The 121,896-nt window shown below is 45.7% G+C and overlaps 2 protein-coding genes across 12 annotated transcripts in view; one reads left to right on the top strand and one right to left on the bottom strand.

Moving 5' to 3' along the window:
* The first annotated feature begins 1,085 nt into the window (after positions 1-1,085).
* On the top strand, positions 1,086-98,560 carry TPD52L1 (TPD52 like 1). 10 transcript variants are annotated; one of them, XM_072765021.1, is made up of 9 exons: positions 1,086-1,254; positions 65,128-65,243; positions 74,283-74,431; positions 84,583-84,684; positions 88,565-88,579; positions 90,166-90,204; positions 93,295-93,355; positions 94,833-94,914; positions 97,799-97,939. In XM_072765021.1, exons 1-8 carry the CDS (start codon positions 1,236-1,238, stop codon positions 94,875-94,877), a joined length of 546 nt encoding a protein of 181 aa, XP_072621122.1. In that variant the 5' UTR covers positions 1,086-1,235; the 3' UTR covers positions 94,878-94,914; positions 97,799-97,939. The 10 variants fall into 10 exon arrangements, with proteins under 10 accessions (XP_072621122.1, XP_072621113.1, XP_072621100.1 ...); XM_072765012.1 differs by having other exon boundaries at positions 88,499-88,579; XM_072764999.1 differs by lacking the exon at positions 94,833-94,914 and having other exon boundaries at positions 97,799-98,560.
* Positions 98,561-103,357: 4,797 nt separating this feature from the next.
* Positions 103,358-121,896, bottom strand: part of HDDC2 (HD domain containing 2) — a 24,505-nt gene continuing 5,966 nt past the window's right edge. For both annotated transcript variants that reach the window (XM_072764970.1, XM_072764975.1), the window contains exons 4-6: positions 120,016-120,084; positions 107,670-107,808; positions 103,358-103,722 (exon numbers count right to left, since the gene is read on the bottom strand). In XM_072764970.1, coding sequence (XP_072621071.1) covers positions 103,625-103,722; positions 107,670-107,808; positions 120,016-120,084 — 306 coding nt within the window. In that variant the 3' untranslated portion in view covers positions 103,358-103,624. The remainder of the gene's footprint in view (positions 103,723-107,669; positions 107,809-120,015; positions 120,085-121,896) is intronic.

The raw sequence follows: 121,896 nt of genomic DNA, 5'->3' as shown, positions 1-121,896 counted from the left end.
GCACGGCCTTAATGCTTAGTATGTGCGGACTCCACATCTGTGGATTTGCCTCATGATTAAGATTCATTTGTGACAGTAAGATCCATGCAGGGCTTTCACGGCCTGCACAGGCCTGGGCCGCAGAGGCCTGGGCAGCACAGGCCACCCCCAGCTGGGGCCACGCGGGGGAGAGCCCTCCTTGCTTCAGCCCCAGGCGCACAGGCGCTCTTGCACAGGCCGCAGGCACACCGTTTTTTGGTGCTTTTATGGGGGGAGTGAGCTGATTTTGCTGTTTGAAAAATGGCTCCTGTGAAATGCTGTTCAGTTAAATCAGCTTAATAGGTTTCCCTGGGGGGTCAGTTCTTTTTCTTTCTCTCTCTATATATTTAAAGATTGTATTTATTTATTCATGAGAGACACAGAGAGAGAGAGAGAGAGAGGGGCAGGGACACAGGCAGAGGGAGAAGCAGGCTCCACGCAGGGAGCCCCATGTGGGACTCGATCCCGGGACCCCGGGGTCACGCCCTGGGCCGAGGGCAGCTCAAGCACTGAGGCACCCGGGGATCCCGGGGGTCGGTCCTAACGCGTGGCCTGCGCCCCGAGCCCGCGGGTCCAGGGGACATGGACAAGGGCGCTCTGAGCAGAAGCCGCGGAAGACAAGGTTCCGCGTTGGTCGCTGGACACAAACGGGGCGCGGCGGGTCCCCAGGAGCCAGACGCCGTCTTTCCTACCGGGAGTGACAGCTCAGGGCTGTAAAGACACGGTTCCTGCTCCCACCCGGGGCGGGGGTGCCCGGGCGCGGGGGGAGCAGAGTGCCAAGGGTGCGGGGGGTGCGGGGGCAGCGTGGGGGGCGCAGGAGGCGCGGGGGGTGCCCGGGGGCGCGGGGGGAGGCGCGGAGGTGCCCGCGGCGCGGGGAAGGTGGGGGTGCCCGGGCCTCGGGGTGCCCGGGGTGCCCGGGGCGCGGGGTCGCGGGGCGCGCACCTGCAGGGCTGAGCGCGGCTGGGCCCGAGGGGGCGCGGGCGGCGTCGCGCGCGGAGCGGCCGGCAGGTGGCGCTGGGCTCCCCGCGTGGCCGGGCGGCGGGCTGGGCGCCGGGGAACCGCCGGGCCGGCCCCCACCGGGTCCACGCGGGCGCCCGCGAGCGCGCAGGGGGAGGGCGGGGGCGGGCGGGCGCGGCGGGGCCAGCTGCTCCCTGGGCTCGGGCGCCGCCGCCGGCTCCTCGGGAAGCGCCCGCGCCGCGGAGTCGGAGGCGGCCACGATGGAGGCGCAGGCTCGAGGTGAGTGTCCCCGCGCCCGCAACTCCGCGCCGGCCCGCGCCCGCCGCCCCCCGCCCCGCGCCCCGGGCTGGGGGCGACCTGGGGCCCCGCTGGCAGAGCGCGCCCGCCCGGCCTCGAGGCCCCGGGACCTGTTGTGCGGCGTCCGGGGTCGGCGACGGGGCCCGGGCCTCGGGGGGGGGGGGGGCGGGGGAGCGTCCCGGCCCAAGTTGGCTGGAGGCTCCGCGGAGACCCGGGGTCCCCCCCTACCCCGGGGTCCTACCCGCCCGGGGTCCTCTCGGCCCCGGGGTCGCCCCCCCTGCCCCGAGGTCGCCCCAGGGCCCTCCCCGCTCCGGGGTTCCCCCTCCGCCCTTGGGTCGCCCCCGGGTACCCCCCGCCCCGAGGTCGCCCCCTCCGCCCCGAGGTCGCCCCCTCCGCCCCGGGGTCCCCTCTCCGCTCTGGGGTCGCCCCCCCCGCCCTGGGGTCGCCCCCCCGCCCCGAGGTCCCCCCCGCCCCGAGGCCGCCCCCCTCCGCCCCGGAGTCACCGGCACTGCCCCCGCCCGCCCCCGACCTCCGAGCGAGAGCCGCGTGGGCCCGGTTGCCCAGGTCGGGGTCCCCCCCCCCGCGCCCCGGGGTCGCTGCAGCAGCCAGAGGCGGCGGCCGGGGGGGGGGGACAGCCCCGCGGCACCAGCCCGGGAGCCCCGGCGGGCCTGAGGGCGGAGGGGGCAGGTGCAAGAGGGGCACAGGTGGGCGGACTGCGGCTGCGGGCCCGAGGCGGCGACTGGGGGGCCCTCGGGCCGGAGACCCTCAGCGCAGCGCCGCCCGCACCGCGAGCCGTTCTGCAAAGGCTCTTAAAAGAAGTAAAAGCCCATTTACAAAATAAAAAAATAAAAAAATAAATAAAGGCAAGAGAGGTTCGGGATCCTCTGTGCTTCGCCCTCTAGGGGAGGAAGCTTCCTGAATGGGAAGGACTTGGCGGGGCCCGGACCTGGGCCTGGAGCCACCCAACAGGTTTGCTGCCAGGATTGCAGTTGCCTGAACAGGACGAACCATCCCGAACCATCCCGGCTTGTTCCATCAGCCAAGTTCCTGCGCACAGAACTGCCGCTTCCAGGACCCTCCCCCTGCACCCCCCTCCACCCCCCCTCCATCCCCTCCTCCATCCCCCCTCCATCCCCCACCCCCCCAGGAAGGGAGAATTCAACCCGGGGTGGGTGGGGGGCTGTGGATCAAGTTGAGGCAGCGGCAGGGCTGGAGCCCTTCAGTCCTGAGCTGAAGCAGGTGCAATAACCCTGGGGCTTGCAGCCTGCCCCACACATTAGAATGATTTGCAGAGTGTCCACTACGGACCCATCGGGGATCAGTCACCTGCGCATCTCCGGGGCCTGGGCGCCCGCTTCGAGGCCTCCCGGGTCATCGGTTCTTCACTGTGGTTGGAGGCAGCGAGGCTGCAGGTGGGACCCGCTGGTGTCATGGGGTGGCTCGCCTTTGGAGGTTGACTTAACACATATTCCAGCGCTTTCTCTGCTTTTGCCGAGTCCTGAGCTGGGGACAGCAAACACAGACTTGACTCCTGCTTCCTGAGGTTTATAGGAGAGGAAGTGACCGCCGTGAACTTGATAGTTATTGATAAATAAAATGTCAGGTGGCCACGGTGTCAATGCCAGGGAGGCGGCCGCGTGGCTCAGCGAGAGCCTGAGTCTGGCCCAGTGGGCGAGCATCAAAACAGCGAAGATGGTTTACTTTGCCTGCAAAGTGTCTGTTCTTTGGGCTTCACGCTGGTTGAGTGGCTTTGGCCCTGGGGTCCCATGAGGCTCTCAGTCCCCTTTTCCGAGGGGAAGCCAGCAGGGTGCGGGAATTCCTGGTGCTGCCAGGTAGGCGGGGTACATGCGGGGAGTGCCCCACTCCCACTCAAAGCCACTTACCCACCTCCCCATTTATCTGTCCCCTACCCCCTCGGCCACTCTTCCCTTCCCCTTAGGAGTGGGTGGGATCTGAGCGGGTGGGGAGCCCAAGTTTTAAAGGGCAAGTGAAGTTGCCTAGGGAGATTTGGGCTAGGGTGATGGGCAGCCAGGAGGAGGAGAAAGAACAGATTTAAGAAAGACTTAGGGAGAAAATCAGGTAACTTGGAACAGGTATGTAGGATGACGGTACCAAGGCTGACTCTGATTCTCTACTTTTACAATCAGATGGATGATATTTGCCTCTTAAGTCCTCATTTTCCCTGTACTTGGAGTTCTTCATTTTCAGCCTTTTTTTTTTTTTTTTTGCGGGGGTGGGGGGGTCATTTAAGAAGTAGACCTATTAGGTTCTTTAAGAAAACTTTTCAGAAAATGGTTTATGCGGAGGGGAAAATGTTCTTACCACTTGGCACGTGTTTCTGGCCAAATGAATTGCCTCTTAGATTCGAAGAGACTCCTATGGTTTCCTAAGTGTAAGTTTCTATCATCGGCACGGTTTATTTTAGAATTATCCAGTGTGGGAGTGGCTTGTTTTGTTGCCTCCTGACCCAGGAAAAAGCAAAATTGAGTGAGATTGAGTCGGCACTGCCACTGGTATGTTCCCTAGTACTTTCCAGAACACTGCATGGTTTGTACGCATAGCCCGATAAGTGCAGCGGCAGGTTCTTTCGGAAACTTTTCCATGAGTGAAATTCTGCAAATATGTTCTTAAGACTTTGTAAAGTAATAGATTACTTCCAGCAAAATAAGAAAACATTCTCGGAAGTTGACAGAACAGAAAACATAAGAGGCAGGGCTATGCACCGAATGATTCTCTATGAGAAGTTCCTGGGGGACAATGTGGAATGAGGAGCCCACAGGAGGCCACCATTCCCAGTTGCTTTCCTGGCACGAGAGAATTTTGTATTAATAAACTTGGTATATTAGAGACTTTGGTTAGGAATGTGGCATTTTTGCGAAACCTTGTGGTAATCCTTTGAAATAAAAATTCCTGATCTTTTTAGACTACCGTTCAGTATTCCATTAGGAATAGGAAATAGGAAATAACTTTGTGTGTGTCTTTCTTAGTGTCTTTAATGTGAAAAGGAAAATTTTCTGTCCACTTAACACTGATCTATATTTAGATTAATACTTGTGTTAGTTTCGGGGCACCCGGGTGACTCAGTTGCTTTAGCGTTCGACTTCATTTCAGCTCAGGTCATGATCTCAGGGCTGTGAGGTTCTCTCCCTCTCCTGCCCTTCTCTCTCTAAAAAATGATTTTTTAAAAAATTGTGTAAGTTTCTTGTGACCGCTCTAGCAAATCACTACAAATGTAGTGGCTTAAAACAATAGAAATTTATTCTCAACCTTTCTGAGGGCTGAAGTCCAAGATCACTACCACTGCACCACAGTTAAACTGTCAGCAGGGCTTTGCTCCTCTGGAAGCTCTAAGAATGGATTCCTTGCGTCTTCCAGGTTCTGGTGGCTGCCGGTGTTCCTCGGCCACATCTCTGCAGCCTTGGCCTTGGGGGTCTCATTGCCTTCTCTATCAGATTTCCCTCTGTCTTTTATAAAAATGCTTGTGATTCATTTAGAGCCTGCCTGGGTAATCCAGGAGACTCTCCATATCCCAAGATCTTTTTTTTTTTTTTTTAATTTATTTATGATAGTCACACACAGAGAGAGAGAGAGGCAGAGACACAGGCAGAGGGAGAAGCAGGCTCCATGCCGGGAGCCCGACGCGGGACTCGATCCCGGGATTCCAGGATCGTGCCCTAGGCCAAAGGCAGGCGCTAAACCGCTGCGCCACCCAGGGATCCCCATATCCCAAGATCTTAAATAATCACCTCTGCAAAGACCCCTTTCCCACGTGAAGTAACATTTACAGGCTCTGAGGATTGGGACCTGATATCTTTGGGGGGTCAGTATTCAGCGTACTACAGTAACATTTTTTTACAGTCTACTGAGGAAGATTCTCAGAAATCTGTAAATGATGTAAAGTTTATAAATATCAGAGTAATCTGACCTGTTTGCAAGTTCCATTCAAGCGACAACGTCTTGTGTAACTTGGTTCACAGGACATTTATTTACGCTCACCTCGTTCCAGCAAGAACGTGTGGCAGTTCATACACGTATAAAAGACACAGCGAGATCGTGGAAATTAGGAACAGGTGAATGAAATAAGGATCAGAACAGAAAATGAGGCAAGGAACGAAGCCGTAGAAAACTGAGTACACTTATATCAGTTTTCTTAAGATTGCGTGAAAAACAAAGCCTTGCTTTATAAACTAAGTAAGTTATTTTGTTAGAAAACAATAGAATAATCCCTCTTCTCTGTGCCAAATGGCAACAGGTTAAGTCTCTTAGGTTGGAGGGATCAGATTACTCAGGGAAAAGATTTGTTTAGTGTAATTCAGGGACAATAATCATAAACCTCGAACTATGCAAGGTAGGTGTTACATCTTTTGATTTATGATTTTTTTAAAAAAGATTTTTATTTATTTATTCATGAGAGATACAGAGAGAGAGAGAGAGAGAGAGAGAGAGAGAGGTAGAGGCTCCATGCAGGGAGCCCAAATCGGGACTTGATCCCAGGACCCCGAGATCACGCCCTGAGCCAAAAGCAGACGCTCAACCACTGAGCCCCCCAGGTGCCCCTAAATAAAAATTTTAAAATAGGTAGTATTGTATTCATTATTAAAGTCAATCATTTGCAGCATATCTTATACTGTTATTTTAATTAAAATTCTTATAAAATCGAATCATAGAAATGATAATTATAGTATATTGGAACCTTTTTCACATTGTCTACCCAAATATACTTCTTGTTTTCTTAAAACTTTGGGTGGCCAGATCTGAGAAGTTGCTTGAAAAAAAAAAAAAACGTGTACGCAAGAGAGTCCATTTTTGTGACCTGTGACAAGATTTGTTACTTAGTGAGATGCAGTAAATAATAAGTAAGTGCTTCGGCAAATATTGATTTGTTAAACACTTCAACAAGCATTTATTGATTACTGTAGTAATCGCAAATACTGGACAAACACTTACTACCGAGAGGCAACAGGGGATGGTGGTTAAGATTCCAGAATCAGAGCAAACTGCCCTTAATTTTGTCATTGTCGCTTATCGTGAATATGACCCTGAACAAGTTGCTAGGTCTCCCTGGGCCTTGGTTCCTGTGCATTAAGTGAGAATAATAATAGTGCCTCTATGTTAGGACTGTATGGAGGATTTAAGGAGTGAATACATGCCAGATGCTTAAAACAGCTCCCGGCCCAGGCTAAGTACCATATAAATGTTGGCTGTTGCTCTTAGTAGCATATACCAGGCGCTTTGCATGCGTTACCTTGTTGAATTCCTACAGGAACACCGTGGGATAGATACCATTACATTGAGCTCCTCTTGTAGAAGGGAAACTAAAGGCAGAAAAAATTAAATGTGGAAGGAAAAATTCGACTCTAGGTCTGCGTGAGTCCAGAGCATGAGCTTCACCACCTCACCACTACACCGGCTCCACAGTTACATGCTGGACAGCATATGCCAGTGGAAGACAAAGATGAATTTGTCATCTTTCCCGGGAGGATAGCTCAGAAGAGCCATCCCCATGGGTAATGCACACAGAACTGATGAGATTACATATTCCCATCCCAATGGGATTTTTTTTGAATACTAGACTGCTGAATACTAGAACTCATTCACATTGTGGGGCGACAATAACTGTAATATTTTAGTGGGGTTATTTTTTTTTAAGATTTTATTTATTTACTCATGAGAGACACAGAGAGAAAAGCAGAGACACAGGCAGAGGGAGAAGCAGGCTCCCTGCAGGGAGCCCGATGCGGGACTCGATCCCAGGACCCTGGGATCATGGCCTGAGCCCAAGGCAGACGCTCAACCTCTGAGCCACCCAGGTGCCCCAGTGGGATTCTTTTTTTTAACGCCAGATGCCATGTGATACGCTAAAAGACTGTGTTATTTAATGAATAAAATGAAATCCTGAGGAAGATGGTGTTCTTTTCATTTTGCAAGTAAGGACGCTGAATGACAGAGGAGTTACTCAACTTTCTCCAGTTCATACAGCTTGGCTGTGTTAGAGCCCGGATTTGAAATATGGAAGTTTGACTTCATACACTGGGATTTTAACCACTGTTCCGTGCTACCTCCTTAAATTGGCACGTGTGAGCAGTCAGTGTGCAGAGTTACAAATAATAGATTTTACTTCATATTCATACAGTCTGTTGGGGGGGGGGGTGTTAAAGGGCAGGATTTAATGGCACTGCCCATCCCACTTATGGGCAGGGTCTAGGTCTGAAAGAATAGGACCAGAATTCCTGAGGTCTGCAAGTGTAAGCCCCATAAGGGCACCTGGGTGGCTCAGTGCTTGAGCATCTGCCTTTGGCCCAGGGCATGATCCCGGGGTTCTGGGATCGAGTCCTGCATCAGCTCCTGCATGGAGCCTGCTTCTCCCTCTGCCTGTGTCTCTGCCTCTCTATTTCTCTGTGACTCTCATGAATAAATAAATAAATATTTTTTTAAAAAATATAATATGGCCAGCTGGGAGTGGGGGGTGGGGTGGGGTGGTGATGTGCTCATCTATCAACAACTTGCTGTTTTCGTTCTGTTTTCAAGATGAATTCTCTTAAGTCGCAAGCCATGTGGTTCTTAGAACCACTATAGAATTTTAATTACTAGCTGCAAGGAAAAGCCAGTTCAAAGGTGGGAGCGTTCATATATGATACTGCCCTTGGTGTTCCTTCATATCAGTGATCTCAGGACTGTAGAACAAATAAAAGACATTAGGATGTGCATTTCGTTTCCAGAAAGTAGGATGTTGGCTGAAAGGACTAAGCTCAATGAGTACCCCAAAACGTAAGGCTCTTTCTAGTCTCATGAGTATTGTAATTACGTGTTAGCGTGAATATGTTTCATTTATTTAGCTGTCTCCCAAGCATATTAGTGCAATACCTACCTTAACCAGGTACCTGGTAGGGAAAAAGGAAGAATCGGTGGTTTTGTCCTTGAGCTATCATAGCGATTTCGATGCTAAATTTTTGTGGTCTAAAGTGGCAAAAAGAGGGCATCAGCCTCAGTCCTCCCCCTGGCTTGCTCTCCGTGTATGCAGATGTTCACTATTCCTGCGGGTCTGGACTGTCCCCAACACCCTGAAGCCACCTCTTCAATTTACTGAGGATGCAGTAAAGAACACGTAAAGGGTGATCCCAGACTGTGGATGTTCAAGCCCATCATTTTACCTTTCATTGGAATATTTAAGAAATGCAGTGCAATGTATTTAAGATGTGTGTATTAAATCAAGAGTCATCCTTAATGCACCAGGGAAGGCAGCGAAACATTAAATGAATCTGAGTTGGCTAAAAGAAAGCTGTGGGTCCTCAAGGAAGGATAAATTTTAGATGGTTTCTCACAGCACGAGTTTGCATGCGTTGCATTTTGACGCAGAGGAAATGAAATCCCAAAATACAATCACAAATCTTCAAGGATACCCTTTCGTCGCCAGCGTCTCGCTTCGTTCTCGAAAGACAAAAACCTGGCTCTTCGCTATTAGTGCTACGGCCAGATAACATGCCACACACTGAAAATGTATGCATATGTTATGCTTCCTCTCCAAATTTACCTGCGGTTATTTGCACCCTACAAAGTACATTTTTCTGATGTGTATCTAACATAGAGAATCCTGCAACCCCTTGGAAACGGCAAAATGCATTTTTCTTACCATGAGACATTTCTTTTGTCGGTCACCAGCAAGTGCCTCGTGAAGGACCCTGGAACGTGGAGCAGATTCATTCAAGAGAAAAACTTTGGGTGGTGGGAGGGGATCTCTTCAAATCTCTTTGATTTCAGAGTCTCAAGCCATCAGATATTTGTTTTTTTCTCTGATTTTCCCTCTTGCACACGAATGAGCTGAAAGGAGCAATAATGAGAGCTGAAAAGAAAATTGCCTGTTTTCCAACATGTTGGCTTCCAAGGGGGATTCATTTCTACATGAAGCCCTCCCAGAAAGATGGGGTCCCCTTACTTAAAAGAATTAGAGCAGGCCGCGAGCAAAGTGCAGTCCTTGGTCCCTGTTATTCCATTTTTGACACCCAGGGCCCCACCTGGAAGTTTCAACACATCCATGCTTCCTGCAAGGTTTATTTCAAAAGATTGGAAGACTTTTACAAGGACTTACCGCTTCTGCACATTTTTCCCAGTCCAGGAAGCACATTACTGGCAAGGAAAATACCTATTAATTGTAGGCCCAGTGGGTACCAGGCAGGGTTCCAGTCATTGAAGAGATGCTCGCTGCACGGGTTCCCAGAGTCCGCTCTCGATGACACTGTCCCTGAAAGAGGGAGGGAAGCATATGGTGAGGATGAGGGCTTGCATTTGTTTTTTTGTTTTCCCCCCACCGTGACAGTTTAGAGCATGTGAGGAAATAAGAACACACAATCAGAAATTTTTTGAAATGGGATCTTGCGATTTTGAAAAATCTGCATGCAGAAGATGTGAGGCTTAGGGCCCACCTGCGGGAAGGTGGGTGGTTACTTCCTGACAACACCCCACACGTGCACTTGACAAGATTCCTTTTGCACCTTGGAGAAGAGCTTGGCCCCTCTGGCCAGAAACTTGTGTTTGTAGGCGCCAGAGAGGAAGGCCTCGCATTTACTAATAAATAGTCTAATACATTTGAAAAGCAAGTATTGTATAGGAAAAAAAAAAAAAGAAAGTGAGGTGGATTGGGTAAACAGTAAGCAGATGCCAAACGGATACCTGGAAAGAGATTCAGATATACATTCGAAAAGTATTGGGGTCACAGTATTGCCAGCAGCTCCCCCACTTAACTTCTTATGGGTATTGATGATGCCAGGTCGTCGAGCACACTGGTCAAGAAAGAATTTTATGGTACACGAAGGTGCTTTCATCGTAGCACAGGACAGGACATGGGCGAGGGGTGGCCGATTGCATGCTTTAGAGTCGGGAGAGAGAACGGATCTCTAAGGGGATTTCTCCCCATCAAAGAGGAGCTCTAGGGTCCCGAAGTCTGGACCTGTCGTCAAGCTAAAGTGGCTTGTAGTCCTTGCTGGCGAAACAACATCACGAAGGCGACCGTGGGTTCCGTGAGGGGTGTCCCGCTCAGCCTGTCGCAGGGGTTCGTCAGTGGGCTGCAGGTTGGGAGGAAATTTAATTTTCGAGACATTCCTCTTGCCTTTGTCCTCCTCGTGGGTGATGTTACGGGGTTGCTGCCTTCAGGGAAGAGTTCCGAGCCGATCACAGATCAGTGGTGTCCAGCACCTACTCATTATTATCTTGCTATTGACGTGAGATGTTGGAGTCTGGGAGCTCACAGTCGAGAAGGAACTCTTGAGACGTCTTTGTTGCCAAAAAAGAAAAAAAAAAGGTTTTATTAATGCACAGAGATGGGAAGTGCACCACCCCTGCACTGGGGTGGTGAGGAGTGGCTGATTTTATACTCTCAAGTTGGAAGGGAGCAGGGATAGTGTCTCTAAGGACTTTGGAAGTGGGTTTCCAGGGCCCGGAGGGGTCTCGTTTACTCTTCTCTAGTAAACTCTTAAGTCATGAGACCCTTCAGATGTGTGTCAGTGGGCTGGGTGCTTGGGGGGGAGGTGATTGCTAACAGCATCTCTTGGGGGTGGGGTGGGTAGAGATAAAGGAAGTTTCCAAAGAGATTTTCATACATTGAAGGAGACGCCCAGGGTCTTGGAGGTTGGCCTAATGTCAGGCTAAGGTTGTCATTTGTCTCTGGCCAGGTGTTAAGGTGTAGGCAGTTGAGTCCCTGGAGGAAGGCCACGCTGCCTGTCCCAAATACTTGTCAACAGGTGCTAAGTTGTAAGGAAGTTTAATTTTTTTCCCTTTTTGCCTTTGTTCTACATATCACTATCCCCCCAATCTTACGATTAGGTCCAGATACAACTTTTGATGACCTTTGCTCACGGAGGCCGTTATAAAAGAAAATTCAACCGAGCAAATTTGAAGGTGTAAGTGGCTGTTTCCAACACTTCATGAATTAGGCTGTATCCCAGTTGGGGAGTAGAGAGGGGCTCCGAGGGGCTGTGTAAAAGCCTTTGGATGGCTTTTATAGACATAAGGGGGGGGGGGAGGAAAAAGGACATTTCGAGCAAAGAGTGGATGGGTTCAGGCAAGGTCACCTTCCCCATCTGTGGGGGTCGGAAGAGGTCCATCGGGTGATTACCCTACTCACGTTGACGTGTAACTCCAGACTAACTGGTTAAAGGTTATATTGGGGGAAGAGGCTGAAAATGCAATTTAGGTGAGGTAGTAAGTCCTGACGTGCTGGTGTGGGGCTTGGTGAAAGCAACTTCATTGGCGTTGTCTCTCTTTTTAACAAGGGTAAAAATGGATTTACATTTGTCTTCATCCCACATTTTATGAACTTAGAGTTAAATATGTTTGTTTGCAATGATCCAGGAATTCACAACATGTACAGGTATGAAACCTACCTTCCTGTGGACATCTGAGCTCTGGGATAGAAAGAACTTGGTGCCAGTGTCCTGTTTGATTCATGAGGGCCTCGATGTCCTCTGCTTTCCGGCAATGCCCTGTGCCCGACGCCGCGGACCTGGACTGTGTCCTCCTTACATCTTTGTCTTTTCTACGTGTCCCTTTTCCAAGGCTGAGGGAAGATAAATATTTTAGATTAATGTAATGGGACCTATTATATTTGATGGAGGCGTGATGGTCCCATAATAACTTTGAATTTGGGTTCCAGTTGAGTTGAAGAAAGAGAAAATCAGCTCTCCCTCTTTTTAAAAACAAAATCAGTTTTGATTTATCTTTCCTTTTTTAAGTTTTTTATTTATTTATCTGACAGAGCACAAGCAGGGGGAGCAGCAGAGGGAGAGGGAGAAGCAGGCTCCCGACCGAGCAGCGACCCCAACTCGGGGCTGGATCCCAGGACCCCAGCCTTGTGACCTGAACCAAAGGCAGACATTTAACTGACCCCAGTCACCCACGCGCTCCTTATCTTTTTTAAAAATTATTTATTTGTTTGAGAGAGAGAGCACGGGTGCACACGTGTGCCAGTGTGAGCAGGGGAAGAAGCAGCGAGGAGGGAGACAGAGAGGAAAGATCCTAGAGCCCGAGACTGGGTCCGATCCCAGGACCCTGAGATCGGGGCCTGAGCTGAAACCAAGAGTCACTCCACAGACTGAGCCAACCCAGGTGCCCCAGTTAGCGATCCCTCTTAAAAAAAAAAAAAAATCCAGTGATCACTTCTCAGTCCTCATCTTAGTTGACCTACCAGCACCACTTTGCATAGATGCCCCCTGCTTCTCCTTGAAGCGCTTTGTTCTCTTGGGTTCCAGGGCATCCATCGACCCCCTTCCTACTGCTGCCCCCAAGCCCAGTCTCAGTCTCCTTTGTGTTTCTGTCTGTACTTCCCTCCCTTGTGAGCTCTTCAGGACTCACACTTCTAAACTCCATCCAGAAACTACCAGCTCCTGAACTTCTGATTTCCCTCAACCTCAGACGACCCACTTGATACGTCCGCGTGAGCCTAACAAGTATCTGGACCTTACATGACTGACATTGAACTTCTGGTCTCCTTCCTCCAACATATTGTTGGTTCTCCCAAGGTTATCCCCTTGTCCGTGGATGGCAACTGTGTGTCAAAGGCAGAAGCCCAAAGCCCAAGAAGTTTTTGTTTTGGGGGAGGGGGGTGTTCTGATTGTAGCCCATCCCCAGTCTGTCCTGCCAGTTCCAATTCCAAAGAGTGAAACAGTTTCCCACCCCTCTGTCGACATTGCCGTGGCCTAGGCCACCATCACCTCTCATCTGGTTTCCATAAGAGTTTCCTAGTTGATCTCCCTGCTTTGGCCCTGGCTTGTCTCTCCAGCCCATTCCCAACATGGTAACCAGAGGCATCCTCCCAAAACCTTTGGTCCCATGCCACTCCTCCCTCAGAAACCCTGCGATAACTCCTCATTTTGTTCAGAATAACGAGCAGAGTCCTCCCATTGGCTGGAAGGAAGGCTACTTCGTGATCTAGATTTCCCTTCCTCCCCCGGTTACTTCCCTGAGCGCAGGTCCCAGCGCCCGCCTTGGTATTTCCCTTTGCTTGGTCTTCAGCGCCTCTTAATTTACTGATCCATCTGCCTCAAAAACTCCTCCTCAGACACCGTGCTGGCTTGCGTGCTCCTCTTCTGGCCAGCACCTGGCCCCTGGACCCCTGTTGTCAGGAGACAGTTCTCCATAGCTTGCTCAAGGTTCTGCACCGCTGGTCCTCTGAGCAAAGGCATTAACAGCTAATTTTCTCTGCACGGTCTTTGCAGGGATGTTTTGCGTAGCAGGCAGCCTCAGAGGGTAGAGGCTGTCTCCCGAGGGGCAGATTGATTTACCATCCAGGGTACTATGGATCAAGTCCGTGTCTCGGGACCAGGAGTTGGGCAGACTTGCTAGCAGCCACTGTATGAAACCAGGGCCTCCTAATCTCAGTGTTACCTTCCCGAAACACACCCCGCCGTATAAACAGGCAACACCTGACCCCCATCCTGTCACCCTTCTGGAATTAGGGCTCAAGGAGCTGATGCAGTGATGTTACTATGGCTACTGCTGTGGCTGTGAGTAATTGTCTCTTTCCTGTGATCCAGGCGTCTTGGGTCTTCTGCCAAGATCTGTGAAAACTGGCAGGCCCATTTCCTTGCTTGTGCAAGTAGGGGAAAATCTGACCCTTCATAATCCTTGACCCCTGTCCTGAGCCATTAGTTCTAGAGGGTCCTGTTGTAGCCTTCGTCTGTCTGAGCCTTGCTGAGTATGTCCATAGGCCCACCTAGAACCCGTGCTTCCTCTTCTAGACTGTACTCTGGATACCTGGGCCCCCAGAATTCTCTGTGCAAAGAGCCCTCCGTGTTGCGTCACCAGGCTTGCATGTGCCTTCCATGGGCAGACCACGCTGCCAGTATGTACATTCGTAATCCTGAGGGACTGGGAGATGGCAGTGGGAGGGGCTTGGACATGAAAACTGGGGTACAGGGTCTTAAAGTGTGATCCCTTGACCAGCACCATCCCTTTTACCTGGGAACTTGTTAGAAATGCAAATTCCCACCCCAGACCTACTACATTAGAAACCTGGGGGTAGGACCCTCTGTGTTTTAGCATACCCTCCAGATGATTTAGCATACCCTCCAGATGATTCTGATGCACTCTCCTCAATACCGGTTCCGTTGCTAACTCACTGGACTAGGCCATTCACATGCCTGTGCATAAAGGGTGTTTATGGTGGACAGACCCTCAGATAACCCCAGGACTTCTAACTTCTGGTATTCCCTCCCGTGTCTAATCCTTCCCCCTAGATTTCAGACAGGACCTGTGAGTTGCTTCTAGCAGATAGAACATGACAGACGTGATGGCATGATACCCTCCTCGATCATGTTATTTTAATAAGACTTGGTTGGGCAGACTGGAGGCAAGACTCTTCTTGTGGGTTGATGAACTAAGTAGCTGTGCATTAAGCTGCTGTTCCTTGAAGCAAGTTTGCTCCCATTTCAATGGGGAAAGTTTGCAATCATCAACGTTTTTAATCTCAAATGTCAATCCCTGAAATTTTACTCCTGGAGCTTGGTACTTTGCATTTAGTCAGTGACTATGTACTTCTCCAGGCTGAAGAGGGCCTGTGGTCCATGGCGGGGAAGCCAAGAGGAATAAGCTAGATGCAAGGAAAAGAAAGGCTCTGTCATAGAAAGGGACCCTAGGCCACAAGGATTGGGATTCGTGTCCCGTTTCAGTCACTCCTTAGGTACGTGCTCTTGGCCTCCCTCACATCTCCGCTAGCTGGCTCCTCCACTAAATGGTGGAGGTGGTGGCCGCTCCTTGGGCTTTGGGATGACCAGACACAATGCACGTGAGACGGTAGGGTGACAGGTGAATGAGCCCCAGTCCTTCCTCTGCGAGCTGACTGTCCTGTTTTTGTTGTAGTAATTAGGTGTCGTACCTTTCATGCATTCTTTTCCCGGAAAACTCTCTGGATTTTTGTACACCACCTACCACAAAGTTAAAAATAGCCTGCCGGAGCGTCGAAGAGATGAGTAAGTTGGAGATAGAAATAACTATACAAAGTTGATAGAATCTGGACATCTGGCCCACGTGTGAAATTGTTTTCTGAAGGAAGTATCAGTTTTGCCCCCCAGAGTGCACTGACGGATGATAAATATTTTAAATGGTTGCTCTTTTGGTCCTTCTGCATTTACCTGGATGAAAGGTTAACGATGCACGTAGCCAACCTTCAAAGCAACATTCGTTGTTTGGACACAATCTGAGGATGAAGAGGTTAAAAAAATTTTTTTTTATCTTCCCCTTGCTTCTCTCATAACAATTTAATAAATCTTTGGAGAAGATGCTGCAGAACTCGTCTGCTCAGTTGGCAGATCTTATTTCTGGTGTCTGGTAGCTGGGAGGCCATGGCCTGCAGCACAGGAGCCGGAGGAGCGCGGAGCGTGGACAAGGGCGTGCGCGCTGCAAGGCGGCGCTGAAAACCCTGGTGTCTGTTGCTTAGCAGCGTGGGGTTTGAGATGTCTCCATCTTCTGCAAAGCTTCTAATGACAACTGTAGATTTCTGCTCTTGCCATTTTAATGTTAAAAAAAAAGGCACAAATGAAAACTTGCAGTATACATATGTGTGTATATATTTACACATATAATAATAATAATAGTAATAATAATAATTTGAGCAGGTGCTGCTGACCCAAGATTTTCAACTGCACTGAAAATTGCACTTGTGAACGTGGCCCATTACCATCTCCTTTACTTTGCCTTATTTTTCTTTGTAGCGCTGTGGCCTTTTATATTATGCACGATTCTTTTCTTTTTCTCCCAATGAGCATTAAGTTCTGTGCAGTCAGAGACTTCGACTGTGGTCTTTATGGCCATATCACCAGTGTCTAGAAAAGGACTCATTCGTGGGTGGCGCTACGTAAATACTTAGGGAGAAACAATGAATGAATGGTGTTGAGTAAATGCCATCATATGTGACCCTGGCAGGTGGAGATGGGGGGGGAAGGTGAATATTATAAATGTTGTTTTATAAGATATTAATGTTTAAAAAAAATTTTTTTAAGATTTTATGTTTTTATTCATGAGAGACCCAGAGAGAGGCAGAGACACAGGCAGAGGGAGAAACAGGCTCCCGATGGGGAGCTCCATAGGGGACTCGATTCCAGGACCTGGGATCACGCCCTGAGCCCAAGACAGATGCTCAACCACTGAGCCACCCAGGCACCCTAGAAATTAATGTTTTTTTTTAAATTGTATTTTAACTTCTCATCAAAGCTCCCCAAATGCAAGAAGTGCTAGGGCGATAGTAAGAGGTCTCAGTACTGCTCCAAGGTCAGCGTCATTCCTGATGGTGCAATCTCGGAGATGATACTGAACCTTGGGAGTCGGGCTGTGTCAACCTAAATCCCGGAAGCTGGGATAGAGCTAAGTTGCACGTCTTAAGGAAAGGGGAGTGAGGGGGGATCTGCAGGGGATCAGGGGAACTTGGGGGCGCAGGGTGGAAGAGGCACACAGAAACTGAATCCTTCAGGGACAGAGAGAGAGAGAAAGAAGGACCGCGGGAGGGAAGGAGATGCCTGAGGGCTGAGGAGGAGAGAGTTGGAACCAGAGCTGCTGCCTCTAATGATGTTTGCCCAGGAGAAGCTATAAATCCCCACCTGGCTTCCCCTGTGATATCTTTAGTGAATTCTGCATTGCTCATTCAAATTTTCTGTGTAAATAAGACTTTTGTTGTGGGACAGCTCAAAAGAAAAGAGGTCACTGGATACCTGATATATATTTTACCAAGAAATAGGTATTCCATTTCTCCCAACCTCCACCGAACAAATGGGGAGCAAATACTGAGACTCCCAGCATGAGATGTGCAGGTGAACCGTGGTCTTTGGGTGTCCGTGTTTTCCTGGCTGTCCTGGGGTGGGGGTCCCAACAAGGTGGAAGAAGGGATGAGGAGAGCTTCATTTCGATCCCAATGGGAGTGGTTTGCATGAGCAGATGATTAGCAGCACAGTTGAAACTCTCGGGTCAGCAACACCTGTTCAAATTATTATTATTTTAAAAGATTTTACTTATTCATTCATGAGAGACACACAGAGAGAGAGAGAGAGAGAGAGGCCGAGACACAGGCAGAGGGAGAAGCAGACTCCCTGCAGGGAGCCCAATGTGGGACTCAATTCCGGGACCCTGGGATCACTCCTTGAGCCGAAGGCAGATGCTCAACCACGGAGCCCCCAGATGCCCCCTGTTTAAATTATTTTAACTGGACAGATGAACGTCTCCTTTGTCGAAATAGAAGCGACAATAATTTGGTGACGTTTTCTCTTATAATGCACACGTGGCCTGCTCTGCTTGGCTGATTTCTAAAGATCGAGGAGAAAATACATCTGTATTCTTGCATTGCTTGAAAACATTATCCTGCAGGCTGCAAGCGGGGACCGAATAAATCTTGAAAACGCTTCCCTCCTTCCCTGCGTGCGCCACCTCCCCCAAGACCTTGCTGACGGCCTGCCAGGGTTTGAAATATTGATGACTGTGATGAATCCATTCATCTCCAAATTTCACTGACCTTTCAGTGGAGAGTATTTTTAGCTTTGTGGGGAATTTAGGGCAGAGGAAATCTACAGAAATGTCAGGTGATGTGGCGGTGTTCTCTCAGTGTTCTAGAACCGACGATGGATTCCGTAGGATGAATACTTGAGTCATCCTTCACCTTGTGCCGATGAGGTAGGGTGGCTCATTTTTAAGTAAGATGCCAAGAAATGACTGAGTAACTTAACACAATGTTCTTGTAAAATCTGATCTTCATACGAACGGATGTAATGATCCTGGTAACTAATTGTGTGTTTAAGTCCTACGTAAAGGCTGCCAATGTGCTGTTAAATGGCTTCTGACATCCTAGCAGACACGGTAAAGGTCGCTATGAATACTGTAGATTTTGGAGCCCTGAGCCATACTCAATAGCACGTTGGTGGGTGGTGGCTAGACCTGGGGGCTGGCTCACCACCGGCTGTTTTTCACTGACTCCCTCCTTTCCACTTCCCACGCAAGAACGTTCGCTCCCATTCGCCTCGAATGCTGGTTCCCCCACCTTTTGACTTGGCAGGTCCCTTTCTGCTGATGGCCTCCTTTGTTCTCCCCATGCCCGTAATCCCCTTCCTCTCAACCCCCGCAGCTTTTTGAATCTGTCTTGCATCCTGAAGGCACAAGTGTCATAATCTAGGGTTCCAGAGACTGTCGTGCAGTCTCATCTTGTAGATGAAAGTGCTCCAGGGGATTAGGGGATTGATCAGCTGAGGCTGGTTTCTTTTAAGTGAGGGCACGGAGCAAGAGCTTGGGTGGTCTGTGCGCCATGTGGCCTGCCACCTTCTGTGGCACACTGGGGTGACTTGTACCTCTGTCCTGTTGAAAAGACTCTTTTGAAAGTTTATTGTTAATGTAATAGTTAGCATTTTATTTGTTAAAGTCAGCTTCTGAAATCTTAATTTTATTATATTTTTAAGATTCTTAATGTATTTATTCATGAGAGACACACAGAGAGAGACAGAGACACAGGCAGAGGGAGAAGCAGGCTCCCTGTGGAGACTCAATCCGGGACCCCGGGTCATGATGACCTGAGCCCAAGGCAGATGCTCAACCACTGAGTCACCCAGGCATACGAAAACTTAATTTTTAAGTACAGCTTGTAAAGTCTTATTCTCTTGATAAAATTAGCAATATGTCAATACATTCTTCTAAAGGAGCTTTGTAAAAAAATAAAAATAAAAATAAAAAATAAAAAACTAAAGGAGCTTTGTAACTGCTATACAAATTAAGCTCATGTGCTCCATTTCGTATTTAAGTACTTGAGTTTTCTAATTGACTAGCCTTCCCAAGTACTTAAACCTCATAAATCTAAAAATGCAAGCTGTCAGTACAGTAAATGTAGAATTCTCTTCAATGTTCCGACATTACCTACGAACGTAGCCGAATTTCCACTTAACCGTCACATTAAATCAGTTGACCTACTCAAACCCTTAAAATTGTGACTCTAAGTCAGACGGTCTCTCAATAGGCCAAGGTCTTTCATACATGATAGAAAATACCAAATGTTCGGATGCATTTCACAAAAACGCTATTTCTTTTGGCGTTTCATTCATTTCATTCATCTTTTTTTCATCCATTCATTGCTTCATCCAGTAACCACTGAAAGGATCTGTGTGCTGGCATCCTTCTCGGCCAGGAAAGCATGGGCCAGAGGATGAGAATTTCTGCCCCCGGGAAGTTCCCCTTCCTGGGAAGAGGGCAGAGAACCAACAGCACAAACGAATGAGGGACGGAGTAGGACAGATGTCGGCCGACGCTAAGGAAAATGATAAATGGATGAAAGAGGGGCTGTGGAAGGGGGGCGACCACAGGGGTGCTGTAGATGGTCCTGCGGGGCTCATGCTGGGCACCGAGTAGGGGGGGTCAGCGGAGCAGCGACCTTTGCAGCCGAGCGAGGGACCTGTGGGCTGGCACAGGCCTGTGCTCCGCCGCTGGGCCCCGAAGGCCGGGGTTGGATGCCTGTGACTCCCCCAGGGAAGGCCTGCGACCCCTGCATCCCTTGATCGATGTTGCATCGCTGTGGCTCTTCCCGAACAGGTGACTTCTCAGCAGCCGGGGAGCCCTTCGACATGGCCCCGGGCCCCCACCACCGTGTCCTAGCGGTGTCCCGATGGCACCCTGGTGGCCCTTGTGCTTGGGGCCCGCGGCCTCGGTGGTGGTGGGGGGGTGGGGGCTGGGGGGCCGGTCCGCCCCCCAGCCCCCCCGGGCCCCAGTCCGCCCCCCAGCCCCCCCGGCCCCCCGGCCCTTGGCCCACCAGCACTCGGCGGTGCTAGCCTTTCTTCATGTTAGTAGTTGAAGATTCCTTGGAAGATCGCCCCAAACATTTCACGAGCAGATCATCCGTTTTCCCCTTTCTATTTCTATTCCTGTTATTTCCCTCTGTAGTTCTTTTTTTTTTTCTTTTGCCTATTTCATTATTTATGATAGTGAGAATTCTGCTGCTGTTTTGTTTTTACGCTGCTGATAACATCATTGTCCTTTGATTGTGTATATTTAAGGTTCGGGCTCTTTGTCACAGGATAAGCGTCAGGGTAGTTGAATGATCTTTCATTCCTTTCTTTTCGCTCTTGTACTAACTTCTTTTTTTTCCCCCTATTCCTTCAATTTACCCACTCTGAATACCTGTGATCTTCCTATGGACAGAAATGCCGAGAAGGCAGCTCTTACTTAAAGTGAGTCTTGTCTTTCTTTCTTTCTTTTTTTTTTCTTTTCTTTTTTTAAAGATTCTATTTATTCATGAGAGACCCAGAGAGAGAGGCAGAGACACAGGCAGAGGGAGAAGCAGGCTCCCTGCAGGGACCCCCATGTGGGACTCAATCCCAAAACCCCGTGATCATGACCTGAGTCAAAGGCAAATGCTCAACCACCGAGCCACCCAGGGGCCCCTAAATGAGTCTTTTTTGCTCTCCTACATGATACTGTTAGTTAAGCATTCTAGGAAATATTTGGAAATGGTTTTAACAGGGCTGTGCTGCTCTGGGGAGAAGCATCTCATGCACAGTCTGGTAGAGGGAGGATGTCTGAAGCCATTTCAGTAAGGAAAGTCACCTTCTACCTGGAGTTTGAGCACACTTGAATCCACCACTGGCCGAAACTCGGACACCATCCTGACACCACCTCTGTCCCCACCTTGAGCCCATAGCTCTGGTGTGCTGTTCCTCAGTTCATCCTCCGTCAAATGGGTGACCATTACACTGAGGCTTTGAGAATCATCAAAGTCTCCCTCTGTCTTTTAAAATAACCACCGTACAACTCCTGTTTTATTCATACGTAGTTATTAGTTCATCATATATAGTATTCTAAGCCAATTTGACTCCTTTAGGGATGAAAGGGAGAAAGGAGGAAAGGAAGAAAAAGAAAGGCAGGCTGTACTAGTACATTTTCAAAGATGGATTTATTTGCAAGTGAATATTTTTCTGCAAGTACCTACCACCTGCCACGGTGGATTGGCACAGTTAGTGCCATCGTGCTTTATAACTTTTTTAAATTGAGTATAATCTTACTTTAAATTTCGAAGGTCCTGAAATTACTGACACATTAGAATTTGCTAATTAAATGTGGTACATGGTTTTTCAGTAAATAAACTTTGTGCGTGTGCGTATATATATATATATATATATATATATAGACGGCTATAACAATTCAGTTGTTTCTTGATCAGAGAACATAAAGGAGAGTGTTAATTACCACGTTCTGGATAATTCCATTTACAGCTTAAAATGCAAAATGAGACTGTTTAGCATCTACATAAGATTCTGTTTCCTGGTCCTCCTAATGATATATTCAGGTATCAAGAAGGTTTTGTATTTTCTTGCTCAGAGTTCTTTTAAATAAACAGAATCCAACCAGCTTCCTGCTCTGGGAGCCCACAGAGTCACAGCCAAATGACTAGCTGTTAGCATAGCCCTTTATATTAGCTGAATGCTTTTTGGTACATCTAATTGTGAGTATTCCTAGTACCTTCTGGTAGAGTGGAGGAGGCTGGTGTTGCTCTTGTGCAAATGACTGGCTAGAACCAGAAAAGGGGAGAAGGATGGCTTAGAATAATCTTAGAAGTTGGGTTCAACACAATGAGATACCACCTCACACCAGTGAGAATGGGGAAAATTAACAAGGCAGGAAACCACAAATGTTGGAGAGGATGCGGAGAAAGGGGAACCCTCTTACACTGTTGGTGGGAATGTGAACTGGTGCAGCCACTCTGGAAAACTGTGTGGAGGTTCCTCAAAGAGTTAAAAATAGACCTGCCCTACGACCCAGCAATTGCACTGTTGGGGATTTACCCCAAAGATACACATGCAGTGAAACGCCGGGATACCTGCACCCCGATGTTTATAGCAGCAATGTCCACAATAGCCAAACTGTGGAAGGAGCCTCGGTGTCCATCGAAAGATGAATGGATAGAGAAGCTGTGGTCTATGTATACAATGGAATATTACTCAGCCATTAGAAACGACAAATACCCACCATTTCCTTCAACGTGGTTGGAACTGGAGGGTATTATGCTGAGTGAAGTAAGTCAATCGGAGAAGGACAAACATTATATGTTCTCATTCATTTGGGGAATATAAATAATAGTGAAAGGGAATAAAATGGAAGGGAGAAGAAATGTGTGGGAAATATCAGAAAGGGAGACAGAACATAAAGACTCCTAACTCTGGGAAATGAACTAGGGGTGGTAGAAGGGGAGGAGGGCGGGGGGTGGGGGTGAATGGGTGACGGGCACTGGAGGTTATTCTGTATGTTGGTAAATTGAACACCAATAAAAAATAAATTAAAAAAAAAAAAGAAAAAGAAGTTGGGTTCAAGTCTACAGTTGGTTTTTCTCTTTAAGATCTGGAAAGGTGAGGAGTGCCTGGCTGGCTCTGTCCATGGAGTGTGAGGAGGCTCTTGATCTTGTCCGAGATCAAGCCCCACTTTGGGTTTAGAAATTACTTAAAATTTTTTTTAAATAATAATATTTATTTATTTGTTTGTTTATTTAATTTTTTAAAATAATAATATTTAAAAAGAAGATCCAAAAAGGCGAAGAAGCTGATGACAGTGAACCAAGTAAATAAACAGGTCATAATTTTTAAATTTATACCCTGTAGCAATTAATTAGCAAACCTGATAATATATGATCTAAATGACCAGCAGACCTAATGATACCAAGCAGATGTACTGAAAGCAAGATCAAAATTCGGGAAAACAGGGAGGTTAGAATACAAGTATATCTTCAGGAGATCTTAGGAATAATAAAAAATAACAAACCCATCTGTCTAAGAGACTCAAGAAACATTTCAGTCAAGATACAACCAAGAACTAAGGCAGTTGGGGAGTCCAGCAATCGTGTTGAGGCCAACAAGCTATTTTTACCTAGTTATATACCTGCTGTGTAGTTTCTACAGGAAAAAAGAGGAAGAAGAAACCAAACCAAGATTTAATCAGCATCATGGGATTTAAATATTAGACCATAGATAGCTATAGAATTTGGTATTTTATGCTAGCCCTGAAGGCAGACCTAGTTAGAAGCATATGTTATTTTATAATATTCTTTTACTGACAAACATTTGGTGAATGTCTTGTGTGCTGTGTGACGTCTAGATTCTGGGGAGATGATAATGAACTAGAACAGATGCTAAAATGTGTCAGCGCAGATAACTGAACATCCAGGCCTTAACAGTTTACCTTGGAATCTTTCGACAGACTCTCTCTTCTTCCAACTTGACAAAGGCCAGGATTTTCCAGGAGAACTGGAGTGAGTTAATATTGGGTAGTCTACTGATTCCAGGGTCTAAGTCTCGGGGACATTAGGAAGTTGGGCTTCATTTGGAAAGTTGATTTTGGACTGCCGCTCTCCCGGTGACTCCTGTGTAGATCACCCATCCGAGGCAGTTCTTATGGACAAGACTGCCTCTAGGACACTGATGTAGGAGGGCTTCGGAGCTAATGGCCAAGAAAGAATTCTTGAGACATCTTCTGTGCAAAAAGGTAGTTTCATTGAAACACGGGGACAGGACCCATCGGCAGAAAGAGCTGCCCTGGGGTCATGAGGAGTGACTAATGATATACCTTTTTTTCTTTTTTCTTTTTTTTTTTTAAATCCACGAGAGACACACAGAGAGAGGCAGAGACACAGGCAGAGGGAGAAGCAGGCTCCCTGTGGGGAACCTGATGTGGGACTCGATCCCAGGACCCCGGGATCATGACCTGAGCCAAAGGCAGACGCTCAACCACGGAGCCTCCCAGGTGCCCCTGATTATATACTTTCAAATTGGGAGGGAGTTAGGGGGAGTGATGAGTCTCTAAGGGATTTTGGAAGCAAGGCTCCCAGGACCTTGAGAGGGCTAGCTATTGTTAGGAAAAGGTCATTTATTAGCGTCTAATAAAACCTTAGTCATGAGGCCCCCCAGATGTATATCAGTCGGTCCTGTGTTTGGAGAATGGGTGCCAACGTGTATCTTGAGATGGGGATAAAGGTAATGGAAGTTTCCAAAGGAATTCTTATATGTTAAAGTAGACTTACAGGATCTTAGGAGGTTGGGATAATGTTAGGCTAAGATTGCCTTTTGCCCTTAGCAAAGTATTAGCATGGAGGCCAGTTTAACATGTATCAACATTCCTGGAGGAATGTCACCCTGCCTGTTTCAAGGACTTACCAGTGGGCTGCAAGTAGTAAGGAAATTTGATTCTGCCTTTTGCCTTCTTTTTTCCCACATCAGACAGTACCGGGTTTAAGGAGGTACCGTGGTGCTCCTCTGCAGCTGTACCTTATGGAAACCAATTAAGCATCATGACCAGCATCCCTCGGAAGGTTGGTAGGCATAGATGCTGAGTCACTGCCAGGGACCTTTATTTAGCCAATATTTGCAAATGTGTGTTACTTGGCTGGGCGTTGTCCAAACCAAATTAAATAGCAACTGTGACTTCTCCAAGGCAGATGTGCAAACATCAGAAGCACGTAAAGGCACGGGGGAAGTGTGTAAACCCTGAACAAATGCACAGTGCTGTGTTACTTTGGGCCACATGTAAGTACAAGCTGCCTTATTTTGGAAGTCGTGAGCTGAAGTCGTGAGCGAGGTGTTGTAGGAGTTGCATTTTTTAGAGAGTGAGGTGGAAAGAAGTGGCTCCCTCTGTAATAGGGGAAGATGGTTGAGGGGGTGGTTTCTGAGAGTTGGTTGAAGGTAGAAAGGGAGGGGACCTGCCATCTGGATACGTGATGTCGTTCCAGGTGTTGGGATGGGTGCTTCTTAAAGTAGCCTTTGCTTTGGGAGTACATCAAGGAGACATAAAATTCATCTGGCTGAGAAGAGCTGAGGGAGTGAGGGTGTGAGGAGCACTGACTTGGCTGTCAGGCATCATCAAGGTTTCCTCACCTCCGGCCCCCGGAAGTAGCTAAGTAAGCGTTGCCATACAGGATCCCATTTAATCTTCTCCAGAACACAGCTGCACGGTAGTTGACAGAGTCTCTGCTTCACAGATGAGTAAATGGAGGCCTAGAGAGCTTAAGCATCTTGTGCACCAAGGACTTCAAAATCATCGTGGGGATCCCTGGGTGGTTGAGTGGTTTAGCGCCTGCCTTCCACCCAGGGCATGATCCTGGAGACCCGGGATCGAGTCCCACATTGAGCTCCCTGCATGGGGCCTGCTTCTCCCTCTGCCTGTGTCTCTGCCTCTCTCTCTCTCTGTCTCTCATGAATAAATAAATAAAATCTTTAAAAAAAAAAAAAACATCATGTGGGTACACATGTGTTTATATGCCACGTGAAGTACACACACACAAATACATATGTGGGGATTAAGCATGCAGGGAATGTTGTTTTTGAGTACTTTGTGCCTATCACTGTGTTAAAAACTATGAGCACAGCCAAAAAGACAAATCCTCCCCTTTCTGAGGAATTTCCAATAGAAGCCAGTCCTTATATGATAAGTGGGAATGAAAAGAGAATAGGAGTGAAAAGGTAAGTAGCCTTAAAGGTACATGTGAAACAGTGGAGCATCCCAAAGGTGCAGGTTGACCAGCCTGGGTCAGGACTGTGCAGGAGAACCTCTTGGAGGGGTGAGCTTGGACCCAGGTTATTGTAATTAGAAACGACGGGATATAAATACATGAAAGAAGCATAGGGGAAGGGTGTCTAGTAAAGGGCCCTGAATAGAGAAGCACATCATGATGTTGTTGAGATTTCTCTTTGTTGACTCCACTGGAAGATCTTCAGGGAAGTACTTTTGATGAAAATCATGGGAAAGTATCACTGAATTGTATGAAAAGGAAATTTGAAAGAATTTTTGAAATCCGTGAAGGTGATTATAGATCAGTAAGACAGGGATCGAGTCTTTTTTTTCTGCAAAGCCCGTTCCCTGGCAAGTTGGTTAACACTCAACTGTTGGTTCAATGTAACAAATATTGATAGTGCTTGGGAATGTTTAATACGGGAGCTCAATAAGGATTCTCGACATAGAGGAGACATTGAAAAGGAAACTGTCTAAAACCAAAAGTACTAAACTAGCATTATCTCAGCAAAATTTGGAAGCTGTATGAGGAGAAAGATCCAGGAAGTATCACTCAAGGTCCAATTGCAGAAGACAGAACCTCTGTGTTTATTTTAAACAGGAAGGAATTTGCTACCGAGTCCTAATCAAGGGCCACAGAATCATTGTACGGTTGAAGTAGTAAACTCTCGACTTTAGGGAACAACTGTTTAAGCTGCTCCCCAGGACTGGGGCCCAGTGTTGCTGCTGTTACAGCTACCATTAAAAAGCAGCTGGGATCAAGAAACCATGGACATCGGGACCTGCCTTGTCGCCAAGCTGCAGCTCCTGCCATTGGTTCTGGAACTACTGCACCTGCTCCTGTCTATACCAGTAAAGTGGATGGGTCACTCCATGGCGTTACAGGGGAGCACTGGGACCTCAGCCACAGAAAGCCGATGACTCCAACACCGTGTTTGGATGCAGCAGCAGCAGAAGTGCCCAAAAAGTGGTGTCTCCCTTGCTGTTCTCACAGATCTCCCAAGAAAGTTTCAAACTGACTGAACCAAAGTTACAAGGGACTCTCTGGCTCTGAGATTGTCAGCTGCTGGGACTTTGCAATAGAGGCCGGCATATCCACATGCAGAGGGAGTCCGAGCTCTCGTCTCACAAGAACAAGAGGAAAACAATGTAGGAACGATATGTCTGGAAGGAAGAAATAGTTGGCATTTAGTTTGTGTAAGATAGCAAATATTTTATTTTCCCTGATTCCCAGTATTAGGTGTTTTGTTTTCAGGTATCTGAAGGGAAAGCAACAACTTGCAGAATTGAAAAATTAGTAGAACTTTTAGATTAACAAGAAAAAAAAAAGGGATGAAAGAAATGCTATCAAGCCAGCAAAATAGTAAAAAGAGAGAGAGAGAGAGAGAAAAGGTGACCTAAATTGTAAATACAAAATAAAAAAAATCAAGCACACCATTGTTATATTAAAAACTAAAAGGTCGAAATACACCTATGTAAGGACTGTTGAATTAACAATAAAAGTGTGGATAAGAGTTGCTGCAAGAAACACACTTAAGCAATATTTTTTAAGAGTTGAGAGGGAAAAGGGATAAATACATGAGGCAAAATATACAAGGCAAAGAACAAACAAAAGTATGAAGAACAATAATTATGTTGGAAAGAAAGCACGGAACAGTAAAAAGAGGCACAATTTGTAAGGTCACAAACCATCCCCACGCTGCAGGGAAACTAGAAATACATAATCAGAAGCTATACAATTGCAGAGAGAACTGCTTACTAGTTCTGTTTCATAGCGGTGTATTTTAATGAGTAGATAGTAGGTTATAGGCAAAGACAGAAAGCCCTGACCTAACAGGATGTATTATAGGACTTTACGTTCTTTCCCTAACTCCCTTAGTGCCATGAAACACTTAGGAAAATTAGTGAAGAAAAAGAAAATGAGTGAAGTACTTGGCCCAAAGAATAGCTTTAAAACTTAAGAGCTTTTGCAGACCATATTCTTTAATTACTGTCTGACAAAATGAGAAATAAATATTAAAGCATAATGCTGATTTTTAACAACTTGGAAATTAAGAAGCACACTTGAGTGAAAGGTAAAATCACAATGAAATTGAACTGAACTACCTAGAAAAATAGTAAAAGGAGAACCTTCCGAAATCTGTGAGACACAGTAACTACAAATAATGAAAGTTAATCGTTACGAAGCTAGGGAAAAAAAAAAAACACGTAAAAAGAGAGAATTTTAAAAGGTGGAAGCAGAAATTAATGAAATAGAAAACAGCAACACCAATAATAGTATGAAGGGTTAAATAAATCCAAAGGTGAATTTTTGAAAAGGTGCAAGCCTTTTGAGAACCTGCTTCCAGAAAAGGGAGAGCAAAGTGAGAAATGAAGAAAGAAACATAACTAAAATACTGAAGACATGTTAGAAGTAGGCGAATACGATGTCTCAATCTTTTGGAAACTAAACTTGAAACCTAGAGCAGGGATCTGCAAACTTTTTCCATAAAGGCACAGATAGTACACATTTTAGGTTTCCGGTAGAGCTACTCTGTCCTGCCAGAGTAGCACAAAAGGAGCCACAGACACAAGTGGGTGTGGCTGTGAACCAATAAAACTCTATTGACAAAAAGAGAGTGGAGGGCGCATGGATGGCACAGTCGGTTAGGCGTACAACTCTTGGTTTCCGCTCAGGTCATGATCTCAGTATGGTCAGATCGAGCCCAGCAATGGGCTCCTTGTTCAGCGTGGAGTCTGCTTGAGATTCTCTTTCTCTCTCAAATAAAATAAATAAATAAAATCTTAAAAAAGAAAAAAAGGGCAATGGGCCAGATTTGGCCTGTGAGCCATAGTTTGCTGAGCCCTGAACGAGAGAAAATATAGCAATATATAAATTACTGAAATCGATCCAAGGAGAATTTAAAGCTTCAATAGATGAATGAATAACTGGATTTAATGTAAATCCATTGAAAGTCCCAGCAAAGATATTTTAGATTTAGAGAAGCTGCTCTTAGAGTACTTAAAAGAATGAATGTGTGAGGTTAGATGAAGCATTATGATAAAGACAACTGGGTGGAGGTGGGAGTTGCCTTATGGGCTATTAATATATACTATAGAGTCACTCTTATCAGAGCAGCATGGTCTTAACACCATAGATTAGCACCACAAATGGAGTCCAGAGTGGATCTTAGAAGATTCTAGAATTTCCTATATGCAGTTTCAGTGAGAACTATGCTTTATTTAATAACAAGTGCTTGTACGATTGACTGTCTCAAAAAAATAAAGCTTGGTGCTTATTCTGTGTTTTCCAAAATTTATATAGATGAGAAGTTTTACTAGGAAAACAATATAATGCAAGTATTAAAAGGAAAGTGAAGTGACCGTGTACCATGTAATGACTAGAGAGGCTATTTCAACCAAGAGAGGAAACCTAGAAGGTCAAAAAGAAAAAATTTAAAAAAAAAAAACAGAAAAATAATCATTTTATCCCATATAAAATTTAAAAATATTTGCATGGCTAAAGATATCAAATTCAATAGGCAAAGAGTAAGTGAGGGAAGAATTTCATCACATATAGCAGTTAATTGATTAATATAAAAAAATCTAATGACTTGATATGCCAATAGAAAAACAGGATGGAAAGTAATTGGGATGGAAAATTTATTGGAAAAGCAAATCCAGTTGGCCAGCAGCACGTTATAATGCCAATTATCGGTGCTTACATTAATCATGCTAGGGAGGGGATCCCTGGGTGGCTCAACGGTTTAGTGTCGCCTTTGGCCCAGGGCGTGATCCTGGAGACCCGGGATCCAGTCCCACGTCAGGCTCCCTGCACGGAGCCTGCTTCTCCCTCCTCCTGTGTCTCTGCCTCTCTCTCTCTCTCTCTCTCTCTCTCTCTCTCTGTCTATCATAAATAAATAAATCTTTAAAAAAAATCATGCTAGGGAAACGTGGACTTCTGTAACGTGGTACTGTGTTACATACCTTGGACAGGCAAAAAGTTAAAAGCACAGTAACGCGAATTGCTGAGAAGGGTGGAAAAAGGGAATACTTGCACGTGTCGCTAGTGGAAACGTGAATTGTTCCGTCTCTTTAGAAAAGCGTCGGGCAACATCTACTAAAACTTAAATTCTTCTCTCTTGGAATTTTTGGAATTAAAACTCTTTCCTTATGTAATGATCCGTGATGCACAAATATATTCATTGCAGCACTGGCGATGGTAGGCACCTCCCCATCCAGAAAAAAGTGGAATGAATAGATGTCCGTGAACTGGGCAGTGATTGAACACCCGCCGTCTTTGCTCGTGATGGAACGTTCAGCGGCGTGTCGAGAGGGAGTCACAGCTGCGCCGTCGGGCGCACATAGACCTTATGAACCGTTGACGTAAACATAGCAGGATGCAGAGCATGTAAATCACGATGCTCTTTTTGTCAGACCCTTGGCCAGAAAGTGCATGTGTTTGTGTAACTGCATATATGCACATGCACACACACACACACACGCACGTGCACGCACACACACACTTAAGGTGTTACCGTAAGTCCAGAGACTGTGCGGACGCCTTGGTATGTTCGCCTCCTCGTAGACCAAGGCTTTTGGCCGAGTCGAGGCCCACGGGCTGTTAGCTGGGCATGGAGGAGAGACTGAGGGGGGCATCTCACATTTAAGAAAAAGCAGTGGAGATTTTGCTCGGGAAGCTTCCATTGAGGATGTGGCCAAGGTTTCCTGGCCTTGCCCGCGGCCCCCAACCTCCCGGGTCCCCAGCTCGGGCCTTCATGGCTGGGAGTGCAAACCGTCCCCCGGGGAGCATCACGGTGCCCCGGTGCCCCAGGTGCATTGAGTAATCTGTGTCGTTGACTTGTCGTCTGAGGGGAGAGGCGCGGTGTTTGTCATCTTCTCCTGTGGCCACCGGCCACCGGGCCGCCACCTCCTGTTTATCCCCACCCTTGCCTCGAGGGTCGGCGGGGAGCGGGTCAGGCGTGCGGGACACGCGGCTGAGGTGTGCAAACCCAAGAATTCAATGGCCTTCCTAGAAGTGTCTTCAAACCTTAGTGCAGAGGAACAGACACGTTCTGCTACGCTGGGGGTGCGTGTGCCTGTGTAGCAGGTGCATGTGTAGCGTGTGTGTGTGTGTGTGTGTGTGTGTGAGTGTGAGTGTAAGACGAACTGCAACAGGATTTCCTGAGACGTCCCTTGCCCTTATTATGTGCACGCCTAATAATTTTCACTCTGTTCTAGTCTGTTCTGTTTCTTTTAAAAAATGTTTTAAAAAAAAATGCTGGTCACGGCCCATCAGGCTGACTTAGCGACCCACCTGCAGTTTGGAAAAAAAAAAATTCCATCAGGGCATCGCTGCCAATCCTGCAGGCATGGCCTTCCGTGGCCAGATTCCCCTGGCGCTGGGAGGTGGCCTCTGGCCGGGGGGGAGGGGGAGTCCGAGTACGAGCCTCCCCTGACTTTGTTCGCCGGTGGGGCTAGCTGACGCGAAAGACGTCCCGATAGATTCCGATACCGTAACACGGTTGCACGTATCAGGCAAAGCGTTGTGATAACTTGCAGACAATTAGCTTAAAATGGGCACATTGATTTTTTTTATTATTATTATTGCAGTGAGAGATGCCTTAGGTGGCTGACTTGCCCCCAGCCGCTGGAACTGTCACGCGAAGGCTGGTCATCCTATTATTAATAGAAGTCCTCTCGGTTGATATCACCCCCGCCCTAAGCATTCTTAGGTTATCTTTGCCAACTGAGATTTTAAAATTCTCTGCTCCGATTAGAAGAAAAAAAAAGAGGAATTTCCCTATCAGACTGAACAACAAATAGTTACAGACTTTATAGTAACTACCCTAGGTGGGCCAACTGCTAAATTAATCCTTCTTGGGGACCAGGAGAGAGCAGGTGTGTGCTCCGTTCCGGATGCAGGACTTACGTGCCCATGAGCACAGGGGTGGCTTAGATGCAGGCACGTAGAAGTGAAAGCATTAAAGTAAAACCTGACTTGTATTGTGACGGCAAAGAAACGTGTTGTTGCATCTACCGGGGTTGGGAGCAAAGAATTTCCAAAAGGAGGCGGAAAATGGACTCTGCATCCTATGGCATCCTATGGCTTCACCTGATCTAAGAGGGTAGAGAAAACATTCTTAGGGATCCATTAAGAAAGAAAGGCTGTCCTACAGCCGCGGCCTGGACTTTGCAATCTGCCTTAGGTTTTTTCCTCTAGTGGTTGCCATTGATGCCTTTGATTTTGCGGGTGTTGTCAATGGAGCAGAGGTGAGGACTGGCACCCTCCCTCTTCTTGGGACTTTTCCATGGTCTCCTCTCACCCGTGTCCCTGGTGTTCCCTTCTCTCCGTGGAGCAGCACCGCATCCGGTATGGCAGGAACGTGGTTTTAACTCCTTACTTACATGAGTATTTGAGATACACTGAGCCACTTTTTGCTTTGTTTAGTAAGCCTCGCGGAGAGAAGAATGTAAGGAGAAGCGACAGCCGCAATCGTGTACGGCTGACAAAGCACGGAACAGAAAGAGTGCGCTGAGTTACGGGAAGTCGAGTTGTAGGGCCTCCTAGAATTTCCCTTCCTCTTTCCTTCCTTCCCTGACTCTTTCTCCCAAGAGTGGGGGGTTAGGAGAGAAAGGACGTGTAGAGAGAGCTCTCGGCTCCTGAGACATGCGGCACTTTTTTCCCATGGCTGAAGCCCATTAATGTCAAAGTCACTGAAAGTGCCAGACTGGAAGTAGTGTCAGTGAACTATATATTGGTCAAGATTCGAACTGTCTCTTCCAGCTGTGACGTTGTAAATGGCAAGAATTAATGTGCTTTCCTTGGTTGGTAGGGCTGCCAAATAATAAGACACCAAACGTGGGAGCCGTTCCAGGTGAAGCCGGTGGTTAGCCCCGGTGCTCCGGTCTGCAGGAGGAGTCCAGGTCTTTCTCTCGGAAAACAGCGCTGCAGTAGCTGGCACGTGGGGGTCACGGCCAGCCCCAAACTGACGGCAGGAAATCGATGAGACCGAGAGCCATCAGCAGTACATCAGAGTGCTTTAGGGTTTTCATGATGTACTCAATGTACTCTCTTTCACTGTACACCAGGGGGACAATCTGGAACCATCCATTACTGCTGTCTCCAGTCTACTTGTAGATTAGGGATTTGTATTATATGATGTTATATGGAATCTTGATAGGATTTTAAATCCAAATGTCTTCCAAAACTATAATCGATGTTTTCTTAAAAATTGAGTATTCCTCACTGACCTGGACAGTTTTGTTCTTGGGGTGTGTGTGTGCACATGTGGGTGTGTGTGTGTGTGTTTGGTTATTTTGTTCAAGTTCTATTTTCTCCATTTCTTTATTCCTGGTAATACTCCCAGTGGGAAGTTTTGCAGAAGAACAAATTGTCTTTTGACACTTGCATCTCACCCATTGTCCACTTGGTTCTTGTGTTTCTGAGGGCACAGGAGGCAGGTTTTCCACAGGTTCCATCAAAATATAGATTTAATTCTTTTTCTTTCGTTCCAAAAGAAAATGAGGAAGGGATCATGATGTGGTTAAGGCAGGGTGAATGGTATTATTTCTTCCAACTGAAATGGAGTGGAGGATCCCAGCTGCCATCGATATGACCGGTGCTGCACAGGAGGTGCCTGAGAACCGCAGTGTCTTCCATGCCGCTGGCTTGTTGTCAGATGTCATTTGTCAAAATAGAGAAACAGGGTGTAGGTGCTCTGAGCGTGTCTCTCTCCCTGCCATCTGAGGAGGGAGGAAGTTCTGGACAAAGGAAGAAATGAACAACTGTGGGACATCTCCGTCGTTTGTCCTCTTGAAATAGCAGGTACCTGATTTTTTTCTTCCTCCTTCTGTTCATTGGACAGTAGCAGAGCTCGTCGTGATGAACACTTTTTTTTTTTTAACAAGGCACGTTCAGAGACAAAAAGAACCACTATTCACATGATAAAATAACAGATGGAACTTGCTACTCAAAGGCAGAATTGAAGTAGAATCATGAAAGATTTAAAGCGAATTATGAATGGAGGCGACTGTAGCCACCAGCTTTCCTGGTGACTCTTGGAGGAGAAAACCGTTCCTCTGGTCATTGTTCCCTTGGGGCCTCTGTTGTAGGAAAATAGTGTGTTTGTGGCAGAGTGGGCATGGCTTTTGACTCCCAAGTGGAAATTTTTGTCTTCCTGCTGAACCTGGCTCAGCTCTCAGGACACGAGACATTTAGCTCTAGGCATGTGACTGTCGCCTCATCATACTGGCATCTGGCCTTAATGCCAAGGGTTTCAGGATACAGCTAGTCCTAGCAGCATGAAGTTCCCTTGGGTTAATCCATAGCAATCAGAATTTTGAGAAAAGAAAGAAAGAAAGAAAGAAAGAAAGAAAGAAAGAAAGAAAGAGAAAGAAAAGAAAGAGAAAGAAGGAAGGAAGAAAGGAAGGAAGGGAAGGAAGGAAGGAAGGAAGGAAGGAAGGAAGGAAGGAAAAAATGGAGGAAGGAAGGGAGAAGGAAGGAAGGAAAGAAAGAAAGAAAGAAAGAAAGAAAGAAAGAAAGAAAGAAAGAAAGAAAGAAAAGGAAGGGAGGGAGAGGGGGAGGGAGGGAGGGAGGGAGGAGGGCAGTCCTGCTTTCCCTGAGCTGGCAGGGCCGTGAACTCTGCTCTCCCTCGGGGCGGGGCGGGGAGATGGACATGCCATGCGATGCGGCTCATTGGGGCTTTGGGGGGGACCTCTCTGCCCGGGGGGACACCTGCGCAGTGCCCCGTGGGGAGGGAGGGGGCTCCTTTCCTCGGCGGCCCCCCTGCTGCCGTCTTCGTTTCTAAGGGAATCAGTATCTGGTCTTCACCGCCGCTCAGGGGGGCTCACCCCGCTTCTGCACTTCCTTGGGAGCCCAGAGAGGGGGACTGTGGACGGCGGTGCCCTTGCCCCCAGCCCTGGGCCACGGCGCCTCCCACGGCCTGCACCTGCCACACTCGTGTGCACGTGCCTCCAGAGGGAGCTGGCCCGCGTGGCCACAGCGCCACTCTGTCACGAGCGCCCCACCCTGGCTCCTGGGAACGTTTTATTAGCGTGCTCGTTGCTCGTGGCAGACGTGTAAGGAGGAGGCCGCTGCCGGCGGGTGGCTTAGGGTGTCACGGCCGCATCTCCCCTGTCCCCGGTGCGGGGCCGTGTCCTAGTGCCATCGGCCCGAGCGACCCTTACAGGTGGTTTCTGTGACCTCCTCCATCTCACCGATGAGGGAAGGGAAGCTTCAGGAAGATCATAAATAAGACGGTCAGGATCATGTTGTTAGGACCCGATTGGGGCCTGTCGTGTGTCCTCCGAGGCTGTGCTGTCCAGTCATCGGGAGGTGGCGGGAGGGGGCGAGGTGTCCCCGGGCTGTGTGGCAAAAGGACTTGGTGGGGGGGCTTTCTCCAGCTGCTGATGCTTACAGTGCCCTTCCCCGTCCCTGTGCCCCCCCCATTCCTCATGCTCCCCCGGGAGGCGGGCTGCAGGCCTGTCCCTGCCACCGAAGGTCACCACCACACAGCGCCTCTGCTCCGGAGGGGAGTGGCTGAGACCCTTGGGCCTGACGACAGCCCACGAACCCCCAGACCGGATTTCCTGCGGCCTCCTGGGTGGAGCCCCCTCTGGGATGGCGCAACTTCGGGTGGCCGCGCAGCTGTGGGGTGACACAGCCGGTGGAAGGTGGATCTCATGGGCGTGGAAGCCACGTGGATATAAAAGATAGGAAACGTGTTTGTCAAATGCACATAGAGAAACATGTTTGTACGACACGCATGCATGAAGACACATATGTGCGGGAGAAAACACGTATTAAAAGCACGCTTACAGTAGGCCCTAGGTGTGCGGTGCCTGCCCTAGCTGCAGCATCAGTGCTCCGGGGGTGCAGTTACTCTGCGTTCACTCCTGCGGGCTCTTCCTGGAGCCCTAGAGTGAGCTGGGGGGGCCTGGAGCAAGTGGCCTCCAAGCAGCCCGCGGCCCAAGGCCTTCTGCTTCTCCCGAGGATAACGCGGGCAGTTCAGTTTGCACAGGAGTTGGCTTGGGTCGTCCTGGTTCGACGGACAGGAGAATTCTGTGGGGCAGGGAAGGAAAAAATTCCTACAAGGCCTCGTGCTTTTTCGTCCCTACGAGCTGACTTAATGCCTTGGCATTAAGGGCAGATGCCAGTATGACGAGCTGACTCGGAACCACCTTTGCAGTTCAAGGCCATTTACTCCGTTACAGGGTTCATGTGAAGTGGCCGGTTTCCCTGCCCTCAGCAACTGCGAGGTCACCATCCGTTGGAAAGGGCGGTTGATAGTGGGGAATGACTGGGAAGAAATAGTAAGTCTGCATTCTTGGCATTCCAGGGCTTTTTATTTATCAGGACAGAGCTCTGGAACTCAGTCCCTGAAGTCATCTGTTAACTACATCCCGGCACCAGGAAGTCCTGGGGTTTTTTCCTGTAGGCACACCCCTTATCCTGTCATTCCCCGGCTCAGAACACCTCCTGTGCTTCTCCGTAGCTCCATTCTGTCCACTTGACCTGGAATTCCATGCTCTCCTTGATCTGGACCAAATGTCCTTTTGGGCATATTTCTTACCATCTTCTAGAAGCCTCGCCCCAGCTGGTCAAGCAACTCAAACCACACCTGAGCTTTCTCAGGTCTTTTTTTTTTTTTTTTAAAGATTGTATTTATTTACTCATGAGAGACAGAGAGAGAGGCAGAGACACAGGCAGAGGGAGAAGCAGGCTCCCTGGGGGGAGCCCGATGTGGGACTTGATCCCAGGACCCCGGGGTCACGACCTGAGCTGAAGGCAGATGCTCCACCCCTCCATCTGCTGAAGGCAGATGCCCCCTCCCCGGGCATCCCAACCTTGCAGCTTTGAACTGTTGCCTTTCCCTGGAAATTTCTTTTCTTTTCTTTTCTTTTCTTTTCTTTTCTTTTCTTTTCTTTTCTTTTCTTTTCTTTTCTTTTCTTTTCTTTTCTTTTCTTTTCTTTCTTTTCTTTTCTTTCTTTTCTTTTCTTTTCTTTTTTTTTCAAGTTTTACATGGCAGCTCTTTCTTGGAGTCAGCACAGCTGTCCCATATAAGAGAGGTGTTGGTGGTCTCGTGTTTTGACAGAGACTCTGTTTCCGGTCACTGCCCCCCTGTTGTGCCACAGGCACGACCACAACCAGGGAAGTTGCTTGTCTGCTGTCGTGGGTCTCAAGCTTCCTGAGAGCAAGGACCTGTCTGTTCTGATAATCATTGTATTTCCAAGGCTCAGAATGGTGCCAGACTCGGTGCCACTTTGGTCATACTATTTTATTTAAAATCAGTGGTTTTCAAAGCTGACTGCCCATCAGGATCACCTGTGGGACTTGAGAAAAACAAAGATGTGCAAGGTCGACCTCAAAGATTCCAACTCATTTGGCCGGGGAAGAAGCCCTTAAATTGGGCTATAAATGTATGAATCATCAAAGGTTCAGGAAAACAAGGAAAGATAAACTTTCCATAGCTTCCAAAGCTGTGGTTGTTGTAAGACTTTCTACATTTTATTTTAAATCCTCATCTCATGCCCTTAATCCTTGCGGCTGTCACAGAGAGATAATAAGAAGATCCAACATGAACTTACATGAGCCACGGGAACATCTGGGGCAGTTCCAAAGTTTTAATTATGGTTTCAGTAACGTTAGAGCTTAATTATAGTGTTAATGTTAAAACAAGTTTGGGTATGTTGCCCTACAAATAAAGGGATTGTAAATAACTATCATCTGGGCTTTAGTCTCATTGCAAGACCAACAGTTGCCAGATTATTTTAAAGAAACGTACTACATGTTATGTGGTTATTTTTCTTCTAGCTCATATAAAGCACATAATATTGAATACCTTGAAATTATGCTTATTTTATCTGTAATATCTTCTACTTCGGTGTTTACCAAAGTCTATTAAAACTGTACCACAGATTTCCCTGAAAATAGAATTTTTCTTTTTTCCCTTGTATTTTTGCTTTTGATATCAGACTTTACTCTTCGGCTCCCCACCTCCCCTCTCACCAGAATATCTTAACACATTTGTGACATGCTGTCCCTCTGATTTTACATATGAGACACCGAGGTGAGAGTGAATGAGAACCTCGCTCAGAGCCACATAGTCGGTTTGGTGGCAGGTTCCAGCATTGGAGTTCCTCCCCCTTCGTATCACAGGTGCTGTCATATTCCTAAATCATTAGGCGGGGAAGTTGAAACGACCGAATATCAATTCTCATCAATGTAGAGATAGAAATTAGGGACAGCGATACCCAACCATTCGAATTAATGTACCTAGAACCCCTGGCCTAGTGCCTGACATGGGATGAACGCAAGTGTCCAGTCTCTCCCATCAGCCAGAACTATGGATGTTGACTGTGGTTTCCTCGTTCCCCACTGGACATGGTTTTGCCCTGCTGGGGACATTAGACAATATCTGGAGACAGGTGTGTGTGTGTGTGTGTGTGTGGGTGTGGATGTATTTAAAGATTTTATGTATTTGAGAGAGCCTGTGCGCACAAGTGGGGGCAGGGGCAGAGGGAGAGGGACAAGTAGACGTCCCGCTGCCAACACGGGGCTCGGGGCTCGATCCCAGGACCCTGGGATCAGGAGCGGAGCTGAAGTCAGACACTCAACAGACTGAGCCAGCCAGGTGGCCCTGGAGACAGTCGATAATCATGACTGGGGAGAAGGATCCTACTGGCGTCTGTCTGGCAGAGGCTGTGTGTACTACTACTTGGGCCACAGTGCACAGCAGACAGTCCTCTGGCCCCAAATATCAGACAGTGTCGGGGCTGAGAAAGCCATCCAGCTGGAGGTCAGAGCCAAAAGGGACGAGGTTGGCTTCATCTGTAGGAAAAAGAACATGTTAACCTACTAACATAACCGACCTCTCCTGGCGTTTAGAGACAAAGAGCCTGTAGAACCTAGACACTGCCGCGAAACTAAATCTTAGAACCTGATGAAAGAAGACGTCTCCTTAATTCTAAACAGAAAGTAAAGGGTTTTTTTTGTGTGTGTTTTTTTTCATTGAAATAAGCAATCCTAACCACTCAACTGGGGTATGGAGCTATGGATTGGAGGATCTACGGCTGGATTTTGTGGGCTTTAATCTTGACCGATAATATAGCCTAAAAACTATTTTTTTACTAGATTTGAATGATTTACTATAAATCATTATGATGGCTGCATGACACCCAGGACCAAAAGTCAAGTGTTAAATTCTGTGTTTAGAGACTTATTTCGACTCAACTGGAACTCTCAAGGAAAAAGACACCAAGTTGAGCTTGCCTTAAATATACCAGTAAAATGTGCTGGACTCTCTTACGTCACAAGAGAGTGGAAATGAGATGTTGATGAAAATTTTAAAATGACTTAATTTATAAGAAGGCTTTGGAGTCAAAGGCCAGTTTTAAGGCTCGACTTTCATTGTGTTTTTACGTTGTTCTGTTGTTAGGGGAAGCCTCCTTGGTGGGGGGATCACCACCCAATGGCCTGGTCGGGCTTCCAGGAGAGCCTGCAGCCCCTGCCAGGTGAACAGGTGCTAGTGTGTGTTAACTTCTGAGATCTCACCTTTCTAAAGGAACATACATTTCACAGCCACTGATTATTATTAAAACCCTTTTTATTTTCAGACTCTAGTTTTTTTTAGTTTTGCTTTTCAACTGGGAAGGATTTTAAAAGCAGACCTGGGCCCCTTCATGCTTCTGTGTTTTTAGCATGCCATAACTTCCATTAATAAATTCTTAGAGTTTGATCTATTTAAAAAAAAATTGTCCTAGTTTTGGTCATCTGTTAAAAATATGTTGAAAATGGATTGCATGTGTACAAAATTGTACTGGCCACAGATGTGGATACATATTTTCTTTGAAAAAATATGCCGTTATCAGCAATGTTTTCAGAGAATAGAGACAAAAGGTGTACACAGTTTCTCAACATGACGTGAGCAATTCAACATGACCTCATTTTTAAATGCTCCTCAGTGATCCTACTTCTATCTCCAGAGTGAAAAGGCTGTGTGTGTGAGGGTAGGACAGTCCAGAAGCTTCCGGTGACTTATGATTACAGTGGGGATGTGACAGCACTGTCTGAGACAGGAGGGCAGGAACTTTGGGACTGTGTGCCCCTACCTGGCCGGTCACCAAACACACTGCCTCCTGAGTCACCTTCTAAAATCTGGGCCCACTTTGCCTGGTTCTGGTTTGCTTGGTTTGCATAGGTTAAGATGTATCCATTCATTTTCCTTCACTCACCTTGTATTTTAAATAAAATTGCTCATGATTTAGAAGAGTGTGCATTTGCTCATGATTTATTTTATTTTTTTATTCATAAATTTATTTTTTATTGGTGTTCAATTTGCTAACATGTAGCTTAACACCCAGTGCTCATCCCATCAAGTGCCCCCCTCAGTGCCCGGCACTCAGTCACCCCCACCCCCTGCCCACCTCCCCTTCCACCACCCCTTGTTCGTTTCCCAGAGTCAGGAGTCTCTCATGTTCTGTCTCCCTTTCTGATATTTCCCACTCATTTTTTTCTCCTTTCCCCTTTATTCCCTTTCACTATTTTTTATATTCCCCAAATGAATGAGACCATATAATGCTTGTCCTTCTCCAATTGACTTATTTCACTCAGCTCATGATTTAGAAGAGTGTACATTTGCCTCCCGTTCCTACCAAAACTCTTCAAAACGAATTAATGAACAACTTACACAGTACACATGTTGTCCTTTGGTGATAACATTGAGACTTACAAAGACTAATCTATTCTTTCTACCCTTGTCTGTATATAAATCTATCTTTTTTGAGTATGGATTTTTTTTAAATGGCCTTTGACTTCAATTTTTAGTTGCAATTTATAAGATAGTTTCTCTTCCAAACCTGTGCTACTCTTGCTCAGAAAGAACGTACTGATCCCACGATCCTTGTTTTTTTCCTATATTTGGCTGGAGGGTCCAATAATACTCGATGAGTCACAGGACATAAAATTGTCCTTCATTTTATTCGATACCGTATTCACTTATTCATCAGTAGGTTTGAGCACCTATTACATGCCACAACTGTGCTAAGTGCTAGAGAATCTGACACGATTAAGATGGTATCTCTACTCTTGAAGAGTTATTTCATAGGTGAGGCCTCATCGGTGTTCAACTCAGTGTGGTACATGCTACAACCAGTGAGAACAGGTAAGACCCATGAGGAAGCAGTTACTTGAGAGAAGAGTTTCCCAGTGTAGGAACTCTTTGATGGCTTTGAGCATGAAGCCAAATTGGATACATGAAGTTGGTGGGAAAAGCCGTGACTTGCCAAAGCGTGGCATGAATAGAGGAATGGGAGCAGAAAGGCCCCAGTGCTTTGAGAACGATAGTGAACTGGTGTGGCTGGTGAGGAGACTCCATGGTGGGAAAGGCTGAAGGGCCCTATGCACAAGGGCTCAGCCTAACATCGATGCTCTGCCAAGAGGGTTATCTTTCACACTTTGCCAAGTGAAAAGCCACCAAAGGCTCTACTGTGATGTGATAGGCCGGGTTATCTTTCAGCAGGATAGAGGTGACGTCGTGGCCCAAAGGATCCCGATCTAGAAAGATCTCCCATTTTTTTTTTTCTTAACATGTTTACTTTAGAAAATTTGAAGTGTAAGGACAGGAGTTGGATGTGAATGAAAAAAAATCACCTCTAAGTTCACTTACCAGTTATGTTTATTATAAAGATTTTTGTGGATTTTCTTCTTGTCTTTTTCTATGCATAGAAAAATATGCATCTTATATAATATTTGATACAAAATTTGAAACTACAGACTTGCATCCTTTTAAGTTGACATGATACTTTGAGCTTGTAATGTTATCATTAATTGTTTTTCTGGAAAATAATTTTTTTGTGATGCATAATGTTCCTGTTTGTGGACTTAGAAAGTATGTGAATAGTCCACCGTTTTGGGAGATATGACACATTTCACCTCTTTTGTCATTGTCTGTCTTCAGTGTTTATCTTCAACGTGGTTAGCTGAACATCCCAGTTAATATGGGTAAAGCGTAATAATACCACATCAGTGATATAGTGTATCTGTTTACAATTCAAGAAGGTTATCTTCAGCTGAAAAATAATGATAATTAATAAATGTTAGTTGACTTGAAAGGAGATGCTTTGGTGGTTAGGGTAATTTGAATTAGTTATTAGGAAGGACTCCTTTACTATAATAATTGTGACACAGGGCACCTGGGTGGCTCAGTGGTTGAGCATCTGCCTTTGGCTCAGGTCATGATCCCGGGGTCCTGGGATCAAATTTCGCATCAGGCTCCCCAGAGGGAGCCTCCTTCTCCCTCTGCCTGTGTCTCTGCCTCTCTCTGTGTGTCTCTCACGAATAAATAAATAAAATATTTAAAAGAATAATAATTGTGAGACAGTATTTGTGACCATGGGACTCCTGAACCTATAGTCTCATTTTGCAGATATTTTGAACATAAAGAACCAGGCAGGATTTAAGTACCATTTTTCCTGCCATGATTGAGTATGATAAGGCAGTATCTTACGGCTGTCCTTGAGATTTTCAACTTGTGTAATCCTTTACATTTTTGTTTATATTTAAAATTTAACTTAAAATAGAAATTTTGAAAAATGTCACCAGTTACATGCTATCTTAGTGCTTTCAGGCTGCTGTAACAGAAATACCATAGACCCCATGTCTTAAACAACAGAAATTTATTTCTCACAGTTCTGGAGGCTGGGAAGTCCAAGATCAAGCCTCTGGCAGATTCCATGTCTGGTGAGAGCTAGCTTCTTGGTTCATGGCCAAAAGATGGCCATCTTTTCTCTGGAGAGCTCTGTGGGCTTTCTTTATAAGGAATTAGTCTCATTCATGAGGACTCCCCCCACATGACTTAATCATATTGGAGTTACGATGACAATGTATGAATTTTGGGAAAACACATTCGGTCCATTGTACATGCTCACAGTAACCAATCAGGTAATATAGAGGTCTGTAAAGCAGAGTTAATGTTTTCCCTATCCAGTCTCACCAACATATCTTTTCTCACCATTCTCAGTGCTCATACAAACACAAAGACGGTCATGTTTACATGGATTGCATACTGGCTATTAGTCCCAAGGGAGCTAAATATTGTGCAACACTTTACCGACAGAAGAGACAGAGCAGGAGCAGCTTCAGTAGTGTGCCTTCCACCCTCAGGGCTAGCACACCCCACCCCTCCACCTGCCCACTGCAGCTGACTCAGGGTGTGTGGCCTCTGTGTAACCCTCTTGTTTCTACCCCTACCAACAATGAAGTGAAATACTCCAACACCCCCCCCACCCCGCCCATGGAGTCTGAAATACTGAAAGCTGGGTGCGCCTGAGGGCCAATGATGTATACAAAAGGTCACTCACTGAGCCTAAAATAGGGGAAGATGATCCCCCACAAGGTGATAAGCCCTGCACAGGCCTAGTGGACTATTCACATCTTGGTAAGCAAGGGTTTCAGGCCCAAAGCCCTTTCTTAGGTGGACAAGTGGGGGTCCAAAGACTGTAGGAGACTGCCTTTCCCAACAATTTTTATTGCTGTCTCTCCCCAGATGCAACATGTGTAAACATGACTCGGATGCTTGCTTTACACAGTTAGCATTCCTTCTGGTCAGTGCACATCCATCCAGTTCATTATTTTTAATGACTGAGAAATAGTACACATTGTGGGTCTTTTGTACCGGGTTCAGTTGTTCAGCTTCTGATAGATATCCACAGTTTTGTCTTTTTCTACCACTGCAAACAAGGCTACAGTAAGTTTTTGAAACCAACCTAATTAGGTCTGCTTTTCTTTTTTTTTTTTTTTTTTTTTCCCCTGTAAGATTGATTCTCAAGAGTGGGATGGTAGGGTCAAAGGCTCTCCCAATCAGCTGCACCTTCCAGAAGCCAGTGATGAATTAGAGGACCTAGTTCTCCACAACCTTGCCAACACAGGCTGTTGTCCAACTTTTGCATTTTTGCCAATCTCTTAGATGAAAAATGGCATATTTTTGTGATTTCAATTTGCATTCTCCTTATTCTTGTTAAAAGGTTGTCTTTTCATGCTTTATTTAGCCATTGTATTTTCCTGTGACTTGCCTTAAATTTTTCTAATTCTTGCATATCTTTGCTGAACATTGCATGACTCAGAAACACATATTTCTATCTTCTTTAGCATTTATTTTCCTTCCCAGATTTCAGGAGAAAAAGATTTTTCTCCTGGACATTGTCAATAGCAGCTATTTGAAATGTTAAACATTTGATAAGCAAACTTGGAGAAATGTGGATGTTACTGAACTGGTTGCTTAAAGTAAAGGGCTGTCCATACCTCTGAACAGTGCTTTTTTAAATGACCAGGCTTCTAACAAGAATGTTCAGTGGGAAAAGACAGACTCTTCAATAAATGCCTGGAAAGTTGGACAGCCATATGCAAAAGAATGAAATTAGACTACTTTCTTAAACTATACACAGGAAGTAAGCACAAAATGGATTAAAGACCTAACTGTGAGACCTGAAACCATAAATCTACCTAAAGAAAACATTGGCAATAATCTCTTGGACATTGGCTTAGCAACATTTTTCTAGCTATGACTCCTCAGGAAAGGGAAACAAAAGCAAAAATAAACTTCTGGGACTACAACCAAAATAAAAAACTTTTGCACAACAAAGAAAACCATCAACAAACAAAAAGGCAATGTCCTGAATGGAAGAAGATATTTGCAAATGATATATCTGATAAGAGATTAATATTCAAAATATATAAAGAACTTACACAACTCAATATTAAATTTTCCAAAAATCTGACTAAAAAAAATGAGCAGAGTACCTAAATAGATATTTTTCCTAAGAAGACATATAAATGGCAAATAGACTCATGAGAAAATGCTCAATGTCACTAAGCATCAGGGAAATGCAAATCAAAACCACACTGAGGTGTGACCTCACACCCTTCTGAATAGCTAATATCAAAAAAATAAGAAATAACAAATATTAGCAGGAATATGGAGAAAAGGGAGCCCTTGTGGCCTGTTGGTGGGAATGTAAGTTGATATAGCCACTGTGGAAAACAGAATGGAGTTTCCTCAAAAAATTAAAAATAGAAATACCATATGATCCAGTAATTTCACTACTGGATATTTATCCAAAGAAAATGAAAACATTACATCAAAAGGATACTTACACACCTATATTTATTGCAGTGTTGTTTACAATAGCCAAGATATGGAAACAATTCAAGTGTCTACCGATAGATGAATAGGTAAAGAGGATGTGGTATATATGTGCGTGTGTGTGTATGTATAAATATATATATTTATGGGTATATATTTATATATATATATACTCATAAAAATGAGATCTTGACATTTGTGACAACATGAATGGACATAGAGAGTTATTAGACTCAGTGAGATACATCAGACAAGAAAGACATACCGTGTGATTTCACTTACATGTGAAATCTAAAAAACAAATGAACAAACAGAAGCAGAATCATAAATACAGAGAACCACCCTTCTGGTGATTGCTAGAAGGTAAGGAGAGAGGTGGATGGGATTAAGATATACAGACTTCCCTCCAGTGACGTGTCTAGTAAGGAGTGCTGCGGCCAAGGTCAAAGAGGCTGCTGCCTGTGTTCTCCTCTAGGATTTTGATGGTTTCACATTTAGCTCTTTCATTAATTTTGAATTTATTTTTGTGCCCGGTGTAAGAAAATGGTACAGTTTTATTCTTCTGCATGTCGCCGTCCCGTTTTCCCAACACCATTTGTTGAAGAGACAGTTTTTTTTTCCCATTGGGTATTCTTTTCTGCTTTGTTGAAGATTAGTAGACCATGGAGGTATGGGTCCATTTATGGGTTTTCTACTCTACACTTACAGTGGTAAGAATGACTTAATGTGGGTACCTGGGTGGCTCAGCGGTTTAGCGCCTGCCTTCAGCCCAGGGCGTGATCCTGGAGGCCTGGGGTTGAGCCGGGCTCTCTGCATGGGGCCTGCTTCTCCCTCTGCCTGTGTCTCTGCCTCTCTCCCTCTGTGTCTCTCATGAATAATTAAATGAAATCTTAAAAAAAGAAAAAAAAAAGAATGACTTAATGTACACAAGTGCTGAATTACTAGGTTGTATACCTGAAACTATTATAGCATTATATATCAACCATACTTCATTTAAAAATAATAAATAAAAGATGTATAAGTAAAAATAAAGACCAGGGCTCTGAAAAATGACTGAGGTACCAACAGACAGGGGTCTAGCCTACACCCTAGCCTCACCCTCCTAACCCTCGTGGTAGACTTGATATTGTGTAAGGACTAGAGACCTAGAAGCTAAGATCTGTCTGAGGAGGACTTTCTTACTCTCTACTCTTTTCTTTAAATATGCCTTGGGAATAAAAGTTATACTTGGCTCTGCTTCATGTTCATAGCAAATGTCTTCCATTGAAAAGTAATGGTTTTTACTCCTTTTCCTGAACTCATCCTATAAGATGTCCCAGCGCCTTCCAAAGCCCAGAAGACAATCAGAGAATGACGGAGGATGGGACTGTAGTTTGTCCAGCAAAGCTGTCCGCATGTGCAGCTTGTGTCGGCCTCACGGCCTCACGGATTGGAGGAGATGAGAAACTGGTGCCAGAGCACTGACTGTCTCTCAGGACAACTCACCAACTGAACGAATATTTCTGATGATATAAGAAGAAGAGAGGGGGAAAGGGAGAAAAAGAGAAGAAATTGCTTCTGATTTTTTTTTACATGAGTGTACCTTTCTAATGATGATGATGATGATGATGATGATGGAGACTTTCTTACTCAAGACAAAAATCTAAGGCTGGATGTACAGTTCAGAGGTTTATCTTCTGTCCAGATTGGCTTTCCTTTCCCACATTCCCTGAGGGGTAGATTTGAATATGTGTATATGAGTGGCAGAGGATGAAATGAGGATGGAGATACAGAGAAAAGGATGATTTAAAGCTTAAGAAAGATGGTGTACCAATTTGTGGTTTGTCTGTACACATTCCTGCAGTAATTTTATTTTTCCTCATGTAATGTAGGAGTTTATTCAAAGGAGGAAGTTCCTAGAGTCTCTCCATCATAAATTTAGCTGTGTTTTGCTTTTTCATAACTGTTTGTTTAAGTTTTTTCCCCACAGATTTGTGGCTGCTGTGACTTTATTTTTGGATTGTTTTGGTCTGAGTTCCAGATTATCCTAGGTGCGTCTCTACTGTGGTGCGTCAAACTGTGCCTTTAAAGAGTGGCAAATAAATTTTGAAATGGGAAGAACTTCTCAAATGCCTTGATCTTACACTTGAAATGTAGGTGATTGGAAAAGCTGAGGTCTGTGATAAATATTTTACATCTTTTAATTCCAAATTGGCTTAATGTTTTCCTCTGTGGTTTTGAAATGCTCATAACTAGCAGGAGCCATTGGTGTGGACATGGCCATGTGACCTCACGTGAGGCATAAAAGCTCAGGTCTGTGCCGTTTACCCTTTGTGCTTCATTTTGGCTCCACTTGGAGTGAAGTTCAGAAGCAGCCGCTGGGAGGACCCCATCCACCCCGTTTTCTGTAAGGAATTTATACTTCTTTATTTCTGGCTCTCATTTCAGAAAACCTGATGTCTTCTATACTTGTTTTCTTGATCTACTTACAAAGCAGTTTTTAAAACTTTTTCTACAATAGTCACCATTAATAAAGTTTTCTTTCATTGACGTGCTCTAAACATAAGTGAACATGGAGATTGGAAAGTATAACACAACTGCATCCTGGTGACTTGAAGAGACACCGATCTACCACAAACAGTCCCAGGTATATATCGGTTTTCAACTTGTCAGGATGTTGGATAAGATTCTGCTCCGAGTGTCTGTTAACCAAATTCCAGCAAACATTCTGGCGTCACCTGTCATGTATTGAAGATCCTAATTCATCTTAATCTTTCTCACTTAGCTCTACTATTTACAAGGAAGTAGACTTAGACTTTCCAAGGCCTTCGGATTTGTTTTATCTGGGAATATAAAGGTATAAACTCAGACAGAACATTGGTAAAATGAAGGCTGGCCTTTGGCTTAATGTGTTCCTTGAAGGGATGAGATGTGATGACAAAATGGAAGGACAGTACGGGTACAGCTGATGTGTGCTGATTGTGACTTCTCTCAGGTGTTATTGACTACTCCTGTCAATGGCCATTGTGTTATTGTAGGCCTTGGCCATTCTGTCTTCAATGCTACAAAAAGAGAGATGCTCCCCTGGCTGAGTGGTGCCAGCTCCCCCTCCACTGACCTTGCAAGATCCATTACACTGAGAACATCTGTTGGACACATCCATTTATTGAGCACCTACTGTATGCCTAGGTATTGCTCAAGCTGGTGGTAAAAGGGCAATTCTAGCTATTGATAATGTACTTAAAGTAGTAGTATTTTAACAAAGAAAAAGGATCCTTAAGAAAAAAGCTGAGGTCAAATTCTTAGATTTCAAATATTGAAAACTGCAGGTCTAATTATCCCCTCTTGGAAGAACCAAAGGAGTTGGGGTTCCCTTAATCTGGCCCAACCATTACTGTAATTATTAGTATTCATACTGGTCTGAATCAAAATAAATATTCATTGTACAAACAACTCCCTTTGTACTGAAAAAGAATGAAGCATTCCGGCCTCAGTCTATAGCCAGTGAATCTGGTCCTCCATCTGTCCTATTTCCTGCCCTTTTGTGCTAAAGGTGACCCCCCCTCCATTGCTGTCTGTGGAGAAGTGAGATTATGGCCCACCACCTGTTTTTGTAAATAAAGTTTTATTTTCTGGATCCCAGCCACAAAAAAAAAAAAAAAAAAAAAAAAAAAAAATCTAATTTGTAGGCATTTGAATAGTAAGGTCATGATAGCTAGTTAAAGTATTCCACAAACATTTGCTGAGCATCTAATATTAACAGTGTGTAAAGTACCTCATAATCTAGAGGAAGAGAATGACAATGAATCATACAATGAAAATACAGCATAGGAGCCACAATATCTTGAAGCCACAATATCTACCTTTCTTTACTGTTCTTGATGCTTACTAAATAATCTTCTGCTGTTCATTTGGTTTCTCAAGGAGATTTTGTTCTGAGGAAGTAAAGAACAAGAGATTTGCCTTAAGACATTGGGCCTACTTGGGATGTCAGTCTTCCAAGAGATTTGTTAGTAGAGACTCATCTAAGAGCCTGATCACCCACTATGTGAACCAGTGGAAAATTTCTGGACCTAACAAACCACAGATGACCATTTAGAATATAACATCTCTAACTCTGCCACAAACCTGGGGATCCCAACCTGAATGGCCAGCTGATCTTACACAAGAATTGAAGCTGTGTGTGTCTGAATGCAGTGACATTTTCTGTAGTTAGCTCAGTAAAATGATGCCATGAAGCAAGCCACTCCCAGAACCCTAGATGGTGCCACTGTAGCCATAGGACAAGCACATTCTGTCCATTGCCCCAAATTCCCACAGTTCTCCAGGCCTTCAGCAACACCTTAAAGGCATGGGTTGGGCATGAGACCAGGAAAGTCTTGGATAAGTGGGGCCAGCTCTCTGACAAGAGTAGGAGTCCTTGTCAGATCTTAGCCAATAATTTAGGTTATGTGGATCCCTAATTGGTTTGAGTGTCTTGAAGATAGCCTGCCCTTCAGGGCCATGTACCTTCTATACTTTATGCTGTCTTTAGAATTCTATTGAATTTTGGTGACCTCATCAATACACAACGAACCCGAAAATTTTATATCAATGGTGTATTTCCTTTTGCAGTCAGCAGACATTCACCTTGTGTATATGAATGAATGAGAAATGGAAGGAAATGTTGCCATATACTTGTAGATTCTCTGTCTGTAATGGCATATCATGTCCATCTTTAGCCAAAGTTAGGTCTTGGCCAGTCACAAATTTTTCTTTAGAGATTAGAGCCAATTTTAATCAGCATCTAATTATGTGGATTATTAGCTAAGTAGCATATTAAAAAGATAATTCTGGAAGCATGAAGTAATAGGAATTCAAGTTACTACAACCTCAGAAACATCTTCAGATAAAACACTTAGTAAAAAGCATAAAATCCTTATGATTAGTAGACTCTCAAGCTGAGCATTACAGAAGACTTCTTTTTTTAGCGACATTATTAAATGAAACTAAAGCTTTAGAAAACAATGCTATTAATAGTGGTGACTCATATGTTCTTCATATTTAAGAAGGACAGTAAACTTTTATAGGACAGCATCTGACAGATTTTCTTTACAGAATTGTTTAACTATAATTATGATTAAAATATCATATTATGTATTTTAATGCAATTTATAATGCAAGTCGTAATGTAGCTTATGCTCCATACAGTACTTAGTAGTAATTTATATATAGTGACATATAGAATGATATATATAGAATGCAAAAAAGTCAACATTTGAGATCAATTTAAGACACACAACGTGTTACTTGTTCTCCTAGTGTTGTTGGCAACTTGGTAGGATTCTTAGAAGGGAAACAGAAAGGAGGAGAGAGAGAGAGAGAGGCTTTTGAGGGTGAAGGAATAGCACAAAAGTATAGGACTGAATAGAGTGTAACGGGGGGACACTGCACGTGACAGCCTGGCTCATTTCAAGGCCTTAACAGGAAATTCCTAGCCAGGCTAGTTGGAATCATCACTTGCAGCCAGCCGTGAGAGGCTTTGGATGCTAGCATAAGAATTTTCAATTTTAGGCTGGAAGCAGTTCCATCCATTGAATATTTTTTGAACTAAGTTTTGACAAGATGAAAGTAATGTGTTCAAAATATTAATTTGAGTGTTGTGTAGATTGGGTTGTGTTTAAAGAGTGCAAGCAAGGTGATAAAATTTAGCTAAGATTGCAGTAGTCTGAGTGTATAGTGATAAAAGCCTAAATCACTGTCATAGTAATGAAAGTGTAAAAGGATAGACAAACATGACAGACGACAAAGGATGTCGAAGGGGCATCAAGAGGACTTGATGGTATGACTTTCTGTCCCAGGGGATTGATTCGACAAACATTAGTTGAGCAACTCCTCAATGAGAGGGTTTGGGAGATGAAAACCCCCTGGACTCTTCCCAGTGCTCAGCAGTGGGGACCCTGCGTATTTTAAAGCTTCAGACCTTGGCCATCAGCAAACCTCAGTCTTGCTGAGCAGAGGTTTTCTGGAGAGTTTTCTGGGATGGGTTAGAGAGATATCTTAGTTCCTGTCTGACTTGTGCGTGAAGGGTTGTGGTCAAGTTGCAAAAGCGTGAACCGTGTAAACTGATGGATTCACGTTCAGATCTTAAGTCCCTCACTCATCAACCATGTGAGGTTGGATACGTTATTTAGCTTCCTGAACTATAATTTATTAATTTGAAAAATGATAAAGTACTACCTGTGGAAGATTCTCCATATGTCTTGCATTTCTGCCTGTCTTGCAAGCAGAGATGTGCATGTGGCCTTTTTTCTGGACGATTCTTTTTGGGGATATTTATAGGGAACAGTCTTGGAAGGTGGAGATGGTGTCTCTCTCTAGAGCAGAAGTCAGGTTTGCGCATTGTCCAGTAGAGTAAAGATAACGTCTCCTTCCAGGGCAGAGGTTGGGCAGGTTTGCTGACTGCCTATTATAAAAAGATTTGGATTCCCTGAGCCTAAGGTTCTTTAGCTGCAAACCCATGCTGTGCCTATTTTCCATACACGCCCTTCCGTGTCACCCCCCTGGGGACTTAATGGCAAGTGGCACAAACCTGAACATGATGTTTGTGCTGCTTATTGTGCTCAGAGCTTCTGATCAGGAGTCATAGGTCTCCTGCTATCATCTAGGAAATTAGCAGGCTCACTTGTTAGATGATGAGTTGGATGGCATATGAGACCGTTTTAATCTCAACGCCACCTGCCTAGTGTGTTTCTGGGGAGATGAGACAAGATACAGCATGTAGCACACCCAGCACCTACCATGTGGTTAAGAAGAAAGCATTTATTCTACTTTTTCCCTTAAGAGAGTCATTGACCAGCTGCTGAGAGAAAGTTTTTGCAGTGACAGCAGTATTTATTGCCTTTTTGATATAGTTTCAGGGTCAAGGCACATCCTTCATGTAGTCTCAGGATATGTTTTGGGGTGATTCTGTGAGAGGGCCCCAAAAGTGTTTGAGAACAGATTAGTGTGGTGCCTGGTTGCAGCTGAGCATCTGGTGTTATTCACTAACTTCTCTCAAGGCCAAGAGGTATCATAGAGAGCAACAAGTGCAGCTTGATAGCAGTTCTGTATACCTTTTGTTAGGATTGCGCTGGGATAAGGAAGGGTAAATGTGGTTCATCTAAGATGGTTATCTGTGAGGAAGGAAAGGGGGTTGGGACGTGAGGAGGAGGAGAGAAACTGCTGGCTCCTCAGAGAATCCAAAGGAGAAGATGGAAGAAGGTGGCCCTGCAAGAAGAGTTGATGGTTCCCAAGAGAGGTTGGCCATCCTTTGATGGCCTTTGATGTAGTCACTTTTGCATGCATGAGTGTGATATTCAGTGATCGATCTTAAGTCACTCTTTTGAGAGATGTTCTCTCATCAGTGGCTCTAGGCACAGCTAGTACACTTCGCTCTTGGCTGTGGTCCACCGTCACATCATCATGCTAGGAATGCAAGGCTGCCAAGGTGAACAAGACTGGCTGTCATTTGCTGGCGTACCTTCTGGTACAGGAGGTAAAACATGTAGCAGAATAGACCCAACACCGGGGGACAGTGACGATTGCCACTGTATTGCCATTAGGTATGGACACTAATACTGTGCAGTGTGATGACTAGACCAGTGCTGACAGCATTGCCAGGCAGGGGTGGTGCTGGGGGCCAGAGCCCCCAGAGTCTTCAGTGTCCACCCTGACTCCTCTTCCAGGCCCTTTGGTCTGATCAAAGATGGCAGGATGCTGTACAGAGCCCGGCCCTTGGACCGTAGCTCAAAACCAGTAGGAGCTTGCACAGAGCTGCTGCGGGTCACTGCTGAGAACTTCCTCCAGGCTCTCAGAATCTCCTCTCTACCCTGTGCCAGCTTTTCTTATTTCCCAGACACAACCTTGAACTTTGAGACTGGACTTTACCTGTGTCAGGCTTCTTGGAAAGCAGCCCACTTGTTTTAGATACTTTCCTTTAGGCTCATCCTCTGGTAACCCCAACACCACCCACGGCCACATAACACAATGCAACCATGGTTCTGACTTGGCCAGTGCTGTCAGGAAGCACTAGCTGTGAAGGGCTAGGCATGGTGAGCCTGGCCCCAAACATTAGAGTAGAGAACACCCCTCTGTCATTTCTCAGGCCAGGTAAAGAGAGAGCACACTCCTAAAGACAAGCCCACAGTTGTGGGGTAGACGACTCAGGAAACTCTAGGAATCCAGTCCTGTACCCTCACCTCTGGGAAATTCCTGATTAGCCTCTCCAGTGTGTTTAAGTATTCCCAAAGATGTCTCGGGCTTTTCTGGTTAGCCCAGATTCTTGTTTTCTCTGTGCATGTATGTAGATGTTTCCAGACAGACTATGGAAAAGCCAAACCTTATGGACCAGATCAGCCTTCAGAACCCAAATAGAGACCCTAGTCCAACAGTTGCTAGTTACAGTTGCATCTATCTCAGAAAATCCTACCGCCTGGAACAATGCTGCGGGTCCGTAAGTGGGTTGAATGTGGCTCTGTGACTGCTGCCCCCCCAACTCTTGCCCTTTGAAAGTGAAGGGGGCCGGGCTCTGTGCTTGCAGCATTTAGCCTCCTAAACCATTTACATAGAGAAGATCTTAAAGACTATACAAATGACAAAGTGACTTCACGTGTAGAGGAAGCTTGGGGCAAAAATGATTTATCAGACTTCTAATTAATTTGTTTCAAGGTCATTGACTGCACATCATTGAAGTCATGGAGTTAAAATTTGGTAGAGGGTTCATAATGATCTCTTTGTCCTGAATCTCATAATATTACTGTCTCTGTTTAACTTAAGTGTGTGTGTGTGTGTGTGTGTGTGTGTGTGTGTGTGTGTGTGTGTGAAAAAGAGAAAGAGACATTCGGGCTAGCTCAAATGGAACCGAAGTTTATTTTAATGATAAGGAGAAAGCTCATGGAAATTCTGAAGTCAAACAACTGGCCTCAGGATAGGTAGGTTTGTGAGTTCCATGAAAGCAAAGACCTGCACGGCACGCGGTAGATGTTTGATAAACATTTGTTATTTATTATTTATTTATTTATTTATTTATTTTTGATAAACATTTGTTGAATGAATGAGCAATGAACAAACACGGGACTGAAGGCAGCTGTGAGGAAGATTGGGGCCCACACTCTACTAATTCTGCTAGTACCTGGTGTAACCTCGTTCCGCCAACCCATCCTTTGTCTCATAGTTTAAAATCTCAAGAGAGGCTACTTCTGAGTCAGGAGTTCATCCCCGTCCATGAAGCAATGGCCAGATAGGGTAAAGCCATAGGAGCAGAGGGCTCCTTCTAGGAAGAGGACAGAGGATAAGCAGCATGAGGGTTCGGGTTTCTGCAGGACATCCACTTTGCGTGTCATCGCGTGCTAGCTCTACTGGTGTTACTTCAGGTAGAGATGTGAGTGACTAGTCTCTATAGTGAAATTCTCTTAGCATCTTGAGGACAGAATAGTAGCTTCTATTTTTTTTTTCCTCTCAGAGCACTTGAGTTTCATAAATAATTCTGATCAAGGAAGAATTCACTCAAGTGTGACCGGATTGGGTGCTATAAGATTTGCTAACCAATTACTATTTACCAGGCACTGTGCTAGTATTTTGCAAAACTGTAAGTCCTGACAACCTGCTTGTGTGTGTAGGCATTATTATCCCCATTTCACAAAAGACAAGACCAGGTTTCCAATGATCATAGTCATAGAGTTGAAAAGGGTGGAGCTGGAATTCTTCCTAAGACTAGTTTCCCCCAAAGGGGTCTCTTCCCAATATGCTGTATTCTTGCAATCACCTGATGAATCATTAATCAAACTCTTGAGATGAATTTGCCAAGACAAAGTCTGGGCTCTTCCACAAGCCATTAATTAGTCAGCTAGAGGTAAAGAGGCTTAAGGAGCATGACGAGCAGGTGAGTATGAAGTTGTGGTTTGGATATGGGTTTGGGCAAACTAGCTCTAGATACATTATGGGATCAGCTGGGGACTTTTTTATTTTTAAGATTTTATTTATTTACTCATGAGAGACACAGAGAGGCAGAGACACAGGCAGAGGGAGAAGCAGACTCCCTAAGGGGGGCCTGATGCGGGATCAAGTCCCAGGACCCCAGGATCATGACCTGACCCAAAGGCAGACACTCAACCACAAAGCCACCCAGGTGTCCCAGTTGGAGACCTTTGATACAGTCTGGTTTCAGATGAGATTTTAAAAAGATGAGGAGGGAAAGTTTTCTGGGGCACCTGGCTGGCTCAGTTGGTGGACTCTTGATCCCGGGGTTATGGGTTCAAGCCCCCACATTGGGTGTAGAGCTTACTTAAAAATAAAATCTTTAAAAAAAAAGTCTGAAAAAAAAATCACGTTGCAAAATAGCATGATCTCATTCTTTTAAAAAATATTTATTTAAGGGATCTCTATACCCAACGTGGGGCTTGAACTCCTGGCTCTGAGATCAAGAGCTGCATGTCCTTCTGACTGAGCCAGCCAGCCACCTTTGATCTCATTTTTAATTATATGGAGATCTCTAAATATACATATATAAGATATATTTGATTTTTTATATGTACATATATCTATATATCAGATTCTTAAAATCTAAGATGTCGAAGATTCTAAGATACCTATTGTTTTATATGCCACCACAGAAAGAAAATCCTGCTAACACTGATTCTAAGAGACATCCCGATTTCAGAGATGTTAACATGTGAGGGGGCGTGGGAAATGGGCTGCAATAGAGGAAGAGATCTGGAAAGATGTACATGAAGGTTCCACAGTGGTGATCTCTGGAGAGTAGAGAGTATTATTTGTCTTTCATCATTGCTTGTCTGTGTATGCAAGTTTCGTACATGCCACTCCATCCCTGCTCCATTCTTCACCCCGACTCAAGGGCTAGAAGAAGGTGGTCTCAGCCTCGGCAGAAGCAATTATAAAATCTATTGGCATAACACGCACTAGGGTTCAAGCCTTGGTTTTATGAACTGGGGGTATAAAGCTCCCATTATTCTTAGCCTTTGAGGCTACTGCCAAAACTCCAGGACAAGAGGAAAAAACACATGTAAAGCCTTATATACTGGATGTGTGATTCAGTAATAGGCTAGATGCAAGTTGCTAGTATATGAATGGGAAGCAGTCGAAAGATGGGGGTGCATAAGAAATAATATCTAGGTTTGGGTGGTAGGTCTAACGTGCAGAGAGGATTCTAATAAATAAACTTGTTTAATTTATATCTTTAATTTCCACCCTCCTCGAATTAACATGTGGTTAGTTTTTGTGCACTTTAAGATAACCATAAATCGAGGGATCCCTGGGTGGCTCAGCGGTTTGGTGCCTGCCTTTGGCCCATGGCACGATCCTAGAGTCTCGGGATCGAGTCCCGCATTGGGCTCCCGGTATGGAGCCTGCTTCTCCCTCCTCCTGTGTCTCTGCCTCTCTCTCTATGTCTGTCATAAAATAAATAAATAAATCTTTAAAAAAAAAAAAAAGATAACCATAAATCCAAGAGTGAGATTAGCTCAGGACTTTTTCCCAGAGAGAATAAATGGAGGTATTTTGAAGTTTTATGCGAAAAGAATGTCTGCAGTTATTTTCACCAAACGTCATGGTGAAAATATAAGTAATAAACATTACAGTCTTAAATTTATTTTGCAAACAAGGGTGAATTTTCATTTGTTTTATTGCATTCTTTCTTTTTTTAAGTCCTGGAATAATTTTTTCAAATTTTTTTTAAGTCCTGTAATAATTTTGTATTCTTTTTGAAAATACACACTTTTCTTCCTTTGCTTGGTTCCACAGCCATATTTATTTGTTAATTCCTTAGTGTGGGTGTACACACCAATACCTGCAAGATTATTTTGCCATCTAAAAGAAATTCTGCAACTTTTATATATTTGCCACAATGCAGGATATGGGGTCATTCATCTGAACTCATGGTTTGTAACCATTTTAACTCCTAGCTGTCTGTGTTCCTTCAATCCTGTGCATGAAGCCATAACCTAATCCATTGGAGAGCTCAACAAGATGCATTGAAAGTATATTGATACTGGGATGCCTGGGTGGCCCAGTCAGTTAAGTGTATGACTCTTGGTTTTGGCTCAGGTCGTGATCTCAGGGTCCTAATCTCAGGAATCTCAGGGTCATGAGGTCAAAGCCCGTGTTGGGCTCCATTCTCATCACAGAGTCTGCTTGAGACTGCCTCTCCTTCTTCCTCTGCCCCACCCTGCATGCCAGCATGCTCTTTTCTCTCTCCCAATTGAATGAATAAATTAAAAAAAAAAAGTATATGGAATGGATGCCAATGAGCAATTTCATTTCAAGGTTGAAGGAGGCATTTTAATCCAAAGCTCATTTCTTGATTTGTACTTGCCAGCATTTGTTTCCTTTTCATCATATGGTTGTAGGACAGGGAAGGACGTAGGCCCTGGAGTCAGACTAGCCTAACTTTGAAGGCAGCAATTTGCAAATGAGTCAGACCCTGAACCCGGGTTCATAAGTGAGGATCCCCATCAACAAGGCTGGGACCAGCCCATCGTCACTTCTCTGCTGGATCTGCCTTGGTATGTTGTGTCATTCAGCCCTACAAGTGGGACTTGAATGAGTCATCATGGCCAATTGAAGGTGAAAGCAGGCATTTGGTGGCATTTGACAACTACCTGGGATCTATCTGTTTCCAGAGATGTGCCTGGCCAATGGAGAAGCACAACTCCTGGATTAGAGTCAGACCTGTGGATTTTTGTTTACCCTTATTAAATGTCTACATATTTTATTACATACAAATGAAAGTAAAATGGCTGTTTAGGTACAAAATACTCCTATAGCAAGATCACAAAATGTATTCACACTATGCCCTTCCGCCCCCCCCTTTTTTTTTGAGCGAGCCTGAGGGAAGGGGGGCAGAGGGAGAGACAGGATCCCAAGCAGGCTCCATGCTCAGCACAGAGCCTGACACGGGGCTCACCCTCACAACCCTGAGATCCTGACTGTGAGCCAAGATCAAGAGTTAAGAGTCGGACGCTAAACCGATTGAACCACTCAGGTGCCCCCAACCCTACCCCCAATATGTCTTGGTGTACAGACATGTGCTCCTTTTTTTTTTTTTTTAACCTATGCTTTGGGCTTTGGGTAGTGGAGAAGAAAAAAATAGGTTTAGTCCATTCCAATGGACTGCTTTGTAAAACCTCTTTTAAATAATATTCATCTCCTCAGTTAAATTGCCCTGCAGCTCAGATTTCTCCTTTTTCAGCTCCGCCTTTGCCTTGTCCTGATTAAGGAGGCGTCTGGTATGTGGAAACAGGAAGGGTCCAGGTAGTGTTTTGTTTTCTCTGCTGGCCCTTCAGCCAGGACTATGACGTCCTCCGATGCCCACATCTTCTGTGGATATTATTCATGAGCTTGTCTTCCCTCGGTTGGGGTTGGGCCCTGCAGCCCTTTCAAGCTGAGTTAGCCTCAGTTTGGTTCTTGGTGGCAGATTCTCTCCACCTCCCCAGCAACTCCAGCCCGAACCGCAGGGGTGCCAACCCCGTACCAAGGTGACAGTTTTCTCCCTGAGTCCCTGTGGGGAGTCCTGGGCCCCAGGCATGGTTAGCTGACTGCAGAAGTGGGAATTGGGGAACTAAACCACAAGGGCTGATGCCCAACCTCCCAGCCCCTGTCATTTTTACAGGGATGTGGCTGTGCTCCTGGTTCGTGTGGGATGGCCTGAAAGATTTTTCTACCCAGAGCCCAAAAGGGAGATTGGGACAAGCGTCTCGAAGCAGATGAATGGCATGCTCAGTGGGGGTGCTTCATTCAAGGGAGTTTAGTGAAGGGACCACTGGAACGACAGGAAGAGTTAAGGGAAACCAGGAGGGAGTGTTGAAGCATGTCAGGATGACAATGGCAGGGAGTCCCCACAGTCCTTAGGTGGGAGGAGAGGGTCAGGTTCTGGGAGCTTGATAGCTCCCAGCTGAGCTGTGGAGGAGGACCACCTAAGTGCAGGTGTGGTCCTTGGTCATGAAAAAAGCCAAAACTGCACCATGCCGCCTGGCAGGGAGGGAGGCAGCCCCTAGCCCTTCTTCTCTTCTCCAGGGTCCCTCTGGGGCTCCCCACTGGCCAGTGCTGGGTGGGTGGGAAAAGCATATTGATGTAATCCTCAGGTGGGTCTCCAGGGTGCAGAGCAGAGCGGAGAAAAGGAAGGAGTAGAGTGGGTGTGTAGGGGCAAACAGAACCTCCAGAGCCCAACAAGGAAGGCTGAACATGCACATCTCCCAGCATCCCTCTCCTTCCCTCTTCCTTCCCTCTCCCCTCCATCCCCCTAGGATGGACCAGGAGGCACATACATCCTTGGTAAATCCTAATACACCGTGTACCTATGGGGAGCCCCCTGGCCTGGGTGTCCTGGGTGTCCTGGGCTTGGCTTCTGCTATGTGAAGAGGGAAAGGAAAATGTGAAAAACATCCCTTCCTTAGAAAATTGCCTTTGTTGCAAAGTATTTGTCTTCCTGGCAAATCCAATTTCAAATGCCAAGAATTTCAATATGAATCCTTTTGTGTGGGAGTCTTTTGCTCCTCTGCCTCACCTCAGACAGGTGGATGCCTTAGACCAGCTAGGAAAATATTCTTGCAGAACCAAAAGAGAAGATAGCACATTAATATTCTTTTAAAAGATTGATTTATTTTAGAGAGCACAGTGGAGGGGAGGGGGACGGTGGCATGGGGAGAGGGAGAAAGAGTCCCAAGCAGACTCTGCACTGAGCGTGGAGCTGGACACGGGACTCGATCTCAGGATGCAAGGTCACGACCTGAGCAGAAACCAGTAGACCGCTTAACTGACTGCACCACCCAGGTGCCCCAACACGGTAATATTTTGTAAAACGATTACCCCCAGTTTCACCAATATGCTACTGTGGTTTGTATGGAAATAGAAGACATTTAGGAAATTTTCATATGTCTTATCTGATGTAACATATTTAATTTTAACAACAGTTCCACAAGGTATCAGTTTAACAGATGAGAGATCAAGTGTATTCCGCCGTTAGTGGCAAACCCACAGATAGGTAGGAGCCCAGATCTCCTGCCTCCCAGACCAAAGGGGCATAGTTTGCACATCGGGAAAGGGAACCAAATTCGTGAAGTTGCGTGCATGCATAGTGTACTGGTGTCTGCCAAAAATATTGTCTCCGGAGTGATTTCTGCCCACTAATAATTGCTTTTATGAAAACTATGTTTTTAATCTCCTTGAGTACCTGCTTCCCTAGGGACTAGGTCATGTTATATTGATTGTGCTGTCCTCTCACGTTCTTGTCTCTCACTTGGTGTCTCTTACTGGTGGCTTCTATTCTCCCTCCCCATCCTGACTGACTTTCACTGGTGAATCCCATCTTTCTTCAACTCCTCTTTCATCTGCTCCTTGATTCTGGAATTATCCTCTGACCCCATGGTTGGATGACTGCTTCCCTAACCCAGTGAGTGGAGCATATTCCGCTGAACACAGCAGGCTGTGTTTTCATTTTGTTTGGGTTTATACGGTCCCCCCGGGCTGAGCTGTGTGACTCAGAGAACACTCATCAGAAGAGGCTGATGCAGGGAAATTGAGGCATTAAATAGGAAAAGAAGATGGGGAAGTGGCATTTCATTTCAAGAATAAGAATGAAGAAGGTAACTGGTCCAGTTAGACCTCATCTCACCAGCAGCCTGGCCTCCAAGCAGATTTCCTGAATGGCTGCTTTCTGGAAGTGAGACTTTGCAAAGATCCGTGATGTTGCCTTGGAGGGGCACATGCGGTGGCGCATCAGAGCCCCAGGTCAGCACAGGATATCTCACCTCGTAAGCTTTACGTTGTTTTCCCCTGAAAATAAGTTAACCTCCTGGATCTGGGTCTCTGCCTTTCCCTAAATTCATTAGAAGTTTCCCAACTCACTTGTTACCAACTAAAATAGATTCTGAATTATTGTTTTGTCCTAGAATATAAGAAGGTGCTAAAGATGTTTGATATCGTCTTAAGTAGCTGCCCACGTCCTCTCACACTGTCAAGAGAGGGGAAGATGGAGAATTTGCATACCAGCTAGGTTTAAGCAATATTTGTTCAGTTCCTGAGCCCAGCTGAGTTAGGGAGCCAGAGTACCTTAGAGCTTCCTCCCGTGGTTGGGGGCAGCCTACCTTCTGTGACCATCTCTTAAATCTGTGCTTGGACACATGAAAAAGTGCTCCTCATCACTTGTCATCAGGGAAATACAAATCAAAACCACAGTGGGAAAAATTAGAAAGACAAACCATAAGAGACCCCTAACTCTGGGAAACCAACAAAGGTTTACAGAAGGGGAAGAGGGCCGGGAGATGGGGTGACTGGGTGACGGGCACTGAAGGGGGCACTTGATGGGATGAGCGCTGGGTGTTATACTATATGTGGGCCAATTGAGTTTAAATAAAATATTTTTAGAAATCGATGCAACATTATTGTCCTGAGTCTACAGGTAGTCTCACAGGTTGCTGATGTCTGCATAAAACTGACGCAATCTTTCTGAGCGAAAATTAGGCAGTAGTTTTCAAAAATGTTCTTACCCCTTGACTCTGTGATGGAGTGTATAGGAAATCATTAAGATTTTGCTTGATGGTTTGTTTGGCAAGGCGATGTTTGCTGTGGCTTCCCAGGAAATGGGGTAAATTATCAATCACACACGAGACAAAGTACTGTGTGACCATCAAAAATATATCAACGTGGCTGTGTTTTTAGACATAAGGGATGTTCACGATGCCCTATTGAATACATCAGATTCACAACAGTAAGTGCACATAAGTATATACAAGAGAACGTATACGTTTGCATAGAAGAAATAACCAGAAAGGACGGACCAAAATGATACTTGTTTCTGGGCAGTGCGATTAACAGTAATTGTAGTCCATGACGGATAATTTTATTTTTCTATCTTCTGCAATGAAGAGGCATTACTCGTGGAAAAGAAAATTATCTTAGCATCGAAACTGGCCTCCAGAGTAGAGAGATGGGACAAGGTGCTGCTGAACTTGGATCAGCGAGGCCAGCAGGGTGCCGCGCTCACTGATGTGGCCGGTGTATCAGTGGGTGCTGATGGCCCGTCGTTGCTCCAGAATAAGGATGTGCGTGTGAGGGACTCAAAAGTGGGGCCAGCCTGAGAAGCACTTTGCAGATTGGTTCATCTCCTTGCTCTCTTTACCTCGAATGTCCTGACACTGTAGGCTAATTGCTTACCTTTAATGTTGACTTTATAGAAAAATCTTTTTTTTTTTTTTATGATAGTCACACAGAGAGAGAGAGAGAGAGAGAGAGAGAGGCAGAGACACAGGCTCCATGCACCGGGAGCCCGACGTGGGATTCGATCCCGGGTCTCCAGGATCGCGCCCTGGGCCAAAGGCAGGCGCCAAGCCGCTGCGCCACCCAGGGATCCCGAAAAATCTATTTTTAATTGTCTTATCCCATAATATACACAGAGAAAAGAATATTTACCAAATAAAAGGTAGAAGAAATACTCAGATGCAGAAATTCAGAATCCCAGAAGTGGAGCATGACCATCAGATCCTGGGGAGGCGCCCGCTGCCATCTGCACCCAGCCCGCCTCAGAGAAGAAAACACGGTCCTGGATCATTTTGATCACAGTCTTGCTTTTCTTTATGATTTTATTTGTAGACAATATTTTAGTTAGTTTTGTCTGTTTGGGGTTATACCTTATGATTCTTCTGCAACTTGTGCTTTTCACTCTGAATCTTATTGGTGAGTTCCGTCCCCGGAGCGTGTGGGGTCGTTCACTCCCTGCACGTGGTCGGGTGCTGGGAGGAGGGGGTGCCCAGGGGGCTTCTGTGCATCCTCCTGGTCCTGGGCTTCGGCTGCCATGAGAGTTCTTGCTGGTGACCTCGGTGCCGATTTATACATAGGTGTGGACGGGCTGGATGGAAGGGGGTGTGCACCCCACAGATCACAGTAGCTTATTTTCCAAGTTACTCGTCTCTCTTTAGGATTCTTGCCAGCAGCGTATGAGAGTTTCCATCCTCCACGTACTCATCAAATTTGATAATGTCAGCCTTTGGACTTTTTACTAATCCAGTGGGTGTGAGATGATTTAATTTGTGTTTCCCAGAACATTGGAGAGCCTGAGCATATTTTCTTGGGTTTGTTAACCATTTGCGATTTCTTCCTACAGCAAATTCTGTTTTGGGTCTATTGGGTTATTTCTGTGCTTTATTTTTTTTTTTAAGATTTTATTTATTTATTCATGATGGGGGGCGGGGCAGAGACACAGGCAGAGGGAGAAGCAGGCTCCATGCAGGGAGCCCGACATGGGACTCGATCCCGGGACTCCGGGATCATGCCCTGGGCCGAAGGCAGGTGCTGAACCACTGAGCCACCCAGGGATCCCCCTATTTCTGTGCTTTAAACTGGACTAAGAATTATTTTTTATTCTGGTAACTTGTCCTTTGCTAGTTATACACATGGGAGATATATTGCTTCTTCTAATTAGTAGCATGTCTTTTAATTTTCCAGTGGGTTTAATGAAAAGACATCTGTAATTTTATTCACCTTACTTTTTTCATGATATGCCTTTTTTTGGTGTCTTGTTTAAGAAGTCCATTCCGACCTAGTGATTCATAAATCCTGTTGTCTTCCTTTTTTTTTTTTTTTAAGATGTTATTTATTTATCCATGAGAGACCCAGAGGGAGAGGCAGAGATACAGGCAGAGGGAGAAGCGGGCTCCCTGCGGGGATCCCCATGGGGGACCCGATCCCAGGACCCCAGGGTCACGACCCGAGCTGAAGGCAGACACTCAACCACTAAGCCACCCGGGCGTCCCAATCTTATTGTCTTCTAAAAAGTTTGTAATTTAATCTTTGTGAATCGTGTGAAGGTGTCCAATCTTAATTTTTCTACATGGAGGGCTGTTTGCTCCAGGACAGCTTACTAAGAGACCTTCCTTTCCCCATGGATGTGTAGATGCCAGCTCTGTCATAAGTCGTGTCCTACAGGAAGCTTCCACGTATGTGGAGGCCTGTTTGCTGGATCCTCCAGAGAACATAGGTGTTTGAGTTCTCCAGATGTCAAGGAGCTCTCTTAGAGAGCATCTTTTTTTTTTTTTTTCTTTGACCAAAAGCCATTTTTCTCACTGGGCCACAGTGATGTCCTCGAGCACCGGGCACTTCCCTTGTTCCCTCCGCCAGAATCAGCCTGCACTGATTCCTTACGGCTGCTGCTGCCCCAGGTTTCGCATCCACATTCTGTCCACATCCGAAGTGGGAAGGTTGACGATGCTGTGCCATCTCCGGGTCCTCGTGGACCACCCAAGTAGTGTGCACTCGGGTTGCCAGCTCCCACGCAGTCTCCCTCGGGAGTAGGGACTCAGGGAGGCCCTTGCGGCTGCGCATTCAATAGCTGAGGCTGCTTTGCTTGCCCCCCGGATCCCCATGGGGAGCGACGCTCTTGATTTTCTGTTCTCCTTGCTCTCAGGGTGCAGCCCCGTGGGGATGAGGGTTTATGGGAATGTGGGTTTATGTACAAGTCCCCCACCTTAAACCCTTCTCCTTGGGTGGCCCGAGGCTTTGTCCTCTGCACCCCAGGGGCCAGTGAGCGCCAAAGCAGGAAGTCATCTGGGTGGCAAATGCGGAACCCATGAGAGCTTCTTTGGTTTGCACCTCTGGCTTCCCACTTGGACTTAGTTCTTGGGCTTCTTAATATTCCTTACTTGCTTGGCAGCTAATCACAAATTTAGATAGTCGGGGTTGGGGATCCCTGGGTGGCTCAGCGGTTAAGTGTCTGCCTTTGGCCCAGGGTGTGATCCTGGGGTCCTGGGATGGAGTCCCACACTGGGCTCGCTGCAGGAAGCCTGCTTCTCCCCCTGCCTGTGTCTCTGCCTCTCTCTCTCTTTCTGTGTTTCTCATGAATAAATAAATAAAATCTTAAAAAAAAAAAAAAAGAAAAAAGAAAGTTGGGGGTTTTTTTCCTGGAATTTTTAATTATTTTTTATTTTTTAAAGATCCCATTCATTTGTGTGTGTGAGAAAGAGAGAGAAAGAGAGAGCACACACAGGGGTAGGGGAGCCAGAGAGGGAGAAGCAGACTCCGCGCTGAGCAGGGAGCCCAACGCGGGGCTCCATCCTAGGAGCCTGAGACCATGACCTGAGCCACAGGGAGACGCCTAACTGACTGAGCCACCCCAGTGTCCCAGGAGATTTTAGCTGTTTTTGAGCAGGAAGGTCGGGCTGGTTCTCCAGACTGTGGAAACAGGAGTCGGCTAATTTTTTTTAATTGCATTATGTTTTATCAATCTTGTCTAAAGGTTTGTTGGAGACCGAACCATTGCAAGGACGAGATGAAGACACGGTAGCCAGTGCTGACTTCTCTAGCATGCTGTCCGAGGAGGAAAGAGAAGAGTTAAAGGCAGAATTAGTTCAGGTATGTTTAGTCGTCTTACTGTTGTTCTGTGTCTCTCAGGATCTGAGGAGTTCATGTGAGTTTTATGTGAGTCCCATGGTACAATTATGTTATCTTTCCTGCATTTATTTATTGAGGAAGTGCCAGTGGGGGTGGAAGGGGCAGAGGGAGAGAGAGAATATTAAGCAGGCTCCATACCCAGCCCAAAGCTCCACAGGGGGCTCGATCTCATGACCTTGAGATCATGACCTGAGCTGAAATCAAGAGCCAACACTTAACTGACTGGGCCACCACCGTGTTGTCTTTCATTTAATAAAATTTAATAAATGATATATTGTAAGGTGATTCATTTTTTTTCTAGGGTGTTTTTGTACTGCTAGTTGTCCATTACCCACTGGTTAGAGTAAAAAAAAAAGGATAGTAATGTTGCTTAAGCAACAGTGGCAAGTAGCTGTAAATATGCACCTCTTATTCTTTTTTATTTTAAGATTTTATTTATTTATTCATGACAGAGAGAGAGAGGCAGAGACACAGGCAGAGGGAGAAGCAGGCTCCATGCAGGGAGCCCGATGCGGGACTCGATCCCAAGACCCCGGGATCACGCCCTGAGCCAAAGGCAGACGCTCAACTGCTGAGCCACCCAGGTGTCCCTGCACCTCTTACTGTTTTTAATTTCACAGTATTATGGGAACAGTACTCACTCACAGAGCTGATGAATTCCTCCAAGACCTTGGTATAGGTACCGGTGCAAGCTGCTATTTAAGAGCAGTTCTTGCTTTAGGTCAGCAACTTAGCTCAACAAATACTTTGAAGTGGTTTATTTTTTGTAATGAAAAAAAAAATCAATCATAGAAGCAACTGGATTTCTTACATTGCATGCTCATCTGCAGAAGAATCCAGCACTGGGGGGCCGCAAAGAAAGTTGTGAGGAATTCAGGTTTCCTTAGATCTTGTGTCGTCGCTTCAGGCATCCGGACTTAGAGGTGGGGAGGATGCCTGGCCCACCAGGAATACAGTTGCTAAAGCCATTTGTTGGCAGCACCCACTAAGCCTTAAATACTTCTCTAAGGAACAGTTATGTTGTAGGAGGAAAGCACTGGATAAAGGGAGCTTTTCAAATAGGGTAAGCAGTAGGGCCAGAGAGAGGAGGCCCATATCCCTCCCCATTCTGCATCCCTGCATCCGAGGGCACAGAGCTCCTGGTCTGGCTGGAAGCAAGTTTCTGGGCTCGATCGCAGGCTGAGGATACAGCTTTGAGCATCACCGTATCCTCACCCCGCTTTGTCTGCTCCAGACTCCTCGAGCTCTCATGTTCCAGTGGTGTTTGTTTATGATGATATTAAAGACTTCTCAGGTGTCCTCGCAAAGCACACCCGAAAATAACTGCATTGTGAAATGCAAGAGCAGCTTGTTCTCCTGGTACAGCAGAAATGATTTCAGTAAGCGAAGGGCCTCCAGGCAGGTAGCCTGGTCCTTTGGCTGGCTGGGCCTGCGGCCGCTGATCTAGAACCACCCAGTGTACTTCCAGTTGGCCACACTTGCCGGCACACGCGGGCCGAAGTCAGCGGCAACGGACAGCGTCCTAGCTCCGTGTTTTCATAAGGCCCGGAATTCTGGTTCATGCCGTGTGTTCACGTCAGTTGTGGTGTCTGAAGTTACACTCTGCTCAGTGGTGTGAGCTCGCCGATTCTAAGCTAACATTTAATTCCTACACTGTTACAGTCTGAGTTTAAGTTCTGTACTTAAACCTCTGTAGCAGGCCAACCTTTATAAAATGCCTTCGGTTTTCTGGGTTCTGGGACTGCTGGGGTCTGCATGCACATGCACGCACACACATATATATTTAAATTACAAATTTTTATATTTTTATTTATTTTTAATATTTATTTATTCATGAGAGACACAGAGAGAGAGAGGCGGAGCCACAGGCAGAGGGAGAAGCAGGTTCCCTGCAGGGAGCCGGATGCGGGACTCGATCCCAGGACCCTGGGATCATGCCTTGAGTCAAAGATGCTCAGCCACTGAGCCACTCAGGCATCCCCACACCTCTGTTTTCTGTGTGCGTTCTTTATTTTCTAAACATTCAACAGTGAGCACACGCATTACGTTTCTAGTCAAGAAAAAGTGAGCCTTGGTTTTAAGTGGATGCCTCTGTGATACAAAAAACCCAATGGTGCTTCCAGAAATTCCTGTCTGGTTTGGCCGCATTACTGAGCTTCCAGCACCTCTCACTACTAGGACTCTTCAGCCTGACTTCTGAAAATAACACAGACCCCGTTCCTATGTTCGAGCTACCAGGATGCATGTTCTCATCCTTTAGGATGCTTCCTGTCTCTTATTTCTGGGCTGCTCAGAGATGAAGAAGTACCGCATAGTGTTGCCAGGGTGGCATCGTGACTTCCAGAGGCACGAGGGCACAGCTGTGCGCCCCCAGGCCCAGTCCATCGCACGGGAAGTGTATCTGATGTTTTTTCTCTGCATGTATCCACCGCTTCTCCATCCACTTCGGTCCACTTCTGCATATTAATGCTCATCCTTTCCTTGAGTTGGCTTTCCCTGCCCTCCAGCAAATGCACGCTGCAGCTGCTGTGTGCGTGTGCCTGCGTGCCTCCACGAGCGTGCACACACACACACACACACGTTCACACACATGTGCATGCACACTCATACTCATATACCCGCTCCAAACCAGGTTCTTTCCAGATCATATACACATTCAGACACGCTTGGATGCTAGTGTTTCATTACAACAAGGACACAGAGAGCAATCTTGGCACTCCCACAAGTGGCCCTCCAGAGACCAGAGCCATCTGTTGGATGGCCAGCTCCCCTGCCTCAGCTCTCCACAGACATCCTTCCTGGGCCCCTGGTCGCAAGCAACTGCCCTCTGTGCCTGAGGGAAGATCCTACTGGATCCATTGGCCACTTGGGCAACAGGACACCTCACAGGCCAGCCTGTTAGACTGGCTTGGAGGCAGGCAGTCGTGATGGCCATGACCCCAAAGTGAGAGGTCTGCATCCAGACCTCTCTGACTCCTTTGCTTACAAGAGGCCTCAGGGCATGCCAGGGATCCAGTCTCCTCTTCAGTGTCCTCCGAGTCCCCCACCGGCTCGTGCCTATGCTGGATTCCTCCCCACTGCTTTATCCTGCACTGTTTTGTTGTTCAATTCCCGTGAGGTGGTCCTTATACTTGGAGCAAACTCACAACTCCACTCGTACACACAGCCCAAGTATTGTCGTGTGCTACCAAGTGTTAGCAAGAGGAAGATCTGTCCTTGTGTTGGAACCATAAAGTAAGCCAGTATTGCCCAAAAGGCTACATCTTAGATGGACTCTGTGTCGTGAAAGAGGAATATGTTAACACAATTTAATCTTTTATGATTATGGTCATGCAATATGTGTGTTTTTAAGTTTCTTCGTTGTGAGGCCAATATCTCCTCTGATCTGGTGCAGTGGTCTGTGTATAGAATGTATGCAATTAAGGTTTATAATTAACTTGAATTATTTTATATGTTAAAGAAATATTTACTTTTTTTTAAGTTTATTTATTTATTTTTTTTAGCAACCTCTGTACCCCACATGGGGCTCAAACCCATGACTCCAAGATTAAGAGTCACATGTTCTATCAACTGACGCGACCAGGTCCTCCAAAATATTTACATTTTTAAATACTGGAAGTTGAATATGCATTCTTACACACCTTACCAGTATATAAAGAAATAATATTTTGTTTCAGCTGTTTGTTCTCATTAGCTCCTGACATCACCTCATCATGACCTGAGCCAAAGGCAGATGCTTAGCCAACTGAGCCACCAGGCGTCCCTGCAATTTGGCTGGGCTTTTGAAAAGGATGAAATGCTAGCATTAGCACTGTAAATTTATGATTATATAACCATCAAACACTGCCAACATCCTCTAGATAAAATGACTCAAGAAAAATAAGCATTAATAGGAGTTGGAAAAATACCAGGCAATATTATTAAGTAGGCAAAGCCTCTTTTCAGGCTCCCTTCATCCTTCTTTGGGTTCGTCTCCCTTCCTGTGGTGTGAAGTGCCCCCAGGAAGAACACACAGTTCCCTCAAGCCACCTGTCTCATAGACTGATAGAGAAGTGCCTTAGGCTCTTGGTCTTTCTCTCCTAGTTCCTTCTTCCAAGGCCTTCTTTCTTTCTGGACTGAATCGAGAACAACTGAAGTGTTAATAATCAGCAATGTCTTGCTGTAATACGCTTCTGTGTTAGAGCCCTCCAGAGAAGCAGAACCAATAGGGTATATGTGTATGGAAAGAGATTTGTTACAAGGAATTGGCTGATGTGATGGTGGAGGCTGACAATCACCAGATCTATAGTCAGCAAGCTGGAGAACCAGGGGACCTGATGGTGTGGCTCCAGTCTGAAGGCCAGCAGGTTCAAGGCCTAAGAACAGCTGATGGTACAGTTTAAATATGAAGGAAGAAGAAAAACAATGTCCCAACTCAAATACAGTCAGACAAGAAGAGTCCCTATGAACCGAAGGAGGGTCAGCCTTTGTCTTCTATTTAGGACTTCAGTCCACTCACTTTGGGAAGACAATCTGCCCTACCCAGTCTTCCAATTCTTCCAATTCAATTGATAATCTTATGCAGAAACACCCTCATGGGCACACGCAGCATGATATTTGGCCAGATGTCGGGGCATCCCACAGCCAAGTCAAGTTGACACATACAAATAATCACTGCCCTCTCTCAAGGAGTATCTGGATTTTAATCTTAGTTCTTAGGAGTCTCAGCCAGAGGCATGATTACCCAGGAGAGGAAGCTGGCATTGAAGTAGTGTGTGCAAGAGACCAAATAGTCTTACTACTAAGCATCATACTGATGATTTAATAGTTTATGAAAGTATTTCTTTATCCGGATAGAAGTAAGATTTTTTTAAATGTAATCTAGCATAAAATAGGAAGATAAATTTTCAATCTTCTAACGTAAATTTCATTTTGAAGGTAATTCATTAGCTAATTCAGGTTAAGTCATATGCTTTTGCATTTTTTATTGAGGTATAAAATTAACTGTTTTAAGATAAAATTAACTGTTTTAAAGTGAACCATTCAGCGGCATTTGTTAAACTTACAATGTGGTGTAACTACCACCTCTAGTTCCAAACTATTTTTAACACCCCAAAAAGAAACCCCATACTCCTTGTGCAGTTGCTTCCTATTTTCCCCTCTGCATTCTGTATCTCTGCATTTACTGTTCTGTATATTTTGTGTGATAGATGGCCTTTTGTGTTTGGCTTCTTTCATGTAGCCTATGTTTTTGAGATTCTTCTGTGTTGTAGCGTGTCTCAATACTTCAGTCCTTTCCATGGCTGAATAATTCTCCTTTTTGGTGTATACTGCAATAGTTTATCTCTTCATCCTTTGATGGGTATTTCAGCTATTTTCACATCTGTGAATGGTGCTGTTATGAACATGTGTCTATGTGTATGTGTTTATATCCTTTGAGGAATATACCTGGGAGTGGAATTGTTGGGTCATATGGTAATTCTTTGTTTAACTTTTTAAGAAACTACCGGACGGTTTTCCACAGTGGCTGAGCCATTTTACATTCCTACCAGCAGCATATAAGGGTTCCAGTTTTGCTACATCCTCACCAACACTTGTCATGTGCCTGTTAATTCATATTTAAATAGCCAAGTCTAAATATGTAGTCTTGGGTGTAAATATTTGTCATACAAGGAGATCTTCTAGGGAGTCAAGAAACCAAAGAACCGGACTATTAGTTTATAATAAAGAAATGATTAATTTAAAATTAAGGGAGAAAGGATATATTCAATACTTTAGTTAATGACTTACCTGCACTCCACCTCATCCCAACAGGAATTTGATGTGGCTTACGGAGGTACTTACAGTATTGGCTTTCCATACCTCCTGCACCAGAGTATCTGGGAGCGCTTGTTGAATAATGTAGATAGCCTGACCCTACAACATTGAAGATACCAGAATCTTTGGGCATTAAAAGGGGCATATATCTGGAATCTGCATTTTAATATGCCCTATGAGTGACATTTATGTAAACTGAAATTGAGAACCATTGGTGTAACTAGGCCAAAAAAATCTCATTAGTCAAATGAAGGGTGGACTCTCACCATGAGCATCATTTAAAATATTTGTGATTAAAGACTTTGCCGTGAGGCAGAACTGTCTGTCTGCTCTGTGGAAAGAGATATGTGGTTCTCATTTTCATTCTTGCAAGCTAATATAATTTAAGATTATGTGTTTTTTTCAATTTCTGGATTTGCTTACAGATTTTTTTTAGCATATATTTAGATTGCCGGTAATTATACTGAAAGCTTCAAGAAGTGTGGGTCTCAACATTTCATTGAAATGATAAGAATTTCATTAAAGAACCTGAGAATAGACCCACCTGAGTAACTGAGTTCATGTTTCCATCATTAGAAGTCTGTTCCTTATAAATGCTTTTTAATCTATGCTTCCGTATTTAAAATATTAGGTGTGGGACTTCATTGTTCTTTCTTTAGGTTGGTGTTTGGTAAACTGGTCACTTCAGTGTTTCTACCTATCACTTTTTTGGGATCAAGGATTTCATTAGAAAACTCTGAGTCCCTTATTCACCTCCCTCAAATAACTAATGAATCTCCTACTGCTTCCCCCAATTTTGAATAAATTTCTAGGGTCCCCTAGATATGAGGTTGAGAGTATCAAGATGTGTAAGCCTCTTTCCTCTTCTCTACATCTGTAATTTCTTTCTGCCAGTTAAAAATTGTCCGATTATTTTTATTACATAGTGAAAACTGTAGTCATAACCAAGTCGTTAAAAAATCCAAGACTCTCAATAATTTCAGTCACTCAATACATACTATTTATGCAAAAGATAGCAGAAAAGGTCTTTTCTACAGAATTAAAAGGCTGACATGAAGCATGACATCTTCTACAGAAAGAGAGCCAGAGATGCAACCTTGAGAAATACTAGGCCACAGATTAAACACAAAAGGACACATTGATAAAGATGAAAAAGTGGAATGTGACATGGTTGCCAAAAGAATAGAGGGTTTAAAATAACGTGCGTTCTCATTTAATGGGGAGAGTAAAAGCACGACCCCCTTTGGTGGTCCCTGAGTAGACTCCTCTCGCAGCAATGAGTATATGTCTGCATACCGAAGACCCGCGCATCAAGAAAGGATGGAACGCTCTTGACTTAACATGTTCACCGAATGTGTAATTCATTTTAGAAAAGTTTCTGTGAAGCATTAGAAAACTGTCCCATAAACATAAAAAAATGAATAATGCTAGATTACTAGGACATTTGCTGATATTGAAAACTCCAAGAGATAGTTCTTTTCTACCATCCTGTTTAAGATGCTTCTGACTCCGAATTTTGCCCATTTTGCTTAAGTGATCATTTGTGTCTCTGATGCTTCACAACGCTATTTCGATCTGTCCACCAGTGGGGTAAAATCTTCCTTGCACGAGTAAAAAGGCTAATATGTGCAAAGGTACTTGTCTTTCTTGAGATGCTTTTCCAACAGCTATGTCTCTGCTGACCCAAGGAACACATTTGCATGATGACTGATGGTGTTAGTGTAAATGTGGTTTGTGGTCAGAAGTAGAGCGATATTTTGAATGTAAATGAGACACAGCTGCTAGTTTTTAAAAATAAGAAATCTAGTAAGAATGTCAGGTTTTTTATGACCTCTATGCTTGTGGGATACTAAGGAAGTACTAGGAGTTCTCTTCTGGCTTCACAAAGTCACAGTCATTTATACTTTTCAGAAAACAATGATGTAAAACCTTAAGTAAAATTTAATGATGTAAAAACTTATTACCAGGGCAGTACATTATAAAATCTGACAATAAAAAAAAATGTGACAATTGGAATCGAAAACTTTGTGGAGTTTCAGATTGATTTTCACAGGTTAGAGTAGCACTCTCTAAAATCTGGGCGTTTTACTGAACGGCTTTGTTAAAAATTATATTGCAAGAGCAGTTTTTTTTGTGTATGACTTATTTTATAACTGTCAGTTTGTACCTTTTGACCTTCTTCACCCATTTCACCCACCATCACCCCCACTCCTTACCTCTGGTGACCACCGATCTCTTCCCTGTATCTATGAGCTTCTTTTCATTTGCTTTGGGTTATTTTTTTTTTTTTGATTCCACATATAAATGTGGTATGTGGACCTAGAGAGAGGACCTACAAAGAGGACTTAGGAAACTTTTGGAGGTGATGGATACGTTCGCTTTCTTGATTGCGGTGATAACTTCACAAGACACACGTGTCAAAACTCTCAGACTATACTCTTTAAATGTGGACAGTTTATGGAAATCCATTACATGTCAATAATTATTAAAAAGAAACAAATCACATTCTTACATATGTCCTGTCCCCCCTCGTCCCTCCCTTCCTGAAGTATTAGCTTGGCCAAACCGTGGTGTCTGGCCTGTCTGTGCCTACAGCACTGCAGCTATTGTGAATGTGTGATTGGCAAACAATAAACACACAGTACTGACTAGTGGCACTTGAAGTTGCTTATGGGAGAAAGGAAACAGTACAAAATCAATATTTTTTGTTCAAAAATTATATCTAAGTGCAAATTTTATTTAAAAAAAAAAAAAAACACTTGGGAGGGTGCCTGGGAGGCCCAGTTGGTTTAGCAGATGACTCTTGTTCTCAGCTCAGGTCTCGATCTCAGGGTTGTGAGTCCAAGCCCTGCTTTTTTTTTTTTTTTTTTTTTTTTAACGTTTGGAAGATTAGAAGCCAAAAAAATTTAAGTGGTGGCTATTTCCTAGTGGATTGTAGGTAATTATTCTTATTTATATTTTGCTGTATGAATGAGTTTTTTTTAAGGAGCAGTGATTACTTTTACAATAATTAAAACTAAAAAAAAAACTAGTTTCTATTTTAAAATGTCAGACTGTCATCTCTATGGGATGCGTTTGCTATAGGCAGGCATGGGCCTGGTAATACAGGGGTGCAGGGGGTTGCTGTGGAGCACCGAGAGTTTTTCAGGTGTATGTTTCAGTAGGTCTCACATCTTTCCACACCATGTTCTTTCCCACCTGTAGCTAGAAGACGAAATTACAACGTTACGGCAAGTTTTATCAGCGAAAGAAAGGCATCTGGTGGAGATAAAACAAAAACTCGGCATGAACCTGATGAATGAATTAAAACAGAACTTCAGCAAAAGCTGGCATGACATGCAGACCACTACCGCGTAAGTATATCAGTAGAATTTTTTTAAAAATCACTTAGCCTGCTGTCTCTCACCTCTTCTGTTTTTTTCCCCTATGAGGCTGATTCGGTACTTGTGACTAGGAAAAATATTTTCTCTAGAAGGAAAATAAATACGAATAATCATTAAATATGTTGTATGATGCAGACTCTACGAAGTAGCTTCCTGAAATTAAATTGTTCACCAGTCGGCTTTTAATGGGTTTGGGTTTTTTTCTCTGTATTGTATATTTTCAAACATTTGTTAAATATATGTCTTTTCTTTGTGTTTTCTCATGCAATTCTAAAGGGACAGGTGCTTTTTCCTCATGTTACTTGGCATTCACTATTCACTACAGATTTTCAGTTTCTAAAATGAATGGTTGGCAGTTGTAGTACAGACTTGTTTGTCCCTTACTTCGAAAAGAAGAGCTTGGGGGCAGCCCGCGTGGCTCAGCGGTTTAGCGCCGCCTTCATCCCAGGGCGTGATCCCAGAGACCCCGGATTGAGTCCCGCCTCAGGCCCCCTGCATGGAGCCTGCTTCTCCCTCTGCCTCTCTCTCTCTGTCTCTCATGAATAAATAAATAAAATCTTTAAAAAAATAAAAAAGAAGAAGAAGACCTTATACTTTAGGGATGTGCTTTTCATCCCTTCTACTCTAGGGAATATTTAGAGCTGGGGTAAGGCCATGTGAAATGATAGAAAAATATGTGTGTGTGTGTGTGTGTGTGTGTGTGTGTGTGTGTAATGCTCTCTGTCCCTGGTTCTTGATACTGAGTCTCTAAATCCTTTGGCATTTCCAGGGTGGTAGCAGTATCCTTTGTTCTAATGAGGTGATTCTTAATGGCTCTGGGATGGGGGCGCTGGTCACCAGCAAGACCATTCCATGATTAGAAGCTTGGACTTGCAGCTGTCTGCCCTGTCCTCCAGAGGGGGGGAGAGGGTGCTAGAAATGGAGTTAATGACTGGTCAGACCTATATGATGAAGCCTCCATAAAAATCCCCCAAAACGTGGTGTCCAGAGAGCTTCTGGGTTGAGGAACCCATGAAGGTGCTGGGAGAGGGTGCACCAGGAGAGAGCATGGAAGCCCCACAGCCCTCCCCACATGCCTTGCCCTGTATCCTCTGGGGTCTGTATCCTCTGTCATATGCTTTCCTAATAAACCAGTCATCTAGTAAGTCAACCGTTTCTCCTGAGTTCCGTAAGCTGCTCTAGCAAATCAGTAAAACTTGAGAAGGACATCACGGGAACCTCCGATTTATTACCCCCTGGTCAGAAGCACCCAGCTGACACATATTGGCATCTGAAGTAGGATGGGGGGGGTTAGTCTTGTAGGATTGAGCCTTTAACCTGTAGGATCTGACCCTGTCTCAGGAAGGCAGTGTCTTAAGTGCTAGGACACCCAGCTGGTGTCACAGAATTGCCTGGTGAGGGAAAACCCATGCCTCTGGTGTCGGCCGCGTTGTGAGTGCGGTGGTTGGCCTGGGAGCAGAGGAGACACCGGAAGAGGGAGTTTTTCCTGCTCACACCCCCAGAAATGTTTTTGGCTTTCCCGTTATCTTTTGGTCTGATATCAGGCAAAGTTACAGAGTAACTTCGGGTGTTCTACAATCATACTTTTATTGGATTACTTTTTAAATTACGTGAGATATTCAGCTTCAGCTATTGTGGTGCTTTTCCGATGATTTAGGATATTTTGCACGTCAGATGTTCTTGTATCAAAGGGAAGAAGGTGCCCACATCATGATGTAATCTTTCTTGTTTTTTTGTGAGGCGGGGGGAGGGGGGGGAGGGGCTGCTGGAGAAAGTTCCTATCTTGGCCTTAACATCCGCCCCCAGTTGTTAGCTCTGTGTTTTGCATTTTCTTCCCTGCCATGAATCCGTCGGATGGTAAAGATACTACATTCCCCGTATTTTAGTGGAAATCAACTTTTCTCCTTGCGGGTCCTTGTGTCCCCGACGCAGATAGGCTGGGCGGTCAGCGTGAGTGCCAGTGATGGACAGCAGTGACTCAGGTTTGCCGGGGGCCGGCTTTGCCTGCTGGTTCCTGGAAACTAAGACCTAAGACCTTCCGTGAAGGTGTCCTTCGTTTTGGGAGTTCCATCTAGAAGGAACGTGACGTCTCCCCGTTCTGCTTCCCTTGGCTTCCGTGCAAAGGAGAATGTCCTTTTCCCCTGTCACAGCCTGGTAGTCCCGTCTGCTCCTGTGCTAACCCGGGGGCCCATCCAGACGACATCAGAGCACGGCCAGGGCAGGGCAGGATGAGCCAGGAAGCCCATCACGTGGTCTCTGGAGGCAAATGAGCCTTCCCGGGCCCGAGGGTGACAAGTATAGGAGGAGGTGACAAGGGACCACACAGTGTTATCAACGTAGTAGAGCGCAGCAGTCTGTGAACGACCTCCCATAATGGACAGCTGGATTTTAGGCACTAAATTAAAGGAGCCTCCCTGTCAGTGTTGGCTTCCACCTTGGCCCTTGGGTGGCTTCTGTTGAGTTGACGGCCCTGACAGGGTGAGGCCCAGCGAGCTCCTGCACCCTGGCCCCCGGCGCCTCCTGTCGCACTGATCTGAGCTTCCTCCTGGGTGCAGGCCAGGCGGGGTCCCGTGCGTGGCCTCCCTGAGCTCGCTGCGGGGGTGTGGGCGGACCAGAGGGCAGGCCGACCCCCAAGGCTCTAGCTGCTGAAGGGAGGGAGGGCAGAGGGCACGTCAGGCCTGCCTGAGGCCCCAGGGGACAGGGTGGGGAGCCACTCACAGTCCTCCGGACACATGGAATCAGTGAAGAGGGAGGGTGGCCAGCCTCCTCTCCTCATGTCGTCTCTGGTTTTCTTATGTTTGAAAAACAAGTTGGTTTTCTAGTCAGAAGGTGTAGTGAGTGTCAAGCCTTTTTTGTTTTGTTTTGTTTTTTTAAAGATTTAATGTATTTATTCATGAGAAACACAGAGAGGCTGAGACCCAGGCAGAGGGAGAAGCAGGCCCCATGCAGGGAGCCCAACGTGGGACTCGATCCCCAGACCCCGAGGTCACGCCCTGAGCTGAAGACTCAACCGCTGAGCCCCCAGGGGCCCCAGGAGCCCCAGGGGCCAGTTTTTTGTCAAATGAACAGATTATTCCCCAGGGTTATGGGGCGGACAGACTAGTCAGGAACACCGTTGGGTTTTTGTCTTCGTGGATTTTGCCAGTGGTCCCGGGGAGCGCGCTCCATGGCGAGTGTGAGGTCGGAGGTGAAGGACAAGCCAGTGGCCTGTGGGGGGGTGGGGGGGCGCCCCTGGCCATGGCCCCAGGGGGGTGTCCTGCGGAGCTCCGAAGGCCGAGTGGGAGCTGCATAAGCCCCCCGCGGGGGGCACCCTGTGGTGCCAGGGAGAGGAGGCCCCCGGGGCCTCGGGGTTTCTGTTAACAGAGTCACCGACTCCTGTGCGCGACAAGGCCGTCCCAAGGGTCGTGCGGTCTCTACGAGTCATGATGACCCAGCGGCTCGCGGGGCCCTCGGCTGCGGGTTTCCCCCGGTGCACGGAGCTGCCACCTCCGGAGCCCTCGAAAGGGAAATGAGGGCAGCCCGGGGGGCTCAGACGGGGAATGGGCCTCCTGCGCTGCCCAGGCCCCACCGTAGTGAGGGACAGCGAGGGGACGGGCCTGGAGGCCTGGGGTTCCCCACAGTTGGGGGGTGGCAGACGAGGGTTGCCGAGGGATCAGGCGGGAGCAGCTGGTGGCGCCTGCCTGGGACGGGCCAGTTGGGACTGTCTCCAGCGGTGGGCCCGTAGCATCGAGGCCGAGCCTGGGGCCTGGACCCAGTTGCTTGGATCGAAGTCCTGGGTCCCCGGCGTAGGTGAGGGGAGATGGGATTGGTGTCTGTCTCACGGGTAGTGAGGGCTCCGTGAGTTCGTACTTGGTTAGGAGGCAGAGCGGTGTCTGACACTTCGTAGGCCTGTTGGCTATTCTAGAAAACGAATGTGGTGGGTAGACCCAAGAGCTGCGCTTTGGGTTTGTGTGTCAAGAGGGCAACTTGGAGGAGGAGGAAGAGCCAGGGATGAAAATGGACGTGGGGAGTCATCTGCATGCTGATGTCACTGAAAGCTCCAGGGCTAGCCTTCCTCAGAGAGTATTTAGTAAGTGGACCTCTCGCTCTTTTAGGAATGATGTGAACCGTCCTTTGTAAGGAAAAATAAGTCCTTCAGAGGGAGGCACAGGTGTATCAGTAACATAACTTCAGGGGCGCACCTTTCCCCGCCCTCTTGGTGGCCACTGAGAGAGGAGGGAAGCCTTACTCCCATGGTGGTGGTGGTGGGTCTTGGTTGCAGGATCTGTTTTCCCCCTTGAAGTCACCAAATCCCTGCTGTTTGGGCCCCGGTACCCGTTCCAGGACAACTACACCTCACAGGATGAAAATTTTGCTGTGAGGGAATGAGGAGCTGGGTGGGGTTCCGTTGGGTAGAATTAAATTTCAAAGCACTAAAAAGAATTTCAGCTGTCAGAGGATTGAAGGTGATTCCCAGAGGCAGTACTTTGCATACTGATTAAGCAATCATGACCTATTTAGTTTGATTTATACTGAAAAGAAAAATCTATGATATGTTAATGAAGGATCTTGGCATATCTTAGCCTGTGGTAGGATTCAAGTAGAAATAGGACTGTGTGAGTAGAAATAATTACACAGCATACCGAAATTACCTCTTTATGGAAAAATACAGTAGCAGGTCAAAAGATTATCTGTTTTCTGGTGTTTGTTGTCGCCATTGTTTTTGTCATACTTTTGTATTGCTTTGATTTGAAAGCAGCTAAGAACATACACTAAAAATTCCTACCACCTCCTTTTTTTGTTGTTGTTTTTGGGGGGTTTTGTTGTTGTTTGTTCTCTGCTGCTCTGTGTGTGTGTGTGTGTGTGTTGTCTTTAGGCTTTAAAGAAGCATGGGGAGGTGGGTGACTTCGGGGTGTTAGAGGTAGGGAGGCCACAGGAAGAGAAATGGAATCTCTTCTGTAGGGCGAAGGAGTAGGAATTCAGAAATGCAACATTCCCATGGGCGATTCAAACTGATAGGCTTCACTGTAATAAGTGGTCAGCCTCTGCGAACCCAGGTCATTCCTCGACTAATAACCTCCCCCCCCCACACACACACCCCGAGCTGTACCATAGACCACATGGTAGGTCTGCCAAGGGGAGAAGGTTTTGGAAAGGAATTTAAACCACTGCATCCCTTTGGAGCTATTAATAACTTCATCCTGTATAAAGAAGAGTAAAATGCTGCATTAAACAAAATGCACACGCCTTGAAAATTGAAGTTTCACTTATGATTATTTACCCTTTGATTTTTTTGTGCTCCTGTGACTTCTAAACCATTCTAGTCAGTCATGATTGTTACCTCCTTTTACTAGAAGCCTGTTGCAGCACCGTTGAGTTTGGAAGTACCAGTGAAGATTAAAGACCTAATTTCAAAAGACGCACATAGTCCATCTCTCAGGCAGCTGCTTATTCTGCTTACCTTTTGGCTTTCATCTTACCACACAAGGCAGGAAATAGACTCTTCTTTTCCAGGTTCAAGTCGTAAATCTGTTTTGGTAACATGTGCCGGGAACCTTCAGAAGAAAATAAGCCCAAATACTTGTGTATCTTTGGTGAGATGCTGCAGGGGCACCTGTTATAAAATAACCATCTTTCTAAAGTCCCTTAGCAGAAAATGGATTTGTGCTATAAAACATCTGCTCGTAAAAAGACTTTGAATTTTTAATTTTTCTGTGTAAAAAAAGTTGCTTTAAGTCGAAACATCCTAGAAGATGTGCTTTCTCCTTTTGATTATTAACACTGCTTTCAAATCAGTAAGTCATGACAAGATGAGCTACATGAAAAGTCAATAGAATGCCTTTTATTTGGCTTGCAGAGAACCTAACCCCTTATTCCCAAAGATTCCCTTGTCAGTGTGCCAGCCATATAGTTAACCTGTCCTGGCCCTTGAGTGGTATCCGTTCCTTAAAGAAGATGTGGCTTAGGGGTGCCTGGGTGGTGCAGTCAGATAAGCATCCAGTCCTTGGTCTCTGCTCTGGCCCTGACCTCAAGGTCATGAGATCGAGCCCCACATTGGGCTCTGCACTCAGCAGGGCGTCTGCTTGAGATTCCCCTTTTCCCTCTGCCCTTCCTGCTTGTTCTCTCAATCCCTCTCTCTCTCAAATAAATAAATTATTAAAAAAAAGGAAAAAAAGAAAAAGATGCGGCATATGTACACATATCATTCAGGCATGACCAGGAAGGGAATCCTGCCTTTGAACAGCGTGGACAAACCTTGAGGGCATTATGCTAAGTGAGAGAAGTCATACAGAGAAGAACAGATACTGTGTGGTATCGCTCATAAGTGGAATCTTAGAAAAAAAATGTTTTTTAGAAAGTCAAATTCTTAGAAGCAGAGAGTGGAAGGGTGGCTGCTAGGGGCAATGCACGGGGACCATAGGCGAAGGTTGAAGGTCAGTCAATGCAAACTTCCAGTTATAAGATGAATGAAGGTCCGAGGATCGAATGTATAGAGGGTGGCTCTAGTTGATACCTGTGTTGTATAATTGAAGTTTGCAAAGAGAGTAGCACTTAAATGTTCTCACCAAAGTATATATAAGAATGTGTGAAGTGATGGGTGTGTTAATTAACTAAGTGGGAGGAATCCTTCCACAATGTATGCATATGGCAAATCATCACAATGTACACTTTAAATATCTTACAATTTTGTCATTCATACCTCAGTAAAGCTGGGGAAAAAAAAGAAGAAGAAGAAGAAGAAGAAATAAAAAAAAAAAAAAACCCAGACTATCCATTCCAGCCAATCTCTGGAAAGTAAAGCCTAGGTTCTCATTGACTTTCATTGAAATGTAGGAAGTTTACTTAGGCCCTAAATAAAAAAATCTCCCAGTAAGAAGTCTTCAGTGAATTCATGCATATAAAATAATAAGTGTGAGCTACTATTAGTTAGCACAGTTAACACTTTTGCCAGAAAAAGGTTCAGCCCTGAACCAGATTCCGGCCTTCTTGGGAACTGCAGATGCCCAGAAAAGCCGACATTTGCTGGACTTGCCTGTGAGCCCACCAGGACAGATTCCTTCCCTCGCCGCCCAGTTCCGTGGTGCTCCTGCAGAGTCCTCTTGCCTCTACACCTGTAGCTGGACTCGGGCAACCGGCCTGGACTCTTGTTTCCTTCTTCTGGCCTCCTGTGGCTCTTGCTCTGGCATATTCAGGCCCCGGGGACCCACGGATGATGAATGAGATGCAGCCCCTGCCTTCAGGAAGTTTGGGCAGGTCACAGAGACAGACTCGAAAACCATAATTGCCACTGAATGAAAAATGTGTCTGGGAAGAGCTGTGCAGAGCGGGTCACAGGAACACAGAGGCGAGGCACACAGGGCCGACTCCTTGGAGCATCTTGTCCCATTGTTCCACCTCCCCCTGTGCAGTGGAAGCCACCTGAGGGTGCCGTAGCACTTTGACTTTTATTTAAGGAGAATGTGTTAGCCTCCTGTTTCATCAATTATGTAACTTGGGCAATGGTGTAACTTTGCATTTAGCTTAAAAGAAGAGACATCATCGAAAATGCTAAATACGGTTTCCATTTAAGTGACAGGGTTGTCAGGTCCATCAGAAGGTGGGTGTCTAAGTTGTTTTTCGTTATTTGAATATTATCCAATGTAATTTTATATGATAGGCTTGAAAAAAAGTTTTAAGTATTAGTACAGACCGTGTGGCAAATTCCATGGCACAATGAAGGGAGTAAGATGGAAATACAGTGACATCCTTTAGGGTCTTCAGTGGCCCGACTGGAGGGTCTTTCTTCACGACGTGGGCGCCCAGTCTCTAGACAGGGATGGTGGATAGTTCCTCGTTCAGTTTGCAGATCGAGCCCAATGAGTACGTCGCATAAGATTACACGGTCTGTGCAGTACCCGACTCCGGAGGGCCCTTCCCTTACTCCGGGATGTGAGTGGTGCTTCTTAGAGCTTTTAAGTGCTCTGAGCCCAGTGGCCTGTTTTCTCATCGGATCCCCGGTTACTTTGTTCTGGCAAACCCACTTCTTCACACATAACCCTTTCTCATCACCCACCCCTCTCAATCTCTTTCCCTCGATGATTGGTCTGTAGTGTTCGTAGGGTGGCTAGTAGTGGTTTTTGAGAAACGTGGTAGTCTAGGAGGGAGAGATGTAAAAATGGGGGAACAGAGGTGCATCTTAGAGATCTTAAAACGCAGTCCTATCACTTTTCTCGGCAAATACTCAAGCGAGAGACAGCTGACCTAACTCCCCTTCAGATGTCTGCCATCATCTCCAAGGCAAGGAGTCCCAGCCCTGTCTTTGTCTTGAAAGAGTCACACAGTTCTCCTGGGCCTCAGCCCCATCATCTGCAGTATGAAGAAATTGGACTCTAGCGCCTTTCCGATTTAACATGACGTAATTCTCAGAAATAAAGAGTCACCAGGCCTATAAATCTCTCTCTGACGCTCCTTTGAGCTCTCCGTAGGGTTGAATTCACACTTGGAAATTTCACGCAGGCGTAGAGTTGGCGTTTTTCACGGTGAGGCCTTACTGACACTAATACTTGACCAGAGTAGCCAGATGCCTGTGTGTACCCACCACACACGGTGCTAGAGGGGTGTGTTCAAGCATAAAGTAGCCAGCGCTTCCCCCTTTACCATAGGTGCTTCTCCCTGCCCAGCTGTTTTTGAATTAAGCTGTCGAACTCGGAATGTGCTATGCCCACAAGGGTTCAAAAGTACCTCATGTCAAAATTCACAACACTCTCAAATATATGAAGTTAAACTACGGGGAACGGTTCACAAAAGAAATTAAATATTTACTCTAATTGCAAGAAATTCCTTTAGAAATGCGAAAGCCACACAAGAAGGATTTCTCTGATTAATAGCAGGTCCCAGCCTCATGCAAAGGTCACAGATATTGCAGGGTCCTTTCTTTCTTTCTTTCTTTCTTTCTTTCTTTCTTTCTTTCTTTCTTTCTTTCTTTCTTTCTTCTTTCTTTCTTTTTTCCCTTCCCTTGAGCCGCCTTTCAGGCCAAACAGAGTCAACTCTGGGTGGATGCTCAGTGCACTGTCTCCCCTCTCTTTTCCGTGGTTCCGTTTTCTACCCACATTCCCCCACCCCCTCCAGAGCTCACCTGGATTTTGCCGACACCCGCTTGGCCACGGCACGGCTCCAGGCATCTCTGGCCCTGGTAGACAGCAGAGGGTGGCTTTCACAATCTTACTAGGGGCGCAGGCTTTGGTCTTTTTAATTTTTCAAAGTGGGGGGATTGCAATACAACAAAACCCTTTTCTAGCCAGATTTGATGGGGGTCGAGTGACAGCAGCTAGAGCAGAGGTCTTAAGGCCGGTGGGGGCTGAGTATGTCTGTGGACTGGCGAGGAGGTCTGGGTGGCCGGAGCAGGATGAGCAAGTGGGAGGGAGACACAAGAGAAGGGCAAGAGGACCAGCCTGTGTGAGATCATCGTGAGGCCTGTCGTATGGACTTGGACTTTGACTCTGAGTCCTCAAGGAGTCAGTCTAGTGGGAACATAGGCCTATGAACGGACAATGGCAGTATACTGTATTCCTAGAACTGTTTTGAAAAAAGTCACTAAGCTAAGATCATGTGCCCTTCGTAGTCCCAGCCATAAATATTAGAAAAACAAGCTAAATACTAGTTATACTTGGCCCTTTTCTGGTAAATTTTACCCACTTGACCAGTAAAAGCTGAATCTTCACATTGAAATATACATTTTCTAGTTTCCGTGTTACCTTCGATGGCTAAACTCTTTCCTTGCCAGTGTCTCTTCGTAGAATTAAAACACTTCTTTAAGAATAATTGTGCTCAAACAAACAAACAAAAAAAGAATAACTGTGCTCTCAGAGCACTGCTGCTTGTGATTGCACATCTCATCTGCACATCGGATCTGCATGTCACACTTGCGTGTGAATATCTTTCCTCACCAATTCAGATTTAATGGTCCGACTTTCCCACTGATGAGCAGCAGCCAACCCATCATCCCCAGACAATGAATAGAACCAGTAACTTCTGTGGATCGTCTTCTTCCTAAATCTGTTTAGAAGAGGAATTTTCAAAGTAAGGAGGGAGAAGGATGGCAAACGCTCTGTGGGTGATCATGACGTACAAACCGTGTTTCTATTGTTCTGTTTTGCTTCTAGCTACAAGAAGACACATGAAACCCTGAGTCACGCTGGGCAGAAGGCGACTGCAGCTTTCAGCAACGTTGGGACGGCCATCAGCAAGAAGTTTGGAGACATGAGGTACTGCGGGAGAGAACCGTGGGGATGGTGCTAGTAAGCCTTGGCCTTCTGAGGGAAGGGGAGCTTTCTCTATTGGCTGGTCTTCCTAATGTATCCTTTTTTCATTGGATTAAAATTTTATGTGGCTGATTGTGATTAGTGACTGAGATAAATTTTTACGATGGAGAATTTTCTGCCAGCAGGTCTGCTTAGTGAGCCTGGTCCCAACCATGTGTCCTTTCCAGTAGGACATGACCTAGTAAAAATGGAAGATCCAGGGCTACTTTAATTCCCAGTAATAAGGGGGGATCTCAAAAGAATGCAGCACGTACTGAATTTTATTCATGAAAATTTAAACAGTAAGTTAAAATATGCATTCAGTGGAATATGCTCTGATAAACTATTCTAGGTTACATTTTTGTATACATCCACTTAGGATATTTTTTTCTATGCTGAATACATACATATTTATTCTTTTATTCCAGAAAGCTTCCGTGGTATATAGTCCTTGCACATTTTGGTTATTTTCAGTATTTCATTATTATATAAAGTTAGGGTGAACATCAAGATTTTGAACTGAGAACCAAATGTCCTCATTATAAGTGCCCGAAACACAATGCACTTTTGGTCATTTTTATTTTTTATGTTATGTTTTAGTAAGTTATCTCATATGGAAGTGTTAAATCTTTTTTTGCTTGTTTAAATACCTATCTTAGTTTATTTTGAATTTGGTGATATGCTTAGGAGATTTTTTGTTACAAATGAACTTTATTTTTCTCTCTAGAAATCAAATTCATTTTTTTCTAAAGATTTTAATTATTTATTCATGAGAGACACAGAGAGAGAGAGACAGAGACAATAGGCAGAGGGAGAAGCAGGCTCCCTGCAGGAAGCCTGATGCGGGACTTGGGACTCGATCCCAGGACCCCAGGATCACCGGGATCACCCCTTGAGCTGCAGGCAGACGCTCAACCACTGAGCTACCCAGACACCCCTCAAATTCGTTTTTTAAAAACTTCTGAAATTTCTTCCTTTTAAAAAAACTGCATATAATTTCACTGGATTCTTAAACTATTTCTTTATTACCCTACAACTTTGATACCTAGAGGCAAATCTTTATATTGTGATTATTTTGGGCTTCATAAATTACTGGATTGTGCCCATGTATTATCTTAATAAGTTGGCTTTCATGAGGCTGGAGTTAAGTAAGTACAGGTGCATGAATCTGAGTACATTCTTTTATCTTCATATTTATTAATAATGCTATAATGAAAAGCAACTGAAATTTTTCAGTGGCTGCGTGGGATGAATAGGTAAACCTTCTGGATTATTAAATAACCCTAATTTTATTACAGATAAATTTGCTATCATGTCAATGGCATTAAAGCATTTACCTAAACTAATAAAATAATATCTGAAAACAGAAAATACCCTATTACATCCTATTACCTCTTATATACAAGAAACTATATTTAGTTTCTTGTTATTCATTATATTATACCAATATATTTATATTTACCAATATATTTAAATACCAATATATTTAAATATGCCTTATTATACCCTATTACCTGTTATATCCAAGAAAATACATTTTACCATGTTTATAAAACTTGCTCTCCACATGCTTGGTTGAAACTTTTCACTGGAACACTAGGACCACAGCATGATACTGGAGTGTTATTTCTCCCAATTTAGGGGAATTTAACAAAACATCTCTGAAGCTTTTTTAAAGTACATATTTCCAGATTCCACCTCTCTGAAATCGTGCCTCAGTGCATCTTGGGTGGAGCCTAGGAAGCTGCATTTCTTGTTTTGTGTATTTTTAAAAATATTTTATATGTTTGGCAGAGAGAGAGCACGCAAGCACAAGCAGTGGGAGTGGCAGGCAGAGGGAGAGGGAGAAGCAGGCTCCCCATTGAACAGGGCTCCTGATGTGGGGCTCCATTGCAGGACCCCGGGATCATGACCTGAGCCGAAGGCAGACGCTTAACAAACTACGCCACCAGGCACCCCTAGGAATCTGCATTTGTAACAAGCTGTTAAGTGGTTCCACTTCAGGTGGTCAGGTTATGAGGCTGCGTGTCACTTAGGTCACCTGTACCCAGGTGGTTTCAGTCATGAAATGGGGATAAAGCTAACAACATCATCAGGTTGTTATAAAAGTTGTAGAAGAGAGCCTGCCATTTATTAAGCACTCAATAAATGCCACTTTTTGTCCTTACTAAGTGACTGTCTCAGTTACAAGGTAACCCCACATGTTGGAAATGAGGGGAATGTCCATTAACAGGAGCGCACTGTAGTACTTCATAGAGGTTTTTTTGTTCATTTTCCTAAGTGGAAAAATGTGAAAGCTGTTTCACATATCCACTATGTTAACATATCCACGTTCATACACCAATTGGTTAGAACATCAAGGTTGTATTGACTTCTTTTTCTTTAGTTTTAGCGTGGCTTTGTTTTAGGGTAATGAATGATCTATTTTCCAAAAGTTTCAAACTTCTCATTAATTGTTTCTCTATGTGGAGGCTACAAAACTTTCATTATAAACTGTAGCTAAAAATACTGAGAAGTGTAGCCTATGTTACTGGAGACTCCAATACGGTCTTGTAATATGTTGTAGAATTTGCAAAATTCAGACTTACATTTTTCTCAGACTATAACATCTAACATATATCACTAAGGATAGATCTCTGTGAAAGCAACAAGTTTTGCAAAAAATCTTTAGTTTTAAATTATGCTAGAACAAGTGATGTATCTGAAAATCAGATTTGAAAATTACTTAAATGTAGTATCATAAAGATTCTTAAATGAGAAAACTGTAAGTTTTTATTTTTCACTTAAATTGATTGGCCAGTTTATAAAATGTAGAGAAATTTTAAAATTCTATCATATTTTACTTCGAACTCCTTGTTAGTTTAAAACATTGTATAATCCTATATTCCAGTTATACTATAAAATTCTTTTGTGTGTTTCTGGGAAATGATTTTTGAACTTGTTCAAAAAGATTGCCAGCAAAATTCAGGTACCTTGAAGGAAAAACCATACCTCTCAGTTTTTCTTTGAAATTATTACAAGTTAATACTTAACAGACTTTAAAACCCTAGAACTTGAGCCTTTTCATAAGTTAATGAAAAGCACTATGTGAGAATTTAAACTGATAGGTTTTCTAAAAACACGTCATATTTTTCAAGAGGAGTCTCATTTTCTCCTGATTGCCGTTGACTGAAGTCCCCTTTGTCCTGTCAAGGGACTGCCCCCCTCTCTTTCTCTACCTGTAAAATCACATTTTTAATGGCTGCTGAACTGAAACTGCAAAGTTAAAACGAGGACACATGAAAGTACTCTGCAGACCTGCAAGCTCTTGGAATCGTTTTTACCATAATACTGGCATCTTCTTGGAACTTCTCAGGCATTTGTTCCAACCACATGTGAACTAGTGGAGATGAGGGTCTTTGGAGGAGACAGAGATGTTTGTTAGGGACGCCTGGGGGGCTCAGTGGTTGAGCGTCTGCCTTCAGCTTAGGCGGTGACTCAGGGGTCCTGGGATCGAATCCCGCATCAGGCTCCCTGCAGGGAGCCTGCTTCTCCCTCTGACTGTGTCTTTGCCTCTCTCTCTCTGTGTCTCTTGTGAATAAATAAATGAAATCTTAAAAAAAAGAAAAAAAAAAAAGAAAGAAAGAACCTTGCTAGAATCCAGGCATCTCCATAGAGCCATGAGAAGGATAGTTAGAAGCACAGCTTATAACAGGTTGGTACAGTAATTGTTAAGACACATTGAAAAGGAATAAGAAACGGAGTCCCGTCCTCTCTGCTCTGGGGCTCTGGGGGGCAGGTGCACCACGGCCCTGCTGCTAACTCTGCTCCTGCTCTCTCCTGTGCTGCGCTGCTCCGGCTGCAGGTCTCACTCCATCGGGTAAGTGCTGCGTCTGCGGCCCGTGGGCCCCTTGCCGCCCCCTTCCACCCCAGAGCCCCCAGTTCCCTCCACTGTGGGTGTGCGTCAGCCAAAACCCTAGATCCCTTTCCCGGAGACTGCCTGTCACCAGGGAGTTACAGACCGTAGGCCATTGAATGTGTGTGGATTTATTTAAGCCTGTATCTCTCGCCTTTCCGAATCACGTATACTGGTTTCACTTGCTGAGCAGTCTCTCAGGAATCCCTTCCTACATCCTCAGTCCTTCCTGCATTGGCAGAGGTCCTTAGAATTGAAAGAAGGGGAAAAAAAGGAAACCGGAAAAAAAGTTGAGAGTTGTGGGGTTTTCTGAGACTCGTGAAAAGTGAGCTGGAGACACTGAAAAATATTTTGTCTAGATTGTCGTGTTTTTCTGAACTTCTTGTAACTGTTTCTTAAGTTGGATGGTTCACCTTCCCCTTTCTGTACCGTCTGAAGTGGAAGAGGAGAAAGGTCCCGAGAAGACCACCCGTGTTGGGAAGTGTGCCATCGTCCTGTTAAACCTGCCCTTCGCTGGAATCTTATTCTATACTTAGGGGTGGGGGTGGGGATTTTTTTTTCCCTAAGAAAATTGCCTGTATTGAAAGAGATGAATAGATTGATAATGCTGATGAATTTCTTTTAGTAATTCCTTTTTAAATGCCATTTCTGAGGAAATACTTGCCTAGTGTCTGAGTAAGACCATAAGGACTCCCTGAATTTCTTCGGCCTTCTCTTTCTGAGTTCTAGTAGAGTGCTGCTCATACGATGACCTCAGTGGCTATGGTTGGGGAAGGGTGAGGAGTTTGATCCCTTGCTGTGAGCTTCTTGGGAGGAAAGAAGCAGGCATGGTGTTGGAAAGGGTGTTGGGGGGCAGTGCTCTCCCTCCATGGACCCCATCCGTGGCGCTTCCTCCCTCTGCCCGCCTGATTTCGCAAAGACATAGCAGGCGATCCATCAGAAGAAAGATGCACCAGCCACCGTAGGACTGGTACAGTGAGAAGGCTGAGCCTCTTAGGCTCCTCCGCAGCGTTGGTGTATTTGTCCCAAATGTCCTAGAGAGGAGAAGGCCCCGTGTTGGACTGCGTGGGTTGTGGTGACTTCCCTTCTGTTTCCTTGAATGTCTTATGTTAACTGCATGCATTCGTCTGGAGAGTTTCTCTACCCTGGAACGGCTAGCTTTTGCCTGCCAGGCTCTGCTTGGCACAGCCCTCCCCCCCCCTTCCTGAACACGAGGGAAGGGAGCGGGAGTGGGACCTGGGGAGGACGTCTATGGGCTCCTGGGCACACCTGGAGAACCCAGACATCCCCCCCACGTCTCCTGGCCTGCAGGCAACTCACAAGAAGTCACGTACCATCCAACTCAGACAGTGTGCTCCTTCTTGGGGCCCTCGAAAGCTGACCGTGGCCCATCCTACCCTACGAAAGCAACCGTCGCCTTGGTGGGGTGGGCGAGGACTACTTCAGTTGACACTGCTGTTTTAGAACTGCCACTGGCGAGTTTCTCATGTACTTATGTTGTGCTGTCTTCTTTTTTTTTTTTTCCCTCCTAATCTGCTCTTGCCCTGAAGCTACTCCATTCGCCATTCCATAAGTATGCCTGCTATGAGGTAATGTGTGCAAATTACTTTATCTAATATCAATGCAGAATGTGTATGACGCGTTACTTTGTTGATATTTACTTTGGGGGGTTCCCCCCACCCACCTCCCACCTGCAGTGTGAAAGGAAATGCAGTGACTGGAATGCCTTATTCTCTCTCCTGACTGCCTTTAGGAGAACAGGCTGACGTTTCTGTTGCAGCAGGTATGATAGGCCTCAGCTTTTGACCACACACACTGGTTTAACTCCCGGGTCTCCTGTGACCAGAGACAAGCTACTTACCTGTCTCAACGTCCGCTCTCTTACCTGTCATGTGACATCAAGTAACCCATGTGAAGCACTTTCTTAGCCAGCACGCCTGCAGACGCAGAAGTACGTGCCTTATCTCAGCAGAATTAAACGCAAGCCTGGGAGAAAGGTTAAATGAAAGGAATCGCAGACTCCCAGGACGACAGTCGACAGTCGTAGGAAGGATAGCGCCAGGATTTATTAAGGTAGATGTTAGGGTGAGGTGTCTGTTAAGCATGAGAATGTCGTTAAAATTACCAGCTAGATGAAAACTCCTGAGAAACACATTCCCCCCTCGGAGTTTGCGTAGCTGAGTGAGGCCATCGGATCAAAGCACCCTAATAATAGTGATAGGATATGGAAGGATGAATGTCAGATGAGGGGGTCAGGAGATACTGATGGTAGCCCAGCTGTGCCAAGAAGGAACTCTGCAGCCTTGGGAACGTCACCTCAGTAACATCAGTTTCATCATATTTAAAATAAGAGGCTAAAACCAGATTTACTGCTCTTCCCATTGCTCCTGCCTTGGGCTGCTTGGGGGGACGCAGGGGGTAACTCATAAGCCGCCATCAAGCCTCCAAGGCCCTCCCGCACTTCAGTCCGACTTGTGCCCCTTTTCCCTGCTTTGTAGAATATAATTGTGCTGTGATGTGTTAGAGGAGGGGTTTGGGTTGCTCTAAATAGCCTGAGATCACTGCAGCCAAATTCTTTCTACGGTCATTTGTGGTTGTGTGTGATCTGATTAAATCTGAGTAAACAGTTTCTCCCTGTTCCCCAGCACACACTCTGGTGTAGTTTAATTCGAAGAATGTCTGTTTTATTATCCTGATGATGTTTCTTCCACCCTGAGGTTATATGGTGACTTTGGAAATTTAGCCACAGTATTTGATTCCCTAACTTGGTGGTAAATCAGGGAGCAAAGATTCAGGATTGCACCGCCCATCTTTGAATGACTGGCACCCCCTAGCATAAAAACACTCCAATTGAGTAGTGCAGCCTGCAGCTCTGAGCTTCTTTATTTGTGAGCTTTGAAGTCTGGGTGTCCAAAGAAGGGCTTGCAAAATTAACATGGTTTCGCTCTGTGAATCCATCTAGTGGCATATGAGTCAAATGTAGTCTTCATGATCTTGCCTGAAATTAACTTTAAAAAAAAGCTTTTACTCAGCTAACAGAAGCCCATGAACCACTGGGCTGAACTGACTGGCCACTCTGGGCCTAACTGATCAGGGATAGGCAGGCATGTGAGCGGGCTTGCCCACATAAAACCTGCAGGGGAAGTAAAGGGCCAATACATATATATAACCTTGAGTCATTCAGGTGCAAATTCACTAATATTTCATCATGAAACAGCAATATTATGGAGGATCACTCATTGGAATCTGACTCACGCTTGCATTGTTGACAAGCTGTGATGTCATACGTGGGCTGTCTGAGCTCACCACTCATAGGAATCTGACTCACGCGTGCATTGTTGACAAGCTGTGATGTCATACATGGGCCGTCTGAGCTCACCGTTGTCAGTTCGTACAGAATAACGCAAAGTATTTCTGACCATCTGGCATGTCAGAGTCCCTAGAGATCATCTCTAACAAAACCAAATTCAGTCAAAAAACATTACCTACCTTAGATCCTCTTGGTAGTGTTAGAACTGTGCTTCATTCCACACCATTCCAAGAAGCCCATATAGTAGAGCCAGTCTCCCTTATAAAAATCCTCCAGGCCATTCCTCCTGTTTCATTTTGCCTGCACTCAAGAGAAAATAACAGGTGGCTTATCGAATATCGTCACATTCAGTTGAATTATTTGACCTGAAAATGGTGGCAGTCATGGTTGCTGAATGCTGATGAATGCTGATATGGATGCGAGATTCAAGATACAGTTTTAGTTCCTTCGTGGTTCCTGTTTCTTTTGTTGGACCCAAGGATTATCTATTTTAATGGTAATGATATCATTAAATCATGTCATGTGCCCAAATCCAGTATAGGAAACCAAAAAGCACCAGATGAAGCATCTAGTGCTTCAAGTAACAAGATGATGTACGTAGAGTATTTAACACAATGAATGAGTCACAGACAAAAATGTCAGTAGACTGCAAAGATTTTGTTTGGTAAGAGAACAAAGCATATATCCTCTTTAGGAGGAAAAATAACATGTGCTCCTAACAAACACCATTTTGATCAAGCATTAGACAAGTAATAGGTATATTTCCACCTAAAATAATGAAAGTGTTGACTTTCAGAAGCGCTGCTTCATGGAAATTGACAAAATGATTACTTTTTAAGGCATGGAAAAGAAAAATTTATGAACCTTTTTTTCCTTAGCTCTTTGTCTGGTCTCACCTTTACTGAAATAAATAACTTTAAAATTCCAAGTGGGAAACCTCTAACATGACATTCTTCAGATAGACTTTCCATTGCTTACAAAATACAAAAACAAAACCACAAAACAAACGAGTTGGAAATGGAGTGCTGTGATAGAAACAGTTAATTAGCAGATTACAAACGCAGCTATCATTCTTTTGACTCATTGGAAGTGATTTCCAGTGCACCTTGCAATTATTAACAGCTGTGTCATTAACAAAGGCTGTACTATTTATTTTATGACTATTTTACTTAGAAAATTTCCATGTCAGGTTATGGTTTGTGGATCTAACCTAGCAGAGATGAAAAATACACTTTAAAGCGTGGTTGGCGAACCGACAGCTGGCTCTGGTGCAGAGATGATGTTTACAAATAAGAGCAGAAAGCCAGGCAGCTCGGTTGCTAAGACAGCTGTGTCTCTGGAGCTGACCTCTCTTTTTTTGTTATTTTAGGAATTCTCCTACTTTCAAATCATTTGAGGAGAGGGTTGAGACAACTGTCACAAGCCTTAAGGTACAGATGAAGTGAATTTTGTGTCATGGGGTCTGTGAATCAGGACAGCTTAGTCATGGTGGTGGTTAGTTCGGAAGGCGGGGCCGCCAGCAATTGGTGCAGCCAGGAGGGCAGCCTTGCACAGAGTCCATCTGTTTCTTCACGTATACGTCTGTCGGTAAAACCAGTACTGGATGGTGTTGCTGGACCCTCACAGAGTTGTTCACGTAAACCATCCAGGGTGATTACCTGTTGAGAATGAACTGGGATGTGTGTTCACATGTTCTCAGGTTAGAAAAACTCTCTTCGTGCTGTCCCCTGGAAAACATGGGTGGGGTATGTGAGAGAGGACTGTAGGGTAGGATCAAGGATATGGGAATTCTGAATTCAGAGTGTAGGTGAAGGGCCCGTAGCCGCTCACAGCCTCTCTGGTTTGCACGTGGGCTAGCAGAAAGCGAAGCCGGCTCCATGCATTCCAGCGCCCCCCTCCTCCCCTCAGCTGCCTGGGCTTGTTTACTCTGTGCACATACTGAGCACAGCACAGCATGACCATCGCCGAGGGAAAATAAAACTGAGTCACACCGTGCATTCTTTTGTAATAATGCATTTGATCCCCCAGGTTTAAACTGAAAATATGCCTCTTTGATGGGAGGTGCTAAAAAAAAATATTCATTGAATTTATTGTGTGAGTGTAGATGTAGATGAGCTCATCTGCAGAGGAAGAAAGCCCAAATAAAACTAGTCTTAAAATGTATGGAACTTTCAAAACAGGGGGAAAAAAATCCTTGAAACTACTAAGATAATGTTTTTGAAGGTATCACCTACACAGTGACTTAAATACATCTTGATGTTCTTATCTGTATTTTGTGGACAATCCATTTCTGTATTTCCCTGTCTGGGAAAATGAAAAGTGCAGATGATCTTTAACCAGATCAAAAGCAGGTGCACGCACACGCCGGGTCTCCAGCTGCTTCTGAATCCTCTGCTGTCATGTGCTGCTCATAAGTCTGTGAGGTTGTGAGGTATTCCTCACTAGAGGTCCTGTGTGCTCTTACTGGTTTGGACTTGGAGAGTCTTTCCTCTTAGGAGAGGCTCTTTCACAGAGTCTCCTACTTTTCTACAGTATCAGACCTGTGATTAGATGTTTAAGGCCAGGAATGAGGTTATTACTCAGCCCCTACGATGCCTTGCTTTCCCTTACCAGCAGTTTGTAGTTGTGCAGTTTCGCCAGCCTGCTGGTCAACACCACTAATTGAGGATTTAGGGACCAGTGGGAGGCACTGAATTGCCCCCGTGTCTAGGGAAAACTTTTGAGAAAAGGAGGGACGTGCAGGGCCTCGAACACTTCTCCTGCTAGAATATTAAGTTTCAAAGCTTGAGGGTTCAGAAAATCCTGCGAGTTAATTTCTCACCATTTGGTTCTCAGCCTTAGACAAAGGAAGATGGATTCTGTTGCTCGTTAGACCAGTTCTGACATAGGAGAAGTTGTACTTTTTAGGTTTTCTTTAGAAGAAGGAGATACGAAGAAGCAAAAGAAGAATAAAGAACAACCTATTTCCCTTTGCTTTTAGGAAGCGCTGGTAAGCTCACAGCTCACATGTAATTTAAGTGTTTGATCCACACTCTGAGCTTCTCTCACTTTTCTCACTTTGTTGGGATGGGAGGTATAGAGCCTGCCTCCTCCTTCAGGCATGCACTAAACTAACTCAGCTGAGCAGATTCTAGCTTGTGTCAAGACTTCCTTCAAGTGTCTGCATGATCTTCCCCTGGCTTAACAAGACTCACATGCCACCCACCTCCTGTGTCACAGTTGATGCCTACTTCCTCTTTTTCTGCCCACCCAGGCAATAGAGAATAAATAGCTAATAATTGTGCTTTGTGTAAAACTTCCCACTCATTCAGTAATTGCAAAGTTCTCATTTTTTTCCTTCCAGACTAAATAATAGATGGTTAACCCTTCTTTCTATAGTTTATTTGCCGCATAGTTTTGTGTTCTAAATTTTCTCCAGAATTTCTATAAAGTTCTTCAGTTATGGGTCCTGAGGCCGTTTCCAGCTGACACACACATCAGTGAGGATGAGTCAGTAAGGAAATGCCTCGCACCTACTGCTTTAAGCTTGATTTTTAAAACACTGCTCGCAAGGAATCATGTTCGTATTTGTGTTCCATTAGAAATAATGTTCTCCACGAAGGGAGGTCCGTTCTTGCCATCGTCTCACACAATCTGTCACACACCATGTGGCATTTCTACCCAATTGATTGTTCTTCCTTTATATCCAGTTCTGTGGATAGCTTGATGTTCCATGAAAAATTTTCCATTTCATCTTAATTACCTAAAATTTCATCCTTTTTTGCCTATATCCTTGGATACATCACTGTCTTACCTGAAGGCATCTCAGCTGGCTTCACCCATACTATACCCCGTGAGCACACTTTCTATTTTATCTAAAACAAGCAACCACACCAAGAACCAGTTCCTGTCAAACCATATGTGTTATGTGCTACCATGTTCCAGGGAATCATCGATAACTACATCCTTTCCAACCATTCTGATCATTCAACCTTCCAGTCATTCTTCGAACCATGTCAAGCAGACCACATTTTAAGTGTGCCTCTTTTTGATGAATACTTTGCATGGCCTGATTTAAAACCTTAAGAAAAAGACAAGATACACTTAATTGTTCTTTGTGTCCTCTCTGCCAGCCATATTATTACGAGAGATTAGGCGGGCCAACTCAATAATTCAAATCGAGTGTTATGTAAACCACAATCATAGTTTTGGGGATAAAGTGACAAATGCTTGGATGAAGAGTCATTATGAAGGGAAGGGTCCAGAAGAGGTTTATTGTTCACATGTTTCCTGAAGCAACTTCTCACCTAAAGTATTGCTGTGTACAGTCATTCAACCCACAAGGTTAGGGAACCAGGAAACCTCTTTATTCCACTCAACCCACTTGGCTAGATAGCCCCTTTATTGCACTCACCTTTAAATTGCTTTATTTTAAAATGATTCCCTCCTTTATTTTTCCATTTTGATTTGAGAAAAATCAAGAACTGGGAGAAGAGAAAGCAACAAAGCCCAAAAGAAAACAACAGTAATTGGAATTCATTTGATTCCAAACTGTGTGTGGCTTCTGTTGCAAAACAGAATGCAATATAATAAAGAGAAGAATGGGGACTCTTAGTAGATTACATTGAATTAATCTTGTTTCTCTCTGGAAAGAAAGAAATATAGTGAAAAATCACAGAGTTGAAAGCAACCCCTGCTTCTTCCTGGGGCTGAGATGACACAGAGTGGAGGAGGAGTCAATGCTCAGTGGCAGAGGTCTGCAAATTAAGGCCTGTGGGCCAAATCCAGCTGGTTGCCTATTTTTGAATGGCGTGTAAGCTAAGAATGGTTTTTATATTTTTTTTAATGGTTGAAAAAAAAATCAAAGGAAGAATGCTATTTTGTGACGTGTTAAGTTAAAATTAAATTACATGAAATTCACATTTCTGTGTCCATACATACGGTCTTCTGGGAACACAGCCATGCTCATTGGCTTGTGTGTTGTTTTTGGCTGCTGTGTACAATGGTTGATTTGAGTATTTGTGACAAAGACTGTGATTCCTAAGCTGAAAATATATATTATCTGTCACTTTCCAGAATGAGTTTTCTGACCCTAAGCAGAGTGGAAAATTCGACTTTAAGAACTGAATTTAAAGAGGCAGAGAGGGATTTTAGTGACAATCAGAGTAAAGTGTGTGCTTGTTTTTAATAAGACTTGCAGGAAGCATTAAATATTCTTTCGAAGGACTTTTTAGTAAGGAATTTTTCAAAACATTTTAACCGTATTTCTTATAAATTGATTTCTTCCTGATTCTAATCCTTATTACCAACGACAAGTGCACAAAAAGTGAGCCTCCTAAAGCATCATAACTTTGTATTTCAAGGCATATCCCTCCTTTAAGGGCAACTGCCTAGAAAGATCTCAACAGAGACCAGAAACCCTGTTCAATTGAGCCGCTCAGCCTTTTTTGAAAGACATTTGTCAGGAATCCAGACAGCCTAAGTCCCAGCAGAAATCCCAAATTGCAGTCGCTTAAGATGTCTACACCCTTTAAGCCGAGGGAATTTGTCGAAAATCCAGTTCTGTTTCGATTACATCTGTTCTCAGGGTCATGTGTCGACAGTGCAAATCCACAGATCTGGACACACTCACGGAGGGATCGAGATTTTTAGATGTAGGAGGCGTAAAGGGACCCCGCCAAAATTGCACAGAATCGAAGTTTTGGATCCTACCCCCGATGCCAAACACGAATGGCATTCTAGCACCCTGCCTAAAGGAAACTAACTTCTCGACACCCTTTACGTTCCCTTTCAAGAAAAGCAAAACCATTTCTGAACCTGAGAGCTGTGCGTCTTGCACCAGCACATCGGGGACCTGGGGAACTAATTGCACATTTGCATCTCTGCCCTTTCAGACGAAAGTAGGCGGTGCGACCCCCGGCGGAGGCAGCTTCGAAGAGGTGCTCAGCTCCACCGCGCAGGCCAGCGCGCAGAGCTCGGGGGGCGGGCCGCGGCGGGCCGAGGAGGAGGAGCTGCAGTGCTAGGCCCGCCCCCTGCGGCCCAGCCCCGCCCCCTGCGGCCCCGGCCACGCCCCCACCACCTGCAGCCCGGCCCCGCCTCCTGTGGCCCTGGCCCCGCCCCCAAGGGCCATGCCCCACCCCCTGTGGTCCTGGCCCCGCCCCCAGTGGTCCTGGCCCCGCCTCCTGCGGCCCCAGCCCCGCCCCCACCCCGGGAAAAACCCAGGCCTTGACCTCCTTCTTCCAATGGCCTCTCTGCGGAGTTTAATAAAAGCATTTCCACTTTGTATTTGTGTTAATGTTGGACCACGTGACCGTCACATGCAGCATCCGTAGACTGATGGCAGCATGTCCCCACTTGGGCAGGTACACAACGGGTTGGAGCCCTTGTCTGTGTGTCATTCAGCCTCCTACTTTCCTGACCTTGGCTATGAATGATCGGCTTCGGTGTTTGCTCGGCCCCCTCCAGGACGTGCTTGCCTTTGAAGGCCGAGCCTGGACGCCCCCTTCCAGGCCAGTCAGTGGGCGGGATGGTGGTTTCTGTGACCCTCTTCCAGCACCGGCATGGGCTCGCTGCAAAGGCCCTCAGACTGCCTGTGGTCGCCCTCACTTGCACCAGTGATGTGTGTTTAAGCAATTAAAGTAATCGGTTTTAACGAAGACTTTGAATTTTTCATTTCTGCGTGTCTTCAGGGCTGGTAATGACTTTAAAAGGTGGTAGCTATGAGTCTGCAGATGCTATTTTATGTTTTTAAAAGATTTTTATTTGAGAGAGCACGAGCGGGGAAGGGGAGGGTGCAGAGGGAGAGGGAGAAGCTGACTCCCTTGCTGAACAGGGAGCTCCCGCCCTAATGCAATGCTTTTTTTTCTTTTCTTTTTAAGATTTTATTTATTATTTATTCATGAGAGACATAGAGAGACACTCAGACATAGGCAAAGGGAGAAGGAGGCTTCCTGGAGGGAACCTGGTTTGGAACTCTGTCCCAGGACCCCGGGACCATGACCTGAGCCAAAGGCAGATCCCATCCCAGATCCCACTGGATCTCAACCACTGAGCCACCCATATGCCCCTGCAATAATGCTATTTTAAATCAAGGTCTACCGCTAACTTGGTGAACATAAGAGGATGCATAAGTAACTATAACCTCAGCGACCCTACCAATTCTAAAATTCTAATTTAGGTAGAGTAGTAAACTCAGGTAAGGGAGATCTGAAAGGGGGTGGCCAGAAAATGGGAGAAACAGAATTCTGCATCCCCTTTCATTTTGCAAATTGTTCACATGAATAAAAAAGGCATCCTATTAGTACGATCAGATTTCTGTAGAAATTTTTACCTTCCACATCATATGCTTCTCTTCTTCTAAATGGGACCGTACATTTGTTACCAGGTGGTAGACACACATCCTATAGATGCAATTTTTCAATGAACACAGAATTGATCTACTAACATAAAGCACAATTTAATATATATATGTTACCTATGGAATATATATTAGTATTTATTCATTTTTTAAATTTGCTGTTAGAAATGGATATGTAGTAAGTGATACAGTGAAATAAACCCAGTCTAAAAAATTCCATTCAAATTAATGGAGCAGACCATCTACACATCTAACTTAAAATCTAATTAGTTCAAAGCCACATAATCTCTGAGGCTAAGATTTTAGCAGAGATAGGTATGTGTCTATAATCTTGAACCAGAGTGGACAGTGAAGCCCTGCCAGTAGGATCATTGGCATTCTCCCTAATTTAACCTTCCATCATGTTGGTGGAAGCCAGACCCTGTCCCGCTGGATTGTGACTTGCTCCCCCACTGTTGCAAGTTGGTGTCAGTCTCTCTGTGTTCAATCTGAGGTTGCCTGGCATGCTGGAAATGGTCACCTTTTATGAACTCACTTCCCGATCGCGTCCTTTGTGACTCCACTCAGCACACTGTGCCATATAAAAAAAGCAAAGTCATGGTGCTGTGAACAAGTATCTACATCCACCAACTGATTTCTGCCCAAATAAGTGTCAGCCTTACCATCTGAAAACATAATATTAACAGTGGATAGAAAAGCTGCCAAGATAATTAGTGCTAATGCCTGAAAGATTCAAATACATTTTGGCCTCTTTATCTTAAACCATTCTTCAAAAGTTTGAATTTCATCAGTTTTATAAAAACGATACTTGTGTCAGCTCTCTTAATCAAAAGGGTTTCATTGATGATTATACCCTCTGATCCGGGAGTGAGATAAAGGACCATGACATGAGTGGTCTTTCACCCGACTACATGGAGAAGTCACATTCCTGCAGTTGCTGGTAGGTGCGTAGTCTTGGCGTAGAACGTTTCCTTTCCTCTGTGCCCGGTCACTCAACAGCTGCCTGTTTCTCCCCTGCTTGGCCTGTGTGCAAGCTCATCCTGATTTGACTGTCCCTGGAGTCTCCCTGTTATGTCCAGCTGGGCTCGGTTCACATGCAGTTTTAAAGTGTTTCCCCAAGTGCTAGAAGGTATTTGCACGCCACAGGCATAACCATTTACTGAAAAATCAAAATGACGTCAGGTCAACACCATGTACCCAAAATTATTTCACAACCCCACCCCCCCACCCCCAGATCTCAATACCCTAGAATTCCAGTGTGAATTGTGATTACAAAATGAACTGGCTTAAAACAAACAACTAAGTTCTGTAATGTAACCATTTGCTGCTAAATTTACGCTACAACTTTTTCTTACAACTCACATCTCCTGAAGACTATGTCTATTGGTAGGTCATGTCAGCAAAGCAATCTGCCCCTTACTCTGAATTACACATTTTCTTTTTAAATATTTTATTAATTTATTCATGAGAGACAGAGAGAGAGGCAGAGACACAGGCAGAGGGAGAAGCAGGCTCCATGCAGGGAGCTGGATGTGGGACTCGATCCCAGGACCCCGGGATCATGACCTGAGCCGAAGGCAGACGCTCAGCCATGGAGCCACCCAGGCATCACAGAATTACACGTTTTCTTATAAAGCTGTTCTTGAACCATGGAAAACAAAACTGAATGCTTTATTACAGAACGTCTCCATAGACCATGCCATTCAGTGGTCAATGTGAAGAAAACACTGGAAGTCTAAGCTGCTGCTCTGTCACTGTTCACTGTTCCAAAGTTACCTTGTTGGCCTGAAACCAACCTCACTGCGAAACAGTGTGTAAGGTGGTCGTAAACTTCAGCCGCGACAGTCTTCCCTCTCACTTACCAAATGGAGTGTGGGTGGGTGCGTGAAAGGATGGCCTTAGGGTGAAAAAGTGATTTTAATATGAAATGTAAAAAAATGGCTCCGACCCTGGTGTTCAGATACAATTTCAAACTATAATATTTAGCAAAAGCTTATGGTTACTTTTGATAATCTCTAAAGAATGGTAAAATTCTTTATTTTTCACATCTATCTGACTTTTAGTTCATACCATGAAGAGTATGTGTCAAGATAATCCAAAAATAAGATGATCATAAGTCTCCCACAGGATTCATCCCAAGCTCACTTTGAGTATGAAGACTGGCAAATTACTTAAATAAAACTGCTGGTAGGGAGGATGCTTTTCCACGAGACACATCGTCAGTCATCTATCCCAGAGCACTTAGCCCCACCAGACTGGGATGAACAGGTTGGACATTCTGTGAGAATCGACATTTTTCAAACGGAAGGGCATTGAGAATTGTGTTAACAGCTGATGAAATGCCAGTCCCCAAGGGAGAAACAAGGAACTATTTTAAAAAGAACACTCTCACCCCCATCCCAGCCAGCCCTGGGGTCAGACGGGCGGGGGGGGGCGGTTGGTTGCCAGCCTGGGCTGTGCCCCTTCCATCCATCCTTCCCTGCAGCCCGGCCTTTCCACCCTCTCCTTTTGAGTAGGGGATGGTCTCTCTCCCTCATTGCAAGGAGGTAAATTCTTTTTTGTGGAGTTCAATCCAGTAATAATTTTTTGCACCACATCATAATTATAGGGTTTGTTATTCAGAAGCTCCATTCCAGGCAAGTAACAGGCATCTTCCAAGAGAAAAACAAAAATTTTTTAAGTGATAATGCAGAAATATTTGTGGACCTGGCTGGTGAATTCAATGGCTGTCTTTTTCTATTGATCGTCACTATGTTCTTTATTAAATGGTATTTATAGCACCATTACATTTTCTTTCTTTTTAAACCTATTACCCCAGTAAGGAAGGTTTAGATTTTTTTTTTTAAGATTTTATTTATTTATTCATGAGAGACACAGAGAGAGAGAGAGAGGCAGAGACACAGGCAGGGGAAGCAGGCTCCCTGCGGGGAGCCTGACACGGGACTCGATCCTGGGACCCGGGGATCACACCCTGGGCTGCAGGCAGACGCTCAACCGCTGAGCCACCCAGGCGTCCTGGAAGGTTTAGAATTAACTCTGACCCTGGTAGGTAGATGGAAAGCTGAGATAATGACCAGTAGATGACCAGTAGTATTAAGTCTGACCCAGTAGAGGCTTCTTAGTCTATGGATTCATGAAAATTACAGCAGGCAAAACATCCCAAGCAAAACTCTAGGGCCACAGGAAATCTGGTTATAAATATTTGAACTTTTATCTGTGATTATTTTAGGTATATTTTCATGCCAGGAGGGGGAAAAAAAAAAACCCTGCAAAATTCTGATGGATGCAATGGTATTTTGAAGCAAAGCAGCACTGCTCTTTTCAACGCAGAGCAGCTATACGTACACGTGTGTTGCTTCTGAAAAGATCATGCACTTTGCTTCCTGCAGATTGAGTCTCCATGGATACTGTGAAGAGTTTCCAAAGAAATGCTGCCTAGAATATTCCCACCATGCCAAGCCAGCAGGCCTTCACATGGAGACTGATATTCGAATTAAAGGGACTGGACTGATGGCTTCCCACCAAAATACGGGGCAGGTTTGCCTGGATAGTGTTCTTCTCTCCACTGAGTGGTTGTGCATCGCTGAAAGGCAAGCAGGGCAGGTTACTTACCCGATGAAAGGAAACGAAGGGGAGAAACTAGGTCTGATGTGGTCCCCACATAAGGTGCGGTGACCCCAGTAATACTCTTCTTCCGATTACAGATTTCTTACCTGGTGATCGATGTTCTTATAAATCGAGATCTGAGAATTTACAAATCGGGGAAAAAATGCAGAGAGAAGACAAGAAAAATATACAGAGGAAGACACTGTGTACCTGAATTTATATCCCCAAACGGAGAAAAGGATTAGAGGGAGAGGCAGGTTACCTGTTACCAGGTTTACAAATCTCTCATCAGGGGCCTGAAGCAGGTCACAGCAAAAAGAACAATGTGGCTCTGCGGACGATGCATTCCTTTCCTCAGCACTGTGTCAACTCAAGAACCTGTTCTTAAAAGGAATCATAATTTTCCGTCATTCCATGAATCTGGCCTTCGGGGTGGTAGGTTATAACTTTAGAATAAAACGATTTAAAATCTCCAATGAATAGTCCAAAGTTTAAGGTTTTAAAGATGTATTTATTTAGTTCATAAGCAGCTTCTCCCACTGCCCCCCAGTCTTCATCCAGGGAATTTTCCAGGACCACATCCTGCTCGCAGCTTCTTTTATTATCCAGACTGTATCGTGTTTCTTGCTGGAGTCCAGGCAATGGGAAACAAACGGACTCACGTCTGGGGGGAATCAAAGCAAAAGCAGCAAAACACGACACGTGAGAGGGAAAAACACGACGCCCATTGCAGGAGGGCCGCAGCAGGGAGCACACGTCAGGAGCTCGGCTCACGGGCGGCAGCAGCTATGCTGGCGTTTCTTTCTGCCTCGAGTTCAGAAACCAGCTGGACTATCTCGGGGTGACTGAACTTTCCTGCAAGGCAAAGAAGACAGGGAACGAGGTGTTGACAAGGAAATCCATCCGTGCGTCCAGCTCGATCCCAGGCTTGGCTCCACCCCGTGACTCACTCCAACCATTCCAGGTCCCGGCGAGGGGATCACTCGGAGCTGATGACCCCAGGGGCCACGGGGCACTGGGGATGAGAGCCCGACAAAGGAGTGGCCCATGAGGGAGAGCGAGGGGAAGCCTCCCCGGGCAGCCTGAGTGCTCCCAGAGGGGGCCAGACTCTCACGGAGGACAGCAGCCGGAGCACCGAACGCAGCCCCTGCCCCTTCCGCACCTGCAGTCGGGAGGGACAAGGCACCTACATATAAAAAGACTAGCGGGAAGACGGACGGCCTAGGCCATGCCCGGATGCAAACGTGCCTCGTGCAGACACTTGTACACGACAGCCCATGGATCTGGGCTGTCCCCGCTGCTCAACGCTCCCAGATTTCTGCCCCGGGCAGCCACCAACCTACGAGCCACCTTGGGTTGAAAGTAGCTGGCCCAGGGGAATACCAAACTCACCATCTCTCCCCTGGTTTGGGTTTGGTTTGGGTTTTTTGCCAGTGCCTTTGTTTAACTCTGTTCAGTTACTCCCTATGCTCGGCCTCCTCTGAACATTCCCTTCATTTGCTTGTCCTGAGGTCTGGCTTGCCCTGAGGACACGGCTCTCCCCGCAGCCTTGTCACACAGTGGCTCTTGTCCCTGGGCCTGGGTCTGCCCTCCGAGCTCCCCGCTGCCTCCAGGCTGCTCTCTGCCCCGTTCTGGAAAGGTCAAGCTATCACAACTATTCCCACCGTCCTACCAAAGTGGCTCCCATCAAGGACGCAGACTTAGCTCCATGCAGCTGAATCTGCGGACACCTAACTCCCCCCATCCTCCCCATCTAGCGGCAACTCCACTCTTTTACAGGTGCTCAGACCAAAATCTTCAGACATCTCTCATAAGCACCCTCCCTCCCCCAACAATCCTGTCCAACTTCAACCTCAGGATATATCCAGAATCTGACCAGTCCTTCCTTTCTCTACCACTACCATCCTGGCTCAAAACACTATCATTTCTCACTAGGATACGCCAATGGCCCCCAGCTGGTCTCTCTGCTTCCAGCCCACATGACCCTTCCAAGACACAAGCCAGATCACACTCGCCCTGTGGTCCATCTTCTCCAGGGGCTCCCCATCTCGCCCAGAGCACAGGCCAACCTCCTGCGCTGTCCGGCGGGCCTCAGCCCACTTCTCCATGACCCCCTCTTCTCCTCCACCCCCACCAGCCACACTGGCCTCCATGCTGTTCCTCCACACAAAAGAGTTTCAAAAAGAAAAGAAAAAAAAAGCCTTAAGTGGTGACTGAATTAGAAAAATAAAAATGTGTTATCAAACTAAAGCCTTTAAGTCCCCTTCAAAATCCTCAAAAGCCAGGCACCTGGCTCAGTGGGTAGAGCATGCAACTCTGGATCTTGGGGTCATGAGTTCGAGCCCCACACCGGGGGTATCGTTTACTTAAAAAGAAAAATCTTCAGGAGGGTCACGGTGTACATCTTCCTCTCTCCCTAATGAAGCTTGTTTTTTATTCAAGCGTTATTGGGATGACTAAGAAACCACTCCTTACACCAGTTGCATTACTCACAATTATTAATTTCCTAATAGAGGCGTGCACCACTGTGGAAAGTAATGTGAATTTTCATCTCAACTCAGCAGCGGGCACATCACCTTCTTTCTCAGCTCGTTTCTTCCTCGATAAGATGTGGAGTTTGAACCAGAGGACCCTTCAGGCTCCCACATTTTTTTGATTCTTCTAGTAGTTTCACGTTTCATTTTTTTCTTTTTCATTGTGAGTGTACCAAAGTGGAAGATGACAGTGTCAAAATGCAAAGCACCACGCAAACATGACTGGTACTTTAGTTACGTTATTGGTGACGTATGCTATCTTGGAACCCAGCCGGTGCCTACAATCGGTTGGCAAACCTTTTCTGCAGAGAGTGAGACAGTAAATACTTCAGGCTCTGTGACCTATGCGGTCTGTGTTGCCAACTACTCAGTTCTACTCGATTCTGTTGCTGTGGTTTAAAAGCAGTAGAGACAACACACAGAGAATGAGTGTGGCTCTTTCAATATAACTTTACCTACACAAACAAGCAGCAGTCCAGCCTGGCCCATGAGCCATAGTCTGCTGCTCCCTCGTTCACAATGCTCTTCTATTTAACTGAAGTCAAATACTCCTGAGCACCACCTGTATCAAAGACAGAGGAGACTAACCTGGTCTTGGCCCCCAAAGAGCTTACTCTGGGGTAGGGTGAGCTACTGGGGGTTTTGGGAAGGGCCCCAACAAGGAACACTGCTATGGAGAAGGCAAGTCAGACTGTCACGACCCTATGGCAAGTTCTGGACCAAACGCAGATTGAGTGAGGAGAAGGGAACGCCTGCCTAATTTCGACAGGGAGGATTAGAAAAGGAGACCAGGGAGGCGAGTGGCCGCAGACTGCAGAGCCTTTTAGCCACTCCAAAGTGTCAAGGTCTTACTTTTTAGGAAGGGGAAAGCCACAGAAGTTTAACAGATGGAGGTGTGATAAGACCTGTGTCTGAAGACACGCAGGACAGACACGGACGGTGAGCCTGGCTGGCCGAGTTAGGAGGTGACAACCACCATCCAATGCAGGAGTGACCGGGGCCTTGTCTGAGGCAGAGGCAGGGGGCTGGAGAAGAGGGAAGGGAAATCGAATCAACCTCCCAACCATGTGCACCATATTCTGAAGTGCAGCCTGTGAGCCAGGGGCCCTGCGAGATCCATAGATGTCCCAGACGGGCGCCCTCGGGCCGTGCTCTCAGGGGAGCTGGGGCCCGGGAGACACGGAGCTGTGCTCAGGGAGCAGCCCGCGCCTCTGCAGCGCGCTCAGCCTCTCTGGAGGCTCTCTGGGGGCTGTCTCAGAAGGGAGACAGCGAAGGCCCACTGCCCGGTATTATTCCAGCCACGTCACAGGAGCCAACCCCCTGGATCTTCAAATGCCCCCATAAAGTAGATTCTATAGTTATCCTTATTTTTGTTTTGATTTTATTTTATTTTTAAATAAAGATTGTATTTATTTATTCATGAGAGATACACACAGAGAGAGGCAGAGACACAGGCAGAGGGAGATGCAGGCTCCATGTGGAGAGCCCAATGCGGGACTCGATCCTGGGTCTCCAGGATCACGCCCTGGGCTAAAGGCGGCGCTAAACTGCTGAGCCACCCGGGCTGCCTGTTATCCTTATTTTTAAAAGATTTTTTAAATTTAACGTAATCTCTATACCCAACATGGGGCTCAAACTTACGACCCTGAGATCAAGAGTTGCATGCTCTACCGACGGAGCCAGCGGGCGCCCCTAGAATTAGCCTTATTTTAAAAATACAGGAACTAAGGCCCAGAGCGAGGTCAAGTCATTAGCTGGAGGTTACATGGGTTGTATGTGACAGAACCAGAACCAGCTGGGCTCCAGGGCGTGCTAGGAAGCACCATAAGGACAATGGTGGCCTCGACAGTGTGGGGTTCTCTACTTTTACATATTTTTCTACCTCTGTCTTTCATGACTTGGCTTCTGTAAAGCACTTCCATCTACATTCTCTCTGTCTCTCTCTCTCTCATCTCAAAATCCACCTATGACTCAAGTAGGGTAAGCCTTATGGTTTCTGTTTTCCAGAGAGGCCAGGAGGCCGCCCGAGAGCACACAGGCAGGTGTCGATGTGAACCTGGCTCGCTGCTCAGGCCCCAGGGTGGCGACGCTCTCACCACCAGGCACCAGGCTGCCTCACACCACGAAGCCCACCATCTCCCTCTTAGGTGCTCCATGGGAAAGTGTCATTGGACGGCACCAACAGCGGATCTCACGAAGGCGACATCAGCCACCGTGCTAGGGGTCAGCCCAGCTATGATGGTGTTTACTGAAAACAGCACAGAGTACCTGCCGTGGAATCAAAGAAGTCCTGCAGCCTCCCAGGTTTGTTCTCGGCGTCTTCATACTCAGATGCCTGCAGGATCATCTCACATTGGTCCAGCTGCTTCACGAATTTAGCTTCTGCGCTAGATTGGTTCTCATACTCCTGAGTAAAGGCACAACGAGAGCAACATGATGAGAGTGGCAGGGCAGGCATTCCAGAAGATTCTTATTCTGGTCTTGAAGTCAGAGTCACAGCTAAGGGCACATTCTGTACTGGCCAGCCCTCTCGACCACATGCAAACCCTCCAGAGATACGCTCGTCTGTGCCTCCCCCTTACTATCAGCACCCCGCGGAAGGATGAGCTTGTGATTCCGTGGAGTCCCCCAGATGCCTCGAAAGTCTCATCTGTTCATAGCGACACTCCTGACATTTTTCTTCCCATCTGGTACCTTGTCTTCCTTTCAGGATCATTATTACTCCTTCCACCTGAGTCGTGGAGGTCTTTTTAACTTCAAGCTACTATTTCATCTCCTGCTTCTGCAATGATTTCCCTCCCAGTTCAGAAGGGTCAGGCTTCTTTTTCCTTTTTAAGTGAATGTCTAGCCTTCTCATTGAATTTGGGCTGCCCCTTTACACTGGAAATCTCTGTCCTTGCTTTCCAGAGAAGATTTCACCAAGTCCCCCTGGGTCGTGTTTCTGGAGGACACGGCCAGGATCTGTGGGTTCTACGGGCAATGGCCTGTGTGCATGCACGTGTTGGTGACAGGGAGGTGGTGAAGGCCGTGGATGGGGAGCAGCTTTTTTACCTTTCCTCTTGCTTTTGGTCCCTCTCCCCTCAGTGCAAGCCTGAAACAAAAAGCTACAGGAGGGCTGCTTCTTAGAGCGTGACACATGTCACATAACCGCAAGTCCCAATTAATACTATATAGAATCGTTTTTCTATTAAGACCAAAGTGTTCCCAACTGGCTTCCCTGCAAAGCTCTCATTTGTAATTCCACCCCAGATGTGTTTGGATAATGAACCTGTCATGCTTTCTTGGCAGGGGGATGTGATGTGAATCACTTAAGGTTTCTCGGTTTTTATTAGATGCCTTATTCTTATAAAGGCAGCTATTTGGATTTTGATAGAGCTGAAAATTGTACAGGGAAATCGTTTCAATATGAAACCAAATACATTTTGTTTCATTTCAAAGGCACTTAAAAATAATTGCTTTTATTTAAACGCTTATTCACATTTATAATTATATATTTATATTTAATAAATTCAAGTCCATTGCTCAACAAAGAAGAAGTGGAATATAGTCTATGCATAGCAGCCCAGGATTTTTCTCTATTGAAAGTGAGAAAAAAAAGATTTCAAGACCATTAGGAAATGACCACACACTGTATAACAAATTCCAGTGAAATTACATGTTTCTTTTAAAAATACAAATTGTTGGGTTTTTCCTCAAAAAATAACGGTACAGGCATCTCCCAATTTCATTTTCCACCAGTGAGGCAGCACCAGGAAAACAGTGCGGCCAATAGAGTTCTAGAAGTAAGACAATCCCACGGATCTTTGGGGAATGTACTGCAAGTGGTTTCTCATGACAGGATGCAGAAGCAATGGCAGGAGCAAGAGGAGAGAGAAGAGGCTGAAGGGGGGAGGACGAGCCTTGCAGTTTGTGATCAAGGGTTTCAGCTCCTCCTGCAGCTACTGGACATCACTGAAAGGTTTCAGGCCAGAAGGGTCATGATCAGATTTGCACTGGGGAAAGATCATTCTACCTTCAGAGTGGAAAAGAGTAGACTGGAAGGAGAGAAATCAGGCTCTGAGACTGTAGCACCAGCAGAGAAGCCAGGAGAATCTGTCTGGGCCTCATCTCGTGGCAACGAAGATGTGACAAGTGGGAGGATCTGAGAACCACTAAGGAGGAAGAAGTGAACCAAAATGTGAACGGGAACAAAACAAAGAGCTGAAAATGACATTCTTGTTTCTGGCATGCATAACTCAAGAGGGAGCAGAGGGGGGAAAGGGACCTCCAAAACTGACCGAGCAAAGAGACAATAGAACCAAAACGTAATAAACAGCATTTATAACAAAACTATGTGACATAGCATTACCATGCATCGCCTCCAGCCCCAAGCCCTGGCTTCAATCAGCAGGAGCAACAGGGCATCTGATGGATCCGAGACTAGGAGAACCTCCCAACAGCCAACAGGGGTGCTGCATTAGCTGCTGGTGCAAGCCCAGCCCTGGTGGGTGCACCAGCCTGACCTGCTCTGCTGGGGCTCCCCCCGCCGGGACAGGGGGCCCCCAGGAAGAAAAACTGCTGGAGGTGGAACCAAAATTCAGTAGGGTGAAGGTAACAAGAAGAAAAGAAAAAGTCCAGATAGAAGTGAGGAAAGAGGGGCACCTGGGTGGCTCAGTGGCCTTCAGCTCAGGGTGTGATCCCTGGGTCCTGGGATTGAGCCCCGCATCTGGTTCCCCACAGAGAGCCTGCTTCTCCCTCTGTCTCTCTCTCGGTGTCTCTCATGAATAAATAAAATAAAATCTTTACCTCCCCCCCCAAAAAAAAGTGCAGAAAGAAGACAAAACCAGGGAAATCTCTGAAAGCAAGCCACCATACAATTAAACACCACATTTAAAAACAAAACAGATGAGGAAGCTCTGTGAAATTCAAAAAAGTTATCTGGGGGCGCCTGGGTGGCTCAGTTGGTTAAACATCTGACTCTTGGTTTCAGCTCAGGTCATGACCTCAGGGTGGTGTGATTGCACCCTGAGTTGGGTTCCACACTCAGTGCAGAATCAGCTCGAGATACTCTCTCCCTCTCCCCTCTCTAATAAATCTCAAAAAAAAAAAAAAAAAAAAAGTTATCTGAACCAAGTTTTGTTCCAAAAGTTCAGGAATACTGATTAGGTATCAGAATGAGCATCAAAAAAAGATCAGAGGTCAGATCTCATACAAGCCTACCAGAAGATAAAGAGAACAAGGAACAAAATGACATCTCTACAGGTGATTCACATCAGAAAGACATTCTTAATTTTTTTTTAAAGGACCAAATCTGTAAGAAAACTACTTCAAAAAGAACTATAAGATGCTAAGCAAATGGGAAGACATGAAAGAACCATATAAAAAACATCAGAGATAAAAGACAAAGTCATTTTCACAGTGAAGGCTAAGCAAATACACAGGGACTTTTAAATATGATAAATAGTAGCTTAAGAGAAATGGAAACTGAAAAGGAAGTTAGGTTTAAAAGTTTAAAAGTCAAAAAGAAAAGATAATTTGAAGGATCTGAGGGAGGGTGATAAATATTCAAAAAGGCAAAGGAGAACCAACACACAGAGATGTTGGGAGTTTTGGAGGAAAAAAAAAAAGAAACCAAAGTGAAAGAAAAACTATATCCGAAAACATTTTCTTGAAATTAAAATTTTTTTAATATATATTGAAAACACACACCAAGTAGCTAAGGATACTAACCCAGAAGGACCAAGACACATTCTAATAAAATCATATCTATGAAAAAAGTCCTTTGGACACCTATGCAGAGAGAGCATCTGACATATAAGGGAAATAAAATTATCATCAGACTTTGACGATAACGCTTTGTGACCAAAGAGAATGTGAGCAATGTACTGACCTTGCAGTGTAGAGAACAGAGACAAGACTTAGAGCATATTGTTCCTGTGAGCCCTTCTTGAAGAATCTATTAGAGGACAAGTTTAAGCCAGCCCAAATGATCAGGAAACCTGCCATAAGGACTGGGAGTGAGCATCAAAGGTGCTTGCAGAACTAAGACTCAACGAGGTATAACAAACAGTATATAATAGTTCAATGTTCTGACAATCTGAAGTACAATCTAGACAGCGTACAACTATAAAAAAAAATACAGGAAGAAAACAGGATAGGAAAAACAATTTTTTAAAAGATTTATTTCTTTGAGAGAGAGTGTGGCAGAGAGAGAGAGAGAGAGAGCACGAGCAGGGAGGAGGAGTAGAGAGAGGAGGAGAAGCAGATCCCTCCCACCCTGCGCAGGGAGCCTGATGCAGTGATGCGGTATTCGATCCCAGGACCCTGAGCTGAAGGCAGATGCTTCACCGCTGAGCCACCCAGACAAAACAATTTTTTAGACTGTTTTCAGTACCTGGAATTGATGATGGTGGCATATACACAATTGTTATCCTGAGACTGGTACGTGTATAGAGAAGGACCAAGCCTACACAGTCAGGATTCCTTGAGAGGAAGAAAGGACAATATAGAAGAGGGTAAGACACACCATAAAGGAGGTTAATAAGTAAACTCCGTGCAGTACTGTATTCGAATTGGAAATGTCACCATGAACCCACGAGGCGTACACACAGATACCCTAGCTATCCCAGCTCTGTCCAGTAAAAAGCATAAAGACCATACCCAACTCAGTAGCAGCAAGGCCCCGGGGCGCACACCGTGGTCTTGAAGTAGCACCGCCTACTGACACAAGGAGGCCAACCGGGACATCTGGCCTAAGTGTGTTCGAGATGAACGAGGCTGGACTATCCTGTCATTCCCACCATCGAGGAAGCAATGACCAAAGTCAAGCATGATTCCCTCATCTTTCCGATAGGAGCTGCAACCAAAGACTAGATGACCAAGAGGCCTCTGCTAATACAATTACTTCAGCTACTAAATGAAAAAGAGATAAACACACGGGTATTTTACAATTGTGCAGCCCGAAAGGATGAAGGGACGTTAAGCATCGAGAAACCCCAGCCATTCTGTGGCTCGTGATGAAAGTTTCCAACAGCATCTACAGTTTTGCCAGAAAAATCCAACATGAGTCTGATCCAGCCTCTGGATCCAAGTGCACCAATCTGCAGAAAGTAGAACACAGGGACATGCCCTGCATCGTGAGTGTGCAACTGGCAAAACCCAGGCTTTGGACAACTCTGCGAGCCAGATGGTCTGGATTCTTCAACAGATAATTTGCAAGAAAAAGAAAGAGGTGGGGTGGGCATCGGGAGCAGGGAAGGAACTGTGGATTAAAGGAGATTCCAGGGGCGCCTGGGTGGCTCCATGGTTGAGCATCTGCCTTCGGCTCAGGTCTTGACTCCAGCTCAGGTTGTGATCCTGGGGTCCTGGGACCAAGTCTCACATCAGGCTCCTGCAGGGAGCCTGCTTCTCCCTCGGCCTATGTCTCTGTCTCTCTCTCTCTGGGTCTCTCATGAATAAATAAAATCTTTAAAAATAATAATAGTGAAAATAAAGGGGATTCAAAAGGTATATGAAACTTTAAAAAAAATGGGCAGGATTGAACTAAAATGTCTTGGACGACCGCTTGAGTGATAAAACCATAAAGAAGGTGAGGCTATGCCTGTGAACATCAGCGGTTACCTTTGGAGGAAGGGAGGGCCTGGGCTTGGCCTGGGCACGGGAAAGGGCTTCTGGGCCGAGGGATCCTGATGCCAGATGGCAGTTACGAGGCCGTTATCCTTCCGGTAACTCACCTGCCATACACAGGTGTTGGTGTCCTTTCCTGTGCTTTATTTTTCAATAAGACAGTTTTAAAAATAATAAAAATGGCTGAAGAAAATGAGGATGCAATGAACCTACTGAGTAGGCTATTTAGGTGGCGCTGTCCGTTAGGCTGTGGGAGTCTAAGTCCGGAGCCCAGGGGGGTGACTCCCAGGAGAACACACGGCACTGTCAGAAGGTGACCAGTGAAGCCCGGGAGGAGCACGTAGGGACAAGGCCAAGGCCAGGCCCTGGGAAGGGAACCTGGGCTCGGACCAAGTCAGCCGAGGAAGAGGAACCCACGCACAAACTCAGAAAGAGGAGCCAGACACTTGACGTCACGAGCACCAGGCATTACATGCAAGTGAGGAGCCACTAACCTCTACCTCCGAAACTAGTAATACGCCCTATGTGAATGAATCGAATTTAAATTTAAAAAATAAAAAATAAAAATTTAAAAAAGGAAAATAAGAGCCAGAAAGGGACAAAGAAAATCAGGAAGGCACAATGTCACAGCCCTGAGGGATGAGAGCTTCACCAATGCGCAGCCACAGGTGTCAGGGGCATCGGGCAGAGAGGGCAAGGGCCTTGGGGTCAGTGGGGGAGGCCGTCAGCCTGGGGAGGCCGAGAACGGAGGGGGGTAATGTGGTATCCAGGGATGTTTATTTCAAAATAAGGTAGAGAAACACCCTTACAGAGGCTGAGAAAGTTCCCATCTGGACGCTTGTATTTCCCACAGAAGGAGGCAAGATTACCTGCCATAAAGTTGGGGGAGGAGAGGCCAACTGGTGAGTGAGGAGAGGGAGGGACAGCAGATGTGGGGCCCCCGAGAGGGTGCTGCAGGCCTGGGCGCAAGTCTAGGCCCTCCTGGGGGGACCAGCAAGGAGGGGGGCCAGCAGGCTCCTGCAGCAGCCCTCTGCAGCCCCCAGCTGAGACTGGGGAAGACAAGGGGCCGAAATGGCTGGGACTGGGGTTCTGTGGAGCAACACAAGAGGGAGTTCAAGCAGCAGAGAGACACAGTCTGGGTCCCTAAAGGGAAGGAAGGGACAAGGAGGCCACAAGCCTCCTCCCTCTTCCTTGGGGAGGGGTCGGCCCCACGTAGCCTTACAGGAAGTTTCTGTCTGGAACCTTCCACTGGCTTGCCTCCCAGGGACTCTCCCTCCGGGACCCAGGATCCTCCTGTTGCTCTGCATCCCACTCCCCAGTAACACACTGCGCCTCAACTACAAAGTATCCTTTGTAGGGAGACTTTTTTAAAGGGTGCCTTTTTTTAAAAAAAAAGATTTTATTTATTTATTTATGAGACACAGAGAGAGAAAGAGGCAGAGACACAGGCAGAGGGAGAAGCAGGCTCCATGCAGGGAGCCCGACGTGGGACTCGATCCCGGGACCCCGGGGTCACACCCTGAGCTGAAGGCAGATGCTCCACCCCTAAGCCCCCCAGGCGCCCCTAAAAGGGCATCCTTAACCCACTGTGTCTCCAACTGGCTGAGCTTCGGGCGATGTGGAGAGAAGCTGTTGGGGGGAAAGGCTCCCAGGCCAGGCGGGGTTCCAGGCATTCTGCACGGGGAGCTCCTGCTTTGCCTTGGGACTCACCAGGATGGTTCTTTCAACTGAAAGGCAGGTGGTGGGGGGAACATCTTTCTGTGATACTCGGGAGAAAAATGAAAATGTTTTCTCTTGACTTGCTGAAATCTGATTTCGCACTTCCATGACAAAGATGAATTATAATCAAGGATGTTTAATTGCATTAAAGAGACATGACCCTGGGGGCCGACAGCTATTTATAGCGGTGAACAGCTATGATTAACATTTCAGGAATCAATCAACTGGAATTTTCTATGTAACTGGTACTTAGTTCTAAGTTTCCTGGATACAGAAGGACCATATTTTCTTAAACCCAAAGCAGAACATACAGACTGGAGACCGGAAGGATACAGCCTACCATGTGTCAGGCAATATTCCGAGTGCTTTACATATATGCATTAATTTGACTGCCATTCGACCTATAAGATAGGTATGTGTGCTATTACTGTTGCCATTTTATAGTCGAGGATATTGAGGCGCACAGAGGTTCAGTATGTTGCCCAAGATCATGCTGGCAGTAAACAGGGTATGTGAACCCTGGAAATTGGATATTGAAGTCCACGTACTAACACCGAACATGAATTATAAAAACGCAGAAGTGAAAATGAGAGTCTGTATACAGGGTTGCAGCGTTCTCCAAAAAACTTCATGTCTACCTGGAATCTATGAATGTGATCTTATAAGGTCTTTTATAGACGTAATCGGATTAAGATAAGGTCATACTGGATTAGGACGGGCCCTAACCCAATCAATGACTGGTGTCCTTATAAGAGGAAAAATCTGGGCGCAGATACAGACCCAGGGAGAACACCACCTGACTACAGAGGCTCAGGTTGGAGCGATGTGTCTATAAAGGAGTGCCAAAGCTAGAAGATGCCATAAACAAACAAACAAACAAACAAATAAATATAAATAAAAACTGAAGAGGCATCTACCAGAAGCCAAGCAGAGGCAAGAAAGGACCCTTCCCTGGAGCCTTCAGAATATGGCCCTGCCGACACCTTGATTTTGGACTTCTAGTCTCCAGAACTGTGAGACAATAGATTTCTGTTGTCTAAAGCCATCCAAATTTCTGCAAATTGTTACAGCAGTGCCAGGACACCAAAGAGTCTCTTACTACAAATAAGTAACCGGCAGGGTGTCCTAAACATGGTAAAACGGTAAATGCTTGCTCAGTGAACCACCACACCACATCGCCATACGAAGACAATGCTTAACTAGGAGGGAGGCGTTGTCACCTGCTACCTAAGAGACCCTGGGCAAGGTACTGCTTCTTAGGCCTGTCTTCTTGTCTGTAAACTAAAGGAGTCGGACACAGGTTTTCTTCCAGTTTTAAATTTACAAAATTTTAACAGACACAGGAAAGAATCAAAGAGACAGAATACAGAGATAATTTAAAAATAGGTAAGAATACAGTAAAGTAGCCACTACATAGTACCAGAGGTATCAGAGAGAGAGGGAAAACAGAGCTACGGAGAGACAGAGAATTAGTTTTCTGGGGCTGCTATAAAAAGAACCACAAAGAGGGGCATAGGGAACAGAAATTTATTGTCTCACAACTCTGGAGGCTACAAGTCAGAGATCAAGGTGTTGGCAGGACTGGTTCCTTCCAAGGGCTGTGAGAAAGAATCTGCCCCAGGCCCTTTTCCTTGGCTTATAGACGGCTTCCCTCATGTTCACATGGTGCTCCCCAATACATATCTGTGTCCGACTTCCACTCCTTTTTTTTTTTTTAAAGATTTTATTTATTTTTTTATGAGAGACACAGAGAGAGGCAGAGATGCAGGCATGTAGGGAGCCCGATGCGGGACTCGATCCTGAGACTCCGGGGTCATGACCTGAGCCAAAGGCAGGCACCCAACTGCTGAGCCACCCAGGCATCCCTCCCTCCGACTTCCCCTTTTTATAAGGACACTAGTCATACTGGATTAGAACCCACCCTAATGATCCCTTTGTGAAGTGGTTACCTCACAAATCCTATAAATCCTGTAAATCCTATAAATCCTGTAAATCCTATCTCCCCCCAAAATTTTTTGATCCTATCTCAAAAAGAAAAACTCTCTGCAGTTACCATTTCCTATTTAGAGAAGACGTGAAATGATATATTTCCAAAAAAATAAAAATTAAAATTAAAAGAATTTAAGAAATTAAAAATTAAAAGAATTTTAAAAAACAAAAAAATTAAAAGAGTTTTAAAAAGAATTTAAAAAAAGATGTATTTCAAGATGAACAAAGTCTGAAATATAATGATAAAAAAAGAAACCTCCTTCACAGTATCCATAAAGAAGTCCCATCAATTCATGCAACAAGTATTTATTGCCTAATTGTGTATTATATTTTACTAAATATTGAGAATAAACTATGAAATGGAGCAGGAAAAAAAAAATCCTATCTCCAAATAAGGTCTTATTGGGAGGTACAATGAATTTTAGGGGGACACAATTCAATCCACACTAGAAAGAGAGGAGGGGAGAGGACTATCTTCTGAGAACTGCCCAAAGCTAGGCCTTTATGTCAGAAGATACTGTGGGCTCTGAAAAAACATGTATTGTGGAGAGTGACACTCTTGTTCTTGAAATAGAGTCTTTAATAAGCACAGGACAGGGAGAAATGGTCAAAGAAATTAGGGGCAAGTCTAATGTCTAACACTCTCTTTACAAAATAATACTCGATATTAGGGATGTACATTTTTTTTCAAATATCTAAATAAACTTATATACACTCGTGCCCACCAGCATGGGCACACGTCCATACTCATACGGAGACTTAAATAAGTGCTCAGTCTGTGCCTCCGGGGCCCTGGTGACCTTACCTCTTGACCTGAAGCAGCTACTGCGTTCATAGGGGTGTACGAGCTGGTAAAGGAGTTTAAGAGCCAAGCATACTATTCTCTGTGAATCAATTTCTATACTTATGTCTGAAAAATGTGCTGCTGTTTATATGTACGTTCATCTGCGCCCTCGGGCTCTTCATAGGAACAGGAGCTCCCAACCCTTCTGGAGCGTGCAAAGATGACGTTATCAGAGTAAAGAAGCTCAGTTTTCCTCCTGGGCACCAATCAACATCCCACAGGATCACCAACAAAGCAATTTGATTCTTCTTTTAAGCTCTAGGCCGTCAGGCAGCAACAATTCTCAAGGACAGTCGCCTACCAAGGCGGCCAGCTATGCACCTGTCCTGAGATCTTGGACTTTTACCAGATCATAAAACTGTCACTCGTTTTGGGGTTATCGAGTCTCTTCGTGCTCTGTATTTTATGGTTTGTTTGTTTTTTGTTTTTTTCCCCAAATCCAAAGTCTTTCTGTAATGTTTTCACTTAGAAGCTAATTAATGAAATCAGAGAAGATTTTACGGTGAATTTCAAGTCAATTAATTTTTGTAAAGTAGATTTTGCAGCTTTTTTTAGCCGATTATTGTTGACTAACTGAGAAAATAATGTAAGAGATAATGCCACTGTGTTTACGATGATTCGGAGACACAAGGGAACCAATTCTTATAAAAGGTTTTCGAATTACGCAAGTCCCTCCTTAAAGACGTGAGATTAGTTTCGTAAACTCAGGGACTTTTTTTTTTTCTTTCAATGTACGGCGTGCAACCCAACTCCACTCCATTATTCCTCAATTCATCGTGTTCCAGAAGTTCCCTTGAAAGTACATTCTTTGGCACAAGGGGCTCTTGTCCCTGAAGCAACCGTGTTATACCTGGTAACAGAAACCACCTGAGCCAGGCTCCAGCTAGATACCAGGCGTATTTTGCCAAATTTAATTATCTCAATTATTCAGCCAGGCAGGCAGTAACGGCCCATGATATTTTACCTTAAACCTTGTTTCAGTTTTCAGCATCTTTTTAATTTAGGAAAATAATATGGTATGTTGAGTACGTATTATGGAGAAGTCCTAGTGGGGCCTAGGGCAGACTCAGCTGCCGAACAGATGAATATTTCTAACATCAAAGCATATTGATTTTTACACCACGAGGGACAGGTCAGAGTGGGGGACAGCCTGAACAGCCTCCTGTGGACTCCGGTAAGATCCTGCTGTGTGCCGTCAAGTTAGAACAGGTGTTTTTGTTTTGTTTTGTTTAAACTGACTCCCTGAACTTCGCAGACTCCCTAACTGTGGCTAAGGGCCTGTGGAGCTTATTATTCTCATGTTCTGGGAGCAACAAGCCAACTAGAGCCAGGTACCTGTCCCAAGGGAGGTGGGATTCAAATCCAGGTCTGGCAGCAAGGCCTGCTCCCTGCATCACAGCCTCCTACTGCCTCCCGAGGAAAGGATGCTTCTTCCATCCCTGAACCCAGCGACGCCCCAGAAAGCACAGCACACCACAGAATCCGGCCACTGGGTAAACGGGCCATCTCAGGAGAAATGTGCATTCGGGGGTCGACCCCGACACTGCCCTACCTGGCCCTGGGTCTTCCCAAGTCAAGGGAAGGCCTGACCCAGCATGCCAGGCAGTGGGAAGGGAACTCTGGAGGCTCTGAGGCTCAGGGGAGAGCAAGGCTGGGTGGTGGGGGGACCTGAAGACTTGGAAGGAAAGGAGGAGGATCAGCCTTGGAAGGCAGCACGGGGGAGTAGGGCTGGGAGGGAACGCTGGAAAGTAAGCGTGTGAGGTGGAGATCTTCGAGGGCAGGGAGCGGGGTCTAGGGGCTCAAGCGAACGAGGGCCAGAGTAGACTGCAGGGGAAGGGGGAGCAGTGGGGGCACAATGGCTTTCTTTGCTCTCTCCAAAGAAATGGCTTTCTTTGCCCTTTCCGTCCAGCCAAGTGGCCTCCCGCCCTGCTGTGCAGCACTGGGAAGGGAGGGAGCACCCACAGGGCCCAGGCTCTGGCCCGGCATCACGGCAGCACTTCACCTGGCTCCAACTCAACCCCGAACAAGCCTTTAGGCTTTCCCAGGTGGACAGCAGACTTGGAGAGGGGAATACGCCCAGGGTCCAAGCCAGGGCGTGGTGAGGGCCCATGTTTTTCCCAAGGACCAGAAATGGGTGGGTGGGCGTGGGGTGGGCAGGAGAGCTGGGGGCGGGGCGGGTAACAGCAAAGTGACAGGAAATCCAGGGGGCTGTGGAGTCCAGATCTGTGCCAGGCACTGTGGTGTCCAGGGAAATGGGGACATTAGGAAGGAGAAAATTTTCTTTTAGCCATAAGCAATTCCTGCAGCAGCCAGGAGGCAAGAAACAGACACCCAGGGGAACCTACTAAGCTGGGGGCTGCCCGTCAGGGCGCCCTAGGCCACCCGAAACCTTGGTGAGCCACGTACAGTCAATCACAACACAAAAAGGTCAAAAAGCCACGCGTCCCACGTACTTACTTCCCAAAGTTCATAAAGTTCCTTCCTGAGATCCTCGGGGAGGAGCTGGCTTAGCTGCTTCATGGCCTCCTGGAATAGCAAACAGTTCTTGGGATCATGAGCACATTTACCTCGTTAACAGCCCCTCTAAGAAGCCGAGAAACGGGGCTCAACCGCTTACAAATGGCAGCTGAGTGCCCGACCCCCCCAAAGGGCAGCTGAGTGCCCGACCAGCTCCGGCTCCCAAGGTGGCGGTGGGCGCATGTGAGGGAGACAGTGTCAGGCCCCTGCGCTTTGCCCAGCGTCCACCCTGCGGCCTGCGGTGCGCGGGGCCCGGGACCCCGGACACCACCAGGACCCCGGCCACCCACCCAGACCTTGGACCCCGGCCACCCGGCCACCGGCCACCCACCAGGACTTGGTGGGGTGTGCGCCCATCGCAGGCGGCGGGAGCGAGGCGGGGGTTGGCGTCTGGCGGGAGGACCGCAGGACCCCGTGCATTTCCAACACAGACACACGCAGGCCCGGGGGGACCTGAGCGCGGGCACAGGCGCCACCCCCGTGGCAAAGCTCGGGAAACGCTCTGCATACCGTCGCCCTCGTTTCCTACTGTCAACGTTCTGCCGCAGAACACCAAGCACGGCATGCGGGGCGCTTACCCGCCTACAGACAGGGCCGGCCTGAGTCTCCCCGGGGCTGAGGACGCACAGGGCAAGGGCAGGGGCAGGGGGAGGGCAGGGGCGGGGCAGGGCAGGGACAGAGAGACACGGCAGGGGAGGCGGAAGGGCAGGGGCCGTACCACCCAGGGCGAACGTAAGCCGTAAACCGACCCTCGCCCTCCCTCATCGGTCCCAGGGTGGGGACCTCGCACCTCGCACGTCCGGGGGTGGGCACCTCGCACGTCCCGGGGTGAGGACCTCGCACCTCGCACGTCCAGGGTGGGCACCTCGCACCTGGCACGTCCCGGAGGGGGGACCCCAATGGGCATCAGGCAGAGCTCGAAGGCCTTTCCCCAAGGAGCTGAAAACAGGTGCGTGTCATCTGATCACCCTGCCCGGCCTCCCGGCCTCTCCTGCACATGCAGGCCCCTTGTCCCGTCGGTGGGCAGTGGCCCCACTGGGCAAGGATCTCTGCGGCCACACAGCTCACAGCCGCCACCCGTGGGCCATCTGCATGATTTGTCCAGCAGACGTTAGGGGGGAAAATGTCACCAGCCACTTCAGAGCAAACTGCAATGGCCAGTGTCACCAGGCTGCCCTCCTAAATGCGGTCACAGCCCGGGCGGCCTGTGGTTCCAGACCACCCACAGTGGTGTCAGACGGGCCGTGTTTGGTGTCTGTGTCCTCCCTGTTTCCTTTTCATCAACGGTGGTCAAATACTTCGAGAAAATCCTTGCACTTCCAAAGTTAAAGGTGTCTTTACAAACAGATCGCCTTTTCTGACGTTATTCCAGAGACTCGCGTCTGTCTGTTGCTTTTGTTTGAAAAGAATGAACTAATGTGTATTCGCAGGTATATGAAAATCTCCACGTTGGGGTGACTTTATTCCCCTTTGGGTGTCGCACTGGGCACCGAACACAGTGACTGGCGCGTGGCCTGACCACAGAGCAGGGAACGGACCCGCCACCCATCGTGCCAGATACTCTATTTCTACAAAGGTAGCCTGCGGCTGAAATAAACTTTTTGGGGATCACACCAGATCCCCCGGATTATGACTTACGGGCAAAGTGCCCGTTGATGAAAACCATCACGTCGTTTAAAAAGAACAGGTAATGAATATGTTGTTGGTCTCTTCTTAAAAACCCGACGTGGATTTTCTGGATCTATACTCATTTGTTGGTTTGATAGGATCCGATGGCCTTTCGAGACCTGTTAGGTAGTCGACGTTTCGAGATTCCCTGTT

This window comes from Vulpes vulpes, chromosome 1, assembly GCF_048418805.1.
Source record: "Vulpes vulpes isolate BD-2025 chromosome 1, VulVul3, whole genome shotgun sequence".
Lineage (NCBI taxonomy): Eukaryota > Metazoa > Chordata > Mammalia > Carnivora > Canidae > Vulpes > Vulpes vulpes.
The sequence above is the reverse complement of the archived record's forward strand: the minus strand, read 5'-3'. Positions and strand labels throughout refer to the sequence as shown.

Coding starts and splice junctions, on each gene's coding strand:
- TPD52L1 (XM_072764987.1), top strand. Junction 65,244..74,282: donor TAAAGGCAGAATTAGTTCAG/GTATGTTTAGTC, acceptor TCCCACCTGTAG/CTAGAAGACGAAATTACAAC. Junction 74,432..84,582: donor GACATGCAGACCACTACCGC/GTAAGTATATCA, acceptor TTTTGCTTCTAG/CTACAAGAAGACACATGAAA.